At 39.3% G+C, this 137,807-nt stretch overlaps 1 protein-coding gene across 1 annotated transcript; it reads left to right on the plus strand.

Moving 5' to 3' along the window:
• Nucleotides 1–2,553: 2,553 nt before the first annotated feature.
• Nucleotides 2,554–85,645, plus strand: OTOG (otogelin). Its single transcript, XM_054172041.1, has 56 exons — nt 2,554–2,666; nt 2,755–2,815; nt 2,943–2,997; nt 4,133–4,223; nt 10,305–10,397; nt 10,610–10,764; nt 11,230–11,348; nt 11,739–11,944; nt 13,514–13,644; nt 14,460–14,566; nt 15,456–15,565; nt 16,360–16,485; nt 17,324–17,432; nt 18,225–18,271; nt 19,102–19,247; nt 22,413–22,545; nt 23,535–23,712; nt 25,452–25,576; nt 27,000–27,212; nt 29,004–29,169; nt 29,693–29,767; nt 30,883–30,926; nt 32,263–32,416; nt 35,273–35,380; nt 38,798–38,936; nt 39,820–39,951; nt 40,965–41,111; nt 41,727–41,846; nt 42,692–42,808; nt 43,565–43,721; nt 44,723–44,749; nt 47,396–47,563; nt 49,643–49,921; nt 56,568–56,685; nt 57,354–57,433; nt 57,837–61,249; nt 61,806–61,974; nt 62,510–62,646; nt 63,808–63,897; nt 64,278–64,461; nt 66,951–67,171; nt 68,039–68,177; nt 69,657–69,851; nt 70,701–70,913; nt 71,710–71,814; nt 72,184–72,294; nt 73,025–73,126; nt 73,578–73,676; nt 74,541–74,581; nt 75,580–75,655; nt 76,578–76,756; nt 77,527–77,631; nt 78,049–78,168; nt 79,964–80,009; nt 83,720–83,799; nt 85,017–85,645. The coding sequence occupies exons 1-56, from the start codon at nt 2,615–2,617 to the stop codon at nt 85,215–85,217; spliced, it is 10,314 nt and encodes a 3,437-aa protein (XP_054028016.1). The 5' UTR covers nt 2,554–2,614; the 3' UTR covers nt 85,218–85,645.
• The last annotated feature ends 52,162 nt before the right edge of the window (nt 85,646–137,807 follow it).

The following is a 137,807-nucleotide window of genomic DNA, read 5'->3' on the forward strand; positions in this document are numbered from 1 at the left end:
GTATGGTGCATTCTCAGTAGCTGGATTTTGCTGCAGGATGAGGCTTGCATAGAATTCCAAACATCTTCTTTGGTTTATTAGAAAAAGGCTGTGTTGAAGTTAAAGAATAACTTTTCTGTCTCACTTTCATTTTTTTTTTTCTCATGCACATTCTGCCTCCAACATTTACTGGAGAGAACAGAATTCTTAGTGAAAACATCACTAGTTTTCCATGATTTCATTAAACACTTGTTGCAGCAAGAAACACAATCCACAGGGACGAATTACAAAGGCAGAAAAGAGATCTTTTTAATGACTTACTGTTAACAGACTTCTCAAAGCAGTCAGAAAAGGCCCCTTTTCATCTGAGAGAGTTTCTCACCTGGTATGGGCAGTTTCTAAAGCTTCTGTTATAAGATATGCAAACCTGAAGAATGATGAGGAGAGAGGCAGCAGCAGATGGGAAAGGGAAAAGAACAGGAAAAAAATGCAACACCAATAGGAATCGTGAAAAGGGGAAAAAATAATGGAAGGAAGGCAGTCAGACAGCAAATTTAATCACAAAGGAAAAAAAAATGAAAGAAAACAATAAGCCTAAAGAAGGCTGCACAGAGAGCCCCAAATATGGAACTGCATTTATAATTTTTAAAAAAAACTATCAGAAGCTATGGCAATAATCCATATACATTAGCATGCTGCATGCATGCTGCATTCAGTTCATTTCTGACTCACACCTCTCATTACTTAGGTTCTGGCATCTGTTTTAGTGGGTCAGAGCAAATATTCTGTGTTAGGCATCACCACCATTTGCTGCGTCTCAGCACAAGCAGGCAGCTATCCACAAGCTGACAGTTTTCAGACGTGCAATATTCCCAAAGTCCTGGCTTTATTTGAGTTACAGTGAGACTTACACTGCACCTCACCAAGGGGTTTCAGTTCCTGCAGAGAAGTGACACTGTTTCCTTAACCCCAAAAGAGCAGGAAAGTGGAAACAAACATGAGTAGCCAACAAAGTCAGCACAGTCAAAGAGAAGTCTCATCAAGGCTGAGCACTCCAGAGTGAGAGGTGGTGTCTGGGGTGGGTATCACAGTCACTAGTGGTGTCTCCCAGGGTTCAGGACTGGGGCCTGTCTTCTTTAACATCTTTATCAATGATCTGGATGAGGACGTTGAGTGCACCCTCAGTAAATTTGCAGATAACACCAAGCTGGGTGGCTGTGTTGATCTGCTAGAGGGTATGGAAGCTTTACAATGGGATCTGGACAAGTGGGCAGAAACTAATTGTATGAAGTTCAACAGGGCCAAGTGTGAGCTCCTTCACATGGGTCACAACAACCTCATGGTAAGCTACAGACTTAGGGTTGTGTGGTTGGAAAGCTGCAACTCAGAGAGGGACCTGGGAGTACTGGTTGACAGTCGATTAAATGTGAGTCAACAGTGTGCTCAGGTGGCCAAGAAGACCAATGGCATCCTCTATCAGAAACATGGTGGCCAGCAGGAACATGGAGGTGTTAATCCCCCTGTACTCAGCACTGGCAAGGCCACACAGAATCATAGAATTGTTACAGTTGGAAGGGACTCAAGGATCATCCAGTTCCAACCCCCCTGCCATGGGCAGGGACACCTCACACTAGATCAGGTTGCTCACAGACACATTCAGCCTGGCCTTAAAAACCTCCAGGGATGAGGCTTCCACCACCTCCCTGGGCAACCTGTGCCAGTGTCTCACCACCCTCATGGGGAAAAACTTCTTCCTAACATTCAATCTGAATCTACCCATTTCTAATTTGTTTTCCATTCCCCCTAGGCCTATCATTACCTGACACCCTAAAAAGTCCTTCACCGCCTTTCTTGTAGGCCCCCTTCAGATACTGGAAGGCCACAATAAGGTCTCCTCAGAGTCTTCTCTTCTCTGGACTGAGCAGCACCAACTCCCTCAGTCTGTCCTCATAGGAGAGGTGTTCCAACCCTCTAATCATCTTATCTCAAGTTCAGTTCTGGGCCCCTCACTACAAGAGGTGCTAGAACATATTCACAGAGAAGAGCAACATGGCTTGTGAAGGGCTTGAAGCACAAGGCCTACATGAGAGCCTGAAGGAGCTGGAGTTGCTCAGTCTGGAGAAGCGGAGCCTGAGGGGAGCCCTCATTGCTCTCTACAGCTACCTGAAGGGAGGTTGAAGCAAAGAGGGGGCCAGCCTCCTCTCCTTGGTGACAAGTGACAAAACTAGAGTAAATGGTTTCAAGCTGTGCTAGGGGAGGTTTGTGCTGGATATTAGGAAATATATCTTCACAGAGAGGGTTCTCAAACATTGGAATGGTCTGACCAGGGCAGTTGAGGAGTCACCATCCCTGGAGGTATTTAAAGCAGTGTGTGGACCTGGCAGTTAAGAGAGTTGACTCTTCAGCGTTAGGTCTAGGGTTGGACTGGATGATCTTTGAGGTCTCTTGAGGTCTGTTCCAACCAGATGTTTTCTGTGATTCTCTTAGGGGAAGGGCCGGGGGCGGAGAGCGGGCTGGTGGCTGATAAACTCGTCGGCCGCCCCGCCCGGGAGGGTGGGATGAGCCTTGGGCGCGGGTAGCGGTCGGTGCTGAAAATCGGAGCTCTGTGGAAAAGTGCTGCCGCCCGATAGCCCATATGGAGGCCCGGCTCCTATTTGGGGCGCTGCTGTGCGCCTGGCTCTCGCCGGGTGAGCCTCCCACCGGCCACGGTGCGGGGACGAGTCGGGAAGACAGGGCTGTCTTGGGCATCACTAACCTGTCGCCTTTGCCTTCCAGCCCTGTCTCCGTGGGGCGCCCGGGCGCAGCTCCCTGCTGGCGGAGACCTACCGCTCCCCAGGTAAGAGTTAGTCGGGGCACAGGGCGCCTTCTCCCTCGCTGCTGCCGCGCGCGATAGCCCTGAGGGAAGACCGGGCTGGGTGGGCTGTCCGGACCAAGCAAACCCTTCCGTGTTTTCCTGCCCTCAGCCAAGGCAGTGCCGCGGGACCTCGGAGCGCGGGAGGCTATGCCGTGGAGATGCAGGTACGGGTCGAGGTGCTATCCTTCAGACAGCATTTCATGTGTATTTTATCCTGGCCATGAGATGTGTCAGTCATGAACGAAAGGAAACCTGGGATTTAAAGTCTTTAAGCAGTGAGGGAAGATGGGAACTAGAGCTTCAGCTTGTTCAGGAATAGTTCTATCATATGATGTGTCATTCTCCCAGGAATGTCGAGGTCTGGACTGGCTCATCCCACTTTGTGGGAGTCTTTTCCCTTTCAGTAAAAGTAAACGAGATGGCAGTATCAGATCTCTACAACTGCTGATGGGTTTGGTTTGTTTTCTTTTTTCCATGTGGTTTGTCTTGGCAACACAGCTATATAATTCACGGTGGGTCGTTGAAATGTAATTAGGTTATGTGGTTCCCTCTCCCTTGTTTGAGGGTGGGAAAAGGGAAATTTGTTTTGTAGTCCTTATTCATAGTTCTGCAGAGGAGTTGCCTTTCATTCTGATTTCTTCTCACTGTGGGAAAAGCTCAGCAGAGAGAAAAACATACCGCATATCTGCAAACAGGTAACAACATCAGCTGCTAATAGAAGCAAATGCTTGTGGTTTGAGATTCCCTCTCAAGAATTCAGGATACAGTAATAGGCTCTTTGTTTCCTTCTGTGCTAGGCTAGTGAGCAGAAAAGTTTATTAAGAAATAAGCCTAAGGGAAAAGGGGGGGGTGGGGTGAGGGGTGGAGAGAGGGAACCCAACAAACTCATTATTAGTTAAAAAAAAAGAACCTGAAGATTAGTAGTTCTAGTCACTTGAACTGCCTAAAATTGACAGTGCAATTTTACATGTTCTTGCTTTTAATAAGCTTCTACAAGAAAGAGATGAAGCGGTACTAAATGATGGAGGTTAAGCCCTCTGCAGTCTTTTATGTCTGTGAAGCTAACGACATGGCTTCCAAGATCAGTTTTCAGTCAAATGTCTAAGTAAATATTTAGAACACAGGAAAGTATTTCTTTAAAAATACTTCACAGAGTCATACACAGGACTGGAAAATATGAATTATAAGCTTCTAGGACATAAAGATTAAATGTGGTAAAACTAAACCCAAAGTCATTAGGCAATTTTTTTTAAAGATATCTTGATTATAGCTACTGATTTTTTTTGTTCATTCTGAAAGGCATCTGAGATGGCAGTTCCTAATGCTTCATCTACTACGATATCCTTATCTCAAACCAGGAGATTTCACAGTATGAAATGTGGACCATCTAGTAAGTTATTTATGTCTCTACATGAAAACTTCCATTATCTGTTATTTTCTGCATAATTTTTCTGAAAAAAAATCTTTAAATAGCTAATACACATCTTCAGGGTAAGAGAGCTCTGCCTTTGTTCTCAAAGAACTACAGCAGCTTGACAATCTGTTATAGTTTATCTAAGCTTTAAGTTTACACCTGATTCTGGTCTGACTGTTTCTAAATTAATTTTTTATTAACAAAAAGCTTTCAGAAGGCAAATTTGCTTTGAAGATGTGGATTGCTGCCTAGATGTCATGAAATTACCTGTCCTGTATCTATTCTTTGCTTGGAGGCTTTTTGTTTGTTACCTTTTTACTGAGGTAGTCTATGGCTGCTTTTTGTGTGTGTGATCCATGGGTTAGCAAGATGAGACAGCCACAAGCTTGCAGTGAGGGCCCCTCCTTGCTTATGGAAATTTCATCTTGGCTATTTTGGTTCATTTTATTTTCAGAGTGAACTGGGTTATGTCTCTTTGGTCAAGGGTAAAAATCTTCTGTTTTAGCTGTTCTGTAGAGTCTGTTTGCTCGTCTTGTACAAAAAGAGAAACATGAGAAAGTAATTCATAGTAATTCTAGTTAGTGATGTGAAACCTGTAGTTTCTCTTCAGTTAGCCTGGCTGGTTGTATTGGATGTGGGACCCACCTAACAGTAAATAGCTAAAGAGTTTGCATCCCCAACTTTATAGCACACAATTCGGGAGTGGTGTGGACTGGGCTCCTGTTATTTGTGGTCTAGATTGTGTCATCTCCAAAAGCTTCTAATTCTTTTTAATACGTACGGCTTTTGACTACTTTTGAGAAATGTGTAGCTGAATGTGGAGGAATAATGGAAGAGTTTAGAGAAGCATAACATTACCCTGATAAAAAAAACATTACTTTTGAACCTCTCCAGTATATGAAATCTATATATCTGTAATATATAATAATCTAGAAGGAGAGAGAGAATGAAATGTGTTGCATGTATCTCATGGCAACAGATTATGTGTCTAAGCTTTTAAAGAAGAATGTTGTTATGGCAAGTGCTGAGGTTCATTGCCCTCTGCATATGTAACAGCATAAATGTCCTGGTTTCTTTATAACTCATATTTCTATGGGACAAAAATATTTCAAAATTATTTTCCATTTCTGATGTACTTTGACAAGACAATGTTGTTTGAGACCTGTTTAAAAATTATTGATGATTGCTCATACTTGAAGGCAAATAAAATCAATATTATTGAACTTTTTACACAGTGGAATGCCTAGATATGAGAGTTTCCTTTTTAAATCCTAGTAAACTCTGTGGGAAATGGAATGCATTGTTGTCTGTTTGCAAAAGACATAATAAAGCAAAACAAAAGAACAACCTGATATGCTTTGTACAAGAGTTTCAATAACATGCTCTAAATGCTTAGAACAATAATTTTGTTTTGGCCTTTCCGGTTTGAAGAGAGGTCTAGACTGACATTGCTCTGCCCATGAGCTCTGCTCATTGCACCAATCAGACAATATATGAAATTGTCAAGCTTTCATTACAGTCAGTTCTTGTTCTTTACCTTTGTTATGTTAGTCAACTGACAGCAGTTTAGAAAGTGATGTAATGTCTTTCATGTCAGCAGACCTAAACAGTTGGTGTAGTAGAAATAATGCCACGAGATAAATTCTGATGTTCTGTTTTTGTACCCAGTCAACACAGGATTTGAGTTTTGAAATACTCATCTCAATGACTGGCAGCAGTTAACATGGACTTTACAGAGCTGTTAAACTTGAACTTTCTTCCACAAAAACCTGTTTTTAATGTGAAGTTAGAACGCACAAAGAAACCCAAGCAAACTTGAGAGTTAATGCTTGGTAGGTAACGTGGGACAGGCAAAACAAATGATTTCTGGAAGTAAGTTTCAAACTACTGTTGAAAACTCCTAACAGTTTAAACACTTCCTATTTCATTGTGTTGAAATGCTGCAGCAGGCACGAGCTTTTAATGTTTGAAATTACTATTACTATAGATGATACTTGTCTCTTACAACATGAGTGCTGATTTCAAGAGATGCACCAGAGCAGAAAATTTACAGGTTACACAGAAGGCTCTTGGTATTGAAGGATTAAAATTACATCCTATTTATTCACCTCAGAAAGGAATATTTCACATCCTGGTGTAATGGGATCTTCGTCCCCATGTCAGGGCTGTACTGCATTGTGCCGAAGCTTGTATGCCACAGAAAACTTGTCATTACAGGCAAATGCTTCCAAAGACTATGAAAGTGAAGGATAAAATCAAACAGATTTCTTGCATTATTTCTCCATAGTTAAAGGACACCTGAAAGCATGCAATAGAATTTATGCAGAGTTACACAATATAAAATTTCAAGAATATTAACAGTAAAATTCAACTTTAAGCATTCCTTCTACTCTCTTATGCAGCTCTAGGGCTAGTTGAAGTTTCTTGTAAGTTTAAAATGTGTCATCTTTTAAAGAATCCTGAAAATTGGGAGATCTTTGTCTATTTCTGCAAATGACTCTCTGGAGCTCCGAAACAGGACCAAAGTCACTAATTAGAATCATAAGAACTGGGGGGACAGCCTGAACTTTGTACCTACATTGCTTAAGTAAAATTTGACCACTTTCAGATGTCTAAATTAATCTTTCATATTTCAACTTCTATTAAGGTACATCCTGAAAGGAAACCTCTTCAGTGATTTGCATTAAATAAATTTTAATGCCATGCCTTAATGACAAAATGCAGAATTCCAACACTAGAACATCCTTAAAATTTTAGAGAAAAATGTCAGTAGGAAGGTCCATATCAGTCACAAGTCTTCAAGAATGATGATAATGGTGTGTCACAGACAGGTCAAAACACAGGTTAAGCATCTGCATTCTTGTGATGGTTAAAAAAAAAGCTTCAGAGTTGATGGTTATTTGAGTAGTTGGACATGTTCTTTAAAGTGTTGACTTGGTTTTACTTCTATGAAAAAAACTTATGTAGTCTAAAACATTTTGATTTAGTGTCTTAGCTTTTATATGGGGTACAGGTACTTGCTTTCTTTGTAGTTAATCTCTTTGTGTTCTTTAGTCACTACAACTGGTAGTTGCTCTGTGAAGCCTGGACACCTATATCAAAGAACATTTCCATGAAATGCAAACAGGTTACATTGCAGTCTCACTTTTTCAAAGGCCATGGTAAATAAAAGACATGATGTTTTGCTGCTGTTTCCAGGGTGCTAGGTCTGGCTTGAAGGCTTTCACTGCCTGATACTGGAAAATTAAGGAGTATGAGCAAAACAGAGGTCTAGGAGCACAAGGGTCTAGAATAACCCCATCCACACGTTGAGTGGGATTATAGACTGTTCAGTAATTACCAGATGGTTAGAGTATTTGAGCAATGAGGGGAGCAGAGAAGAATTCAGACCTGTGTTATAAGATGATCCCAACTCTTCACTCTGTTCAATAAAGAAGGAATTTGAGACAAGTTGCTTCATGCAACAATGGTCATATTATCAGAGTGACTGCAGGTTGTAATGGCATCACTGGTTAGAAATCACATTATTACTTATGCGAGTCGACTCATGTTACTTAGGCCCACCACTTTCTGCTAGAAAAGTCTCACCAGTTTTCAATTTCAGATTCCAACCCAATGCACTCAACTGGCATAATGTCAAAGAGAAAATCAGAGCTAAGGACTCTTAATAGAGGTCACTTTCAGGTAAAGGAAGGACACAATGCTCTTCCATAACCTTTGCTTAGTCTTGATGTTTGCTTCCTTTCTCGAGGTGTAACAGTATTTCTTATATCCCCTAGAAGAGATCCCCTAGAAGAGACCTATGGGTTACCTTATTCAGAGATCTTAGCCGATCAGAGTGAGCCCTTTGTTACAGGATATTTATTCTGGGTACATGTGGAATTATTCCTATGTAAATTGAATGGAATTGGATGATCTGAGGAGGCCACATTGTTTGCAGTAGCAAGATCATTAAACGTTATCTCAAGCAATGCAATACTCCTTGTTACCTGCTTATGTGGCAAGGTTTTGGTAGAGGGGTTGCTACAGGGATGGGTTCTGTAGAAGTTTCTAGAAGCTTCACCTGTGTTTCACAGAGGCAGTGCCAACCAGCAGACCCACTGCTGACCAAGGCTGAGCCCATCAGCAGTGGTGGTAATGCCTCTGGATAACATATTTAAGAAGGGGGGAAAAGCTGCTGTGCAACTGGGAAGCTGCAGCCTGACAGAGGTGTGAGAATGGTGAGAGACCACTTCCTGTCCATACCCTGTCCTAATCTCAAATCATAAGCCTTTCATTTATATTATCTCTTCCCTCTCCAGTTGAGCAGGGGAGTGATAGAGCAGCATTGATGGGCAACTGGTGTCTTGCTGGCATGAACTCGCCACATGTGTTTTCTTAAAAGATACACAAATAGGAAAGAACTTCATGACAAGGAAAATGCTCTTCAAATCATTTGACTTTCAATTCACATTTGATTAGCTCCCTCTCTCTAAAAAGGACCAAGGGAGATCCTTTCCAGTGACAGCAAAGGTCCCCAGATCAGCTGACTGTTTGCACAGGCTGAATACACATCTTGAAGCAGGTTACCTGAGCCATGCTTAAAGGGGAATCATTCAACCCAGAACATCAAAAGGGGGCTAACTTCCTCTACAGCTAAGAGGAGCATGACTTGCAGCCTAATTGCAGATTATTGTACTTGGACAAGCAACAGGGCATAATCTTAGAGAAGCAAAGAACAGAGACCTGAGCTCTGATTACACAGGTCTCGCACCACTCACAATGAAAGAGATCAATGTCTGCCTCTATTGACGAGGAATAAGGCTTTTGCAGTAGTGACAAGATTGGTCACTGTGAGTATGTAAATGAGATGGCTCGCTCAGAATAGGTAGGGACCTTTCTACATGGTGCTTGTATTAGTTTTTAAACTGAACTCATGCTAGCCAAGAAAGGAAAGGAGCTAGATATTTGGACTAGCTAGGCAAAGGAGCATTCTCTTGTGCTTTGTCTACCCGCCCTGTTCTTTTCAGCATGGTCTCTATTTTATTTTTTTTTTTGAGGGTGTGTTGAAACCAAAGGAATCAAAATTAATTGTTCAGGTATTTAAAAAGTCTTCATGTAAGTACTTAGTATTTAAAATGCTTTTGCAAATGGAAAGGACCATATAAACATGAATAAACCATACTGATGAATTTTGGTAGAATTCAGTAAGCAATGATTCTGTAAACTTGTAACTGAGGGCAGTATTTTGTAATATCCTAAAGTAGATGAGTGTCTTAAGTTGTTTTACTCTTGTGGCATACTGTAAGTTTCTTGAAGCTCTTACTCATTCTAGCATTATAGGCACTTGAGAGCACAGAGCTTCTTTTTTTCTAAGTTTCTAGGACCTCACAAAACAGGAAGAACTTTTTCTTTGTTAAACTTCTGCATTGACCTCCCTTTGGTGAAAAAGCTGGTATTGATGTTTGAGGTAGCCTGACAAGGGACAAAGTCTTTACAGAATTCAAGCCCTGAATTCTGACAAAATTTTGCATGTGAGTTAAATGTTGGATATATGGTCACTTAGTGTGTACATCTGGAAGCAATCTGTGTGTGGCAGATACTTTTGCAAAACAGGTGAAGTTTTTTAAGAGGCAATGGGAAGTCTTGTTCAAGCGAACACAGAGGCTCACAAGGAAGCTGGACACTGTAGCATCTTGTTGAAAATGATGTTTCTTATTGCTGGCAGAGGTTGAGTTGCTTTTGGCTGTGATACTCACAGGATATTCTCCACATGTGGCTTGCTTTTGGATTATTTTAGCATGTTTAAAGCTCTTAGTAAGCAGGTATGGCTCAGTAGCTGCTGTAATTGTACTTCCATTGATATTTTCTGTTGGCAAAACAAACATGTCTAGTTGTATTTCTGGAAGTGAAACTTTTGCAGTGTTTTTTGCTTGTGGAGGTCTGTGGGATTCTCCTGGTTATAAATGCTGAGCCAGTGTCTGCCATTCATGGAGTTAGATATGGTGGCAGAATTTGTTCTTAAGAATGAAAATTTTAATGATTTGTCTTTACCGTGCCTTGGTTTTTCCCTCTCAGATTTGTTGCCTTGTTTTAATGGTGGAGAGTGTGACTACAGAGAGCTGTGCAGCTGCAGTCGATTTAATGCAACTGGACCAAGATGCCAGACAGGTGTGTGAAGAGAGAAACTTAACCGGGTTTCTGGGACTGTACTTGGGTTCCCACAGCTACAGGAATGACTACCCTAAAGGTTTCTTCTTGCACTATTGTCTTTCCTTCTCTTTTCTGTGATTATATTTCTTACCATACCACACACATAGATCTCAACTACTGACTGAATCAAAAAAAAAGTGGAACTTCTCAAGTGACTGTCCTTTTGTTAGTGTATAATACAGGTGCTGAAAGAGATCATATATGCAGAACATGGGGTCAATACAATTTTGAAACTTTTGATGGACTCTATTATTATTTTTCTGGGAAATCCACATATGCACTTGTGAGACACACTGAGCTGGATGAGCAGAGTTTTTCCATACAGGTAGGGGACTCCCCTTCTATAATCCTTTTAGCTGTTGTTTAGCTTGCTAATAATGCATTAATATTTAGAGATTAAAAATAACTTGTGATGATAATACAGAGCTCTGGAATGTAACCTACACATAATTCCCATGTAATGTGGGCTGCCAGTTATTATGGCACAAAATGTAAATAGCTGGAAGGAAACTGGTGTGTCTACTTCAAAAACCTGCCACTCCTGTGAAAAGACTACTCTAAAAGTAGTGCAAATTGTACCCTGGGTGTTGGGTAGGAGTGGGATCAAACTACTTGTTCAGAATAGAATAGAATAAACCAGGTTGGAAGAGACCTTCAAGATCATTGCGCCCAACCCACCATCCAACACCATCTAATCAACTAAACATGGTGAGTGTAGGATTTGGAGTATTAGTTGTGTAATGTGGATTGTGAAGAGTTTGGGTTTGACACTAGTAATTTTATTTGGCAGGTGAATAATGATCCCGAGTGCCATTCTTCTCCTTACTCCTGCAAAAGATCGATTAGTTTATTTTTTTCTGGAGATGAACAGATAAAGATGAGCAGTGAAGTCACCTATAAAGGCTTTAGGTAATAGCACTTCTGATGCATTTACACTGTAACAAACCTTATGATGCTGATTGACAGTAGACATGTAAACTAGGTAATTTGCTTGTTGGTAGCTTAAAAAAACTTAGCCAGACTACAGCTGTAATAATTGTTCCCTGTCTACAGAGTAGTGTCTCAGGAAAGTGGTATCTTCATGAATGGTATGTAGTATGAAGAAGCTTAAGTATTGAAGCATCAGTATTGACACTGATCCTTAGATTTTTGCTCTGATTTGCAATTTCATATTTTTGTAGTGGAGTTACTCAATATTAGGGTTTTTCAGATGTATGCCACTAAACCAGCAAGTAATTTTATTTTTAATAGTGATAGTTTCTCATGTAAAATTATTTTTGATTCTGTCTCATCTCCCAGAGTACAGTTACCTTCTATTATTGGAAACTTACACATCCAGAAGCTAGCTGGATACTTCCTAGTCAGGCATCAGTATGCCTTTACTCTGGCTTGGGATGGTGTGTCTGCAGTGTATATCAAAATGGCACCCGAGTACCTGGGCAAAACACATGGGCTGTGTGGAAACAATAATGCTGTCCTGCAGGATGATCTTGAAACTAGTTATGGTGAGTAGTTAAAATATTTCTTTTAATTGGTTATTGGTTTTGTTGTTGTTATTTTTGTTTCCTTCTTTTTATTTACTTTTTTCAAGTGAACTAAACATTATTTTGATTAGGTTTTAACTACAATGCTAAATGAATATAGAATTGGCAGTTTTTGAAATTGAAAGTAGGGTATGGAAGTACTTCTGATGGGTGATACTGTTAGGGAAGAGGGACAGTTTCAATATAGATGGAACTCTGATGAGGAAAATCTTTAAAAAGCATGACAAAAAGCTGGTTTACTCCATTACTTACAATCATACTTGCATTTCAGTTTTCTAGGACTTCAAGGGTAAAATCTACTCTTAAATGTTTGCTACTCTCATAGTAATCTCATATAGCAGCCAGTGGAAGGCCTGGAAATAAAGTGATAATATTAATTAGTATATCAAATGTATGAAGATTGCCAAATCTGATTTGACCTGTCACTTCATTTATGCTAATGCTCTCAGAAATGACCAGTGATCCTTGATATCCAGCTTCAGATACTTCCATGAGTCTTGGCTTTCAATAAACACTGAGTGAAAATCTCTATAAAATAAGATGCAAAGAGGGAAATCAGCCCCACTACCCCATCAAGTTGGGTGATAAAAACTTCTGGAAATCATTGCTTTGGGCTATTTGAGTCTTTTCTACTCCTCTTTAGTATTGTACAGAAACAGCCTAATTTACTTTTATGTTCACAGAACAATGTGTAGTAGGTTTTCTGTGTTAAGTATGCCACTCAGTTTTAGAAAGTGTGAGCTCACCATAGTATCAGCTCTTACTCCCATTGAATAGTTTTCTCACTAAATCAAAATACTTAAAATAATACCAAGATCAATGGCTCATTGTCCTCATTGCCTTCAGAGACTTTTCTCTACCCTCTCACCTTTCTCAGGATATCTCAGTCACATAAAGCTGCAATTGTAGCACAAGTTGACAAGTTGCATACTAGCTTTATCCAGTTAGCTTGGGGAACAGTAGTAATAAAGATATGGCAAGATATGTATTAATGGGTAATCCAAGTAGTAGTTAGTGCCACCACTTGTTTATGATGGAGGATAACTTTCTTAGCTAGTGTAAAGCTAGTGTAGACATTTCAACTTACGTGAAAAAGTCATACCTTTCCTTGGTTAATGTATACATTTATTTTGTACTCTTGCAGTGACCCAGGAGTGTCTCATTGTTCTTGGGTTTTAGACTCTCTTGGTAGTTTCCTATAAAGTAGCAGCATAGCCCTATGTGCTTACAACTTTCCCTTTTTCTATCCAAGCACTCTGCAAAGTCCCATCCCCTAACGCCTTTCCTTGCCAAATCACAAGCAATCTTCTTTCTGCCATTTTAAAGCTTTCCTACCCTTTTGAAAGTACTTTTGTTTCTTTAAAAGACCAGATTGTCTTCACACTAACAGCTGATTCACTTAGCTGTAGGAAGTTTTTTGCGTGCTGCGCTTAATGTGAGATTTTGATATCTGAGAGGTTTCCCTGGGAAATCCTATAGAAATATTGATGTTCTTCCAAGTCATGATGTGACTCTGTGTGTCTTGTTTAGGAAAACTGACAGATGATGTAACAGAGTTCGTAGAGAGTTGGCAGGAAAATCTTCCACAAGGAACACACAACTGGGATAAATCTGTTCTCAGTGAACCACCCTGCCTGACACAAAGCCATGAATCTCTACAGGTTTGCATCCAGACTGAATGATTCTTACAGTTGTTGATGATTCTAATTAGAGTGAGAGTTTGACATAACACTTTGAAGAAGACTGGAAATATTCTCCTGGTTGCTGCACAGGGCTTCCCTTGTGCCCATCCTTTCCCACCCCTTTTCCCCTACAATCTCTTTTCTTCTATGTGCTTGTATTTAATGAATTAATTTTTCCCCCCAAATGTTATGTTGTCTGCATAGCAGACCTTAGCAGTGTTTCTGAATCTGGGGCTAAATGAGTGGAAAGTTGAAAGTAGGAGCATGTTCTAGAGCTGGTTCCCATTCCTTCCCTTAAGAAGGGTAGAAAGAAGCAGGTAGACAAAACCAGAATGAGAGCACAGTTAATTTGCCAGTGTTTGAAAAATGAGTTGTTGTTACTTTTGTCCATTACATTGAAGTAGGTTTTCCTTTTAAGTATTATTTTCCAGATGCAACCCTGAAATGAAATGCTTTGAAACAAAAGCTGATGCCAGGCATGTTTTATTTCTGTTCCCTTTTACACTGTAATTTAACTCAAATAATGGCTATTTCAGATTGGGCTTAGCTGCAACATCCCTTTCATGGGGAAAGGATATGTTTTGCCACCATTCATATAACCTTGGATAAAAGATTAAATGTTCGGATTATCCTGGTATGGAGAGAAATTATGTTGCTAGCCACTGCTCCTAGTTGATGAGAAAAAAGTGATTCTTAGTCAGACTGAGATGTCTATTCTGATTTTTCATAGTACTCTATTCTGCTTAGGTTTATTATTTAAAACCTTCTCTTCACAACTATCTCATTCGTTTCAGAGGACATATGCTCTGTGTAATATCCTGTTACATCCTCCTTTTGAACAATGTCATGAGTATGTGAGTCCTCTTCCTTTTATGGCAAGCTGCACCAATGATCTTTGCATGTAAGTGCAAGTTTTTTAGGTAATTCCAAAGTTATTATAAAAACCATTGTCCTTCTATTACAAGAATGAATTGTAAATGTTAACTAATGTGTGTCTCTTCCTGTGTAGCAGTTTTTAACCAACATAATTTATTATTCTTGGTTTTCATTTGTTCTGGTTCTAGTGCTAGAAATTTTTGTGTTGTTCCTGGGTTTTTGTTGTTGTTGGTTGGTTGTTTTTTTTCCTTGCTATAAGGATGACAAAAATCAGACTTAGATATGTTCATAATTTGTTGGTGTACCTTCCCTTGAACGTGGCATCTGTTTTTATTCAGTGTGCAGCATCATCAGTATTTCTAACCTTAATGAGAAGTAATAATGAACATATCAGTTTGGCATCCACAAGCCATATCATAATGTAATGAAAAGAGGAATTTGATTACTATTTGAATTTATGCTATCATATTGCAACTTGCTATGCTTCTTTGTCCATGAAGGTTTTTTGACCAGTTAATTTAACAGGCAGGAGAAGGTATTTTCAATTTCTGGTACCGTGGTGACTCACTGGTAGAAATCTTAATTCTTGTGAATTTTCTGAAGGAGGTTATTCCTTTTGTAAAAATCAAGACTTATCATTTAAGTGTATTTGTACTGCTGTATCTCTAGCTGTCATGAATTCATTAAGCAAATGAGTGTGAGGTCTCAGATACATTGACTTGTCTTCAAGTGTGGCAGAATGTCTTACTCCTTTAAAACTTAGAAAACAACACACTAATTTTGAGCACTGCTAAAGTAAATGCAGAGAAAATGGCTGTATGCAGTGCAGGAGCACTCATGAGGCTATGACTCTATGTTGAAATGTAGGTAGAAAATAATATGTCAACCTTTTTTTTTGTGTGTGTGTGTGTAAGGTCAGCAGTTGATAATGCAACTTGGTGTCGAGCATTAACTGAATATGCCAGAGCATGTGCCCAAGCAGGAAAACCACTTCATGGATGGCGAATGCACTTCCAGCAGTGTGGTAAGCAGATGCTTTCATACTTGGAAATACTGCTTAGTATCTGTCTTTTGAAAACAGTGCTCTTCATACTGTGACTTCTTTGTCCTTCCTTTTCTTGGAAACTCAAATGACAGAGTAACTATGGGCTCACTTCAAGGCTACATAAATGTGGTGAAATTTCTTTTTTACCTCTCATTTGTACTGAATAGATTTAAAGCACTGAGCTTACTGGAATGCTTGTAAGAACCTTCTTACTGAAACATCAGAGATTCTTTTAAATAATTATTTGTTTTTTCACAGAGCTACTCTTTTGAACATTGTTAAGCCTTAGTGACTTTCTGATCTATTAAATGCCATGAGAGTTGAAAATAAATGCTAATTAGACTTGCCTAAGCCTTCATCTTAGAAGTCACGGAAAGGAGTTTTGAAAAAGATCATTGATTTGTCCACCCATTTGGAACACAGGACTAAAACTACTTTATCACTTATGGCAGAAGACTTCTATGTTTCCAGAAATGTTTGTTAATGGATGTTCTACTGCTTCCTATGCTGGTCTGAATATCTAAATAACTCTGCTGTGAGAGAGTCTCAATGGGTTCTCCTTGGTGTAATTTAAGATTATTCCTTCTCAATGCGCCTTTAATGGACAGAGTATTGAGTGTATGTACATTCTATTGTGTATTATGGAAGCCATTGTTTCATTGTTCTAGATAACAGATACTTATCAAAATGTCAGTACCTGACATGTTTACTATTTAAGCACCAAAGGAGTAGCACAATGCCTCTTCATTTCTCTACCTGTTTCTGCTTTTTAGTGATTACATGTCCTGAACCACTGACCTACAATGAATGCATCAACTGTTGCCCTGTTTCATGTCGTCAGCAATCACAGTGCATTGACAGTGAGCTTCCCTGCATTGATGGATGCTACTGTCCAGATGGTAAGTTTTATTTCTCAAACTGATGTTATTTGGTTTCACATAACTTTCAGATAGTTCTCCCTGAACTTTACACACTTGTGTGGCTGAGCTAGATATAAAGAGCAAGGAACTCCCCATTCACATGGCTGGAAACAGATTTTAATACTGAGATATTTACATAGTCGTGTGATTCTGGCAAGTGATGTATATACCAGGGTGGCCTATAACCTAGATTTACTCTTATCAAAATATACTTTGATGTCAGGTTTTCCCCTTGTTACCAGCTTCTTTAGGATATATAATTCTCTTTAAAAGAGACAGAGAACATTATGCTATACATACCCTGATGATTTGTAAGTGTAGTCATCTTTGTCATATGTTTTATCTTTTATGGGCTGGTAAAATGTTTTAGCTTCTGTCTCTTTAATAAATAATTAAACCAACCAACCTGTAAAAAAACCCCAATATTGTAGTAAAATAAGGAGTAAATTGTGCCTTTAAAATATGAAGGCAAATATTTGTAAAGGTGTCAAGGTTTGGTGTTCATCTCTTTTGTTTTGATTTGTTTTTTGTGTTATTTTTGTTTGATTGGTTTAGTCAATTATTTTTTTTAATTCTTGTATTGTGGGGGAGAATCTTCCCACTCTCCCTCAGTATTAAATCCTTCATATTCACACTGTTGTTAGTGTAGTTTAGGGACTTGGTCCAAGTAAAATTTATTTAGTATGATTCAAATGCACACTTGTTCTGCAAAAACGACTACCAAGCTCTTTAGAGTTTTGTTATCATACAAGATTGTTAGTGATCCATCAGCCATTTGTGCAGATGTTTTACTTTTATCTTGTGTTATTTCTTCTAGGGTTAATTTATGAAAATGAATTGTGTGTCAAACCTATGGACTGTCCTTGTGACTACCATGGAAGTTCCTTTGAAATGGGTTCAGTAGTGTATGAGGAGTGTAATAACTGGTTAGTAATTTTTCATTTTATACTGTTAGAGTTAATCCTTTCATGGTCATGAGAAATTCTTTAAGGCCTATATTGAATAAAGGTAATAAGTCATCATTGGTTCTACATACAAAACCTGTTGTTTTATGTGTTTTGCAATGAAGGGAAAGATAAACCATAGAGCTATTAATGTGGAAGAACAAATGTCAGATATTGCAGAGAATACTGTACTGTTTAGCACACTCTGCCTTGAACTCTAGGAGTCTGGAATTCAGCATCTTAACAGGAGAATTACTTGGACTTTAACTTGTCTCCACTTTGTATTGCTTCACTTTGACACAAAGAGCCTTAATTTAATTATGACACTAAGCTGCTATTTGGGGAATTTCTAAGATAAATCCCCCAGTTTGTAGGAAGAGATAATAGCTTTTATTGGATCAACTTAATTGAAGGAAATGGATGCGCTTGCAGATGTGCAACTTCTTTGTCACAACAGTTCTGGGTTTTCAAAATAATTTTAGTTGGTTTTAATCATCCTCAACTTTTATAATGATTACCAAGGAGATAAAAAGAAAGAAAAGTCTTACTGGATGCATGGATGAAATATCACCTGACCATATCCTCATGACAAGCTCTTGCCACAGCTTCCAAGCATTCTAGTGACTGTGATAACTCTGCAACCTTTTGTGAGATTTATATCCTTGGTGCTTGTTTCATAGAGATAGATTCCAGGAGGAGCAACAGAGGGACAGCCATGTGTATATACTTCACCAAAAAACCAAAACCAAAAACCTTTTTTTTTTTTTATTTCAGCACTTGTATGGGAGGAAAGTGGATTTGTACAAATCTTACATGTCCAGGTATGTGAAAATCTTGAATATTTAACAGTTTTAATAAAGACATTTTACTTGGGTAAAATATTACTGTTAGATCTTACAGCAATATTTCACTGTATAATTTGTATTTTTAATTCTGTTTACATATAAATGCATCTCTACCCACAGAGGATTAAATATTTGAATGGTTTGAAGTGGAGATCATCTGCCTTTCAGTTTAGTGTAGTAATGTTTCTCCATATACATCACCATAATTTCTCTGGTAGATGGCACTACCTGGTCATTCAATAAAATTTCCCTTGCAATCTTCACTTGACACATATGGCATGATTATTTTCCCCCCACAGTATTGCTGACTAGAGATAGTATACAAATATCAGTTAATTATTTTCACAACATGCCTGTGGAATGAGGACTGTTGGTCTCACCTCACAGAGGCAGCTAAACGACAAAGATCAAGGTCAAAATGGTTTTCCATTTAAAGTTTCCTGTGGCCTCATGGTTCCTATAGCTGACAATGGATTTTAGCACTGGTCTCAAGGTAACCAGTTAACTATGGGAGTGCTTAATGATTCTGCAAATCAGGTTTGAGAGTCACAAATCAAATACTTAGAATGTAAGGGTTACACATTACTGCCTCCTTTAGGGGCAAGAATATTTTAGGTAGGAACTCCGTAACAAAAGCAAGGACAAGGTTCAGCTCCTAACCCTCTTTCTAGTAACTGGTTAGACTGTGAGTGCAATTTAATACATTATAATATGTATCAGAGTGCATGAACTCTACAGCAGTACAGCTGATGAGAGTACACTGTCTTTTCTGCAAACTTAAATACATTGTTTGTTATCTTTGTCAGCTGAATGCTCAGTTTCAGGAGACATTCATTTCATGACCTTTGATGGGCGCAAATACACTTTCCAAGCTACTTGCCAATATATTCTTGCAAAAAGCCGTATTTCTGGAGCATTTACTGTATCCTTGCAAAATGCTCCTTGTGGGCAGGTAAGGCTTCAAACTTTCTGGTAATGTTTATATCCTAAAGCTTTCTTTTAATCAGAAAGAATTAAAAATATATAAATGAAGGCAGGCTACCTGCCATTGAATGTATTAATAGCAACAGTTTTCCTTGAGGAGGAGATAGCTGAACAACAACAGTGCAAAGGAACTCTGTACAGAAATTATCGTGTTTGTTTGTGATATATAGGAAAGGTAACGGTAGCATTATGATTCTGGTTTTGCTTAGGTCATTCAACAGCATATGGTGTATGCTGAGTACATCTTTGTGAATTTGCAGCCAGGACAGAATAAGCACATTGCTTAGTACTGCTTGAAGGAAGAATGACCCGTTTCTGTGTCATGAATGTAGATTTCTCTTTCAGCTTTGTCCTTGCAGCTTGAAATTCACTTCTGCTTGCATTGATATGGAAAACATTGGATAGTCTTTGGGACATCTCTCTCAGATTTCAGTATATGTATGAATGAATTATGTTGGCATCCTGTGCAGTTTATTTCAGCCAAATATGCATGTGCATACTAAGAATACTCCTACTTTATATTTGAAAGTTTCTGCTACTGTACATGGAAGTCACAAAATATGTCATCTGCTTTATTTCCAAGACCCATTCTCTGCCCTTTGGTATTTATGTGAATTTTTGACCATATGTGTGAGGCTTGGAATGTTGGTAAGATTTTCACTACAGTTTTTCGTTCTCATTATAGTCTTGGTAGGTGGTGTAATTTTGAGGAAGTTAAGACAAATTAGCCTAGATCTTAAACATACATAGGTGATGTGAGAAAGTAATGCCCCAGGGAACCTTTTATTCCAATGAAAGTTGAGGCATGATTGACTTTGTGCAGAAGCCCACAGTGAGATATTTTTCAGCCTGATCTGTTGAAAAGCCCATCAATGGACAAGAAAGGTCTGGAGCAAGTACTGCTATGGTATGTGCAGGTTATGTATCATGGGCCTCATTTTCTTTTGTGCTACAGAATGCTTAGCTCTGTGCAAACCAGGCAAAAGTTAGCTGGCTTTCTGAAGCATGAGACTGCAAAGAGCCTTGCAGTAGATCTTGCTTGATGTGTCTCTGTGTCCGAGTGGTTTGTGAGTGGAAAAACCCAGGTTTTTACTCTATTTGGCTTCTTATTTCATGTAGCATTCAACAAAACTAGCTTGATCAGTCCATAATAGATACAGACTTTTTACAGACATTTGAGTGAAGAATTCCAGACATCAGCAGCCAGGTGGGTGATCAGAGGCTTATGTGGTGTGTTCCAGGGCTACGTGCAGTTTGATTTAATTATCCATGTAGATATGGTGAGACAATAGTGAGAACAGTTTGTGTTACTACAGTGTAAGAATGTGAAGCTTCAGTGCAGCTATTCAAGTGTCTTACTATCAGCTAGCTGGTACCACTTGGCAAAATTGCTGCTTTACAGTTCCCTAGGCACTAGCCATTATCTCTTTCCCATTTATAAAAATTAATGAATTGAAATGGGAAGCTAAAAGATTTGTACTGCAGAATCTCATATTTCTTGATGGTTTGAGATTTTTGTGCTTTTTTTTTTTTTTTAGGAAAAAACCAAAACAAAACAACTTATCAGTCCTATCTCATTCAAGCAGATTTAAAAAAATGTAGAAATAAAATACCTGGGGAGATTTTAGCTTTCTGACTCACAAAGAATCCAGTCATCTAGAGCCTTAGAGCTGGTGACATAAACAGTCAGCAAGCAACAAGTTATTTCAAAATTATGAGAAATTTTGTTTAAGCACTTTTTGGAGGGAGAATCAGCCAAGTGATTAGCACAGTTTAACCTTATCTGAGTTTCAGGTGACAACCTCACTGGCTTTGTAGTTTGTCTTCTGAGCACAGAAGTTTTTTGAAATGTCTAGTGAGAGAAACGGCCATTCCTGCGAAAACAACTGATGAAAGTTGACAGGGGTAGTGCTATGGAAGAAACAGAGAATAATTGTCTGGCAGAATTTCTCCTTTAGTTTCAGCATGAAGGAATAATAAAGCTTTTGTCAATTTTGTGTAGTAATGAACATAGAGTAGAGTGTTCTCTTGGTTCTGGTTTGCTATGCATACAGGCTGCTTTTCTTTTATTTTCAACTACTTAAAAGGTCAACAAAATTGTCAATTTATATCTGCAGTTGCCGAATGATATGCACAAAAGTTCAATTTCTTAATAAAGTGGCAAGACAATAGGACAAGATAGAAGAGCATGGCTTCACAATACAGATGTCTGTCTTCACTATCATTTCAGGAAAGCTGGCTGAGCTGATGATATATCTTGTTATTTTTATAGTTCCCTATTTTAAAGTTTCACTTTAACATTTCAGCTTTTGGGGAAAGATTGCTGTGGCTCTCTTCTTTAGAGACTGAGAAATTGTGAATGTAGTGTTTACTCTTTACACACCACTATGTATACTTGTATGTCCATGGTACTTGAAGGACTTCAGATGATCTGCTCTGTGCTAGTTCAGCATCTGTCAAAGGCCAAGTGGTAGTGTTCAGAGATCCTTGTACCTCTAGTAACTGTTTTCAATGCGTAGGGCAATGTTTGTCCTGTACAGGCAAGTGTCATTGAAGTGTCATATCATGTCATGATTCCCATGTCTTGAATGGGAGTCATCCACCTTCAAAAATAATTCAAAGTAAACCAAATGGCTGATGGTTTTTAATCAGTTCTGTTTATAAGTCAACATAGACCCTAATGAGTTCCTTAGAAGCTTGAAAATTATGTACCAGCATAAGGAGTGGAAAAAAAATCCAGCCTAAGTAATGTAGAATGAGGGTCCTATATCTGACTTCAGTTTTGATGAAAGCAGACAACTTGAATTAAATTCTTGATATTTATGCTGTTGTGAAATTTTCTTGTGAAGGCTATGTAGCTTCTCTGTGTTGTAAAGCTCCACACAAGTCTGACTGCTTTGGGGTTTAGCACTTCAGTCAATTAGCAGCTTTAATTTAAACATAAATGTAAAGTCATTCAAAATACTAAGCTTTTTAAATTCACTGTAAAGTGTAGTACACTCTGCTAAGAAACAAGATACAACTGAGATTTTAATTCCCCAATAATCGCTGTTTTACTCTCACTGCTATTTATCATTCAACTTATCAGTGTATTTATTTATTTATTTTAAATTTGTCTTGCTCTTACTTGCAGAACCAGGATGGATCATGTATCCAATCAATCAGCCTTATTCTTAAGCAGGACCCCAAGAGGCAAGTGACTCTGACTCATTCGGGAGATGTTCTGGTATATGACCAATATAAAATTAACCTGCCTTATGCAGATGGTAAGGAATAACACATAAGCGTATAACTCCTATAAAGCACTACTTTAATGGCCTGAGTGTCTGCTGTGATACTGTCAATATTGCTGACATACTGAAGTTAACTAGCATCCTGTTAACATCAGCATAAACATTTCATAACAAATGACCACATTAACTGCTGATGTACCTTTTACACTGATGGTAGGAGCTGTGCAGTGGCTGTGTTGGGCTAGTGTCTGTTTATGTTAAGCCTGAGTACATTCTGTCTCTAACTGAAGCCCAAATGCCATCCCTCACATTTGCAGTGTTGGTCAGTTCTTTTCTGAGGAGGAAATTATTGTCTTTGATTTTTGACTGAGTCATTTCTTTCCTTTTTATGCAAGCTGCTTGAGTAAATAGATATGGAAGGTGTCCTCTTGCCTCTTACAGACAAACTACACATTTTCAAACAAACAAAGATTTTTTTTTTTTTATTCCCCCTCCTCCACTTCTAAAATCTCTCCCTCTGGAAGATGTTACAAAGTATTCTGCAGATGAGTATGTAACTGTTCTGTGAGATTCCATGTAAGATTCAGTGAGCATTTTATATGCAACTCATTAGTAGATTGGTGTTTGTTGGGTCTTGGCTCTGGGAATTGCCTCAAAAAAATTCCTTAATACAGGAAGCATAATGCAGACCCTTCATTCTATACAACCTAATCCTAACACCAGTAATGTTTCTAACTTCACACTGATTTGCTTTTAGTTAACCTTTATGATTTTTTTGGGGGGTGAACTCTGGATGCATTTCTAAAAAGTGTGATGACTGTCACAGGTTTCTTCTTCAAACTGATTCATTGTAATCTTTCATGAGAAATCAATGATTAGGGGAAACTGGTGCTTTAATTGGAAAAAAATGTAACTTACATGAAAAACATAAATAAGATAAAAGCAGTCAGATGACAAGAAAAAAAAATGCCAATTACAAGTAGATTTACTATGCCTTTCAACAATCTGTTTTTACTCTCCAGAGTTATTTGAAATACGGAAACTCTCCTCTGTATTTCTTCAAGTAAAGACACACATTGGGTTACAGATACTCTATGACAGAAAAGGACTGAGGCTTTATCTTCAAGCTGATGGACGGTGGAAAGATGATACTGTGGGCCTTTGTGGAACCTTCAATGGAAATATGGAAGATGATTTTTTGTATGAATAGCTGCAAGATTTCTATTTCCCAGTATATGAATATCTACAGTTAGAGTGGTAGATCAAGTGTGTACTGAAGCTGAATGGATAGATTCCCAGAATTATTTATTTGAAAGTTTTGTGTCAGTAAGATAGCTTTGAGTGTGCTAACAAAAAATAGGTATCTTCAACTACAGGATATCAAGCCATGCTTTGCTTAAAATAGAGTACTATGAAAATATAGTGAAATATGACTAATAAGTGGTATTTTATCTGAAAAATTTTGTCCATAATCTGGAATGGCAAATTTAAGAGACCCTCTGCTTCCCTTCAAGCCTCTTTATCTCTCTCCTGGTCCTGTTTTCTGCTGCAAATTCTGATCTTCTTTCTCTGATAGAACCTACATTGAATAGTGTCTGCAAAAGGATTTGGCTATTGCCTGAGGTTTGCTTTGTTGTGATGCAGTGAAAGGTTGTCAGAACTGTTTGTACACCACAGTCCACATTATTCTTGTCCAGCTTCTTTATTATCCAAAGGAAATAGTCTGTGAAGAAAATGGGCTTTTGGAGGGTCGAACAGCCTAATGGAAGTGGAGGATGTGAATTTAGACCAAGGGAACTAAAAAATCAGGAGAATGTATTTTTCTCAAAACAGTTGGAAATTTTGAAGTCAGAACTAATAGAAAAATGGGAAAGCTTTTCATAACAGTTGTAATTAAAAAAACAAATATTCTGGTGGATTTTTGAACAATTTTTATCTTAAAGATCAAAAAGTATTATCAGAATATTGCTTATAATGAGACTAGGAAACATACAGAGAGGATCTCAATGAAGAGATTATTTATGTAAAACTATTTAATTGCTGTTTGAAGCAAGTAAGTTTTGTGTGTTTTTGATGACAGTTTTTGGACCTGTTCTCAAATAAGTGAAAAATAGTTGGTATTTGTGGAAAAAAGCCTTTAGACTACAGGAACTTAATCTGTGCTGAGACATGGCAAACTATAACATGCAAGCATCTTGACATGTACACAAAACGCCTGATCTACACCAGATTTGGGGGACTTGCCAAGGATAGTGGTGTCTTTTGCAGCACCTCTACTTCCAGCTACTTTACCACAAGTAATGCCACTGGTTGCATGCCAGGTGCAATCTTTTCTCTAGCCTGCATCCCATATTTAAATGCACAGGTTTGATCATTCTGCCTCTAGAATATTCATGCACCTTGGTTATTTTGATCAAAGTCTTTCTAGCTTTCTAATTTTGCTGCCTGTGTACACCTGGGCCTCATGAATATCTGTCCTTTGCAATTATACCTCTGGACTCTTGAATTTCTGTTGCTTCTTCTTTCATGCAGCCACTAGAGAGCCTGGGAAGTCAGATACCTAGGGACAGGCAGGAAACTATAGGCAGAGGAGAGATAAAAATGGATCAGATATCACCGAGGAGGCAAAATTCTGAGTAAGAGAGTACTGACTTTCAAGACAGTGATGTTCTGTTCTCTTTTGTGAAAATGGAACTTGACCTATTTTAATTTGTCTTTTCTTACTGAATATCTAATGGGTCTAGAGCAGATCTTCTCTTTCTTTTCCGGTTGTTTGGCTGGAAAGAAATACTTGAGTCCTGAGACTTAAGTTGACAGTTCTTCATGGGAGAGTGCCTGAGAATATGGAGCAGTGGAAGCTCTGCTGAAGGGGGTGGTAGAACTGAGACCACTTTGTATATTTGGTATATCTTTTGTGACTGACTTCTGTTTTGTAAAAGATCTCCAGTTGGAGTAACTGAAAGCACTCCAGAGCTGTTTGGAAACACATGGAAAACCTCATCGGCATGCGTTCTTGTGCATGATAGTTCACAAATGGATCCATGTGATGTTCATCTGCAGGCAGGTGGGCAGTGAAGGTCAATTGTTACTGAGTAATGCATTTCTACTTATTAGGTTTCATTCCAGTTTTCCTAGTTAGATCAGGTAAAGTAATAAACTACCCACTGAGAAAACATAAATAGTTATAGGTAGCATTTATTGAGTTCAATCCCCTAACAAATCATTGTAGAGCATTGTTTAAGTATTTTCCAAAACTTGTAGAGGCACTTGAAACATCCTCCTTTTATTTCTGGTATGCAGTTACAATGTGTAAAGCAGGATGTCCATCACAGGTTGGTGGTATTACAGTTGCTGCAAGGTAGGATGGAGACTCAATAGTTATTGCAGTGTTCATTTTTGAAAACACTCAACAAATGAGACATTTGCTTTAGTTGTCTGCTGTGGAGGAGAATAAGTAGGAGAAAGATATTAATGCACTGCCATCCTTTAGATTCAGCTGAAAGGGTACAGTGGTGAATGATGCTAGTGACTGATGTCATGAGGAGCACAGATGGTCCCTAGTTCATCATTATTAGAGGATGTCATTTGTAGATCTTAATTGTTACCCATTTCGCAGTTCCTACCACTTCTTGTCTTGGACTCGACACACTTTTAGGCACAATATAGAGGTAAACTAGTGATTGAATTTTAGCAGTGCTAGGAAATCATTATGTCTGCTGCTAAACATAATCCTGTCTGCTGAGTATCTACATGATGTGCAGCACTAAGAAGCTGCATTCTTGGTAATGGGTTTGGACAAGAATGTAGAAAAAAGTGGCCTGTGCAGGAAGTCAAATTATGTAAAAGGAATTTTGAAGTCCTAGTTGAATGCATCTCTTGTACATTGTAGGAAATAGAAATTTATCTCCAAGTATGCTAATATAGCATATTATTTCTTTTGACCATTATTGCACAATTATTTAATGCATTCAGAATGAAGAGTGCTGTCTTTTAACACTATTTGATAGTGCTCTTGTTCTCCTGTGCTATAGTGCTACCCAAGCTAGCAGCTCTGAGTGTGGTTGCAGTTTTGTACAACTGAAACTTTGGGTAACAACAGATTATTCTTTAAAATGCTGACCTCTTGAAGGTAGTTACTAGGAATGACTTAAACTAAAGAGAGGTGTAATCCTGTGTGTTTACAAAAGACATTGGGTAGTGTGTAGCATCTGTTGCCCAATCCACATTCATGAATCAGTTTCAAGATTGGAGACTATATATAGGCGACCTGCATATTGTAAAGGTCTCCAAATACCTTACAACTATTCCCAGAACAAGTTGAAAACAATGAGAACCTAACTTGTTTTCTGCCCTTCCATACATTTGTATAGAAATAAATATATGGCAATAGTATGTAACCATGATTGTTGCATTATATTGAAAATTCTTTTATTTCAAATCTCTTCAAAACTCCCTCACTGAAAGTATTTATTCTATTATTTGTATAGCCTCTTATGCAGCAGAAGCCTGTAGCATCCTTACAAAAGAACTTTTTGCTCCATGCTACCCCTATTTGAGTCCTGTTGCCTATTTTGAGCAGTGCAGAAGAGACACTTGCAAATGTGGACAGACTTGCTTTTGCTCTGCTCTGGCCCATTATGCTCATCATTGCCGAAGATTTGGAGTTGTAATAGATTTCAGAGAAAGTGTTCCAGACTGTGGTGAGTTGCCTCTCAGTTCTAATAATTAATTACTTTTCCAGAACTTTAGAATGAAAATTAGAAAATAAAATAAAATAAAATGAGAAGAGGATTAATTGTAGCATGATCTTTAGTATAGAGGGCAAGGTTCTTTTTCCAGACAGAATGAGGAGTAAAGTTTTTATAGGATTATTCCTTGTTGTTGGCTTTCTTTAGTTCTTTTGACTTAAGAATCAATGCAAAAATTAGTGTATTTTTTAAGTAGCTGAAGGTTTTGAAATGTATACAGAATTAAAAATATGTCTTTATCTCTTATGGGGCTTTGAATATCTCATATCCATGCTGATAGTATTCATGAGATGTGTTCCTTTGATGCTAGGTTTACCTGATTCCTTAAATGAATGAGAGGAAAGATGGTGACATATTTAGGAGTTTTACCTGGATTGTTGTCACCTTCTGATGTCTGAAAATATTTTAGCTTATCCTCTTGCTGTCAATGACACTGAAATATGTAGACTGCTAAAATGAGTGTTGAGAATTGGTATTGTTGACAGTTCATTTAAAATGAATGGAAGAATATAGATAGAGATAGCCAAAGGTGAACATCTGTGTAATCTTCTCTATAATGCCTCACAAGTAGAGGAGTAGAATAGTAGTATTAAATTCTTCAGTTTATAGGAATTTTTCATGGTTTAAAAGATGTTGATAGAACATGTAGTGCTGGTGTGTACATTTAGGAAAAAAAAAGACATTAGAATTTGAAACCCTGAAACCACTCTGAACTGGCACCCCTCATGCGTCAGTAGGTCTGGCCCCATAAACAAGGCTGAAAATACATTTTCAACATTCAGTAATTTAGCATCTGTGCCAAGGGAGGTCTAGGCTGGATGTTAGAAAATATTGCTTACTGAAAGAGTGGCCAGATGTTGGAATTGGCTGCCCAGGGAGGTGGTGGAGTCACTGTCCCTGGAGGTGGTCAAAGTACATGTAGACATGATACTTCAGGTGTCATGGTTTAGTGGCCGTGGTGGTGGTGGTAGGTCAATGGTTTCACTTGATGATCTTAAGAGGTCTTTTCTAACTGAAATGATTCCATATAATTTCATATCATATCACATATTTATCCACATTGTAATGCATGATAAAGAGGATTTTGAAAAGTTGGTCTAGGTTCAGTATCTCAATCTGGAGTACCAGTATGTATGTCTGAAAAAAACTGTCGTGCTTGCAGTCATTACTGCATGAATGTCTGTGTCCACTATGACTTTCTTTTGGTGTTTTTTTTTGTTTTTTTTAAGCAAGAATAGTTTTATTACAATATATTGAATAAGTCATGCTTGTTGATTCAAAATATATACATATTTTTAGTATTCTTAAGAACAGATTTTTTTTGAAGTAGAGGTTTTTAGTATAGATGTATATAAGAGAAAATAAGGTGGTTTTGTGCAGCATGTGCACAGTACACTCATTTTATTTATTGATTTTAATATGTGTTTTTTTTTAAGATGCTGTCCATTTCTGAAAGCCCATGCACAAGGGCCAAGAGTTTCCAGTTAGAGGGGAAAAAAAAAAAGCTTCAACTGTTCACTTTCCTCAGTGTAAATCTGGATTAACTGCACAGACTTCATTGTACGCCTTATTACTGCGGATTTACATCTGTGTAGTTTACACAGCATAGTGCCAAGAGAGCAATTTTAGTGGAATTTAATGTGATTGGGAATGAAAGAATAGAGATGTTTATCAGAAAACTGTTGGGAGATACTACTTGAGTCTCTTGCACTGTAATTTGAGAAATGTGTTTCATTTGGACAGCTCTTTCATGTGAAGATACAAAGGAGTACAGTACTTGTGTATCTACCTGCGGCAGAACCTGCCAAGCACTGTCTGTGCCAGAGACATGCAGTGGTGATTGTGTTGAAGGCTGTGCTTGTCCCTCTGGAACATATTTGAATTCCAAGACTGAACGATGTGTACAGAGGTGGGTAAAGCTGCAGCTGCAGCCACACTCACTATTTTATACCACTGCACTTGCAAGTCAGAGAGCTATGAACATGTAGATATTACTCATCTGTACACTTGGTTGGATCTTGGAACTGTACAGAATCTATGTGTTGATCAAAGATAGCTCTTTATAACACCAATACTCATGCAGTGTTGCCAAATATAGGTATTTCATCTTGCCTGGTGTTTGGTATATAAGAGCTACAGGTGTCCATTTTTGTATAGAATTCCTGCTTAGTTACTGATTTGTTTTGGAATGTGCTCAAGTTATGTGGCAGTATGTATTGGCAGATACTGGGATCAATTTCTTGTATTTAAAACCCAACCAACCAAGCCCACAAAAACCCAGCCCTCCCCCACATATTCCCCCCCCAACAAAAATAAACCTCACCAAAATGAACAAAGCAGCCAGTTGAACTGTGAACAATGATTAAATCAATATTTGGTGTTTTTTTTCTTCTTTCAGTTTGAGCTAATCATTCTTTCTTTCTCTACTCCAGAACTGAATGCCCCTGTTATTTTCAAGGAATTGACTATCCCCCTGGAGAAAATGTTATGACATCTTTGGGCAAATGGTAAGACACAAATCTGTTTTTTCTCCATAGTAAATGACATCTCTTTTAGAGCTCTGTCAAATCATTCTGGTTACCCTCTTGGGGTTTTGTTGCTGCTTTGGTGGGGTTTTAATGAAATACAGAGAGTAAACCTGCATGAGCTTTTTTGTGCATGTTTGCACAGAGTTTCTTTGGAACCTAGGTTTTCAGGCTGCTGTTTATCATCCAATATACTGAAGTACAGAGTAGAGAGAAAAGCCACTATCACTTTGTAGGTCCATACTAATGTGGAGATCTCCAGAAAACCCCAGACATTTCCTCATTGTCCATTCCAGACAGTACTGGCAGTCATGGGAAGGGGCTTCTACAGGTAGTCTCTTTCATTTGTTTCCTTTCGTCCTGCTTCTCAAGGGTCTAGTTTAGCTAATTACACAAAGCATTGAGGTGCATGACTGGCTGTAATCCATGTGATCATTCACAAATTGTTTGGGGTACACAAGCATCTCCAGACATAACAGCAGAGTGAGTGTAACACACACAGATTTTGATTCTGAACCTGTTGGTTAGCAGTAAGTGTGATGGAGTTCACGGGTTTAGGTTCTCTTGTGAGGGACAGAACCTGAAGTGAAGCCAGTGCTACTACATAGCTTTTCTTCCATCAGGGCTTTGAGCTGATGGTGAGAAAAAGGGAGCATTTGTAACAGTGCTAAAAATGTTTGTGTGAGAGTCCATACCCAGAGCTTGCTGTAATTCGTACATGTCTGGTTAGAGTTTTGCTTTGCTGATGCTATTGCTTCTTGCATTTTTGTTTCAGATAATGATGATTCTTTTATGTACAGGGTTTGGTTTATTTTTACTGCAGTGACTTCTTTGGAAGCAGTATAGTGGTGTATTTATGTATTTTTATGTCAGCCCAGGCATTTAAACTCGTAGTTACATACAGAAAACAAAACTCTTACGTGTAGTTAATGTTCTTTAGGTGGGAAGGCAATGCATGCCTTATCCACAGTTTTAATGTTCAATGAAGGCATTTATACAATTTATATCAATTCATGCTGTATACTTCATCATTAAACAGAAAATGTGTTTCAGACCTTCCAAACTCTCATTACATCTGCTATGTATTTTTGTTGCAGCCATTGCAGGGATGGAGTAATGAATTGTGATAACAACATCATAGGTGAGTGAAGAATGGGGAGGGACATTCCTTGAGTTCTAATGAATAAATATACTCTAACCTTCATGGAACCCCTTGTCTGTAGTAAACATTGTGTAATACATACAAACAACTTGCAGGAGGAGCTCTATAGTTCAGGAATTATATATTTGAAAGCAAGGCAGGTGCAGAGGAGCAACATACACTGTTAAATCTGAGCAAGTTTTTTCCCCCAATGCTTTACTTTTTTGTTTGTTTGTTTGTTTTTTAGATTGCTAATGTAAACAATCTTAGCTGCATGACAAACAGCACAACTTCAGTAGGACAAGGAAAGGTTATCTTTGCTCCATAAAACACTGATTGTAGGAACTGAATGCTGGCAGTACTTTTTCCCAGAATTTTTTTTTTGGTTATTATCTCTCTTTCTTTCTTTCTTTCCCTCCACAAACCCAGAGTAACTGAAATATGAAGAAATAGTTGGGGTGGTGGTACTTAAGTATGACCAAAGCTATTTTATACTTAAGTAAAATATAGCATGCTTTTTTTATTAAGGTGTATTTTCATTTTATGTCATTAAGTACTATGATCCAAAAACTGCTTCTTTTGCTTCAATGAGAGACTTCTGTTTAAAATTTTGGTTCTAGAATTGCCAGTGCTTTGATCTTTAGCAAAAATCTGTTACCCATGTACTGATTTGACAGTTATTCAGAAACCCTCACCCTAATAAATAAATTAACAAGCCCAAACAAACAAACAAAAAATCCAAACAAAACAAACAAACCAAACAGAAACCAACCAAACCCACTTAAAACACTGCCACCACTTTGGACTTTTCTGTGGCAGGTACACAGTATGCTCAGCACAACCCAAAAGCAATTTTAATTGAGTTGTTTTGGTAGTCAGTGGCTCCAGCATGGAAAGTCCCAGCTCTCAGACCCTTTTTTGTTTGTCTATTTGTAGTGGGGGGGGGGGGGGCGGGGGCGGGGGGGGGGGGGGGGGTTGTTTGGTGTGTGTTTGTTTTTTCTTTCCTTTCCCCCCCCCCCCCCCCCCCTTTATTTCTTTTCCCCCCTGTTTGTGTAGATTTCAGTTTCTGTGTTGGTAGCATTTTGCATTTCTGTGTTGGAGGGCTGATTCCTGACTGTTTAGAAAGTCCTGTCACTGACTGAAGGAATACATTCATTTCAGTATTCTGTACGAGATTGATAGGGGTTCTCTGAAGCTCAGGAGAGACAGGCAATTGAATGTTATTGGAAGCTACACTTCTATGTTGCATGTTGTCAGAGTAGATCTATTGCACACCTTTATGGAATACACAATTTCAGGTGTCAAGACCAATGTGCTTATGACTTTTTTCCCCCAGCACACAGCTGCCCTGCTGGACAGATTTATATTAACTGCAGTAATTCCCAAATCGATCCGGTACTCAGCAGAGAGCGAACTTGTGAGAATCAGCTACTAAACCTTACTTTCCCAGGACACCTTCCTTGTGTTTCAGGCTGTGTCTGCCCACCTGGGTGAGTACAGACATATTTGCATCTTTTGGAGTACAAACATACATGACTACCTTCAGTAGCAATTGAGTAATTCTGCTGAGGTCATACCACATTTCTACTTTGCAAATGTTGAGGTGCCAGGGTGTGAGCATCCACTTTGTGAAGGCTTGCCACACAATGATATGGGCCACTGATGGTGTAAGAAATGGTAAACTAAGAGCCAAGTGGAGACAAAGGTCTAATATCCCACAATTATCAAAACAAGATAACAGAAATACAGAAAGGGTGCTGAAATTATTTGATCCAATCCCTGTACTACAGCAGAATTGTTTACCTAGATAATTTTTTCTTCCTGATATCTAACCTCCCATCTGAACATTTCACTGAGAGGCTTGTTTCTTAATACTTAAGGATGATTTTCATTATTGCCTCCAAATCACAGGCTTTTGTGATGAAAATGCATGTGTATCTTTTTTCATTACTTACTGCTTTCATAAGAACTATGAAAAGATAGAAAACTGAAAGCTGTAGTATACTATAATTGTAATGAAGTTTTGTAACTGAGAAAGGAATATCATGCCAGGTTTTCCTTCAAAAATTTCTAAGTAATCACTGTATTTCTGAAGTGGTGCATTATATCAAATAACAGATAAGGAGCTTAAACACATTCCTGGAAGATTTTCTTAAAGTCATCACTTTCTAATTTACACAAAGAAAACAACGAGTTTTGTTGTCTTAAATGTGCCTATGGACAAACAAATCTAATAATAGGTTAAGAATGCAATTAATTTTCAAGTATTTTTAGAAAACTAACTTTTATTAGAAGTAATTACATCAGCTGCATCATGTTTAAAAGTATATCTCAGATGACCAAATGCTGTCCTTTTGGCATGTGTTTAGCATCATTCTTCAAAAGACCTACAGCTCTTCAGTTTAAGAAGCAAAGCTCAGAATTCACTATTATTAGCACAAAAATAGAAGTGTAGTGTTCTGTTCATATTTCTCTCTGTATGGCTCTGCTACATATTTTTCATGTTTTCCATTTTCTTTTCCATTTTCTTGTTTAGACAGAGTTTTGCAGAGGTCTTCAAAAGATTTACTGTTTTCCAGACAAATAAGGATTTGCACCCCAATGGTGATACTGTCACGGCTATGCTCTCTGCTGTGCAATTCTATTACAGAGACTGTGCCAATCTTCTTGTATTTGGGGGCTTCAAGAACTCAGATTTATCTACATTTGGGGTTTATGTTGATTTTTGTTATGCCTTACATGATTTTTAGCACTGAATCCTACCCACAGTATTCATGAAGAAAATGGTACAATTTGAGGGCATGTAGAAGGAGGTTTGAATTCAGTGTGCTTAGTTTAAAATATTTGAACTTTGAAAAAAATTGAGTCATAGCCCTGAAGTCCCATTGGTTGATAAGAGGTACAGCTGAGGGGGCATAGAAAGTTATCAACCATCACACCAATATAGCTATCGATAGCTCAAGGACTTCTTATTTATGACAGGCTGGGAGAAAGTACAGGTATGGCTCAGCCTTCTGTCCCCTGTAGCTCTGATGGGACCTTGAGCAGCACAGGAGGACCCTCTGCTTCAAGCCCTTTCTTGAAACAAAACATCTTGGCAGGGGAGGAGGAAGGAAGTGCTAATATAAGTGTTCTAACCCTTGCTCTTTCAGTCATTTTCATTCCCATTGTTGTTGTCCAGGGAAGAGGAAAGAGCTGTGTGCTACACAACCTGTTGAAAACTGATTAGTGTTCTGGTCCAGGTTTGTGGGCAAAAGCACAGAAGCATTTAACTCACAGGAGACACATTGCTTCCAGTGGTGCTTTTATCAAGATTATTTACATATTTATGTGTATGTGAATGAATAAAACTATAGACAGTGACAAGATAGTGATGAAGCTGACTTTAGTAGGCTGAAGTGTGATAGCTGTTATTGTATCTTTGCAGTTCATTGTAGGTTAGACAGTAAATGTAGGCATCAAGAAAAATGATAGTTCAAAGGGGAGCTGTGCAAGGCCTCTCTGTAGGGTATTTGTGGTGAATTCTTAGATCATTGAAATCTATCCATTTGCTTGGCTTCACAAGAGAGAAAGCTGTTATCACTTGGGTTAGCCAGGGTAATAGTGAGGAAAAACCTGCATTTTCTGTTACCTTGTCAGTGTGATGCTCTTTGTGTCTGAATGTGCCCTGTTGAATTCTAAGCACTGGGAATTTCAGTCTCACAGTTTATTGCCTTCAAGTGACACAATACTTGAAGTAAGTATGGATTACAAAGAACACTTCACATACCCTGGGGGAAAATTACAGTTTTGCTGCTTGATGGAGGAGGGAAGTTTATGATGTCTAGACATTGCTATTAAGAAGAGCTGCAGTGTTGTAGATTTCCATCTGATAAATAACACACTGAAGAAGAGTCTAAGTCATAATATGTGCCACAAATATTTACTTTAAAATTTAGTCTAGTTGCTTTATTTACTCTTGCCAGACAAGAACTCCTCTATTGTTTCTCTGTTAATGGAATCTTTTTCAGAATTATATTAAAAAAAAAAAAATCTCTATCTAGGAGTTGTGATTATAAAGCATGGCTCCTGCATCTCCTGGAAGATTTCTTGGCTGGAGTGAAATAAAAGTTAATTGGCTGAGTTACAGCAAATGTGGTGAAATATAGTTTCCCTGTCCTCAATATTTGTGTGCTAATGATTAAGCCTTCAGAGGGTTAGTGGCTGAAGGGCTAGTGCCCAAAATGTAAGCTGTTGTTTTTCAATAATCATAATCCCAATAATTTAAAAATTCAGGAAGATATTTTTGTACCTAGATAGCAAATGTACTTCTGCTGAATGTGTGTTTTTTGTTCTTTTTTTGATAGCCTTGTTAAACATGGGGATGTGTGCTTAGATGCGGATGAGTGTCCATGTTCATGGAAAGGAAAGGAATACTTTCCAGGTGACAAAGTAATTTCTTCCTGTCATACATGGTAAGCAAAGATCTATTTAGGTGATTATTTCATTTTAGTTGTGTATTTATGGATTGATTATTCTTTTCTGTTTCTTAATCATAACTTGCACAATAGACTGATCAATAATTTACCCTAACTTTGTGTTTACACTAATTTGAAGAGCTATTAAAATGACTTTTTAAAAGGTTTTATTGATTCAGGGAGCTTTTATATAATAAAATTAGAGCTATTGGGAATTTTTCTTTAAAAAGCTTGATTTTAAAAAATGGGAGTTTTTATTATCAAGGTTATTTATATTCATATTCCTTGGTTACTGTTCCTAAAGTGCAGGTGATATCCCTCAAATACGGCATCTGAGTGACATCAGTTAAGGCTTTCTACTTACTCATTTTTTCATTTAGCATTTCATCTGAGCAGTCTAGGGACCCAAAACATAGCCCTGTGGCCATAAGTATACACCCACTACAATGACAAATTAAGGAGAGAACCAAACAGCATCATGTACTGAGCATAGCACAAGATAAATCAGCTGCTAATTTTGTGTGTGTGGATAAGATAATCAATTGACTTTTAAAGGAAGTATAGCATACTATTCCTGGGTAAATGTAGCACATATCCTATAGCTATCTATATGTCTATGCCATTTCAGTAAGCTTCGTAAGAGCTAAGATATGAAAACACACGATGTCTGCACAGTCCTGAAACAAACTTCTTTCATGATGATCCCTGCCTGTTTCTGTCTCTGACTCTTGAATGTTGCAAGCTGGCACTAAGCAGCACTGTTTGTCTTAACAGAGCCTCAGAAAAATCAGTTGTACTATCACAGAATCATACAATGGCTTGAGTTGGAAGGGAACTTAGAGATCATCTACTGCAACCTCTCTGCCGTGGGAGGTTGCTGAAGGCCTCATTCAGCCTGGCCTTAAACACCCCCAGGAAGGAGACATCTACAAGCTCTCCTGGCAACCTATTCCAGAGTCCTGCCACTGAAGAACTTCCTAAGATCCAGTTTAGATCTACTTTCCCTCAGCTTAAAACCATTCCCTCTTGTCCTATTGCTAGACACCCTCATGAAAAGTGCCCCTCCATCTTTAAAGCATCAGCATAGTGATAAAGCCTCCTTCTCAGCAGAGCAATTCCTTACTTTTGTGCCCTTCTTTTAGCTCACCAGGAACATTTAACTCATGTCACCTGGTAAACTACTTCTCCTGGCCTGCACAGCTCTGTATAGCTTAGTACAGTGAAGGCTTATCCAGTCAGCACTAATCACTGCCTTGTCTGGATGTCATTGCCCCCTCCAGCCTTGGGCTGACTGCCTACCTCTGCCTCTCGTCAGGTCCTCAGTATCTGCTCTAGAAGATATTTGTAGCCCTTTGGTCGACTGGTGAAACGACTTACAAGCCATCTCCACTGGGCAGGCAGGTAAAGCGACCCGGGTTATTCACCCCCTTGTTTCCAAAGGCCTTTCCAATTGGACCTGGCGTGGGATTGCTTGCATCAGAAATAGCTATTATATCCCTTTAATTTGCATGAGACTTCACCAAAGGCAGCAGCAGTGCAGGCAAAAAGACACTGGATATTTAGCCTTCACATTTTTGGTTTTTTACTGTTGTTGTTGTTTTTTTTTCCCTGAGGCCAGGCCCATAAATTATTTACAAATCCTTAATGCTGTCATGACTATTCTAGTATTCCATGTCCAGAAGCAAAGACAGATTAAGTGATAATGGATTTTTGACAGTTTCACTGAAAGACAGAAGTCTGCCATGAGCTGTGCTTGATACCAAGTATAGCAAGTCTTTGAGACGGTTGTGTGTGTGCAGGGGTGTAGTGATATATGAGGGGAAATGCACGTGTTTGCTTGTGCAAAACATGAGAATACTCCTGAGCAAACAAACCCACTTAAGCACTCAGAACAGTTATAATGGTTTCAGTGTTTAGAGCATGGAAATAGCTTGTGTTGATATTTAGTATCATCTTATTCGCATCTGATGTAGTATTAGCAACTTAACTATTAATCTGATTTGTCTATTGAACAGTAAAATGGCAAATAATGTAATTTCTTAAATTGACAAAACTAGCATTGGAGTGCCAGGAATGTTCAGCCTAAGTTCTGGGGTCTGGGTGAACTGCAGCTCTAGGTTTCCCAGTTTGTGTTTTGAGTGCAATGGCCTGAAATTGTTATGTGCTGCTAGCTAAAGGTAGCAGAGCAGCAGTTTGGTGCTGTGTTGTGCAAGGTAAGGTAATTGCTGCTTTTTTGCAGTGTTCTGACTCTGTCTTGTATGATAGCAGTATAAAACATTAAACTGACAGAAAAATTATTTCTTGGTCCTTCAATTATGTGTTGCCAACCATTAGTGATTTATGAAGTCAGGTTAGTATTTAGTAGTAAAGTGTGAAGCATTCTTTTAATCAGGAAAGCCAAAATTTAGTATTTTTGAAACTAAGCATAGATCTGTGCAAAAATTGTATCACATGCTGTCTTTATTTGAACCTATATTTATAAAATATACCTGTGGTAAAGCTATATCAGGGTGTCAGCTCTGCTGTCCTTGTTGAAGCAAGTTTTTTAACTGTCCAGGTGATTTAGAAGCATAAAAAGTAATATTTGAAAAACTAAAATAACATTGGGGTATAGGAAATTAAATTCTACCCTCTATAAGAAACCTTGCATCACTTCTGAAAATGCTGTTTCCATTGCAACAGGGTGATGCAGGATGAGCGCTGTAAAGCCTTGCTGTCCAGCAGTTACGAAGTGAAAGTAATTCAGAAAAGTCTGAATAGTCACTTGGTATATGTGTGATTAAAACATTTTGATGCTCAAGGAGACCATACTCAGAACTTGAACTATTCTGGAAGCCCAGCAAAAATCAAAAATTGAGCAAACCCAAAAATGCCCAAGAACCCAAACCATGGGGTTTTTTTTTAAGCAACCTAAGCACCAAAATAGTGATACTGAAATTTCTCCTTTGCACATCAGTGAAATGCTCATTTAAGTAGAGACTGTAGTAAAAGGACACATTACTTGTTGATTCTAGGATTCAGCTTGTGTTGAAATAAATGTTCTGTGACAAGTTGAAAAAGAAAGCTTTAGCTTTTGTGGTACATAACTGACCAGAGAATAAATTGTGTTGCTTCCAGTGGCATTGTTTGTTTTCTTGTTTCAACAAAAGAAATGCCCCTTGATGTCTAGATATTACAGCAACTATAAATTTTAACAGGAATAAACACAAGCTGTATGAGTTCCATATATACTTTTTCCCCCTTATCCAATCAAATCAATTTATATGTGCTGCTTTTAGTTAGAATTTGAAAATGTTTCTGTCTGCAGTCAGCATATTGGCATGGCTTCCCCCTACCCCATCCCCCAGTAAAATAGCTGTAATCTTTGTCTGTGGCTGCAGTTGATATTACCATTATTGGTCATACATTTTTCAGCATTTGCCAGCATGGAACATTTCAATGCTCCTTCCATCCTTGCCCATCAATGTGTACTGCATATGGGGATCGGCATTACAGAACGTTTGATGGACTCACATTTGACTTTGTTGGAACTTGTAAGGTTTACCTGGTTAAGGTGAGACTTTTTTTTTTTTTAAGCCTTTGTCTAATGGCATTTAAAACCTACCCTTCTACTTAATTCCAATCTGTATATTTTATTGAGGCCTACATGCTGTTTTTTAAGCTTTGATATTGCTTAGAGTTTGAATCATAGAACCATAGAATCAACAAGGTTGGAAAAGACCTCAAAGATCATCAGGTTTAACCTGACACCCAACACCTCATGACTACAAAACCATGGCACCAAGTGTCATGTCCAGTCCCCTCTTGAACCCCTCCAGGGACGTCCACTCCACCACCTCCCTGGGCAGCCCATTCCAATGGTCAACAACTCTCTCTGTGAAGAACTTTCTCCCCACCTTGAGCCTAAACTTCCCCTGGCACAGCTTGAGACTCTGTCCTCTCATTGTGCTGCTGGTTACCTGGGAGAAGAGACCAACCCGCTCCTGGCTACAACCACCCTTCAGGTAGTTGTAGACCTACAATAAGGTCTCCCCTGAGCCTCCTCTTCTCCAGGCTAAACAATTCCAGCTCCCTCAGCCTCTCCTGGTAGGGCTTGTGCTTGAGGCCTCTCACTAGCCTTGTTGTCCTTCTCTAGATATGTCCAAGAGTCTCAATGTCCTTCTTAAATTGAGGGCCCCAGAACTGGACACAATACTCAAGGTGTGGCCTAACCAGTGCTGAGTACAGGGGCACAATGACTTTCCTGCTGCTGCTGTCCACACTATTCTTGATGCAAGCCAGGATGCCATTGGCCTTCTTGGCCACCTGGACACACTGCTGGCTCATGTTCATACGTAACATAATAATTATACACTGAGTTTTCTACTAATTTAACTATATAATGATATACATACTTGTATTAGTATATTTTTAAATGTCCTTTTTTTTTTCTTCAGGGTACTTCAATCAGTTTTTCTGTTGTTATAGAGAATATTAACTGCTTTAATACTGGAATCATATGCAGAAAAAACCTTTTCATTAATGTTGGAAAATCTTCTTTAATATTTGATGATGAAACTGGAAATCTAGTAAGTTTCAGCACTGATCAAAAGCTAGTATATGTAGTTCTCTGTTTTTTTTTTTTCTTTCATTAGAAAAACTTGCTGTGCCACACAAGTAGTAGATCACAGTTGGATTGTTCAGTGGAAAGCTTAAAAAAAATCTTGTTGGTATTTCACAAAATATGAGAAGAGATGAATGTTTTTCTTTTGTTTAGACTTCGTTCCTGTATAATGTCTTTAGAGAAATCCAGATAATTTTAAAACAGCAGGAGTTTTGCTAATAATTTTGCTAGAACTAAGAGGTTCATCTGGTTTAGAATGTATAGGAAGAATATTACTTTACAGTCAAAAAAATACATTGCAGTCCCTGGTATATACTCCATGGCCTGAATTTAAGTTTTGTTTTGGCCAAACTGCAAAATTGCTGTGAATATTTAGTAATTTCAGTGTAAACAGTACTATTTACAGTTTATAGTCTCATTATGCAAGGGAAATTGTGTCTCTTCACTTTCACAAGTTATTGTACAATGATACAAATAATTTCAAACCTGATTGTTATTAGATGGAGAGACGAATGCTGTATGTAAATAAGACAATTAAACAATTCCTTATTTGATGCTTCATGCATCTCTATACTCACCTGTCTTAAAAAAGAGCATGGGGCTAAAGACCTGCTGAATGCAATGAGGTTTAACTAAGTGAAAATCATACCCAGGAATCTAAACTTAATTATTTTTTCAACCTCCAAAATGAAGCATTAACTTTTTATTCTTCACTCCAGTTGCTGTTTCCAATTCTGTAAATCTGATATGAACCCAACTTTTTAAAGAGGAAGATCATAAAAATTGTCCACAGTTCACAATCAAAACCCAGACCACTTTTGTTTAAGCACTTATCCCTCTGTATCCTTCTGTGTCAGTTTTTGGACTTCTGTCTGAGAATGATGTTGTTGATGTTATTTAGGTGTGTTACTTCCTGTCAAGTGAACATTTTGTGAAGACATTACTTACATTATAGCGCTCTTGTTTTACTTCCAACAGAGCTTGTCTAGTTACATAGATGAACTACAAAAGATACTGTTCTGGAAAGCTGGATTTTTCACTGTTATTCATTTTCCCAGTGAGCACATCACCATTCTTTGGGATCAGAGAACAACAGTTCATGTACAGATTGGTCATCAGTGGCAGGTAAGTGGAAGCCAACAGTCTTATGTGCATTTCTTTGAGGTATGTCAAAGGTATGAGACATGTTATCTTTCAGATAATGGACAATGTGTTATAAACTGTGTGTGAACTCAGTGGCAGAGTTGAGGAAAGAATCATTTGACTACCTTGTTAATTAAAATCTTTCTCATTTACTTATTTTTCTTTCCCAGTCAGTATTTACTGTCTAATTTCTCTAACAACAGAAATAAATATCTGAGACAACGTTCTTCTTCTGTACCCATTCCCTGTAAGAGTGGAGTAAGTGTTATTTTGCTGAAGCACAAAAAAGCACCTACCTAGCAAACAGGAACTTCTTTTCTTCAAGGATCAACTCCGTTCTTAAAGGCTTAGAGATAGTTAATTGAAAGGAAATAACATTGGTGTTGTCAAAATACTATATTTTCCATAACATTATTGTAAAGAGCTGAACTGTTTTGGCTGATATTTAGACGCAAAGGATCAAGTCCTGACAAATTTATTAAGCCTCTGAAGACAGGAATTTAAGAAGCAAGTTTTGCAAGCAGTCATGGCAAGTAGTGTTTTGTGTCACGTGGAAGTAGATTCTATTGTTAGTGTGTGTGTTTGTTTTTTGCCCAGGGTAAATTGACTGGATTATGTGGAAATTTTGATTTGAAGACAGTAAATGAATTCCGGACACCAGATAATTTTGAATTAACAAACTCACAAGAGTTTGGAAGCAGTTGGACAGCCGTAGAGGTATAAACTAAAAAGAATGCATTTGCTTGTAGATTTTTTGCTATTATATCATGTAATTTATCTAGAATGAAATCAGAAATGCCTTCCTGGAAGTGTCAGACAGGCAGCAATGCAAATGGTCATGTCAATGGTTTTTACAAATATCATGATCCATGAAGAAGTAGGACATTATTTTTTTTTCTGCACAGCACTACAGTGAAGAGAAAAATACTTCACAATATTCAGAATCTACAAGTGGTTTTGTGGCTGTTGATTGAACAGTTGTAATTTTTTACATAAAGGAAGAATTGTGGGTTCACTTTAGACTGTGTTGTCTCTTTGGCTGATCTTTGGTAGATGAGAAATACATAATTGTGAAACCATAGCAAAAGAAGGAGAAAATAATCTTTTCATGTGTTGTACTGTTGAAAATGAATGTATTGTGTCTAGTGGTGTTATAGACATGTTCCTTCTTATCAGTTTGGGTATGAAGATGGAATTTCTGACGCTTCTAATGTATGTTATCCAAATGAAAGTTGTTATTTATGTAAGCTACGCTATTCAGGTGTAAGGACTGCAGGTTGGAACTGCATGGCAGCTCTATTTAGACCTACATGTATATATGTGTCTTTGTGATGCACTCAAATGAAATATTTCTTCAGATTGTCTGCTTCTCCTTTTCTGCAGATTGCCATCCCCTTTGATTTGCATGTCTTAGGCTGGCTTTACTTTCAGAAATGATTTCTTTGTTTTTCATTTTACATGTCTTTTTAAAGAAGACAAAGCAAGTTTTTTGAACTTTGCAAGTTTAAATACAAAGTTGTTATCAAACAAGTTTCTCATCTTGATTTTGCCTTCTGGTTAAGTGTGTTGACAGCTCTGACATTCGAAATCCATGCAGTATGAATCCTCTTAGAGAGCCATTTGCCAAGAAGGAATGTGGAATATTGTTAAGTGAAGCATTTGAAGCTTGCCATCCAGTGGTGAGTTGGGGTCAATATAGAAAGATGTGAAAATAAGCATATCACTAGAGAGAAACTTTACTCTTCAATAGGCATCACTTTAAACTTTCATATTTTCTTGCATAACATAATAACTTTGAGTACTAGAGCAAAATAGAATGTGAAGAAAGTATAACCCATACCTCTTCTGATTCTCAAATGTGACTGGCCTATCTATGCTTAGCTGACTTAGACAGTCAGCCACCAATTTACTATTCTGTGATACAAGCAGTCCTATTAGTCCCCTTTGTAATTAATGCAGGCAGTTATACCAAATTCATATTATCTTTTTGCATCCCAAGCACTATTTGAATTGGTATAACCTGTTGCCTTATTTGGCTTTATTATTGCTTACATTTTATGTATATCTAACTTTTATAAAGCTTCTGAGATTTATTGGTTTTGCTTTATTTTTAATCCATTCAGAGAGAGTTTCTCTTGTTTCAGAAGCTTCTTTGTAGATTAGTATGGTTTAAATATTACACATGGTCACATGAACATCCTAGTGTGCATGTTTCTAATGGAGCACTGATTTAATTGTGTTACTAAGTACTGTACATGATTTTATGATATGTTCTAACAAACTGTTTTTCTTGTCTTTCAGGAAACATTTCATTTAAAATCCTTAATACTTTGAAATCTTATATATAAATTGTTAATGAGTCATAGCTTTGTATTGAGGTAATTGTAGCCAGTGTCTGTATGAGTATTTTTCATAAGTGATATTTATGTTTCTAGATTGACGTCACCTGGTTTTACTCAAATTGCTTGACAGATACATGTGGTTGTAACCAAGGAGGTGACTGTGAGTGTTTCTGTACAAGTGTATCAGCATATGCCCATCAGTGCTGCCAGCATGGAGTTGCTGTAGACTGGAGGTCCCCTAGAGTGTGTCGTAAGTTTGCTTAACTAGCATTGCCACTGGCTGCGTTCATCAGATTCAGACATGAAAAATTGATTGCATTATCATGTGTGGCTGTGAATTGAATTACTAAGCCACGCTGTAAGTGCCTCTTGTGGCCCTCCATGTCCATTGTAGTCTAGCTTGGTTGTGCACCTCTTTCCATATTTGTGGGTGGTGGTCTTCTATTTTTAATTCTTTGACCTGTGATGCGAAAGGAAACATTGTGGGAAGTCTGCATTAAGATGCAGAATGCATCCCTCAAACCAAAGTTGCAGCAGCTTAATTCCCAACTTCAGGACAGCTTCATTTCCTAACAGAAACATAGCTGCCTTTGTATTGCCCCCCAAAGCAAGTGTGAAATGTAAAGGTCTTTTGAAGAAAAATAAAGTAGTTTTTTTTAAAACAGGACTTCATTATTACTTTATTATTCCTGTTCAGCAGGTCTCAGAAGCTGTAGAAAATCTGAGGTAGTGGTTTTTTGGTTTTTTTTTGGTGGCATCTAGTTCAAATGCCTACCAGCAGTCATTTCCCCAAAGGTGTGATTAAAAAGGGCAAGATATAAAGAAGGGAAGGAAGCAAGCATTTTTCTAACTTTGCACATGCACAGAGCATGCAGCTTGCTCAGTCACACAGCAAATATACCCTACAGTGAGAGGATTACTCAGAATGTTTTGTAGAAATTGTACATGTGTTTTAATGTGAGTGTGGAAAGACAGCAAAACTTAACCACTAGAGGTCACAAAAAGACAGCTGTAGATATGTAAGCTTACTGTTTCTTGCTAGAAACCAATGTTTTATTGAAACCAGTATAGTTTAAATTGGTATTTTATTTAAAGCACTGGAGTAAATACTTGGGAATAATTTTTGAGTATGTTTGTGTATGATCTAACTTGCCCAAGCATTTGGCTTACCCCTTAATTGTAGACAGTAATAGGAAGTCTGTTTATCTGCAGAATGCCTGCAAATGTGTTTCTTATATTTTTATTTTTCAGCTTATGATTGTGAATATTTCAACAAAGGTATGTCCTAAAGCAGCTGATAAAAAGTCAGTAGAATTTTTGTTTGGGTTTTATTATTAATTTTTTCAAAATAAGTCTTAGTGTTTTATATAAAAATAATTGTGTTCATGAAAACAGTTGTGAATGATAAATAGTTAAACAGACAAGATTCTATTTTGCTGGTTTATTTTGCTTTTTGAAATGCTTTTAATGTCATAGTTGGGTTTTTTGTGTGTTTGGTTTGGGGGGTTTTTTTGGCCTTTCCCAAGAATATTTTAAAATTATATTTCCAGTTATGGATTATGATTAAACAACTACATCAGTAACCAATAAACTATTCAACTCACTAGTACTAGTGACACTACTTGCTTAAGACATATTTGATGCCCAGTGGGTCTGTTAAACCAGTGGTGCTCTGGTGGGCATCCTGCAGAGGGAGCTGGCTATTAAGATATTTCAACTTTTCCTGCCAAAGTGGGGATTAACTCTCCATTTAGGTGTATTTTACCTAGCTTTAAGTTCCTGAGCAGCAAGCATTGCTGTGACATTAGTATGTCTCTCAGAGAGATGCAAACTTGTACTTTTGCTAAGTAACCTTTGAGCCTGCACTGGGTGCTCTATGGCTGTATTAACTCTGGAATCCATATTCAGACTATTTTAAAGTTCTGTTGTGTCTGCATAGTCAGACATGGCACACATACAAGCCCTGCAAGACAGCCTGATGTGTGGAGTGGTCAGGACTCCTGCTATTTCTTCTATAGCTCTTTTTATCAAGCTCATTTAGAAGACTGTCTATCCAGATAGTTTGTGATATTTTGGTCTTCTGTTAGACTCCATATTGCAGCAACTTGCCCACAGAAAGATTTCAGAAAAGGATGGAATTTAAATTGGGAGAGACTTGTGCAACATGCCAGGTCCAAACAACACATCCAGGAAATTTGCATTTTTCATATACTGACTGCCAATGCAGTAAAATGTTGTCTGAATCACTATTTACACCATTAATGTAAATAAAGACCAGCTGAACATAAAAGGTGATTCCAGGAACATAAAAGGTGATTCCAGGTTCCTTTTTGGTTTGTTTTATAAATGAAGCACAGTTTGATGTAGGTGATCTTATTGCAGTTGTAGCAGATTGACATCTGTGGTAGCAGCCAAGTGAAGTTAGATGATAACATGTACTTCTGAAGTGTGTAATTAGTTTTACTTGTTACTGAATTCTCACTGACAGAAATTAGTTGAAATAGTGGAGAGCTGAGCATGTGACCAGTTTGTAACAAATCTAGTTATCATATACTTTTCAATTTGTATCTTGCTTCTTTTTGCTAACTCAGCTCATCTATGTTCAACATAGTATGTTTTAGAACTGCTAGTGGGGGGAAAAGAGTTTCTTTTCTACTTTAAATATAGTAGCACTCCCCAGATTTACTTAGTTTTGGAGACAGAAGGTTTAAAAAATGTCTTAGATCAGAGAGATATTTCCTCTATAACTTTGTCATGAATCCAGAGTGAAATAGTTCCAGTTCTACTAGAAGCAGAAGCCTTTTGTCTTTGGTAAGGGGAAATTCTCGACTGGTAGCTGTAGTTTCTCAGGCTTTGGATGGGACTGAAATATGAGCCGTAAACATATAATAACATTTCCAGAACACTGGATGTTTTAAGTAATTCTGAAGATGTTTTTCAACTGCCTGCACTGAAGGTAACCAGATATCACTATACACGTTTAACTAGGTGTGGACTTGTGTTCTAACTGGCTACTTATTTATGCCATTAGAGTCTGAAACTTTGCAGTGCAGATTCAGAATTTCAAAATCCTTAATAAAATTGAGTTAAACAGACTAGAGAGGACCAGAATATGAAGGCAGGCTGCAGATTGCAGTCCAAACTTTTAACCTGTTGGAACGGATTTTAAGGTTCGATGGTATTAGATGCAACTATAAGCTGAGCAGTTCTGCTTCTACTTTAGACATATACTTGCTGTGTCCTATCTTGTGGATAAAATGGTAGTGAGGTGAATTGCCCAGGTGTGCTCTGAAATGCCTGGTTTTAACAGAGGGTTTTGTAGAAATAATTTCAAATACATTTAAAAAATGAACTTTAAAATACTTTTCTGCACTGAAATTGAAACTAAATGAGCAGGTGGGACACTGCCTCACTTCCCAGTGTTGTGTTTGTATCTATGCTCAAAATGTTCTTTGATACTTCACGACAACAAACTTATATTGCCTGCAAAATGCTTCACACTTTGGACAATAATAAAATGGATTTTAAAGAATAGTAAGAAGCATATCATCAGTTCAACCATACAAACTAACATGGATTTCAGGATGCTCTGTAGAACACCATTTATTTCCAAATCAAATAACTGAGGGGTCAACTAACTTTAATAAAATTACTATGAAACTGAAGTGGGTGAGAGGGAAGAAAAGAAAATCTTGAAATCTTGAAATTTGAAACTAGGTAGCTTGGGCAGTTTTTAGAACAGGTATTTTTTCAAAGAGTTTGGCTTTGTTTTGGTTGTTGGCTTAGGTTAATGTGTGGCACCTAAAGCTATTTTCAGAGTAGAAAGATGTGTTTTACATTATGTGATGTGTCATAATCTTTAGAGCTGAAGCATTTGTGAAACTTGCTATGAAAGATAATTCAGATTTTTTGTTTTCTCAACAGCTCTGGGAAAAGGTCCATATAAAGTGGTCAGCTACCTGGATGAAGAACTTGTAATGGCAGTGAAACTGGTGGATGGTGTTGTTTTTCCAGTGAGAAAAGAAGATATTGTTCCTGGACATGCAGTGAGCTTTATGCTCACTTCAGGACTTTATAAACCCAAAGCACATGGTAAAGACACTGCAGCCTAGGCAAATTCTGCCACTGAGTATAAGTCTACATTTAAGAATAGACTTGGGTGGAAAAAAATAAATATTTATCTGTCACCTGTTCAGGCATCTTAATGTTTTCTGCCAAAATTTTCATTTGGTTTAATTAGATGATTATAACTTTATAAGTAGATACTTCTGGTTAAAAAGCAAAACTCCCCCAACCTTCAGAAGCACCAAACTGGTGGTGTAACTCAGTGCTCTAGATAGGCATTGCTCCCTCCCCCTGTAATCTATCAGAAATGGAACATGGGAAAGTATAGGAGAGAAATTATACAAGTTACTCCCTAATTCACTCAACTTGCCACCATGGCTCAATGTCAAGCCACTTGTAGAGAGATGGCATTGACACTTACTTGAACCGTGTAAGGATATGTACTGCACATTTATTTTCTTCATGTCCTGAATTAAGTTTCCACAGAAGGAATGTGTTGCTTATTCAGCAGATGAAAGCAGCCTTGTACACCTTCAGAGAGGTGGGGAAAGCTTACAAGAGTATATTCAACACTTTGTGTCATTGAAATGCTAGAATGGTCTGCAGACACAACTTTAATACCACCAGAGCACTTGAGTCTCTACACAGTTTTACTGCCCAGAGTCCCCTGATCAGCTCTTTGGACAGGCTGAAGATGGCTGTCTTTGTGTAATTAAAGAAGGGATATGGGTCACTTGAAAAAATGACAAGCATGTGATTAGTAATACTGCTGTCTCTAGAACTGACACAAGAACTGATGTAACAGAATATCCAGGGCCAGACTTCTTTTATTAGTCATAGTTTTGAGACACTTGTACATTGCATTCAATTCGGATTTGGAAAGGGATGGGCAGTTCTACTGTTCTGTTGCCTTAATCTCTTGCTAAGGATTTAACTTTGTAAATGGAATGTGTGCTTCGTGGTCAAATTTGAGTAAATTACAGGCTGTGGAGGAGTTTGTACAATCAATACAGTATTTCTCATATCCATATCTTCATTTATAAGACATTCTTGGTCTTTGGTACCTCAGAAAAATTAATGTATTTTACTAGGTTCAGACAAACTGTAGACAAGGGAAAGTTTAGATCATTGATACATTGAATTTGCTGTAAGGCAGGTATTATAAATCACACTGTCCATTGTCACTTACCAAATAGCTATTTCTACAGACAATTAATAAAATATGTATTTCCAAGTCCCACTATGTTTTTAAGCTTAATTGGAGTGTTTATGCTCAGAAGACAAGTTGGTATTCTGAAAGTGTTATAGCAGAATGTGATTTGTTTTCTATGCATTCTTTTTTTCAAGAAATGCTATCTAGGCCTGGAGGGTTAGTTGGTTTTACAGTACTTTAATGGTTGTTTCCAAGAGAATAGCAGGGTTTACAGCAAAACAGAATGAGGTAATACTGTGAGTAACAGATGCCTGCAACAGACTTAAGATCTACCACTCTGCAGTTGGTTGTATAGAGCCTCACTTGAAATTAGTAGTACTGTTTCCAGGGTAAGGTATCATGTGGGCACATTTGCCAGAAAACAGATTTTGCTATGACCTTCTTAGGGGAAAGGCTAGAGAGCTGACTGCTTAGAAAAGCTGAATGCGAAATACATCTCTGTAATTTGTTTTTAATGAAAGGCTGAGCTCTTAAGCTATTAATTCCTGATGGCAAATGTTACTTGTAAGGATAGTTAGATGGAGTTTAAATTTTTATTAAGTAAATAACTTACTGCAAGCGATCAACTAAAATTCTCTTTGACTTGGAGGGCTGTACTCCTTTATCCTGTTAGGGGCAAATGTCTTAATCTGCTTGTATTCCTGTTGCAATCTGTAGTGCATTTAGAAAACTAAATATCCATCAGAATCTAGCACTCTGAAATCCATATATTCCTTAAAAGATTCAAAATATTTTCACTGGTAAGGGCAAAGGCAGCTTTCTTTGCTCACGCCTCTCAGTAGAGGTACATCAGAATGTGTTTGGTTTATTATGCATATACCAGCAAGTAAATAAGATCTGTGGTTTTTCTTTGTGTTTTGTTTGTATTGTTCATTTGTGTTGTTTGTTTTCAGATTCCAGCTTGATTTCATTTGAAACAGCTGAGAGACCAAATTATTTTCTTCAATTGGTCCCCAATAATACTCTTGTTCTTTCCAAATGGAAAAAAAATGAAGAGTTTCACAACAGCTCTACATTTGTCATTCACAAGAATACATGGCTTTCAGGATACAGTTCCTTTGAGTCATTTGCAAAACCAGGATACTTCATCCACATTTCAGCCTCTTCAGTTGAGCTTTTGAAGTACCATCATTCAGAGGAGTTCAGACAGTCAACTCTTTTTAAACTTGTGGGTAGGTGATTAAATTTGTATTTTATGAACAGCAGTTTGCTCTCTGTGAAAATACAAGCTAAACAGTATTGACATTTCCAGAAGTGATGAGATTATTTGTTCCTATATCACTGGGAGCTGTGGATAATCTGTGAAATGCAGGCTCAAAATCTTCCCTGAGCTTTGTAGTGAGGATGAGATCTTGTTTTGTTGTCAAAAGACATTATATCGCCTAACATACAACTTTGCCAGCTGGTATTTGCCAGATGGTTTTGGAAATACATAGCCTAGTGTAGTGCATACATCTGGGCAATACTTGCCTCACAGGAGGTGAGGAAATTCTTAAGGAGTAGAAAAATTGTGGTGTAGAGTAATGGATTCACAAATGGAATAGAAAAGTACTGAAAGCATCTCAAAAAGCTAGGTTCTGTGGAGGATGTTTTCTCTTCCTTTCCCTCCAACTGCTGCCAAGAGAGATTTTTCTGTATAGTACATTTTCATTGCAAGCTTTGTGGCCTCCTCAGAGGTTATGCTATCTGGTGCTAAGAACATTGCCTGTAGATTTTACCTCTCAAATCTCCTGTTTCCCAGGAAAAACGTTTTGACTTTTATCCACATATCCACTTGGAGGCTCTGTCTTTTGGCATGTTATACTCTAGTGTTTCTGGCTCAATCAAAATAGAGACAGATCCCTCTTTTTGGCCATCTAGATGTCTGTTTCTCTAATGTTTCTTGGACAGCTACAGCTCTTGAATATGCAATGTAGACTACTGTGAGAATGTTTCAACCTGAGAGATTCCCTTTCTTGTAATAGTCCTATTTCGCTGGAACCATAAGGATCAGAAAAGTAGGAGATATTCTTAGGGTCCTTTGCAGGAGCTGGATGCAGTTGCTCCCACAAGAACTGATGACAAAAATCACATCTTAAAAAAAAAATCACTAATCAATCAAACTCTTTCTTTTTTAGATTAGTAAAGAAAATAAATAATAGGAACAACTGTTTTCACAAATTCTTAAACATCTGGGAACCATGCACTAAAATAAAGATGGCCTTACAGGTCAAGAGTGAGAGGAAAGAAGCTATAATGGCCTATGAAATAAAATAAAGCAAAGCAGATTATTCATGAAACCACCATTTGCTTTAGTGGCTGCTTGGTACATCTGATATATCTAAAGCTTTCATGACTTTATTTATGAGCTTCAGCAGCAACTAGTGCTTGCTGAAACCCAGACTGGCCTTTGTGTGGTGCATAAAATTCCAGCATCACTGCAAGCCTTTAATGTGCTGTAATTTTAAATGCATTTGTTTATTCATGTAGCAGAGTATTAATAGGTATTCTTGGCAGTTCCATTTAAAAAACCCAGTTCTTCTTTCTTTGAGACTGAATCTTGTATTATAAGCAAAGTAAGAAAATGAAATATTGTAACAAATGAAGCATGGCCTGGCCATGTTTTACAATGACTGCGTTGAATCTTAGCACAGACAAATCCCGGGCAGGCACTGCCTTCTGTGACAGAAGAGGCCAACTGTATGACTAGTGGAGCTTCTCGTTATCAAAACATTGAATTAAAGTGTTAATGGTGGCATTGTGAATCTGCCGATGTTTTGCAGTGCGTTGTGCTGACAGCCTAATGCAGCTGTTGACTGGCACACTCCAACTTCAGAAAACATGACAGATTTTGTCATTGCCAAATGCCTGTTGCCTCTTGACAAATGCTTGTAATCACAGAGCTGTTGAGGTTTTTGAACAGCAGAATTACAGAGCTAATGGTATTACCAGGATGTTCGTACAGCATTTCAAGCAAGGTACTTTTTTTTTGGACATAACAAAAATATCTCCATAGTCTTTTATCTTTGAGAGAGGAATGAAGAAGGTTAAAACATGTTCCAATTCTCAGTGGTCATCCATTAACACAGAGTGGTATGTCTTTTCAAGTGTGAAGTCTTTACCCTCCAGTCATTATACCAAAAAATCCTATCTATGCCAATGGAAAACTAAAACAATTTACCTCAGCAAGTGGGATCAGATCAAATGATCAAGAGGCATTTCTTTAATCACCACATCCGAGGGCTTGGGTTTCAGAGTTTTATAAGCAGAGAACCATAGGGCTCGAATCTTTCTCCAGTGCGCTTTCACAAGGGCCAGCCTGCTGATGTAGGGTAATTACATGGTCTAAAAATACAGCAGCATTTGTTTAAGTTAATGGAAAAGTTACACCAGCCCCAGAGTGCACAGGCAAAAGCATATTGAGTTTCCTGCTGACTATTGTAAATGCTTTGCATATTAGATCAGAAACTCTTGAACCAAGAACAGCTATTCCTGCGAAATCAGAGGATAAATATCGGGAGCAGAATAATAGGCCCAGTAAATCCCCTTGGCCAGAAAGTTCCTCATGAGACTTCTTCGTGCTCTGTGACGCATGTTCAAAAGGAGGAATTTTAAATGACCTGATCACCACGGCAATCGATATGTGCCCGTTTCAAGTCAGCTGACGAGTCACTTTTTCCAGTTTCATCGCGATAAATAGTGTCACATTGAAATACTTCGCCTATAAATTGCACAGAAGTGATGGGATAACGCTGCAGAGTATTTTCCATGAGAAGGCAGTTCCGCTTTTAAATTGGGTTATTTTCACGACACTTAGATTTGTGTGCTATCCTGCACCCACAGACATTTGAGGGCTGAGTTGGTAACTGCATTTGAATATTTAGAGTATGCTTACTGACAAGAAAATACATTTTGCATTTTATCTACCTAACACACGAGTACAGAGGTCTCATGTAAGAGTCATCAGTTCACATTTGAAATTGCAGGGAAATTCATGGATGTAGGGAATAGATCTTTTTATGGATATAGCTGCAGTTTTCTTACCCTTTCTGAAAATAATGTACCTAAGCTAGCTGTCTTTTAGCTTTTGTCAAATTGTCATACTATGCTTTACCCTTCTAAGATCACTGTGAGTTAATTTTACAGCTATTTGAGGTGACTTGTCCTGTATATGTTCTGCAACAAAATTCTTAATAATGTTAGCTATGTACTTTAACAGCTAACTTGCTATAAGTATAGGGCCTCCCTTAAAATTTTCAGCTAGAATTAAATTCTGAAGATACACACACTGCACAGAGGTATTTACCAATGTTAAGTTTGAGACAGTGTTTTCATCTTAACTCAAACACATTCAGAAACAGTGTAAAACTGAAAATTGAATTAATTTTAATGATGAAATTATTTTACAAAAGCATCTTAGACATTAAGTCAGTTTTATATGTGAGATTGTTGGCTATTTTAACTTCAATTGACTCTTAACCATTTCTATAAGTAGAATTAATTTTCTGGGATGTCCTGTTTTACTCATGAGTTGCTCCTAAGTTTAATTTGAGGTTGTATGCTTTGTCATTCCAAAAGATCATAATATGGGATCTAAAACTGGCTAATGCTGAGCAACTGCTGTTGTACCTGCAAATCCCAGGTATATCACTGAGCACATCTCTTGGAATCAGACTGAGGTTACTGTAGAATCATAATAGCTCACCTATTTTTATTGCAAACAAAAACATCCGATCTCTCCTTTCTGACTGAATAAGTAGGAGATTAAATAGTACACTAACAAGATCATAGTCTTCTAACATCATAATAGTAAACCAAAACAAAACTATTTGAGAGGTAGGTAGATAATTATACCTTTGTTACCTTAATCACTTTTTTGAGTGATCTGATTTACGTTTCTCTTTGCAGGAGCTTAGAAGTCTTGGGCAGAGTTTGTTAGTAGTTTATGTGTGTTAAGTAAGTAGATAGGGTTTCATGTTTCTAAACTTGTAACTGAGGTGATAGGCAATCTACGTTACTAAGCAGAGTTTTGCTGCTGTTATAAATAGAATCAAAGCAAAACATTCTAAAGCAAAATTTATTCCTATTAGATTTTTTAAAATATTTGTGAAAAGAGCAAAACAGAAAACACTGTCACATGAGAATGAAATTCTAAATACTTACCCCCCCTATTATTTTTAAAACCTTTAAGTATAACATTTTGTTAATATTAGAACATTTCAAATTTTAGAGGTTTTTTTTTGAGATATATAGGCATTTTTTGAGCATAACATGAAATGATTCATAATGTGTGGATTCTCACAGTGGTGAGAATTATATTTGAAAGCCATAAAGAATGAAAATAAGAAGTTACAGGGAAGAAAATGCACCTCTGGTGTCAATATGTCCCTAAGAACTGTGGGCTCAGTTCAGATGTCAGCTGGGGCAACTGTCACCCAGGGCATAATTTACCATTTTGTGAAGGATTTGCTGTGTCATTGAAGAGAAGACAAATGTTGGTAGTCTTCACCAGCAATGGTTATTTTCAAATGCCATGACAAATCCTTTTGAGGAACACATGCTTGATACAAGAAGCTTGACTCATTGTCTGTAAACTGTGTATCATTCTTTTGTTGTGAGTGCACTGTACTGTTGCACAGAATACAGTAAGCTTGTGTTACTGGTTGCTGGATGGGGAATTTAAGCATTAAAAAAATGGGAGGTATGTGGGTGGGGGTGGCTGATTAGTTTCCTGGCTAGAATGAAGTATTAGTGCCATGACACTGGCAAAATCCAGAGTTTCTGAGCTGTGGTAGTTTTTGTCATGGGTACAGCAGTATTGTAGTAATAATAAAGATGAGTGGTCTGGTGTGGCAATTCTTGTCTAAAATCATTACAGAGAGTAGAAGGAATATTCCCTTGGTTTATATAGAGCCTTAAAGCACTTTGTTACTGCTTTTCCTTGTACCCTAATTATTGTAGGTATTGGAGTCATAGTTAATACATAGATGCACTAAAAAGAGGAAAAGTTTAGCGGGTATAGAGATACCTTATTGTTCTCTTGGCTTGATATTGATTACTGTAAGTTCTGAACATGGCTCTGTGCCTCTGTTCATCCTCCCCTTCAGTTTCTCTCTTATCTCTATCTAGTATAAAGATTTTAAGCAGGAACCACATCTTGCTGTTCAATTTTTTCACAGTGGCTTGCACAATTGACTAGGTCCTTGGGATGTTTAAGCATTCCAGGAGTGCTGTTGCCAACAGTGAAAACTTTAAATATGAGGAGTGGCTGAACTGACATTCTCCTAATGCTGGAAAGGCATTTTCCCCATCATTCAGACTAAAGCACAGATTTCACTATATTTGAAGTGTTTAGTGAGACATGCTGGAAACAGATTCAAGCAATAGATTCAAATCTTACCGTGTTTATTTGGTCTGTTCTTTTATGTGGTTTACTCACTAAAAGAAGCCTAGGACCACTTGGCCCAGTCTAAGATCCTTTGACTGCAAAATTAAATGTTCATTGGTTCTACACCTCTTCATGGAGAACAGTTTTTTATAACCAGGTTAATCTGTTGGCCATACTTCTTGCAGAAGTGGAGACAACATTCACAGACAAGTACAACTTCATTCTTGACTGAAAGAGATATTCATGGACCACTCAACAAACACTATTCCTTTATATAGAAATTCACCCTATTTCCTACCCAGGCAGCAACACCAATAAAATCTGTGATCTTTATCTATAGGAAAGCTTGAGGAAAACATGGCAATCATTGCATAGAAGTCCTATTTGGAAAATGAGAGATGGTATGTTAATGCTAGTGTTTGGAAGTGTTAATTGACAACTACTGTTCTGCTAAATTGAGAAATTTAGCTTTATTCATGAGGCTACACTATGTCTTCTGCAAAGCTCATACTTTTATTATGTCTGAAACTTCTGCTGTGATTAATAGTGAGGTTTGTGGCAAGAGTTGAAAGTTATGGATCCATCTTCATACTTAATCTAGGGTAGTCTAAATGAGATTTCCTAGGTTCCACTTGGATATACTGTTATTGCTGGTTATTACTAATGCTGGTGGTTGTCTGTGCCAGGTCTCTGATATGTTCTGTCTTTTTGTCATGATCTCTGGCCTGTCAGTATATACAAAACTCCATACATCAGTTGTCAAAATATATGGAAATAAGTCCCTTTCTTCATTAGAGTTAATTAACTGAAGTTCATTTCACTAGAATAGGTCACAGAATAATTAAGTGATGTGTACTTGGCTTTCTGTGGGATTGTAACTTTATAAATGCATTTGTTACTGTGGTAAGTATCATGTTTTCAAAAGCAGTGACAAGTTGTCCTTAGATAGAGTGACTTGTTAAAAGGACAACACTAGGTGGCAACATACACACTCATTTGTCTTGAGTTTGATTTATGCCTTTGATGTAAGAAAATTATTTGTATTTTAAAAGGAAACATTAATGGTTAAAAACGGCAGAGAAATAATTGCCTATAAGAGCAATTTAATTGTTAATATAGCTTTTAAAACTTAAACCCAACAGGTCTAACTAGCCTAGTTTTATTTTCAAGTGATTGTAACTTTGGCTAATTCAATGTCAAATTTTATACTGCAAAGAGAAAACCAGGCTGCAATGCCCACACAGTCTAATATTCTCTCCATAAATATAGGCTGGTTTTCTGTGTTCTGAAGACCTTAGCAGGTAAAAAAAAAAAAAAAAAAAAAAAATATTTCTAGAGACTGGAGGTAGAGTAAGAGATTTAGAGCTGCAGTGAACTTAAAGCTTGCCTCTCGGTGGTCTGTATCTGTGTCTTTCTAGAAATCTATGAGAATAACAAATCTTGTTTTTCAGATGTCAAATTTAAATTTCTGTCCCGTTCTACATGTGAATGGCATTATGATGCCTGTACCAGCCCCTGCTTCAAGACATGTAGGGACCCTTTGGGAAAAAACTGTCAGGGAGTACCTAAGTAAGTATTTTTATTTTTATGGAAAAATGTGTAATTCACGTTACGCATCATGATAAGAATATGAGGAACCTGATGCAGGCTCAGTAGAGCAGGACCATGTTCTTATATAAGGAGCTAGGTGAAGGAGAAAAGAATTGCAATAAAACCTGCTGTGGTAGCCACATGAAAATGACATTTCAGTTGCTAGGTAAATAGGGTCAGATTCTGGAATGACTAGTATACTTGTCACTTTAAAGCTTTGAAGATATTTTGGAGTGACCAGAAGTCTGTTTCTAATTGTTGTGCCCCTGCTTTTTCATTATAGCATTTTAACAGCCATATCTGACATTGCTTTTTCCTCCCAGGTGGAATTTGTGGTAAGTCTGGTAAAACTAGCTTTTGGATTTTGATGTGTTTGGCATTTCTTAAGCAATACCATTCACTATTTAACCCATGACCGCTTCTTTCAAAGACTGAGTATTGCAGAATTCATGCTATAGCTTAGATCAGAGCTAGAATGGAAGACATGGCAATGGCATTCTGAAGGAGTACACTGAGGGGATGAGATTCATACAAAACAAGACAGGCTACTTCAAAATACTTCATAAATAAGTTTTGTATTCCTATTACTAAATGCTCAATCCAGAAGAAATTATTCAGCTAGTTAATGCTAACTGTTTTTCTTTTAGAGTGGAAGGATGCATCCCTGCCTGTCCTCTCAATATGTTACTGGATGAAATCACTCAAAGATGCGTGTATTTTGAAGACTGTACGTTTGAAAACTTGTATTTACTACGTATGATACTTAGCCTATTCATTTCTTAGGTCTTCAATCAAATTTTCAAATACTGTTGCTTGAATTTGTTTAGCTGTGACCTGACCTTAGTTACATGAATCTTGAGCTCACTAAACTTACATTTTAGCTACAATAATTTTCTCAAAATCTGAGACACATTTTAAGATGAGAAATCTGCTCTTTCTTTATAAAACATTTCAGTAACATCAGATGTGGAGCAAATGATGCAATGATTTTTTAAAATTTGTCTCTGAATTTTAGAAGTCTAAAGGTAATTGAAAAGATCAGAGTTAAGAGTTAATCTCTAATTCTGCTAGCTTCATGACTATAATTATTCATAAATTTCAGACTACTGTTTACTTCTGTCTGATTTCAGGTATTGAACCTGCAGATGATGGTCCAGCTTTGTCACCTAGCATTCAAACACCAGCAGTTTCCCACACAGCAGCAAGTACAAGTTTGGCAGTGATTGGCCAAGCGGTAACTTCATCTCCTGTACCTGAAGCAGTGGACATGGAAACAACACTTGTTTCAGAATTGCAGCTCACTGCAACTGTAGGGAAAACTGAATTTCCACATGTTACGTCTAACACAACACTTCCAGCTGTAACTTTATCATCAAATATTTCTTCACAGTCAACAGAAAGGACATCTGAGAGAAGCACTATGCCAGCATCCAGGACAACAAAATCTAATGTAAGCTTGTCTTCTCCTGTTGGCATTTCATTGTTTCCATATACTGTCAGTTCAGAAACTTCCACAAAGATGAAACTGATGAGTGGTGCTTCCACTAAAATATTGAGAGCTACAGAACCTCTGACAGTTACTGCTACACATGCAGTGACTACAAGCACAGAATCAGAAACCAAATCAATTGCTAGTTTTATTTTTACTGGGACACCACTTATAGTTAGGACAACAGAAATACCAATCAAAACTAAAATAATGGAAATAGCAGAAATAGACACAAGAACGTTTCCCACAAAAGAAGCTCAAGTAAAACCAGAAGGACTTACAATGTTTACAACCAGTTCATCTGAATTAATAACAGAAAAAACTACTGCTTATCTGCCCCAATTTTCCACATCAACACCTCTGAGCATGCCTTCATACACATCATCATTAAGCCTAACAGGAACTTCAGAAGGGATAAAAACAACTGCACCACCTATTCCACTTGCAAAGGCAATTACAGAACCTCCTGTTGAAATGGCTCAACCCCTGACTGGTACTCCAGAAGAACCTTTCACTACAACTCTAGGTCCAAAACCAACAACTATGCCAGCTCAAGAGAGATTATCAGAGACAACTTTGTTATCATTTGTAACTCATAGAGAGAAAGCTCCCAAAACAACATCTCATGTGGAGCATGCACCAAGTTCCTATTTCTCTCCATATTCACTGCATCCTAGTTCTACAGCTGAAAAACCTATCACTCTTCCTACAAAAAGACCTTCAGTGTCTGGTCCTACTCCTGCTTCTCCAGCTTCAGGTGAATTTAAAAAAACATTTAAAACTGTTTCAACTACAGCATATCCCTCACACACAGTTCTAAACGCAACAGAGGTTCTGACTACATCATACACTAAATATCCTGTTGTGGCTGAGACTATCAGTGTGACACCTTTGTCTGTTGAGGTAACACACAAAATAACATCCCCTTTTGAATTAGCAGCAAAGCCAACTTTGTTTTCTGGAAACACATCTACCAAACACAAGTCAGCTCTGGTTTTGAGTACAGTGAAGACAAGTATGTCAGCATACTCAGGTAGTGTTACTACACCAGCAATGAAAACCACTAGCTCATCAAAAGAAACCACTACAGTTCCTTTTGGAACCACAGAAAAAGAATCACTACAAAAAAAACCTGTCACTGGATCTCCAGTCACTCTTAGTACAACTGAAAACACATTATTGACGACACAGCCTGATAAATCACAAGTGGAAAAAACTACTAGCATCTCTACTAGAAAGCCACCTGCTTTCCCTTTTTCACCATCAAGTTCTCTAATCTCTTTAAACACTTCTCTTCCTTCACTGCCTTCATATGGGAAAGAAGCATCACTGACAGCGCTCAGTCCTGTGCACACATCCCATGATGCCAAAGAAAAATCAACTCTGTCCCCTTCAGTTGTACTTCCAGTAACAAAGTCTTACACTTTCTCCACCTCCCACCATATAGCAGATAAATCCATTTCTTCACCACCTGTAACAGAAATCACACCAAAATACCCAGTAGAAACTAAGATAGTTTCTACAACATTGAAATCTACAGTCCAAAGTATAACAGATACAGTCAAATTTACAGCAGATACAGGTCAGCCATCCTTTCCTCCATCTTCTGTAGTCCCCTTCTCGTGGCAGACCTCTTCAGGAGATAAACTTTCAGTAGAGACCACAAAGACTGTGGCTGTACCACATTTTTCTACTCAGAAGGCAATGGAACTTGGTCATCAGACTTCTGAGCCTTTGTTGATAAGCCAAAGCATTACCCCAATTTACCCATATCCTGCAGAAGCTTTAACAAAATCCACTGGACAGCCAAAACATGTCTTTAGCACAACTGAAGCTACAGTGGAATTGACTTCTTTTCACCCCCTAGTCACGTCACTACCTGAAGGCATTCATTCAAGTATATTACCTGTCTCAATAGGCCCTACACAAGTCATTTTTCCGAGTGAAAAAGAGTTGCATTTAACTGATTCAGTCACACAGCCACATATATCAAGGACTTCTGTTTTGCAGTCTACACTGCCAGCTAGAACATCAGCTGACTTGATATCTGGTGGCACAATTCTCCCTTCCTCTTCTTTAGCAACAATTAAAAAAGAAGTAGTTCCCTCATTTTCCACACAAAAGGCAGGTACTGGTCTGAAATTCACACAGCAGGTCTCATTTACTAAATCACTTGATTCAAGTCAGACATTTGAAAGGGCTACAGCTTCACCAGGATCTCTCTCAACCTTTTCGTCAGTTTTGTTACTAGAAACAACAGAAAATCCTACTGTGATGGGGAGTGGGCATTCCATGTCAACAAGCAAAAGTGGTACTGATAAACCTGTGGTGTTGCCTAAGCAAATCACACTTTCAACCACTGCCTACAGTTCCATGTTTGTAACAAGTAAGATGTCATCAGCTACAGCCCATTCATCAGCTGCAGTTCCAACCTCTTCAATGATAAGGAGCACTGGGCAAAATGTTACCTTGGTATCAGCAACGTCAGACAAAGAAGCAGCAGTAACAAAATCTATCACAAGCTCTGTGAAGCCCACCTATTTTTCTGTTACTTCAGAAGCAAAAGGAGCTGTGTCCCTTGATACAGTAAAATCTGAGGGGCCAGAATTAACCACAGAAGTCCAAGTTGTCCATACTCAGGGTGCTACTGGTACCCCAGAAACACTCCAGACATTTTACTCTCCATATTTCACAAACACAACTGCAGTTCTTTCTAATAGAAGTGTATCAGTAGTGTCCACAATGCATTCATCCTCTGAACAAAAACCTTTTTCTTCTATAGCTACATCATCAGTCAGTACTATTCAAACTTCAAAACCTGAAATATCATCTAAGGTGCAAATGCCTTCTTTGAGTTCACTGCTAGTGGTATCTGACCATCCAAACGACACAACTACTCCATCAGTTTCATCATTTTCCTCTTTATCTACCAAACCACTCTATGGCTTGACGACAACATTTTCTGATGGACTGGCAACAGGTGAAGCTGTGTCAGGAGTCACAGCATCAGCTTTTATGCTACCTAGAGAAACAGCAGCTCTTCAAACTTGTACAGTGAGTAACTATCATTATTCGTGCTTGGTATTGAATGTCTTGGTTACTATTTCACTCTGAAAAAAAATTTGTGAGACATAGGTTGATCTTTGGGATTTAAAGTATTTGTATCAAACAGGGAGCCCTATTATTTTCTCAGTTATGGCTGAAACTTTGGATGATTTCATTGCACACAATGGTTTTTGTAATTGCTGTAATACGCTGTGTCACAGGTCTCAGTTTACTACTGAGTGTGACTGTTACAAGAATGGGGTTTTGGCAAAATACAGTGCTTCATGTTGTAACTCCTAGTTTATCTCAACTGTTTTTAATGTAAAATTAAAAATTCAATAATGTTTTTCTTAGCTCTACAATGGGCAGCAGTTTTATATTGTCCTAGATGTCTTCACTCGTAGCTTTTACCAGTGTCACAGAGTATTCTATATATCTATATCTATATATCAGTATTCTATATCTGAGGAGTGTAAGCCCCATTTTTTTGAGCAAATACTCTGGAGTATTGTGATGCTAGCTTGGTAAGAATGGTAACCTATGTCTTTTATTAAATATGCCTTAGCCAATCACAGAGACTGAGTGCATAAAGCACATTTGTTTGGATGGACAACTGATACAAGTTAATAAGTCACAGAACTGCCCATACAACACAACTCAACCCAGCTGTGGAGTTCTAGGATTTGCTGCTCAAACAAATCATGACCAATGCTGTCCAAAGTGGGAATGTGCATGTAAGTTTTAGTTATGCAGAACTTTTAAAGTGACTTTAGGTAGTAATTTAATGCATGTGTAAGAAGGTTAAGAAGCGACACTTTTATTCCATTACAGACAAACAGAAGGTGCATATTGTACTAGTTATTCTCTAATGAAATGTAGAATTCTAGTTCTACATCCAGGGAAATGGAATCAAATTGCTGCTTGGATATTACCAGCTTTAGGTGTCTGTAGTGGATGTGTCTGGGTCCCCATCTTGTCATCCACCTTGTCAAAGGACACCTACTCAATAAAGTCAATGGATTTTTTGGTTCATCTTATATGTATTTCAGGGTAAGAAGATCACCTAGACACTGTTAACTACCTGTTAACTCTGCTGTCAATTTACAGGCAACATTATCAGTTATCAGTTAGTGAAAACATGTACTGCACATATGAAAGTCTAGTATGCTAGTTGATGTTATAAAATGTATTGGTTTCTCTTTGTGTTTTGTAATGTTTATAGAATATTTATAGAAATAAGTTAGAATGTTTTTATTTTTGTTGTTTTAGGTCGTTGCACAATTTTTTCTGATCTGAGCATTGTAACCTATGATGGAAATCATTTGGCTTTATTCAAAGAAGCATCCTACATTGTTAGTCAAACTCAAGATGAAACTATAACCATCCATGTCCTTGACTGTAGAATGGTAACTAACATTTGTCAGATAACAAATGGTGCTCAGTACTGCTAATAAGATGTGTCTTAAAAGAGCATAGTAATGCTACATAGTACACTTCTCTGCAATATCTATGAATTGCACTTTACAACACTTATTCATTGTATGACACTGACTCTGTATGTATAGTTCCTTCTGAAACAGCTGGAAGTTGAAAGGTAGGTCCATGTTATTACATCTGTAAAACAGACAAAGTGAGAGATTATGTGCATACGCATTCATTGGTCACTTCTGTGTATGCCATCATGTAGTGAATACCACTATAGTGTACCACTAGTATATGTCAATTCGTTGTGTTTGTCTATACTCATATTGAGAAATTTGCACTGAAAACACCAGTCTTCAGAACCATGAAAGACTGTAGGATCAGATTAAATCAGATCACCCTGTGCCTTCCAAGTCCTTGACAGGGGCAAATACTTGTTTGAGAGAGGGTAGAAGTTCTGATGGGGCTATCCTGCTGAATGGAGAGTAAAGGTTGGCTTTATGTCACAAAGAGTTAATTTCTTCTGAGTCTTTAAAAAACTCATTAATATCCATTTTTTTTCTACGAAAGCTTGTAGGTAATTTTGGTGTCCAGGAAAATGTCCATTCCAAAGTTTAATCCTTAGTACTTATAGAAGTTAATTCCAAAACCTAAATATGATATGAAAAAGGAGATCTGTTTATGACAATCAGATTTGTTTTCCTGTTGTATTCAATGCTGTTTTGTTCAGCAGCTTGTAGCTCAGGAAGTATTCATCTATTTCTGATCCATTACTTCTGTGCTGTACATATGTAAATTCATCATTCCCACTCTTGTTCTTGCTTACCTTCAGATGTTCATATTTTTTGGTGTCTAAACAGCTAGTCACCCATATTTTTTTTTCCCTGAAAGCCTTTACTTCTGCTGTAATTTCAAGAACAGGTGATAAGACACAGTTGCTGAACACAATGAGATCGTAATATGTTGTTTGTTTAATATGAATGCTGTCCAGGCAGATTTTGTAGTCCAGACTTGAAACTGCAATCAGTTTTCCTCTTTTAAAAATATACCCCCAAAAGTCCTTAATCTCCTAGTACCTGAAAATAATCTGTATAAAGATTTTGTATATCGTGACTATGATTGATGTAGTTTTGCTTTTTCCACAGAGTAATTCAAACTCAACATCTTTGTGTCTGGCAATGTTGAATCTAACCTATGCATCTAACCAAGTTATTATCAATCGTTTAAGTAGAAAAGTAAGTATTTTGAAAGTATTTTTTTCCTTGCCTTCTAGATAGCATCTTACTTCTTAATTGTTTCCTCATGTGGATACTGGAGTTTAGAGCAGGACACAGTAGGTTATATAATTCCTTGTTCCAATTTTGTAATATAGTAGACTTCTAGTAAATGCAGAGAGTCAAACTGTGATACAAGGCCAATTAATGAGGTAAGGTGCAGAGCAAGGCACATAAAGCATAAGTCTCTTTAGTACCTATATTATCTTTGTGGTGACAAGGGTGATGACTTCTGAAATAAGTTATGAGTTAGATTACTAAAGTATCAAGAATCTGGCTTTATTTCTACCTAGAGCTCTGAGTACCTGCAATTTAACCTCTTTACTGTTTGTATATTTTAGATAATGGTAAATTCAAGATCTGCTTGGCCTACTGTTAGAAAATATGGATACAAAGTTGAGGATTCAGGCTTCAAGTATGCAGTTGAGACACCAACAAAAATCAGAATTCAGTGGTTTCACAGCACAGGAGTGATGATTATTGAGTTGAACAGTACCAGAGAACCAAGGGCTTTGGGACTATGTGGTAAGAACAGAGCAGTGCAAGAAATTAAAGTGCACAGATGCTTTGCTAGGAAGGCACATTTTCCTAATTATATAAATTTGTTATGTCTTTTGCAGGACATTGCCCAAAATATTTATTGCAGATCATTGCAAAGTTTAAGATGCTATTAAAATGAAATTGTTATTAGTTTTATTAATTGTTGAAATAATGTTTGATGCCCATCCATGCAATTACTTTTTACTCATAGGATTGCTTCTGACTGCAACCCATTTGAAATGCAGGCATGATTGCTGTAGGCAACCCTAAATAAGTAAGACAGGCTTAAGTCTGTCATGGCAAATAATGCACACAGATACGTTGTGTTTGATACTCATCTGATAGGAAGCAATATGTGCTGTTTTCAGTTTCTAAAGGTCAGAATTCACAGGAAGTATTTATATTAAAGTACTAATCTTAGTTTCTCTGTTGAAGGAAATGGTTCAGAGGGAACTTCTTGATAGTAATAGGTTAAATAACCATCTTGTTTCTCTTTGTTAGGTCTGCTCAGTAGTTTCACCTAGTTTCTTTCTTTATAAAAACCAGCTTTGAATAAGCTGTTGGTGCTATAGCTTTTGCAGGCTTGTATTTGTTGATGTAAATCTGTCCTGTGACACCTGAATCTGTAAATTTATCTGCCATAAATTGGAGCTGGAAACCCGGGTTACACACTTCATATAATTACAGTGGATATCTTTCCAGTTTCAGAAAGGGCAAATGCCTGTGGCTCAGTATCAAATACCACTGATTCCTCAGTCAAGTTCCAAGTCCTGTGGACAGTAATGTGCTTCTCACTGCCATTTTGAAATTGGATTATTTTCTATAATTTGCCTTAACTTTTGTTTTCAGTGTCATTCTTCCTTTGTGTTTCTAATGTTTATTATAATTAGATCAAGCAGAAACAAGAAAGTAAAGACTTTGTTTTCTATTTCAAGTTATCCTGTAAGTCCCTTGCCTTTGCCTATTTGCTGTCATAAGGAGAATGGGGAAGGTTACTTTCCTGGTCTGCAAGGCACTTCAATCAGATGACAGCACATTCCTGTGGATGGTGTTCCAAGTACAGCCTTTTCAGAGAATGTGCTGTATTTTTCTGATTTTCATCTCTGGTTGGGACTTCCTACATAAGTCTGCCTTCATGGTGCTGTCTGATGCAACTTACTGGACTCTATTTTAAATGAGCTCATTGCACTGCATCTTTTCAGGGTAAATTAGTCTGCCCTGGTTTCCTGTGCTTTCTGTGTTAGTCTGCTTTCTCAGTTATCTTTTTGGCTAAACCTCAGTATTGGGAGGTCCTGATTTCTCAGTTTTATGGAAACTGATTTATCAGTTTCATGGAAATTATGAAACCAAAGACAGCATTACAGTTTTGGATCAGAAGCATCCTTTGGAAGGATCTGTGCAGGAGACAACAGTGTTTTTACAGTGCAAGGGTTGGGCAATTGTGACAGTTGGTGAAGAGCTAGTGTAGGATATGAGGCCTGTGAGGAAGGAACATGGATATCTCTATAGCAAACCTGGTGAAAGCAAGCTGCAACCAGATCTCACCAAGCTACATGTGAAGACTTAGTTTTGCTCTGCTAAATCTTGACAAAGTGTAAGAGAAGAAGTGAAAAAAGATATCCCAGACATGACGGCAATCCTTTGAAGTCTCTCATAACTGTCAAGTACTTCCTATTTATGTTGTATACACTCAATATAGATCAACTACTGGCTACAGTTTTGAAAGGTGTTTTACTCTCAGAATGCCTGTTGCTTATCATTGATTGTCTGTGGCTTGCTCTTCTTGTCAAGGAGTGTGAAAACCAGCTAAAACAGTCCAGTTCTCTAGAAAAGGCTTAAATCCACAAATAGTTTTTGAACAGATAAAGATTTAGAATTGCCATGAAAGTTTCTGGAGACATCAGAAGAAACAATTCAAAAAATCTGATACAAAAGTCTCAGAAATTATAGTTTGTTAGTTTAAGACTGCTCAGAAGCATGAGTAGAATGGTACAATATTTCTGAAGTACAGAATTGGATAAGCATCTTGGCATCTTACGTAGGTTCCCTTTTTGGATAACGCTGTTTTCATTTATTGCTAGACATGGATGAAGTTTGTAACCTTTTTTTTAAATAGATTTTTGTTTTGTGCTTGTACAATTGAGGGGTGAAGTTTGAGTGCAATAGATTTGATATGCAATAGTTTTCCATTTGTAGGTGCCTCTCCATTTTTTTTTTACATGATTTGACTGCACTTTGTTTATTTTGATCCCACCCGAGATTTTCTACATTTGTTGTAGGTTGATACTGTCATGTTGTGATATTGTCATTGTTTATTTTTTCCACAAGCTATTTATTTGTCTGAACACACCACTTCAAACATGTTTTGACATGAACCATACAGCATTAATGTGCCTTTCCCCCCCGCCCAACTCCCCCCCCACCCCCACCCCCCACTTTTTTTCTTTTCTTGTTTCTTTCCTGGCAATACACAGGTTTTTGTGATCAAAGCTTGGAAAACGACCTGATGCTACCCAACAGGACAGTTTTAAGCAAAGGCAATGCTCTATCAACTTTTATAGATAGCTGGCAAGTGCCTGACTCATTGAAGTATGCTGGAGAAGACAGGAATCGGGAAACTAATTGCTCGGTCATGGACTGCTCAGAGTGCTTAAAAATGGTGTTGAACCAGACCTTCAGCAGCTGTCATCCTTATGTATGTTAACTATTTTGGAAGCTTACATTTTGAGAGAAATGCAGTTCTGATATAATGTTACATACTTGGTAATTTCACTAATCTGAAACTACATGTAATGAAAGTTATGGTATGCCATATACAATTATTTTCTTTCTGTATTTGCATTTTCAAGGTAAAAATAAGAGTGTGGCAGCTTGGTAGGAGAGTTGCAATAAACAGCTATCACTTCCAGAATTTGTAATGCATCTCTGCTCTTTTGGATAAATAAAAGTTATTAATCAGTCCCAGCTAATTTAAGTGTATCAATATAATGTACAGCAAAGTGACATAAAAAAGTTTTAGGATTTAATTAATCCTTCAGTGTTCAGTAATTTAACAGGTTCCAAACTGCAATAGGTAATCTGAGAACCTGCATTCTCAAAGGCTCTAGAGACAGGGAAGTCCAGCGTAGAGAGATGAAAGGCTACACCAGACCATTCAGAGCAAACATAAAGCAAATAACAAACTCGCAGTGTGCAAATAAATTTTATTTGTAATTATAGAACTACATTTACTGTTTCATCTTTTGTATATTGTTGAGGTTGATGAGGAGGAGGCTAAAAATAGACAAAAATATAGAGGTAAAAAAGAATAAAGAACAATGAGAATTATGTCTTCCATTGGAAAAACTGTATTGGCTCTTGCCTTGGTATTTTTAGGGATGACACTAAAGAATATAAGAGAGAAGTCTTACTTTAAAATATTAGTGTCTTCTCTTTGTACACCCACAGAGGCTGGTGGTCTCTTGCTTTCTGTGGACCTTGAACTTTTGGCTTTACTCTTTTTAGCTGATACTTTGAAAGACCAGGGTCTCTATAAAGGTGTAATTTTTTTTTTCTTTGTTAGGTTCCACCTGAGCTATTCTGTGATATGTGGATTCAAGACACTGAGTACATTCGAAATCCATGCATTTCTCTGGCTGCCTATGTGGCAATGTGCAACAAATTTAATATTTGTATAGAATGGAGGAGCCCTGATTACTGCCGTAAGTATTCTGCATGCAACTGTACTTCTAGTGTTCCAAGATTTGCCTAATGTAAGAGTTGCATAATAGGAGGTTTGGATTACAGCATTGCTTCATGCTGTCACCTGGAAATATTCTTATGCAGTGATCATATAGGGAGGGCTGTGGGCTTAATGCTTGAAAAGGGAAAGGCTTGTTAAGTGTGATCCTCAAATATGTGAGAACTGTGCATAGAAATTTTAAGTGATGTCATCTTTTAATAAGTGATTTAAGGTGGTTTCATGTGTACAGGCTTCGCACAGGCAAATAATAGTCATGGAATCTAAAGCTTAAAAACAGTCAAATGTTAAAAAATCTTCGATTTTTATGGATTTTACTAGTAAATAATAGACGATCTTATAAAATCTATCTGTAAATCAGTTGTGTGTTGCACCCGCCATGAAGGGACACTTACTTCTCTCTCCTATCGCTAGACCAGAGTGACCTCTGGTGGTGTGTGCCTGGCCAGGGAGAGTAATGCACTCTCAGCGGGTTTTGTGATCACTAAGTGATGATATGCTGTAGACTGATTTTTAAAAGCCCGAGTTTCTTTATTTACAGGGCTTTAACAGATTTTTTTTTTTTCCCTGTGGAGAATTATGACCACTTTTAGTAGTGAGGAGATGAATGAAATCAACCTACTCTTCCAATTAAAGTCTGAAATGGAACATTGTTTTTGAGCAGACTGTCCCTTTGTGAACTGGACTTTTTCTCATTGCTGTGATTCCAGATGGTTTTGCTCTATGATTTAGGTATCATTACATCATAAGGATTATAGATTTTGGTAGCTCACAGATCCACCCTGTTGGCATTTGTGGTCATTCTATGTTTGCCATATTTATGCAGCTGTTTTTTGCTGTTCTGGTCCAATGAAAGGCTATGTTAATTTTTCAAGAGCAAAAGTTAAAATAATATGAGGTACCTTTTTAGTCTGTTCCTGCATGCACTCATAACATGACAATGAATTTCCTTTAGTAGTATAAAGAATGTTCAGTGTTCTTTGACTTAAAAATAATGCACACACACAAGAGAAATGAACGTGGATAACTACTAAATATAGCAATGAATTGGTCCCATTTGTTACAGTTCCATGAAGAATTAGCCTTTACATAAATATTTTTGTAATTTCAAAGCTTCACCCTTTAGTAATCACTGTTTTGTTTGTTGGTTTTATGTTTGTTTTGTGATATATTTTTTTTGTCCACTGCAAAGTGCTCAACACTGTTGTATGGTTTGATATCAGTACTGCTGAAATGCATACCTAAGCCTGATGAGAGTGGTACTACAACTTCCTTTTTCTTGAAAATATCCTGTAGAAAATTTTGTATAAATGTTTTAGTTTGACAGACCCTACTGAACTGGCAAGCACAGCAAGCTGACAAAAAGACAACACTGCTCTTAGGTAGTGCATTGCAATAACTTGTAACTTTAGAATGAGTAATTTGTTGATTTCCTTCCTAGCCTTCTCCTGCTCTGAAAATTTCTCCTACCAGGCTTGTATAGCTGCCTGTGAAGTTCCAGACACTTGTCAGAATAAGGAGATTGCTGCTCTCGATTCAGACTCCTGCTCGGTATTGACAGAAGGCTGCATCTGTTCTGGAGGGACCATCCTTCATCGAGCTCATACTGCTGTCTGTATTCCTGAAGAAAAATGTGGTATATTTGGATGTGATTTTCATAATTATTATTATCTGCAAGCTGGCGGTCAGATAACTCATTACTAAAAAGTCAAGTTCTGATGTGGTATGAGTTCTGTATATGTCATTCAGATGAGGATTAGCTGTACAAGTGAGCAAGCAGGGAATGTCCTTGTGACATACAATGTTGCTTACCTTCCATCAGCTGGAGGATGCTCTTCAAGATGGAAGGTTTTGCTTATGTTTATGCATTCTAGTATTCTAATGATGTTAGACTTGTCCTCCTTTTTCCCCTAGCATTTTGCCAGGGGTCCACTCTATTGATGCTAAATGGCATTCAACAAACACGTAGCAACAGTTAATTACACATTTTGAATAATTCATCTTCATGTCCTGTGTTCTTTGTGCCATAATTGATATTTATATTACAATTCTTCCTGAGCACAGCAAATTGTGGACCAGTACTTAACACTATCAAACCTTAAATACATTTATTTTAAATCATATTACATAGAGCACTGTATATTCATAATAGCTTTATGTGTGCAAAGTATGAAAGTAATGTCACATCACTACTTCAAAAACAAAGGATGGTTTGGGATTTTAAGTTACTAGCCTTGCAGTGGGGACACAAAACAAAGTGGAGGCCCTGGTCCTCTGGAGGGTATTGAGTGTCTTGCTTTCCCATACAAACTCAGTCTCAGATTGTCTCCTCTTTCACTTTTTTGTAGGGTGAAGTGGTTAAGTGATGCCTTTAAAACTCTGGGATTTTTATACTTCATAGATCCACACCTAATGCAGAAGAAAGTGGTGGTCAAAATTTAAAGTTAAAAGGAATGTATTTTTTGTTGTTGTTTTCCTGATTTAGCTTGTACAGACAGCTCAGGAGCACCTCATGCAGTAGGTGAGATCTGGAAAACTTCTTTGAGTGGATGCTGTATGCAAAAATGTGTTGACAGTGAGACCGTTATTCCAGTGGAGTACAACTGTTCAGATACCCACAGTTTAGACTGTCAGCGATTTGCAGAAGTGGCTCTGCTTGTTCCTGATGATCAGACTTGTTGTCCTCAGAAGATCTGTAGTAAGTATTCCTTCATGATTGTGAATACTGCCCTCTGGAATATGCAGATGTCCATTCTCTGTGGTTTCTTTCCCTGTTACAGATCCTACTTCTGAGGGAAATGGAAATTACTTCACTTTGCCTTTACAGATTATGTAGAAAACTGTAAACATTTTGTACTATTGTACTAGTATCAGTAGGTTGTAGGGGAGGGGTGGAGTGAAAGACCAAGGATTATAAGGACTGAAAGAGCATTGTGTTTGTTTGGATATGGATTGTGTATCTCCCTGCTGTACAGGCATTCAAATACAGATAAATTCTATAACTAATTCAGACTCTATGCCTATTTTACAAAGCAAGCAGTGGAGGATATAAAAGCTCTTTTTAAAAACATCCATATTTAGGTTAGAAAGTCTGTGCTCAGAAAGAAACTGCGAGCAGTTTTCATCTTTTGACCACCTGGGATGATGTTGCAGTGAGGTTTCCACAGGAATTTGCATTTCTTTCTTTCTCTTCTTTCCTTTCTTTCCTTTCTTTCCTTCCTTTCCTTCCTTTCTTTCCTTCTTTCTTTTAAAATTCTCACAAGGGCTCTGCTCCAGTTTAATTTTGCCTCTATGAAGACTGTTGCAAATGCTGGACACTTCTGCTTATTGCTTCAGGTTTTTCTGGTAGTTTGCTGTGGTTTTCACACATATGTTGTTATTTCAAGATTTGTGTATCAAAATGCAAATAGTACTTGCTGCTTCACTATTTGATTTATAAATGTATAAGATAGTTTAGAAGGTTTTGGTTTTTTTTCTTTCTCTTTATGTAACAGTTTGTAACCAGAGCCTCTGTGAGTCCCTAATCCCTCAGTGTAATGGCTTGGAAAAGCTGGTCACTTACTACAGCGAAGAATCCTGTTGTCCTAACTACGTTTGTGGTAGGTTTCTTTTGATAAGGTAAAGAAGTTCACCCTGTGAAAATTATTCAGTAAACTAAGTAGACCCAGCTTAGAAGCAAAAACTTCCTTAGTGTAGACATCATTGTTAGTATGGCTGTTAACAAAATTCTCTTTCATCTAAAAGCTCAGGTTTGGTCTGTGTGTCAATATCAGCAGATGTAATGATGAAGGAGTCTTGTGTTTAACAGTCAGGTGAAAATGTGTCTTTGCTGTCTTGCAATACAAAGAAGAAGTGTTTCTGAAGTATCTTGCAGTGATTCTCATCTCTGCACTGTTTCTCTGAGATGCATCACAACAAAGGAGGAATGCTATACTGCCTGTAAATAAACAGATCCACTGTACTTTCAGAATGCGATCCAGCAAAGTGCGAACCAATGCAGCAGATGCTGGGCTGTCAAGATGATCAGATGCTAATTGCTGCTCGGGTGGAGAGTACCTGCTGCATTTCCCATATATGTGGTACAGTATTCTGGCTGGTTGAGAGGTTGAGACTGTGTGGTTTTGTATACGCAATGATGTCTACTATTATTTTGCCAGATATAGCTCCTTGTATTTCCTTTAGCTCTCCCAACACTGAAAGGCCTAAAAATATTTAAAACAATGGACATTAAGCTGACAAAACATAAGAAGTGGAATCAACCATAGTGTCACAAAACAACTTTGTGCAGCACAATCATGTGGTCCTACTGAATTTGGCTCTTTCTGCACACAGATACCTCTGAATCAAAGACCGAGTTGCCTTAATTAGAGAGACCAAAAGATGCTGAGTCTTTGTGCCGTTCATATCAGAAAAAACCTTGTGGTTTTCATACATGTTCAGGTGGGAGGATGACACTGGGATCACAGGAGACACCCTTTATAGGGGGTCAAGGATTCTATAGATTGAACATTTCTGAAGACAGCAAGGTGACTTGGTAGGAGAGAAAATCTAGCAAAATTTTTTCATAACAGGGAGAGAAAATCCTGTTGTTTGTGATCTGACTCACAAACAATGCATACATTATTTATAGCAGGGGACAAAGAAAGGGCAAGCTGCACTGAGAATTAGCCTCCTGTACAGGGACTATAGGAGTAAATGCAGAGTGTCTCTGTTCTTTCATATGACTGTGTGACAAACTTATGGGCATGTTTCCTAGGCAGTAGTAAAATTTCTGCCTATGTTTTTGATTTAAATAATTGTTTTCTCCAGCATGCAGGCCTTGCTCACATCAGATACCCAAATGTCAAGAAGGGGAAGTTCTTATTGTGGATGGCAACACTACAGAGAGGTGTTGTCCTACATACCAGTGTAGTAAGTTTGACTTGATTTTGATATTTTAAATAATAGAAAACATGTTAAATATTGTAGCATGGATGCTTAGTGCAAAAAAAAAATTGGTTAGAGAATATAGCTCCACTTATGTATATAAACAAACTATCATCTATAGTCCTGAACAGATAATCTTTACTTTCAAACCCTTGTGTGCCTAAGCATTATCTCTATCATGATGACAAATGTGTAATTTTAGGCCCCAGATTCTGGAGATCAAAAACTGTTTCAAATATTTGTCTGGAGTAGTTGTACTCCACACTAGTATTACCCAATGGCTAATGATTAAATTTTGATTTCTAGTCCTTTCAAGTAAGACATTTTCTGAAGATATTTATTATGAATAAGTAATGTACTGTCTCTCGATGCATATGTCTGTTCATCAAAATATGACAACCTTGTCTTTATTAGCCTTTCTTTTCTGCAATTTTAGTTTGTGAAATACATCGTTGTCCAGAATTCAAATGTATGCTGGGTATGTCTTTGGTGGAAGTATGGAGCCCAGAGAACTGCTGCCCCTTTCGGACATGTGGTAAAATGATTGCTTTCCATTTTAGCTACCTTTGACAATAAGACATTGACAAAGAGCTTTGGCTTTTCGGGTTTGAGTCTAGTTTCAGCCATGTATACCATTGTTATCTATCAGATACGCTCTAGAACTTCTTAATCTGCTTGTTTGGGAGTTATTTGCTTTGTGAGGGTGATAGGATACCTGTCCAAATTTAGCATCTTGAACATTTTAAAGTGTATTGTGTTTGTGTGGCAAGGTTTTGGTAGCAGGGAGAACTACCAAAGCTAGACTTACTACCTTACTGTGATATGATTGCTGATTCCCAAGCCAAGCCTGGGTTTTTTTACCTGTGATGGTAATTGGTGAGGGATCTCTTTCTGCCCTTACCTCAACCTACAAGCCTTTTGTTATACTCTCTATCCCCTGTCCAGCAGAGTGAGAGAGCAGCTCTGGTGGACACCTGGCATCCAGCCAGAGCCAATCCACCACAGTTAGTAAGTGATTTATGGCTAAAGAGAAAAAAAGGTTAGGTTCACAGGTCAGGAATTTGACAGTTTACAAAGACAGTAGTATATCATACTCTTTGTGATGCCTTAAGACAGTTCTCCATTGGTTCATATTGATGGTAATGATTGTCATCACTGCAAGGAAGCTAGCAACTAGAATAATTTTTTTAATGTGTTCAGGTAGACTGCAGTAAATTGTAATTCCTGAAGGTGGTCATAGAAGCTGTCAGGGTGGAATGGAAATCAAACACAATTTCAAAACCCAGCAGAATGCCTTCAGTTATGACTTGTAAATCTGGAATTCCTGTTCTCTCTGCTGGTCTTTTCTAAGCACATGGCACATGACTTTCTGAAGTATTGCTTCTGTATTTTCTTTTAGAATGTGCGTGTGACACAATCCCCAAACCTCAGTGCAAGCTGGTATGAAATTCATCATCTTTGTCACTATTCTTTTATTAATTTCTTAATGAATCTCTTCCTCTTACTAATAGTTCTATCAGTGAAAGATGAAATGCCATGCCATTCTTTCTTTCTTTCTTTTTTTTGTTTTAAATGCTTAAGAAGATGTACTCATTTTTATGAAACTGATTAAGGATAAATGTTTTGCAGAATGAAATAGCTTTATAGTATTGATATTTCTTGGAGCTTTTATGACTATATCCTGTCCCGAAGTATTTGCAGAGTGGAGCTGCTTTTATGTGCCTAAGGATAAAATGTTGGGTTTCAAGTTTCAGAACTTCAAAGCATTACTGTTTTGTTAATATTATTTTTCATAGTCAAGATGTATTATGCTGACAACTGACTGAGCAGAACTTTTAAACTCTATTGCAAGTGGTTCTGCTTTACAAAAATTAGTATTTCTGAATTAGGTTCTCAGTCAATACAGGATATGCTTTGATTTTGCTTGCAGTTATCCAGAAAATAATACTGCAATGCAAATAATTGATAAAAAAATATAATCTGGATTCCTAGGAAGGAACTCAAAATAGTAATATCTTTTTTTTTTTTCTAATTGGGGAAATTCAAAATACTTCGTAAATGGGGTGGTTGGTGGTGTTTTAACTTCATAAATCATGAAACTGGGGCATAAGGAATCAGGAATTCAAGAAATCTAGCAGAAAAATCTTAATATGCGTACATATAAACAATTAAAGGCAAAATTTAAATGCACATCTGTGCTATTCTAAGACTATTTATATCCATTAAATTATTCACACACTCTGCACTGTGGAGATTGTACAAAAGCAAGCTATACCATTTCATTATGGGCCTGCTTTAGCCTTTTCTGTCAAAAGAGCTCTCTAAGGAAAAGAAATACTGCTACTGAGATCCTGAAGGAAAGATGTTTAAAAGATCATACAAAGAAGAAAATACTGTCATTTCATTTCTCTCTCTCTCTCTCTCTCTCTTTTACTTAGGGGCAGAAACTTCAGATAGATGAACAATTTCAGAACAGTACAGAAAATACCTGTAACTGTGTTAAGTACAAATGCGGTAAGTCAGAAAAGAATTTAATTCACAGAAATATCCTTTCAAATCCTAAAATAAATCAGAAATTTAATGTTCACTTTGAACATGGTACTGAGAAGAAAATAATTGACCAGTGTAATTCACAAACAGTGTAAGGCAAGAAAATAGGACCACTCACTAAATATTTGGTTGATTCTGTCCTTCCTTGTGTTCTGTTAGCTCCTGCAGCAGAAGGTCTGTGCAGAGAAACAGCAGAGTTTTGGGAAAGTTGACTAAGAAGCCTGCATTTTGCTGAGCTGAAGTAAGGACTCCAGCCAGAAAGTGGAACACACACTTGGTGTTCACATAAAATCCTGCTATCCCATTATGGGATGATTCAGGATCTGATAGACATGTTTATGAGCTTCCCAAGGTCAAGGACAGAATTCAGCATGATGGAAATTCATCTTAGAGCATACCCAAATAGCGTGTGGGAAAACTCAGGAAAAAGTAATTCCTGTGGGACACTCAGTTGGCCAAGAGAGTTAGGATTGTCCTTGACGAGATTTCCGCCACAGATATGTGTGCTTCTGAACTAATTATCCTCTATGACCTAAATAGTCAGTGGGGAGAAATAGTCTTTTCTCCGGTACATATTGTATTCTGAAGTAAACTTACAAAACAAATCTGCTGAAGAAACATGCCCAGTCATTTTGGTGGTGTAACTAATAAAATATATAATATCTGTTTAGATACATGCACAGGTATTTTTGAAATAACATGACAATTGTGGTGAAGTGTTAGACTACTGTTAAGTACTATTTGAAAGTCTGACTTATGATTCTTCAAGGGCTAGAGTAGTCTTTTCCATTTCTGTTTTACTATCTTACTGTTTGAAACAATTTCTAAGAGAATCCTGATAGCAAGCTGATTGTCCTGAGCATGCCATTTATTATTGTTTTTGTAGTGAGAGACAAAGTTTGCCTGAGTAATGAGCGAGGTGTGCTGCTTCCTGGCCAGACAATCATGGAACACAGCTCAGATGGCATCTGTCGTGTTTCTTACTGTACAGATGTGATTGATCCCTCCACTAAGTACTACCAACTGAACACATCTTCAATAGACTGTGCTGTCAAGTGCAAAGCTGTAAGAAATTCAGAACTTCAGACATGTTTTGTGACTAGTGGTCTTAATTACATTTTGATTTGTTTTGTTGAGTAGATGACAGTCAGAATGATCTGGAAAGAGTTAACTATCCAATTTCCCTCTAATGATGTGCTACTGCATTTCTGATAGATGTTTACAGAAATCTCACTCCCTTCATTGTTTTTGCCTCTATACATCTTATATAAACTAATCTATGTAGCATACTTCTCCCTTGCATCCCTGTTTAACTTCAGTTGTATTATGCACAAACTTGTGCAAATTCCTGGTAGATATTAGCTCAATAGGAATTGGGAAGAGAATAATTATAAATAGAAGAATCCAAGTTGCATTGAAAATAGCTTTAGAAAATAGCAAATGATCCTTGTCCTTTTAAATAGTGTGATATGTTACCATGGGAATATAATATTTTTTACAATTATGGACTTACTTGATGTCTAATGAGGAAAAAGTCAAAATTTCAGTGGTTCTTGAAATAAGCTGTCAGGCCTATAATTGAAAATGGTAGGAAGACTAGTTTAAACTCTCATTTACTTCAATTAAGATCAAAGGCATTTTATAAAAACATTATGAATGTACACAGGTAATCTGTATGGGTTTCAAAGTTATTTAATAAAATCCATCCCGAAAGTACCTGAAAATACCTGAAAAATACCTCAAATACCTGAAAAAAACCTCACCCCCCTACAGGGGTAAAAATGTCAAGCTTCAAGATGGTCTCATACATGGAATAATCTCTTTGATTTTGACAGAACCAAGTCTATCAGCCTCCAAAAGATTTGACAACTTGCTGTGGTAGCTGTAAGAATTTGTCTTGTCTCCACACTTTCAGCAATGGCACAGTTTCCAGTTTTAAGGTAAGTTTATATCTCTTATTCCTTCAAAATATTTATAAGTAAACAAAGAAAAACCCAAACCAACAGATAATGTATGGACACTGCCGTATAAAATGTGCGAAGAGGAACTTATTTATCCAAATAGTTTTGCTTATATGCAACATTAATGTATTGGAGAGTCAATCATATAGCTGTTTACAATGATTAAGAGATTTTGATATATCAGAGAATTATTATTAATGTGACCTGGTTAACATTATCTATTTAGTGGACTTTAAAGTTCTATACTTATAGAACATTAGCATGCATCAAACTGTATTTTCCTAGAAGTATTACATTTCAGAGAAAGTCACATTCAATGGTATTGTGATATACACACTTATAATAATGTTTTTGCTGAGTTGCCAAGTAAAGTTTCTGGTCTACAATTTTTAACAGCCTGGTACTGTTTGGATTTCGAACTGCATCAGATATGAATGCACTAACACAACAATAGGACCGGTTCTGGTTTCCTCTTCAGTTGGCTGCCCTCCTTTTAATGAAACTGAGTGTGTGAAGGTCAGTGTTCAATACATTGTTTGCATTCTGGCTGTGATTTATGTTTGCATGACAAGGTTAACAATGACAAAAGATTATTTTACCTCAAGAAAGGGAGAAATGATAAATTCTTGTAATGCCTGCTTTTTTTGGCCAGACATTTGAAGGTGAAAAGCTCTAACTACACACATGCAGTGTGCCACCAGGCTGCCAAGTTACACAGCTGGAGACTTCTAATTATTCTCAGAAATTTATTTCTTGTTTGTAGAGACTTGTAATATCAAACTAGTCCTCTCACTGCTCTCTGAATTTGGGCACCTTTCTGGGTTAGACTTCTCCTTTCTAACAGGCTTTCTGTGTACAGTAACTTGATTGATCACAATGGTTAAAAACACCAAAGAGAAGGAAAGATTGCATATCAGGAAAATCTTTTTACAGTGAGACATAATGTTTTGTGGACTAGTTTTGCAGCAGAAGCAAAAGCTCTATTTGAATTTGTGAAATGAGATTAGACTTAGTGCCTGGAAAAGTATGTGGAGAGCAATCTTATATTGCTCTCTGTAATTCTGCCATTTACATGTGGGTTGGAGAATACTTTCCTTAGTTAATGATGGCACACAAGTAGGAGACAATCCTAAAGGAACTAGGTGGCTGTAGGTCCTCCTAACAGATCACAGTGTGTTTGCCCTGCAGAGAGACTTGCAGTAACATAATTGGTGAAAAGCCTTTTGCTGTTTTAAGCAAACTAAAAGAGCTAAGGAGACAGCATGGTGGCTTGAAATACTGAGGTGGACATCCAAAACGGAATTCTCCAGTGTTATCCTGAGAAAGCTTCTTTAAAAGCTGCAGTTATTCTTCCCGTGCTACTATGGGGAGTGCTTCATACTACAGCACTGAATATAGCTGTGAATCTCCACTATGGGGAGTGAGTGGCTTCTCATTTGGATGAGACTTCTTCCTCCTTTAAATTCAAAATAATTTTTTTGTGGTTGTCAATACGGCCTCTACAAGAAGTCATGGATTTACTCTAGATAACACATGCTGGAGTCAGATTTAACACAGTCATTTATGCTCCAGCTGTGGCATTTTGATAGCTGGTGATGTACAGTGGAATTCAGTGACAACCACTTAATACCCATTTGTGCTAAACTAGTCAAGTTAGACCATTTACAGCCAAACCTTCATCCATTCACCAGAGTACTCAACTTGCCTGAATAATGTTGCAAAACTTTGTCTGAAAGATTGTTGTAGTTTGAGCTGGGTGCCCCCCTGGTGCATTCACTTCCTGTGTCCAGAAGTCCAGCCCAGAGGGATGGACACAGGAAATTGTGTATTTCCTACCATAATTCTTTGCACCACTATAAGATCCAGTGCGGAGTCTGGCACTTCCTCTTTCCTTCCCTCTCCGAGACTTGGTAACTGGGGGAGAGATCTCCCGGCCATGGGCCTGATTGGGCCCAAGGCCACAGGGGGATGGGCAGTCTCAGGCCTGGCCAGCTGAGACTAGCCCAGCAGAGGGAGGGGGAAGAAGGAGCCCTGGGGGTTTTGCATGCACCCTCAGGTGGGGATGGGATCTTTCTTTGTCACTGCGCTTTGGGTTTTCTGTAACATTCACTGCTTTCTATTTAAACTTTCATCACTTTTGCAATCCGTTTGCCTGAGTCGTTATTTCTGCCTGTGGTGGGGAGGGGACCTGCCCCAACCCATTACAAAGATATTTCTAATAGCACAGGCATATGAAGGAATAAATGTTTGGAGGGGAGGGGGAGGAGGGAACACCACAATTTTTCTTCCTCTCTATTTTTCTCTTGACCAGGTTGGAGGCTATGTTGTGCCATTCCTAGAAGGATGCTGCAAAACATGTAAGTAATGACATTCACAAGTCTGTCATTTGTTGTTACCTTGGAAACAAGGCTGATACTTTCATGCATGAGAGCTTGACTCACAGATACCGAAGGCCATACTTTTCCCAGTTCTGCACATGAATACCAGTCGAACTAGCGGAGTTTAATTAGTAGAAAGTAGTTTAACATCGAATGTGTTACTCCACTGATAGTGATTGTGGCTAGCCAAGTCACTAAAATTGCTACCTTGATTATTTTGTGATGCTTGTGTGAAATTGTTCAAACTATTAGTTACTGCATTTAGTATACTAGAAGGTACTGTGTTTTGGAAGGCACCTGAAAACATGCTTCATCAACATTCGTATTTTTCATATTGGGTAAAAATGAAGATTGGGCTATGCAGTTTGTCAGTTAATGCTGTAAATAATTAACTGATTGTCATGTAGTGTTAGGTTCCAATAATAGACATAGTTCAGAAGCTTTCAGGCAGTATCTTTTAAAAGAACTTACAATTAAAAACCTCCCTTACTTGATGATCAAGATATATTTTGACATCTGAGAGCTAATAAAGATTTTTTTTAAAAACCAACTGCTATAGTTAGAGAAAGGTAATGACCACACTCTTAAATAATTAAGGCAAAAGTTAGTTATCAATCTGGAGCACACATTACAAAGTAAAATTAACTCCCTGAAAAATTCAGTGACTTCTAAGGTGCATTTAAGAGTAAATTCATAAAATTTTCATTTTGCACCTGTTTATAGACAACAATCCCTGTGAATCATGTGGTTTATTCTGACTCCAGCTACATCTGGCATGAGAGCTGCTAGCTGATTGTCTGTGACATTTTATGAGAAGGGTTATCAGGTTTTTGTTTTCTTTTGCAGTACTTTACCATTGGAAACCATTGTGATTTTCCCTTTCAGTTCTGGGAGTTCCATCAAAGCCTAGAGAATATTTACAAACATTGCTCAGAGGAAATGAACTCTGTCTTTCTTGTAGCCTTAAAGGACAACTTAAATTTAGGGTACCAGACTGTCTTAGCCATACTGGTATAGATCAGATTCTTTCTGTTTTGACATTCAGGGTAGCAATGGAAGTAATGCCTGGACATGGTTTTGAGCTGCTGGGCACAGCAGCCTGAGCTGGGAGTTTGGACCAGATGACCTCCAGAGGTCCCTTCCCACATCAGCCATTCTGTGGTCCTGTAATATACAGATATTTTAAGGCTGAATTATTTTCTCAAATATGTCAAAGTCTAGTAACTCCAGAATGTTTCATACTGATAGGGAATACTTTGTAACATGTACTGTGTTCAATATGTAATATTCTTACCAGGTTCTTCAGTGTCAATGCTCCTCCCATTCCCTGTTAGCCCAGTCACTCCTACAGCCTATGGTAGCTGTTACACAGGTACATTTTCCTGGAAATAAGTGGGACCAACCCAAACAGCATCATTGTTGATTTCCAACAATGTACTCCCTGATAGGAGCATCAGGCCTCCCATAACCCAATTATGCCAAAAGCTGCAGTGTAGTATAACTACTTGTGGTTCAGAGTGGTTCACATTTTGGTTTTGGTTTGCTTTTATTTTGCACTGTGTGGGCGGTGCATTGTTGTTAGCCAACAATGTACTGTTGGTAGTAAGCACTTGCGTGGTCTTAAGCTTGCTGCATGTGTAAAATTGCTGTGTTTAAATATGTAAGCTACTGCCATTGTGTTTGCAGTGCTGTAGAACATAGAGGCTAATGGCTTTTCTTGTTCAAGCTCTTTATGTAAGCAACATTTTGCAGATCATGTATCATGTTGTTTTGCTTCCAGTGGCATATACTGTAGAAGCAGGTAATTTCCTTTCCATCCATAGTTAGGACAATTATCTGAAATAGCAAGCCTGTGTTTTCTCCATGAAAATTGGAGGTTATCTTTTTTCTTTTTGACAAACAGGTTATTTTGGGGAATTGCAACGTATTATGAATCCAAGTGTTCTGCCATTTATTTTGTGAAAACATAGTACTGATGTTGACTGTAATTCTGTGCATCATGGAGTGATACATCCTTCATTAAACTACAGTCATGACTTCAGGAGGACTACTCTGAAATCTGTACTGTTCTTTCACATTGATATAACTTTAAATGACAACATCATTAAAAGTCAACCCAAAAACTAAGCAAGGATTTTCGACCATACAGGCTGAGGCTGTAAGAAAGAACCTCATTATAACAAGATGTGTGTAAGATGCACACATTTTTGTAAGGTTATTCATGGAAAAGTATGTCATGTTGTAAAGCTCATTAAAATCCACTGGGCATTTAAGTGCATGCATGGAAATACATTAGATACTTACTTCTTTATGAGAAATGTACTTTCACTATAGCCTGGATGAAGTCATAGCCACAGCTGCACTGAGTTCCTCATCCTACACACCATGTATAATGTAAAAGAAGAAAGAACATGGACTGGACTATGAGAAATGTGAAAAAATGGTGAGTTTTTCAATTTTCAAACCCAATTTATTTGTTCTTCATTTCTCAATTTACTTCTTCCCTAAGCAATTATAACTCAACGCACTAGCAGTAGCCAGCCACTTCTGATTGTCAATGTTTTACTTGTTTCCAAGAAGATTCATTATTGGCCTTTCTTTCATATTCCAGAAGCCTCTGCTATGTTTAGAAACAGTAGCAGGCCTTTGTGTTTTAATAAAAAAAAAAATCACCTGGTTTGACAATGATTGCAGCAGGGAACTGGATATTACACATCAAGGTGTAATAAGCCTTTGTCACAGTTCAATATTGGATATTGGGTGACTCAGGAAGTCTTTCATTGCTCTTGCTTTTCTGGAGCTAGGAGTACTTACCTTTTGTCAACATCTCTGGATTTCTTGGCTGAAAGAAAATGCAGTTCTGTAAGTGAAGAATGATGTGGGACTGCACCATGGTGTGTAAAATCTACTGTGAAACTGTGGAAGCTGTTATACTGGAATGAACTATTCATTTCTCTTACAGATCTGCAGTGCAATGTGCTTGCTTCAGCACAGAGAGAATCACCGTGAGAAGATGCCGTGCCTTCTGATCGCTAGCAACTGAACTTCATACTGAACTTCTTTGCTGTTCTTCAAATGTTCAAGATTCCCACCTGAACTCCTCATTTCACAATTTCTTCTTTATTTCATCTGTATTCTTTGTACATACTTCTGTGAAAAAAAAAGTAGAAATAATGCTAATGAAAATGTAAATAAAGCATTTAATTTGTTCACTGGTGTTTTCTTATTTAATAAAAACATAAAGAATAAGGCTTCAGGGGCCTTGATGTTTCTGTATCAGGTTCTGCTGTTTAGTGTTGATTTTAAACTGTGCTTATCCCCTTGAAATGTAGTTGCTGCTATTAAAGTTGTTACAATTATTTCATAGGAACTGCATCTTTATGCATCATTAACAAGCCTTCTCACAGGAATGATTGATCAATTTACATAATTTTTTAAAGATGGTGGACTTAATGAACTTTTCATGATTGTCATTGAAGCTATAAGGAGACAATACGTGAAAGAGAATAGTTTTAAGAGCAATACAAAATATAGCTAATGTCACCTTGCTGAAGTTTTGCATGCACAGTGATGTATTGGATATTTTCTTTGTTTCATCTCTTGCTCCTATAAAACATTCAGGAATGTTCTTGTCTGTGAAACATGTAGAATTTTGAGTGGATATTTTTCAATCAATACCCATTTTGCAGGTAAGGAAGATGGAAAATTCTGTAAAAAGGTGACTGTCAGGATGACCATCCGCAAGAATGACTGCAGGAGTAACACACCAGTAAGTAAAGAGCTATTACAGTTTGGTTTAGTAGAAGGGAAATAATATGAGACACAAAAAGGAAACACAAATTCCACAAGTCTGCCTCTCAGGGACAGTGTTTTTGTTTTTTCATGGAGCTGCTTTAATGTTTCTCTACATTCTTAGTAAGAAAAAGGGACATGGGGACCTTCTGCTTTTGTATGCATATAGGTGCATGTTGATTTAGTGTAAATCCAAAGTCTCACTTCACCCTATAATCCAATTATTATATGCAAAGTAAGTCTGATATCACTGAATATTGCCAGTTAAAATGGCTGCAGATGTGTTTGATTTTCCATCTTTCTAGGGAAAGTTTACATGCCAACTTCACGAAGAAAGGAATCTTGGGCCCTGAAGGTTTTTTTTAGACAGCAGCATGCATACACTGTGAAATGTGTAGGAAGAATGAGGCATTATCAGTGTGTCTACCAAAGGATTTTCTGTAGGAGGACACCAACAGTGTCCTGCTGTGCAGTAAGGCAGTATGAGAGGCAGCAAGGGTGCAGACAGACATCTCATGTGAGATGTGTAAGGGTGCCTGTAAAAGCTGTAATAAAAGAGTGTAGGGAAACAGCTGTAACCTCTAAAATGACTCTGAGAGTATGTTTTGTAGAATAAACTGTGCAACAGCCAGGAAATTTAGTTTCAGTGTCTCATTGAACAGAAACACAAATCCTGACCATTAAACCTGAAAAAATTCTCAGTTTATATAACTGTTTCTGTTACAGTCTGTATTACAGTTCTGGTGTAATTAGTAATAATTCCCCTTGGCTTCCCAACAGATTTATTTAAGTATTTTATTTTATTCCTCCTTGTCAATACAGAAACACTGCATTGGTGTATCACTGAAAACAATACTGCAGGGAGCTGTGAATAGAACATTTGGTGCTATGTTTAGGCCAAGGCTGTTACTTCAAAATTAATTTTTTTTTTTTTCTTTGTGCCTCTAAATGGCCAAAATCTGCTATTACTGAAATTGCTAGGAAAGTCATCATTAGTCTCAGAGATTAAAAATTGGGACACGTCTGGGAAATGCTATTAGTGGGATTTCATAAGGGGCTGGAAGAAATACCTCCAGGTTTTTCAGAGCTTTGCCATTTCTTTTGGGTGTCTACTGTGTTGGACTTCCTTGAGAGCTCCTGACTTTATTTCATGGTTGCTTCAATTTGCTCATGGTTCCTCATGTTTGTTACCAGGTGAACATTGTTTCATGTGATGGAAAGTGTCCTTCGGCAAGCATTTACAACTACAACATCAACACGTATGCAAGATTCTGCAAATGCTGCAGGGAGCTCGGGCTACAGAGACGAACTGTGCCATTGTATTGCACCAGTAATTCAACCTGGGTCAGCTACTCAGTTCAAGAGCCCACAGATTGTTCTTGCCAGTGGTCTTAGACTGTTTATAGCATAAGATAAACTATTCAAATTATCTATTAAAACTACACAACCCAATCCACTGAATTTTGCCAGTTTAATGCAAGCTGATAAAATAGTAAAAAATGTTTTTGGACTCTTCTAAATTTCTGAAGAATGGCTTAGCTTTGTTTGTGTTGTGATTTGTCTTCATGTTCATTCACAGGGACTGTTTAAAGATTTCTTGTGATTTGTGCCAACTTCAGGTGATTTACATCACAGACACCTCAAGAGAAAGAACACCTATTTTGTTCTGGAAGGCTTGCCCACTCTTTGTCAGGCACCTATTCCTTTTTTAAATCATTGACCAGCTTGCCCAGCTGCAGCTCCTTGTTTTAAATGCATTGCAATTGCACAAATACATTCCATGTCTATTAAGAAAAATGGTTTGGATAACATGAGAATTTTCAGTTTAAATCATATTCACATTGGAAAGTAGAGCATGCATGAGAAATTTAGCTAAAGACCTTTTTTTTTGCTTCCTTTTTTTTTTTGTTGTTTGTTTGGTTTTGTTTGTGGGTTTGTTTGGGGGTTTTTTTTGCCAATACTGATAATGCATATTACAGTCCCTGGTTTTTCTCATGCATTTTGTAATGTAGTGAAAAGCATTATGGCAAACATGATGTATGGAAGAAAATGACTATTTTTAGGCTATCTAGATTAGTCACTAGTGGTTACTTTATCTTGCTGCTGAACAATATGACATAAACTGAAAATACACAGATTTAACAAATGAAAACCATTTTATACTCCTTATATAGATACATCATAAGTGAAAATATTCATATTGAAATGTACCATACTTAAGCTCTTGCTTTTAGGAGAAGGAACTTTGTTTAACACTAAACTTAAAGATGTGAAAATTCATTAGGAAAAATAAAACCAGGATTATGTACCTGTCTAAAAGAAAAACAAAGCTGAACATTTTTTGTCACCAGTATAGTAGAATGCAACTTCTTATGGCAAGTGTTTGATACTGAAAATACAGGGTTGTAAGGTTTGAAATTCCTAAAGTGATTTTGCTTATGAACTTGAACAATTAGCATTTTGTTGTAATGTGATAATATTTTTATCCTCTCAGATAATGTTGCTGTTCTGTAATTTTTTCAGCAAATGCCATCAAGATTCAGCAAAGATCAAGTAGCTTTTGTTATTAAAACTGTAGATAGAACACAGTGATACACTTGAGATCCTAGAATTGAAAATTAATCTCAGCATAACTTCTTAAAGCTGCTTTTCTGCAGTTAATCCAAAGAAAAAATGTCATTAAAATCAATCATGAACATTTTTAATATTAATTTTGTGTACTGTAAATTTCATTCTTACGATATCTAATAAACAACAGGAAGTCTTATTTTGTTACAATTAATTTTGCTGTCATTGTTAAAGCAGTTTACTGCCATGTGATTCAACCAATGTTTACTAATTTATCTCTTTTTTTTTTTTTCCAGCAGTGTACGTGTTTCATTTCAGCAATTGTTGTTATCACTAGTACTAATGATCTAATACTACACTAGTGAAGACATGCATATGGATGTTTGAAAATCCATATATTTTTCAGATTCCATAACAGTTCATTTTTATCCTCAGAAATGCAAAATTCAACTGTCAGTTAATTCAAGAGAAAAATCTGGTAAACCATTGCTCATTGAGGCATAATAACACATTTCTGATCCTTAAGTGTCAGATTGGCTGTTTGTTCTGGAAAAAAATGGGGCAGGGGGGTAAAGGGTAAGTTTCCACTGCCCATTTTCTTTCCACAGATTTTTCCTTAACTGTCTTCCAGGACTGATTTGCAATTAGTACACTGGGTTGAGTAAATAGAGGTATTATGTTATAACAGAGTTGTTGTGTAGCGATGATTACTATTCAGCACTTGGGGCCAGGTAAGTAGTTAAAGTCTAGCAAGACGTGCTTCTTATTCAAAGACATCTAAAGAGTGGGGAAGGAACAGAGTTTGGGAGGAGTGCATCCTTTGGAAAACTATGGATTAAGGGGGGGGGGGGGGGGGGGGGGGAATGTTCTCTTTACAAGACATTGAACAGAGTTAAGTCCTTGAACTCATGTGCCTGAAATTGAATCTTTGGCATTTGCAAAAGTGAAGTTCAGCTTCCCTCAGTACTAGATAGCAAATACAATCCTAGACAGTTAATATGAAGATACATTTGTTTTGCTTTCAAGCCAGGTGGTATTTGCTGTGAAGCGCCAACCACCAATATGAGGGGCAGAATTTGAGCAAGAATTCAGCCAGCTGCCATGATGCCCTTGACTATGGCATGATCCCTCCTCTTGACACTCAGGCTAATGGCAAAGCGCTCATTGCTTCCAGCAAATTAAGGCTGGTTACTCAGAAGGAAAGACATTTGAGATACAATCTTTGAACTCTTGCTTGAAAAGCAATACTAGAAGTGAGAGTAGAAAGTGAACTCCAGTGTGACTCTAGTGTACCAAGTAACTGTAATCAATGATTGCTGCTGCTTAGAACCAGAAGTAAAATAAACATTGTATTAAGTCCTTATGATTTTGTAAATGTTAGACTAATTCTGAGAGAAACAAGGGAAAGATTCAAACTGCCTGTGGTTGGACAGGGGGATGATACTTTTCTCCTTGCCTCAGTGTTAAATTCCTTCACAGATGCTTAGCCTCCCTGTCTGTGGTTAGTTCAAAGCAACCCAGGCCCTTGCCATGTGTTTACCTTATGCTATGTTCACACTAAGCAGCTCAGCTGGAAAAGGATTTTGCCTTATTTGTATTTCCTTGTCTTTGGGAACCAAAGGGACCTCAAGGAGCTGTGGATTTCATCTAGCCCTCCCATGCAGGAGGTACTTAGATTATGGACAGTATCTGAGTTCTGAAATCACTTTCTTTTTACTTGCCTTTTGCCTATGTAGGTGTAATATGAAGAGTCTACATCACTAAAGCTATATTCTTTAGAATACATGCATTTCACTAGTACAATCTTATTACTGGAGCCTTTATGTAAGTTCTTATAGCAGCAAAAATTAAGCCCTGTATTCAGCACATAAAAGTTGCTTTCTAAAAGCCTTGCTGCTACAGGGTGCTCCAAGGTTATGGTTGCCCCTACAACAGCAGCAGCACACTGCACACAATTCACAAAATTGAGACTGGATCCTTCACTGAGTTCATCTAAAATTTGTGATCTAAAAGAAAAAAACAAATACACACACACACCAGCTTTGGAAGTGAAAGAAAAACAGCAAAGCTGCCCATCCAGCAGATATTGGGTAGCCTTTTGTAGAGCCATCTCAGCCGGGTGACTGCTGGGGCAGCTGTAGGCTGAGGGCCTGGGCCTCACAGGCAGGGGACACAAAGCGCCTGTGCTGTGCCCTGTGCTCGGAGCCTCAGCAAAGGGGCTCAGGAAGGGCCTCCTTCCCCAATTTGCACCACATGAAGCATGTTTCTGTTGGGCAATGAAGGTGGAAATGGTGGCTGAGGGATAAAAGAGGTATGTGAAAGGTAGTGTGTCTGGTGAGTGCTCTACTACAGAACTGGGCCCTTGTTTTAGAAGAGGGGCCTGGCCAGTTGATAGATGGTCTGTGGGCTGTAAGATGGGGGACAGGAGGTGTGTGGCCTTAGAGGCCTTTCCCTTGTGCTGTACCTGTGAGAAAAATTTGAAAAGGTAATAGTTTATTTTGTGAAAGCTGACTTCTTGGTGGTGAAAGCAGCAAAGAAATAAAAATGGTGGTGCTGCTGGAAACCTTTGTGCTTGTACAGCTATATTGAATTAGCCCCTCAGGCTCTGCTGGGAGAAGCAGCTCTCAGATGGAGAGCACCTGCTTCACTTCTGTAGGTGAAACTGGTGCATGCTGGAGGGAAACACAGCTGCTAACATCCTCCAGTGCTGTTGTCAGCTGCACGACTAATTAATTTAGATCAAACCCTAAAATAGCACACAGGTGATTCTCCAGGTGAATGCTAATGAGTGCTCCTGTGGCAGACATCTTGTGATTCCTGCTCTGCAGGGTAGAGTGCATTGTAAAGTTGTTTATCTGGAATGAAATGGAGCCAAATATGAAAAGTTCTCTTCAAAAGGTAGGTGAGAGACTGAGTAATTAGTTGGGATAATTATTTTTTGTTTAATGTGAGTGAAAATGCTGTGGGTGTGAAACCTGACCTTCCTGAAATTGAGGCCTGTTATGTTTGTGTACAAGTCGCAAAACTGAAGTCCCCCCCTGAGGGCCATGTTTTCTTTATATGTGCTCACATATGTGCTGTTTCTCCACCAAAGTGATTCCTAGTGTAGATATAAATGTAACAGATACAATGCAGATAGAATAATACTTACAGCATAGAAACATTATAAGCTTGTATGTTGTTAAAACTAGGATTTAAAAATCTTTCCAATGCTGAATTGATTTCCATCTTTGAATAAAATATTTAGTGATTTGAGTGTGGAAACACTGTTTGTTATGGTGCTGTTTGCTCATTGTCATCTCCTTTAACAAATACTTTATTTGCATTACCTTGAGCAAGCTTACCCAGCCAAGATTCAGAGGGAAAATATATTTGGGAGCTGGACTATGATGGACATTTGTCATTAAGAAAGGCCTTTAAAAGAAAAAAATATGTGTGTGTATATATATATATAATTAATCATCCTAGCCAAACTCCCACTGTTGGGGTTATGAGTGCATCATCTGGTCTCGGGATAACAGCCTCTTGAGTAATGCTTCCTCTAATTAGAGGTAGTGCTGCCTGGTGGTTTGGTAAATTAATCTGAAATATTTGCATCTGTTGCTCTGTAGTTTAATGTGAGCTGTTAGTCACAAGTTACATAATTTGCATTTCCTCAGATCGCCTCTCAAGTATGCAGTCCATGAAGCCAGACCAAAATCATTCAAAAAAATTTCATCCTCCCTCTTATCTCTGCCCACGCCATCATTTCTCTCTCCAGTGCAAGTGGCTAGGTATGAAGTACTAAAATGAAGTACCAGCTGCTATGCACATGGTGATGATTTTTTTTTTTTTTTTTTGATAAATGCCCTCTCAGTGTGATGAAAATCTTTAACTTCTCTAGAAATAGTACCTGACATACTGCCATCCCCTCAGGTCTGCTTTCTGTATGGGCTTTTGACCAAGGCTTTGACCATGTCAGCTCACTATGTTAAAACATAGATGTCTGAATTAACTCAGGTGTTCAGGCTCCATCCATCACCAAACAAAGAGAGGTGCATCCAGAAAGTGACTCAACCCATCCTGAAACAAACATCTAAGACTGATGTGATAAATCATTTTCCAGAGGTATCATCTTTCCTTCTCACTGTAGAGAGAACCTGGATGGTAAAGATGTGGTTAGGCACCTCGGGTTTAGGTTGTTAAAATTAATTGGAATAGAATTCAGCTTCAATGGTTAAAGAGATCTCAACTTGCTTGAAAGTCAGCTCCTCTGATGGTGTAATGCTAATACTTGATTTGTATGCATGGTAATGTCTTGTGCAGTTTTTCCTGTATGTCTTGAAGTATACTCAATTCATATGACCACTGTATTTAAACTATCCATGGCCCTCATCCCTTTCTCTTCTCCTCTACAGCATAGAGAAAAAGGAGATGAGTGGTGAGATTTTGGCGGAAAACATTTAGAAGTTTATGCCCTCCAATTGGAACGGCAAGCCCAACCCTCATGAAGTTCTCGTACAGAGCAGAGTAGAAGTCAGTACCTAAGGAGTGAGTTTTAACATTGCGGGGGGAGGGGGAGAGAAAAAACCTTTCCTGGATGCATTCTGTGGTTATGCTGACAGAGATGGGCTTGAGTGCAGACCTTGGTGCAGTATTAATATAGTTTTACCATGTGTATCTGCTCTCCATTGCCCATGTGTTTTGCTGGTGGTGCCAGAGTTACAGCAAGCTAAAAAGGCAGGGGCTGAAGACTACTGCTGTTTTCCCTAGCAAATACCTGTGGGATTTTTACTGAAAGGTTTTGGCTCTGTGAATTATTTCGTATCTGAATGTGTCCATGCTTTCCCAGGGCTGTGTTTTGGGACTTGTCTGGAGAAAATGATGGAGACACAGTGGCTTGCACAGGGCCACTAAGTTAATTCTGTGTTTTGATGGGCAGCCCAAAGCTTCATAGCTAAGCTGTGAGAGAATTAACTTTGTGGTCCCATGCAAGCCATGGCATCTCCATCACAACAGAGTTGTAGATCTGTGCAAGGATGCACAAGGATGTAGTTTCTATGATGTTACAGTATTAGAAACCAGTACTTAATTACCAGAGCTTTCCTCAGCTTTTTTCAAACAAGAAAAAATATTCTGCAAACCTGTACGTACAGGAAAATATTGCAAATGTTGCTCTTAAATATGGATTTAGCACTTCACTGTATATTTTTTTTTAGCAGCAGTTACTCTTCTATCTTATCCATGTGTCCTGGGGAGAAATATGGCACCTTTAGATAGCTCTAGTGATTGGAGTCTCATGATTACCTACAATGGAAGCACATATAACCTTGTGCCCTGTAAATATTGTTCTTAAGCTGATCTCTGGAATGAAATTCACAGCACTATTGCACATTTGTTTCTTGGCTTCATGACCAGTGGAGAGGGGGAAGGGGAAGGTGGTGTTTTTTAGGCTTTAGATTTGGCCATATTGTAGCACTTCTAAATCTTCTGTCAAGTGGCGTGACGTCGCATTCGTTAAAAACGCACGACCTTTTTAAATGTCCATCTGTTATATAAATAAAAATAATGCACTCCTACATTTTTATGGTATGCTAATCTTGCATGGCCATGGTCTAATTATCAAATGATTTCATGCTACCCTGGTGGCAGGCAACATCCAGACCACTGAACACTTGCTATGGATCTCTTATTAAATCCCTCTTGCACAGTTTCATTCATAAATTTACCATGCCTTTTAAAATAAAATAGTTTGATGCTTATACAGCAATATCAGGTAAGAGCAGTACATTTCCAGAATGTAGCAACAATTTTTCAGATGCTTCACTTCATGCATGACTGAGTAATTGGTGGCAGGCTCCATTATTGCTGCCATTTACCTTGAGTGGAAGCCATGCCGCTGCTTGTGCATGCTAGTTGTGCTCAACTGCAAAATCTGAGTGTAATCTGTCTATACGTTTGTGGAGCTTCAATGTCCTACTCTCTACACCAAGCTTCATTTTGACAACAGGTGTCCTTAGCAGGGTATCAACCCTCCTGGTCCATACTGATTTCCCTGTTACGTTCATGCTGGCACAGAGGTGCTGGGATACTCATGACTTGCCTCCTCTGATGTTCCTCCAGGACTACTCTGTGTCAGCTCACAAGAAAGGACATGGTATCTTAAGGCTTTGTAAACGTGTCATGTTAAACATGGAAAGCCAAAATCCAAAGAAAATTGGGGGGTTGTTGTTAATTTAGAAAGTTTCTTGGTGCAAGTGGCTAGTGGAAGTGCTTGCTTATTTATGTAAGGCAATTTTTTAATCTTTCAGTTTGGTGCAAAGGGCTTATTCCCAAGTGACCATGCAGTTAACTCCATAAACAATGGAATAATTAAAACCAGAAGTGAGATATTTGTCCAGATTTAGACTGCAATTTACCCTAAACAACTTCATACCATCTGTGCCAACTTAGTGCCATCTGGTCTTTTATGAGATAAGATTTACAACTTAGCAAGAATTCTTCCTGTTGTCTTGTAACATTGAGTGCTCTGGTAATGTCATCTTCTCTGGGTTTGCACCATCCCCCAGCATGTATTCCATAGATCTGTTTCATTTGACCTGTAGCTTCAGTGAGGTACTGCTGGAGTGGAATTGAATAGCAATTTTTCTACCCTCTTGTGCAGGCTTTGAGAACCCCTTAGCTGGACACAAGTTGTGGTGGTGACAAAGAGCCTGTGACACATTGATCAAGCACTGATGATAGCAATTGACCCCCGTGTGCAGGTAGCTGGGGGCTACTGGGGAAATGAGGAAGAGTGGAGAGAGACATGACATGTGATTGAGTTTGGATTAATTTCCCATCCTTGCTGCATCTTTGTCTTTTGCTTGATGAAAGTTTTGTATTCTGGTTCAAGCCACATTGCATAGCCTAAAATATTTTTATCACCCTTTTGTTTGCTTCAAATGAAAACAAGGTGGCACCACAGAGGTGATTTACGTCCACATATTACCAGCAACCCAAGCCTCCTGCTGAACTTCAATAAATTAGTTTCCCTCTTCTCTGACATAGATAATTTTAAGTATTTGTAATATGTTGGAAATCCCAACAAGTTGTGTGCTTACTCAAACAACTAATGTGACTTGTTCAGTGCTTACCAGGTCATTTGAAGCTCAATGTGGTTGAAGATGTTTGCACCATACTCTTTAAAATAAGGCACTGCTGTTCTCTGTGTCACACTCCTTGTTCAGAGAATTTTAAGTATGTGTTGGATATGGAATCTGGGCAAATTTTCTTCTAAAAGAATGAAAAGTGCCTGAGGACTCACAGGGAAATAATGCCAGCCTGTGCCAGCACTTAAGCCCCTTCCCAGTTCTCTTGCTGCAAGCAGTGGCTCTGCTTAAGCCATGAGCATTGTCTCTAGGTGACTGGACTGCCACTGTTGGCAGAGGTGCCAGACAAGGCAGAGTGGCATGCTGGGGCATCACATACATTTTCTATTTTAATTTTTTATTCCATCTCCTTTGTGGGTTGTCTGAAAGCTGTGGCATTACAGATGGTAATGAAAAAAGCCCCCAGTCATCAAAGCAGCCTGTCTCATCACCACTGGCTTTCTCTGCTTCTGCATGCCCCAAACTTGCATCCTTCCCTCTTCTTCTTCTCAGGTTTCTGCAGATCCAACTGGTATTAATGAGATAAAAGATGGTAGAGTGTGGCTGAGCTGGGATTGCCTGAGCTGGCATGTAGGGAAACAACTATACCTGGGCAAACTAGGTGAATTTTTACTGGCTACAGTGACCACCTTTGTGCCCAGGCTGGTCCTTGCCATATTTCTGTTTCACAGTCTATAAGTACTGCAACCTCTCAGGCAAATGACTCCGCAGACGTATGTGTGTATATGCATATATAATCTTCTAGTTATACAGGCAAGCTAATAAATCTTTCAGCTGAGATTTTCAGTAGCATACATAACAATCTTGAAGAGGAATATGCCTGTTACAGTAAACTTCTGTCCATATTATTTGTTTATCAAAATGGTAAACTTCCAAATTTAAGATTTTTACAAAGGAGAGTTCTGGGTAAATTATTTGGGGTTTGGTGCCACCTGCTCTAGCAAACAATAATAATTCAGGGGGGTTAGTGGCTGTGCAGCTGAAATGTGTTACTTTCTAGCAAGTTCAGCTGTGGTGGGAGGGAGGAGCAGGAGCAAGGGGCAGCACCTGTGTTTAAGTGAGCAGGTAACTGAAAAGAGTTTCACTTATTTGATGTTCTACTTGAAGTGTAAATACATATTGTGTGTATATTATGTAGAGATGCAATGCAAATGAGGAAATGTGGTACTCATGGCCAACAAACAGACCACAGGGGTCGCAGATGTTTTCTCTTTAAACTTCTTGAATAGTCATTAAAACACCTTTCATTTTGTATATGCTTCTCTGTGCCAGTAGGTAAAATCAGGTATTACTGTATAGTATGTGGTGGGTTCTGTTGTGTTTTGGGGTTTTTTTTTGGGGGGGAGGGGAGATGGGGGGTTGTAGTGTTGGTTTTTTTTTTTTTGTTTGTTTGTTTATTCAAATCACTGGCTACTAATCAGATTTTCAGTTCAGTGACCTTGTCACATCTCTGCTGCATTTTAAGATGTTAAGAATATTTTCCAAATGGAAAAACATCATATTTAAAATTCTAATGTATTTTACATAACATAAGAAGGTTTTAGTACCAGAAAAATTACATTTTCCTCAGTCCAGTTTCAGGTTCCTAACCTGATTTTCTGGGCTTAATCCTCTTCCTGTTGAAATCAATAAGTACATTGTAATATAATGATTCACGTTCAAGGTTCAACCATAGAAAATTAAGGCTACATGCTGATTTTACTGCCATTGTTGAAAGATGATCTCTTAAAATGTGTAAAGGCACAATAAACTCTTTAACTCTTTCAGACCTATTATTTTTTCCTTTTTTTCCCCCCTCTACAGAGTCTAAACACTTTTAAATGAGACTATGGTTTTTTTAGACATAACAATCGCAAGACTTACAAGCTGAGAGATGCTATTTAGATAGGAATACCTTTCTGGTTTCAATGCTTTGTAGTGGGTTAGTCATTGGACATTGAGGAGCTTGACACAAGATGCCAGGAAAACCATAGTCTACTCTTGTGTACCTGTTCTGGTGATTTACTGTTATTTTATATTTGCCACATGAAAAATAAAGGCTCTTTAGAAAACTCTAACATTTTGATATCTGTAAGTGAAAAGATGTACAAGTTGGGATGTTTTCATTCCTTATTTGTGTAAGAACAGTAATACCCTCTTCTGTCCTTAACTAATTCATGTTAAGACTGAAAGGATATCAAGGCAAGTGGAGCATATTTCCTTGTTTTAATGTAAGACAATGTAATTATCAATGTGGAAGTGTGGGATCTAATTCAATCTAACTCTTTGAGAATAGTGGGAAAGCCCCAGTTGATCTGTCTTGTCAAAATGTAGTGGATGTGTTGTGAAAGTCTGGGATGCCTGATTATCACTTAACAACCTGGTGAGATCTCCTGAGCTCTCACAAAGGGTCCTGACTGATACTCTAGCACTTTGGTGACTGTATCTCTCAAAAGATGAATGTTTCAAAATGGTTGTTAGGATATGACTCAGGCTGTCTTCAGATGGCTCTTCTGTAAGCGAAGTGCCACATTTTCTGTTTGCTGCCTCATGCAGATGCTCTAACCATGGGTGAATTCTGCCTTTGGCTGCCCTGGATTGAGTGTGGGGAAAACTGGGGGTGCACTGATCCTTGTGGGTGCACATGTTAAGAGTCTCTGTCACTGTTCTCCACCAGTACTGAACGTGCAGGTCATAAACATCCTTGCATTGCTTGTCTCCTTTCTGGCAATGAAAGTCAATGTGCATTCTATAGGCAGTTCCATATTTTGGGAGTGGAAGCTATTAAAATACATGCAGCTGAAGTGTTACTTTCAGGCTCCTTGACATCCCAGTTGAACTAATCTTGAAGAAATTCTTACTTCCAAAGCCTCTAGGAAAGAAAAGGCCCCCTCCCCCCCCTAAAAAGTAAAAAAAAAAATAAATTAAAAATCTCCTCCCTCTTCCTCACTCCACAAGACTTACTGAGGAAGCCAAACCTTTCCCATTAGGTTTCCAGTCTCATTCAGGTACAGTGATTTCCCCACAACTACTGAACTCTCATGTCCTTTTCTGTCTCTGGTGGAGGAAGTGCTGTGTTCCCTGCTGAGATACAGTCTTTTCCCATCCTCCAGAAGCAGGAGGGCATTGTGTCCCTTTCCTTGCTTTTGGGAAAAAAACAGATATCTGCAAAGGGCTATCTCTGCCAGCTGTTCCTTTTCTTGTCCAGAAGAACAGGGAAAACCGAGTTTGCTTTCATGTATTCCAGCTGACAGAACTACTGGCTCTTGTTTCCTGAGATGTGTGTTTTTTTCCAGCACACAGGCTTGTAGGAAACTGTGGACTGATCAGTAAATATTTCTAGCACTAATGGAACTATGTCTTTTGTAAGTGTAGTATTCAGAAAAAGTCTGAAAACGTATGGTACAAAGTACACTCTTTTTTTGAGTATTCTTGTTGATTCCACTTCAAACGTATCCATCATAGTATAAGCTACTACTCTTTTTTCCTTAATTGTCTGACTGACCAGGAAAGGATTGTCAGGTTGCAGATAGTCTCCTCCCCATCCCCAGACGCTGGTTTGTATTACATCAGTAAGGATTAGACTTTTTTGTGGACAAACAATGGTTGATCCATGTTAGACCAAAGATATCACACTAAGGAGAAAAAGGCCTAAGATGGTAAAAGGCACAATAGGATTCAGCTTGATCTCCATGCAGATGTGGCCTCCTTTGCTGGCGGAAGAAAAGGGTTAGCGGTTTTTGCAGAAGTGGTGGGTACATGTGCATCAGGTCAACAAATATCAGTGCTTCACACTTTCCAGTAATGAGAAAAGTTCAAGAATTTTCTGTAGCACATAAGAAAATAATACAGCTGTGTTCATTGCTTGGTCTCTGCATTTTGATTGCATTAGTTTCTGGTAATCTCTTAAGACTGAGATTTCTATGCAGACACTACAGAGAGCTGAGAGGGAGGACTGTGATAAAATGGAAATAGACTGAGAATCTCAGAGGCACCTTTGCCATTTTATTTTCAAATAGGCCTTGAAGCTCATTACATACTACTGCAACAAAGAGCAGTGGTTTGTGCTTCTTTCCAGGAATTCTTTTCTTGACAATGATTCTGGCTTGTTTGGTAACAGTGGAAGGAAGATTGTTTCAAGGAGCTGGTGTTGGTACTTTGCTTTCTGGACCAGAGCAAATTGACTTATTTTCAGACTGGTCTTGATGTGGTTGTGGGCTGCCAGTACAGTTCAGGAATTTGTGTTGCATAGTTTTCCCAGCAATATCTAACCCCTGACTTTTAGAAGTGTGATACAATATACATCCCAGATAAAAGCATCACAGTGATAATGCTGCTTGAACTGGAGTGAAAGTTTTGGAACAAATGGAAACACTTCTTACAAAGATGCTGTAGTTTGTACTTGAAAAAGCTTTGATGAATTAATATGTAGTGATATCCTTGCTTTTATTAGATAAGATCTTTAACTTTTAAAATTAGATGTATGTAAAGAGCTCAGAGTTGTTGGTACCAAGTGATGTGAACAGAAGGGTTGCCTAAAAATTAAACACAGGATTATCTTGATCTAGGAAGTATTTGGCTATAGGCATTACCAAAGTACTGCCAAATAGCATCATGCCACTGAATGTGAAGGGTCAGAATACTTTCACCAGGGCAGCAGGGGGGCTTTTTCCATTGGTAAGAAGCTGAGTAATTTAAAAAAATAAAAAACTATTATTAGTATTTGCCTTGGCCACTGGTATCTAATTTCTGAATTTGCTGAGGATATTGCTGGTGAGTTTTCTGCATGTTAAAAATGCCTCCCTAAATACATCCCGTATTTGGCTCTCTGTTGGGTCTACACATGAGATCCTAGCTATCTTGAAACAAAAATTTGTCTTATGAAAATGTACACTAAGAGGGATGCCTGCTATTCAATTTTACAGTTTATAGAAATACTTGATGACTTGGGGGAAACCTCTAAAATATCTTGAGAATCTCCATCAAACCATCTCTGCCACATGGCCTGTGGGTTCATGGTGCCTTCTGCTATTTTGGCAGGTCATTGGCCTGGTGCAAATTGATTAATACCTGGAAACGCTTCCAGTGGAAGCCAACACTGCTCCCTGTCTAGTCCTAAGCTATGTGCTGAAGCCACAAGGTAGCCAGCTAACTGCTAGTAACTCAGTATGACTGAGTATGCTGCCTCAGGCCTGTCGACATGCCATCCACCATGTTTAAGTGGAATGCTGTGGCAGCTGGGCAGCTGTGCTTAAAGCAGCAATTCTTCAGAATGATTTTGAAGAAACAGCTATAGGTCACAGTGTTTTATAGTGTTTTTTTATTTGTGCATAATCTCTTATGGTCTGGCTTTTTGATTGACGTGTATTTACAAACCTCTTAACTGGCATCCAGTTACAAATGAAGAGTTGGAGAACGCATAAAACTTGAGTCCTATCTGAGGCTAGAATGAAGACACATTTTTAGTCAGCCTGATTGATTTTTGTAAGATAGAGCTCTCTGAGGAGACCATTAAGCTCCCTATTTTTTCTTTCTAGTTTAGCTTCAGATAGATAGAACAAATGCATTTGCCTGTGATAAATATGAAAACTTCTTGTCTACTGTGATGATTTAAGTAGAGAGGCAAGACCTCTGCTGCTGGAAATGGATAGGGCTATTATTTGCAGTAGCAGAGAATTTTCTGTAGTGTCAAATGCGGGTATTGGCTTAGCACAGGATTCAAGGGGAGGTACAGTGATCTCAGCCAGAGGGAGATGGAATGTTTTTGTGTGAAGCACATGTGGAAAGCCTCTTTATATGAAAATATTTGCACTAATGGAAAACATAAAAGGAGAAAAGTAAAAGACAAAGAAAAATATTTTTAAATAGCCAGAATGCTGTTATGTCTTAAAGGTCCATATAGTTATGTCTTCATTATTGCTTAGATTTGTGAAAAGTTGGTAGTCTCATGGGACCTGTATCAATGGCTTTGTTTTTGCCTGTCCTTTGACTAATTCTTCCCCTGATGCTGAACAGCAGTCAGTTGATGATGGTGCTTGCTGCCTGCATTTAGGTATATTTCTGTAGTTGTACTGTTGAAGTGGTGTGCTTAAATCTACTCTTGGAAATGTTTCTTTGGGTTGTTTTTGGCTTTAATTATGCTCCTTGTGCTCCTGTCATTCCTCTTGTAAATACCAAAATTAAGTATGATGAGAGCTAAGACTGATGCTTGGCATAATTACTATAGAGGTTGCTCAATTTAAGGGTGCTGGGCGTTACTGTAGCAGGATCAAAAAATGCAGATGTGGCAGAGGGAGGCTAGGTACCAGCCTGCAAATGTAGACTGATGGACCAACCAAAAAAACCAAAAGTTACTAGCAAGAAGTTACTGGTGAAGTAAACTGTCTGAATTTATAAACACTTTTAGTAAATAAAAGGTTAATAACTCTGTTTATAGTAAGAAAAGACCACTGCCCTAGGATACACACACTTCACTGTACCCAGATAATCCCTGGAGCAAGGAGGTTTAAGGTAATTTGCAGTGCAGCTGTCCTTTTCTGGAATATGAGCAAATTCTCCTGCACATGGTCAGCTGCAAGAACAAATGTCTATAGCAAATGAAAAAACAAGATGTTCAACCGCAGCCTTCTGCACTTGGAAGAGAGGCACGTGAGCTGGGCTGTTCCTCCTGCCTGAACCAAATTCTACAGCACGAAAGGGTTTAGCATGCGGCTTATGGCCAAGTGGCAGCAACGTGTCAGCGGTGAGGGAGGAATGCTGGTGATAGAAACCCAACTGATTGACATACAGTGGCTATAAAGTCATAGTAAATCTATTGTTTCACCAGAAGGAAGCAGGATTAGAAAATGTATAATCATTACAACGCTGTGCTGTACAGCATCAAGTGATGGTCCGTCTCCCATTGCTGGTGTGGCTCATACTTGGATTAATCGCACCAAAGCCTGTACTTGGGCAAAATCTTCATACGGTCGATGTGGTTCAAGCCATAGTCATTCGGGTGTTTTACTCAAATACGTTTATGGCACTGCAGAATTTAGCTCAGTAGTTTTAAGGAGGTACTTTTTCTGTTGTGGTGCTGCAGGGACCCACCACAATGCAAGTGGCAAGCTTAAAAATTTTAAAATTACTATCTGGGAACTGATTGTCAACAAAACTATGAAATCTAACTAAACCGTAAGAGAAAACCCCAGTTATCTGATACAGATATCTTTTATCCACAAAGAAGCAAAAATGAAAATGGAAAAGAATGTCAGTACTCTAGTTAGAGGCCAAGCTCTTGGTCTAAGCTGAAGGAAAAATCTGCATTTTACAGACGTCTGAGTAGCCTGAAGAGTCTTGAGGGGCAAATAGTATGTGCAGCCACACCTTCAGTGTCTTGCTAACTGGCAAAAACAATTGAGTTACCCACGTAGGCTGGATTTTCTGAACAGCTCTTAGTTGATGCAAATCTGCTTCAGTATTTGTATTACATGTTGCCCTTAATGTGTTGAATTTCTGCAGTCCCACTTGTCTTGCAGGATGAGCATTGAGTCTGTGTGACTCTGGGCACAGGACATCCAAATGTCATACGGAGATCTGCATAACCAAAAAGCATGTTTCTACCTCCAGAGCAGACACAAGGAATTTCTTATTAAGCAGGAGACACTGAAGTCTCTAAAATAGTTTCAGAACTTTTCCTATGAGGTTACTGGCCTCAAGGTGTTCCAGGGATGGTTTAGATTGAATCTTAGGAAATATTTCTTTACTGAAAGGGTGGTCAGGTCTTGGAATAGGTTGTCCAGGAAAGTGATGGAGTCACCATCCCTAGAGATGTCCAAAAAACATGTAGACGTGGCACTTTGGGGCATGATTTAATGACCATGGTGGTGTTAGTTTGATGTTTGGACTCAATGATCTTAGAGGTCTTTTCCAACCAAAACAGTTCTGTGAAAGTGTATAGTGTAGTATTACAGTGGTTACACGTACAACATTGTAGTTGATGTATTTATGGTAGTGTGTGCTCTCCATGTTGTCCTTCTGCATTTGACCCATGCAGCCTGATCCCACTGTGAGTCCTTGCTGCTGAATCTGCTGAAGCTGTCTTGTTGATGGGTTTATATTGTAACACAATGTCTTTTGTGATTCAGCTGCAGGCTGTTTTTTATAATGAATACTGGTATTAGTAAGAGAATAGGCTATGCCTCTGCATGCACTGCTGCTAAGATGGAAGAATGTACCTGCCTTATACATGCCATGGGGCAGCAAATGGAAAAGCAAATGGGAAGTCCATAGGGGCCAGTGTTTGGTTTTTACTTACATTGATGCCAAAGAACAGCAAGTGCTCCTTGTTTGTGGGGAAATACACATTATATAAGAGGATATGAAGGGACTTGTCTGCTAGTGTTTACAGCAGAGAAGTAGTAGACATTCTGATTCCTTCTGGTTTAAAGTATATTCAGAGCAATCTGTGTAAATGGCATTGGCTACCTAAGGAGTGCACCTACCCCACTGTACTAGCTGAAGTGAGACAGGGAAGGTGCTGCTGGAGTACAGCCGGCAAGTGCTCAGGGATGAACTACAAAATAGGCAGTGATGATTCAATCTCAGTTGCTAAAACAAGGTGGAGAAGTTTGGTAAACCTCTGGCTTTAGACTAAAACAGTGACACATCATGTCATATCATGAAATAACTTCATATATTTTCTTTCATTTTTTTGTTAAAATAGCCTACTAAATGCATGGGTCTCTGGAGTGTTTATGGTTACCCTGAACTCTACAGAGGATTCATAGTCTGAAATAAGGAATTTCTGTTTATATTTACTTCAAGGACTGAATCTGATTGAAACATGGAGCAACTCCTTTGTTTAAACCAGGTCATGCTGGGTGTATACTAGCATAAATCTGGTGCTGAGCTTTTAGAGAAGTCACCTAGCTTCTCTCCTCCTTTTTGGTCCCCATTTAAAATGGAGCAAGGATTACCTGCTCCAGTAAGAAATTCAGTAACGGAAGTCTGGAAGGTGGAAGAGAAGAATCAAATTTTAAACTTATTATCCCAATAGGCACAAAAGCCCTGAAGTGAGCAAAATGGCAAAAAGCAGAGATGGCAAACTAGAAATAACCATAATTCATCTCTGTGACTTTGCAGCAGCTGAGCCCTGCTGAGGTGATGCTGGGAAGGGTTAACTCAGCAGCAGCTGGCCACCAGCGCTTGGCCCTTATCTCACTCTTATCCTCTGCTATTAACTGGCCACAATTACGGACCGTATCAGTTACTGCCATCTGTTTTTTCATGAGGCGCTGGTCGGATTGTGGCCAGCAAAGGGGATTAGGGGGAGAAAGGCAGAAATGACAAAGCGCTTCTGGGGCGCTGCAGTGGGGTCCCGCGTGCGGCCAGTGCCGCCGCCATCCCCGACAGCTGCAGGGAATTAAGCGTAAAGATAAACTGTGAAGGCTCTGTCAAAGCTGCTGTGAAGGAAATGCATTTCTGCCTGCGGCTGTAATGCAGGAGTTGTGCAGAGAGAATTAAAGTGTAAAGTGAAGGTGGTTGGTGGTCAGGTGTGTTCTGGGTGATTTTTAGTTTCCAATGTGGATCGTTACAGATGGGGTCAAACTTCATCAGCCATAAGCAAACAGCAGCAAAGAGAGGATATTGGGTGTGTTCAATAGGAGGCAAAACCAAGATCAAGCTGTTGACTGAAGTGCCCCTTCACTGCTTATTTTTGCAGTAGTGATTGCCATCTGGGCTCTTGCTAAAAGAAAATGTGTGCAAATTTGGGACTGCTTCACAATTACCAAAGGGTGTGACCAGGGAAGGCAGTATATTTCAGTCCTGATTATCAATACTTTGGAGAGCAATGAGGCTTTTGACAAATATTAATTTACTGCACTGCTATTTTTCTTAACTTTACAAAATATCAGGCCATCTTGCAGTAATGTGAGAAAGGAGAAGTTTTCACCATGATACCAGGGATTCAAGAATCATTATGGCTCAACAGCTGTACTTTGATTCCAAGCTTTACTAAGACCAGATTAATTAAATTATTCCAAAGTATGATATACTGCCAAAATAAGACTCTCAGGATTTTATTACTTTGGGTAAATTAAATTAAGGATAATACAGATTTTAATGTTAGAAAACTAACCTAATGTTTAATATCCTTTCTTAATTTTGAATTGATATATGACAGTCAATATTCTAAGGATTAACATTAATAGAAGAACAAAACTAATTCTTTGTAACACACAAGGTAGAGGATAACTAGAGGTGCACTGTACTTGGTAAAGCTACTGGTAATCCTCTCTGCTCCTGATTGACTTGAGCAATAAACTGGGGGGAAACCCCATGTGGCAATGCTTTTTCATTTTTTCAGGTCAGTCAATGTTTTTGGACCAGGCAATGCTGTTCTGACGTTCTTCACGTGATCTTTCCTCTAGATTTAGGGTATGGGGTTTAAGATTTTGGGGTTATTTTCCTCTTACTCTGAATAAGATGCACGTGAATGAGAAGTAAAATGAAGCTGATGTTGCAGGTGAGTCAGGCTAATTTGAGATGTAACTAGCTGCTTATTCTTTATTTTAACTGGACTTGAGTCTGACAGCAGGACCACAGAAGTTATGTGTCAGCTCTTTTGTCATAGCTTGAAATTAGGCAACATCTAATAATGCTTTATGCAAATAGAGTGACCGCTGGTCATTCTGGATATTCCTTAAACTTCTCACACGTGTCATGGTACTTTTCCTGAGTAGTGCTGCTTAACAAGTCCACTCTTACTTCAGCCACCAGAGGAAATCTCAGGAGCTCAGATCCTCTTACCTGCTGTGGTGCCTGCAGAGCCATGGTGCTTTTCTGCCCTACAAATACCAGTTTAAAATCGGTGGCAGATGATGATCGTCCAAGGTATATGGCTGCCTGAAGGGCAACTGTAGGTGGTCTGTGGACAAGAAAGCTTTTATCAGAGTCCTGGCACCTTATGCCAGGGCCTAGTGCGAGGCCCCTTTGATGTCTCACCTCTGCCACGCAGTGGTGGCTTGAGATTGCAGGCAGGCAAGTCCAGCACCTATGTTTTTAACCAATGTAGTAATCTGCTAGGCCTTCGCATCAGCTCCTCTAGTGCTGAAATAAGTGGGTTTGTTATTGCTATTTCTACGCCCAAAGGGGATGTAAAGTAGCTCAATGTTCATTTAGAAGTCCTCAAATATGTTAAGAGTAGCATTTGATACCTTCATGTATAAGTGATAGCCAACTCAGACCCAAGAGCACCTACCCTTATATATGTCACCTAACATCTAGTGTTCAGGGGCTGTGTTATAAACATTGTGCCAAACAAACTTTTTCAGAAATGTAAGGACAAAAAAAATCAGTCTGTGCTTTGGAAAGATGCTTGCCTCTGGAAGGAGTTGGTTGCATTTGTCATGTATTCCCAGGGGCAGCATGACAGCTTCAGCTGTGGCATGACCAGCTTCACAGGGCATGGGAAGACTACTGCCTTCCTCAGCGGACAGTGTCCTGTCTTTGGGGGAGTACCTGCAGAAGCCACCTGCAGAGTGGGATAGTGGAGGTCAGGTCATGGCAAAGCTGTTTTGGCTGTTAAGACAGTGTGCTGAGCCCTCCCCTGGAGGGGAGGGTGGATATGAAGATACAGTGTAGCCTGGCAGACCCCTGATGAGCATCGAATATGAAGCAGCTGGTGGTCCTGGTCACAGGAGCCAGGATGTGCTGTTGGTGCTCACCGGCCATGGGGCAGAACTAATGAATGCCTGTGCTGTTTTGTGGGTGGCAGTGCCTTGCAGCCAGAGGCTCACGGGTAGCACAGCAGGGTGGAAATGATTTGTGAGTGACCAGAGAGTTCATGGCTATCACTGGTTTCTCTAACGAGATGTCTTGTAACTTTGTGTGGTGTAAATGGGGCCGTGACTGCCCAACGTGTGCAACGGTAACATGTGGAGGAAATTGGTAATGGGAAATGTGTCATGTGGTGTCATTCATGATGATTTATCTGTGCTGTTACATCCCCCTGGTCCTGTAGCAACAGAGAGGAGTAGATTTTCTTCCAGTGACATCAAATCACAGCAGGTGCGATGGACCTGACTGCAGTCTTAACGTCCATGCATCATGCAGATGGTGGGGAGAGGTGTCCTGAGGGTGAAAAGGGGGAGCTGAAATAATAATATTGGGTTGCTTTTTTTGTGAAGGTCCCATAGGGCAGGACCAGCCAGGGGGAAAACCTTTTCTTTAGCCCTTCTCATCATGCGCCTTGCAAGGGAGCTACAGCCTTAGAGCAGACATAGAGCTGGGTGACTGCTGTGGGTCAGGGAGGAAACATTTGTGTTTAACAAGGTGTTCAGTGCTAGCCAGCCTCCTTTAGCTGTAAGGAAAGACCTCTACTTTCTCAAGTCATAGACCATGAAATGTGATCTCTTGTTGCCCTAGCAATGGTATCTGGTTACTTTTCCAGAAGACGACATGGGCTGGTGTTGCACTTTGCTAGATAGATGGGGCTGAGACTGACTGGATTTTGTATGGGTTTTTTTCCCCCCCCTCTCCTTTCATTCTCCACAAAATTGTTTAATGCCTTTTGACTAGGGGAATCAGTTCTGAAATGCAGGAGATGTACAGTTGCACACTGAAACCAATGGATTTGTTTTCAATTTCTCCTCCAGCCATGGGGTACTTCAGACTATTGTGTTATCCGGTAGTAGGCACCTAGTAGGAACCTAATTTATTTTTTTATCCTGTTTTTCATGATCCTTTAGCTATTTCAAGCAATCTGTGATTTAAAAAATCCATTAGAGCTGTTTTAAAATATCGGCACATTGAAGGAAATCAGATGGCAACACACCAAAAATAGTTTTGGTAGTAGAAAAAAGAATGTACTCTTGTGAAACTTCTTGGGAATCTGTGTGATACCTGGTAACGTCACATTAAATCTGTCTGTCTTTGAAAGGACTTCTAAAATGTTCATAGATGATGCTTAATAAACAAAAGCAGCAGTCTGAGTTCAGTATGAAAACTGATATTTAGCTAGTTAGCTAATACAGCTAATTAAATACAAGTAGCCTGTGGTTCTGTTCTAACTGCTAGCAGGGGCTTGTGTTATTTCCTGTGGTAAGACTACCTGATATTTGGTGACCTTCCCCCATTTCCTCATGCTGATTTTTCTGCCTTGCATCCTATGGCAAAGCAGTGGAAACCTGTACATTTCTAGAACAGATTCTAGCTTACAGGCTGGTTCTGAGACTACCTGCCCCTAATAACACAGCATCTGGTATTCTGTGTGTAATGGTTTAGCGCAAGGGCTAACCTGCCTGCTCCCCTAACACAAAAGTGAGGGGAAGAGTAACACACACAACTCAGGGTTGAGATAAAGAGATAAGAGTTTAATGTAACATGAGATATCATAATCACAATGCATAATTACTTTACATAATAATTTAATTAACTTGATAATACAACGCATGATTACCTTATCTTAGCCTATTTGCAGAAGCAGAGTGAAATACAGGGGGGAAAAAACCCGAACCGAATTTCCAGCATAAAAGAGAAAGCCAAAACCAGCAGCTACCTGACTCCCACATGCCTCGCCACCATCCCTGCAGAAAAGAGCCAACCCCCAAGAACCCAGAAGTAGCAACTGGAACAGGAAGCCTCCCATGTTGTAGTCTGAACTTCAAGCTCCATAATGCTTTGCTCCAGTTAGCACTTTAATTTCTGAGGCTGGCATGACTGCTGCATGGTATGACTAACGGCAGCAGGTTCAACTCAATTTGTGACACTGTGGTGTATGTGAAATCATATTTGTTGCTGTTGGTGGTGCTGTTTGTGCAGAATTACACTTGAAGTAGCACATCCTGCACCCCTGCTTTGATCCAGAAAACAGCCCAGGGATACAAACCCAGAAACAGTTCATAGTAAATGCCATCTATTGTTAGATCCTTAAATCCCCTCCATGTTCCATGAAGTGCTGCTTCTAGCCAGTGGTACAGACCAAAGCATTTCTGAAGGTCTGAAGAAGAGGAAAGAGGCAGCGGTGCAGCAGGAGGAGCTGTTGATTGTGGGATGGTAAGTCTTTACACTGAAATCTGATACATAAGGATGGGGCTGAAAATACTTCATGGCAACTTTTGCTCTTGAAGGAAAAATATGAAACAAAGCAAGTTCTTGGCAACTGGGACAGCAGAGAATTGCTTACAACTTCAGGTGGAGAAATGTTTATTATGTATGTTAGCCCTTCTGAAGAGACCACAAAGGAAGGCAATTGTGCCAGATTTAGCACCTTGAGGAGCTGCTAACATACAAGGTGAAAATATTAGGGGGGTTGTGGAGTTCAGGGGTTTTTCTTCTGAAATCTGGGCAGTGTTTGCAATCAGAATTAGGGGAAGATTAACAGTGCTGACTGGTGGTGAAGCCTCTGGCCAGAGGTGTGTAAAACTTTTAAACTGGCAAATCCCTGTTAGAATTGGTACATCATCCCTATTATAAAGGTCTGTTCAGTGAATGCTGCAGGGAAAACTGGTGCTGAGCTACCTCTCCCTACGACAGGCACATGTAAGCCCTAACTGAAGCATTGGCTCTTTGTAGGTTATCTCATACAGCTGCATGGTGTGGAAACAGGTAAGGCACAATAAGGACTCAAAGAGCAGCAAAGATTCTGGGTTTATGGGGCTGTCACTGCATGCTTGGTTAGAAACACACTGTCAAGACCGGAGGAGAAACTTCATGAAATGTATTTGGCTGCAGAATGCTCTTCTGCAGCTTTACCCAAGGGTTGCTGTAGGGTGCCATTCAAAAGGGGTCACGTATAACTGCACGTGCTATTATTTCTAGAAGTCTTATGTACTTCAGAACAGTGGTGCAGTGGTATCCTAAGGGTTCTGAAAACCCTGTATCACAAGCTCTTGGCAAAAACACTAGCAAGTTAACTTGTCAAAGAGTAAAATGTTTCTCACTTTAGTTCAGGTAATTTCTTAGTTAAACATGCAGCCAAGATGAATTCTAGGCCATGCAGGACACCTTTAAAACCTTTTTCATTTTCACATTATTTGAGACCTGTTGAGCAACAGAAACACTTTCCAAAATGGGTGTTTGAATGTTTCCTAGTTTCGTAGTGCTTAACCTGTTTGTGCTGATAGAGGTTTTCTTATTACAAAGTTGGCATAATAAATTTCTACTTATGATCCAGTTGCAAATGTCCTATGAAACAAAGAACAAGTAGAAAGCTGGGGGGTAGCCTTCAGAAGGACAAGGAGATAGCTAAAGCCCCACTTCCTATGGGAGAAGGGTGCTTCCCTCTGCATTTTTTGGAAAGCAGGAGCTGCTAGTAAGTCACAAACAACTAAAAGCCAAACCTAAATACAACCAAAAAGTATGTGGAGGATTTAGTGGTGAGAAGTTGCTTGTGTAGAGTTGAAACATTTGCTTGCCCAGACAAGTAAAGTGGTGGGTATCTGCTAGGGTTTGAGGAGTTGAGTCCCTGCCATTATTTATAGTGTAGCACAAAGTGACTTACTCCAACAGACACGAAATAGGTGGGTAATATTTTTACACTCTGATGTTTCAGTGGAAAGTAACCAAAGAGGACTCACATTAGTCATGGCGTAAGCAGTTTAAAAAAGTAATCCTTCAACCCTTTTCTCTATTTCATCACTTATATAAGCAACACATTTGTGTGGATAGAGTCATAGATTTTTCCTTCTGAGGATGTCACATAACTTTCAAAGACTGCAGTGTTCAGCTTAACAGCTGCTCTTGCTTTTTTTAAACAGGGCTTCTTCATTCATAAGAAATGTAAGGAAAATGTGTCTGTATAGTGTCCCCTGATCTCTTGCTGGATGTGTAGGAGCCACCATTATTTAGGGATACTTTTATATTTTGAGGAAGGGCTTTTTTTTCCCCCCCCCCTTTTTTTTTTCCTCTCTGTGATCTTATGAAGTGCACTTATTCATTGTTTCTCCATGAAATGTGGAAGTTTTTTAAGTCCCAAAGTATTACACACAGCACATGGAAAACAAAATGGCCATTTACAGTTGTGATGAACACTTGCCTTCGGAGCTGTGCACTCAGCTTTTCTTCTGGCAGCATTTTGCACTTGCCTTCAACACCTGAATGTGGTGGAGAAGGTAAATGCTGGGCCTTAGAGGTGTGTTCTACTGATTGATAACTCAAACAGTAAGTGGGAGTAAAAGTCTACTTCATATTGATAGGTGGGACTGGCTTTCCCTCCTGTTCTGAACTGTACTTTAAACGTGCTGTCGAGCCATGGCAATATCACTGCTTCTCTATCATGTGCCAAAACTTGCCTGGTCCATTCCTTTTCTTGTATTACTATTTTTAAGACTGGGAATGCTACAAGACAAAGACACACTTTGGTGAAATTATTTCTACATCTTGTGGCTAGGGCTATGTTTAAGGGCAAATGCTCAGCTGGTGTTTTGCTATGGTTCTGTGTTTTTCAGTGGATTTCTGACAACTTACCCAAGCAGAGGGCCTGCCCTTTCCTCTGCAACTATCAGATTACATTGACCAAGCATTCTGCTTGCAACAGGAAAGTGAAGCAAATTATGATTAGTAACATCAGCTGAATACCAGCGCTGAAAAAAGCTTCAGTTGTATTTTTGCATGACTTATTAACAACGAATAAGAAATGCAGTTAATCTGGTATTTGGTATATCTGTTAAGAGCATTAGTAGGCTGAGACAGAGTCTGAAGATTACTTACACTATTCAGCAAATGCTGAGTGTACATATAACCCATGACACAGGGAGCTAAAAATGTGTATAAAATTAGGAAGAATGATGTTGGAGAAGAAGCTGGAGTAAAGGACCAGGTGTTTAAAAAAAAAATAAATGAAGAAAGCTCAACTTGCTACTGTGCCTGCCCTGTGTGTGAGGTTGCCTATTCCTAAAGCTAATAGCCCAGCACTTGTGACAAAGGCAAAGCATGAAGGAGCTTAGGGCAGAGGAGTTGGGAGGGAGTACAATGGCAAGAGCTGCCCCTCTGACTCCATACCAAGGAGAAGAGGTCCTTCAGGGTGCTGGGGCCCTGCTCACCTGGGTTTTTACTATCTCTGTCTTCAGGCAGATAGGAAACAACTCACTTTCATGTCTCTTTGGAAATGCTCTTGATGAAAGGGTTAAATACTGTTGTTTTTGGACACTTGGTTGTTGGATTTGCTGGTCATCTTTTCAACTAACTTTTTAGTTTGGTTTTCTGTTTCTGCAATGGTTAATAAAAATAAATAAGAGTAATATATCAGAGTGTGGCTAACCTGGACCACCCATGATTGCACTGTCTGTGGCTTCCTTGGGAGAAGAAAATTATTAGTGCAAACTAGGCAGGTATCGGTTTTAAGCATTTCTTAACAGAGTTTTTCCCTGCTTGCATGGGATGATGAAGATAATATCAATAATAATTAAGGATCTTATTCTTCCTTTCTCTCTAGTTTTACTTGAGTTGAATTTCTCTAGACAGAATCCTGTATGTTTTAGGGTTTGACACAGATATTGCTGTGGATAAATGTATTTTGGTTTGGGGTTTTTTGTTGTTGCTGTGGTTTTTTTGTTAATAGCAAGTTGCAAGATACAGATCTTAATTCTACTGGCTTACAACTTCAGAGCCATTTCCAGAGTTCTGGTTTTTAAGCCTGTGGGAGGATTTTTCAGTACTCTTTTTTTTTTTTTTTTTTTTTTGAGAGAGGTATTTCAGCTATGACAGGACTGAATTTCATGCTCCTCTAGTATCAGAAACTATTACTTAAAATAGTTCTACCCTGCTGTGGGCTGAGCTGGTTTGCTTTATGCTGCAGCAGGCCACTGGTTACTGCGAGAAGGGCAGTGCAGGGGCATGCCTGAGTTCCTTGGGAAAAATCCACTCAACCATCTGCAGATTGAAGTTAAGGATTACTCTTCAGTTGTTTAACCTTTAATAACACCTCTGTTAGTGTCTTTGTCAGAGACAGCCCCATGTTTTCCACTAATCTTTCCTGGCTACATTATCTCTTGCCCAAGCAGCTCTTGATAAGCATTTAAGTTGTTCCTTTTACCTTTTTGCTTAGATAGCCCAGAGTGGTTCAAGATACGTGCTGATGTAACGTGGTACAGCAGGGTGTCCTCTGGAGCCAGGCTGTCAGGTGAATTGTCACTAGTTCATGCATCTCAGCAGAACTCAAGTGATTTCTGTAGTCAGAGGCTCTGCTTTAGTCTGCTGGATGTTGCTTTATGAAAGTACACTGTACCTAGTGTCTGCTAAGTGTGTGGGGCTGTGCCTGCTGTTCTTTCAAGCAGGATTATTCCTTTTTCCCTAGAAAGGTGGTCCTTTAATAAGCATGCTGGAAAGGTTGAGTTAAATGAGATGTGAATGTGGGCACAGCCTGTCAATTATATTGACTTTGCAGACAAGACTCTGGCAAGAGAATGCTGCTCTGGCTTTCAGTGCATCTTAAAATTTTGCTGCTATTATTTCCCTACCGAAATATTCTGTGTATTGTCAGACAGATGTGATTAAGCAGGAGGCAGACCATGTGGAAGAGGAAGGTGAGGAGTAGAAAAGAGAAAGTAAAAGAGAATGTGGAGACCTGAGCAATACCCACAATACTGTATTTATAGCCTGTGCATGTAACTGGTGAGGAAAAAAGGTGATGGCTTTGTCCAACTTAGAGGACTAAAATATCCTAACACTTCTTAGGCATATTTTGTTAGAAAGTATTAACTCATACTGTGGAACTGCCACAAAATGAATTGATACTATTAAAGCATTTGCACTATGTAAATGACTACCAAGAGAACAGCAACAAAGCTTTTAAGAGCTTTTTACATGTAAAGAAGCAGTTACTATTGTCTGTGGTATTGACAAACATATTTAGGCTCCAACAAACTATTAAGAAGTTGAGCAGTGATAAAGACAGCTTGTGAAAGTGCCAGGGAGCAACATGATTCGTACATAAGATCATGGCATTGGCAACATTCAGAATTTAGTCATTTTAATTCTCAGAAGTGGTCTGTGATCTAGAGATCAGGAGAGTAAACTTAGTGGAAATGTTGCAATAAACTGCAGACACTTGTAGGAATGACAAGTAGTTGCTTGATGGAGCTAGGGTCCAGAAGGTGAAAACATTTGGTGTGTGACACCAGGATGCTTGCAGAACAGAAACTGTTACAATCCAGTAGCTTTTTCCTTACTGGAATTACTTAGAAATGCAGACCTAAGGCTTTACAGACAGATAGAAAACCTTCTCTCTCCTTATATCTAGAATTACCAATCAGGGAAGGCTTAAGGAGCATGTCTGTATTTATAAACTGAGGAATACTCTGTCACTCTGCCTCTTGCAATAAACACTGCTACAGACACATGTTAAATGTCCACAAGGTGGTCATGTATTGTGAGAGAAGGTAAACAGTTTGATATGGAAAAGATAATAGAGTCCCAGTACAAGATCACTTTTGGTCATGGGAAACAGGTGGGTTTACTGTGTGGTATCAGACATTTCCATGTCACACTAACAAGAGGACACAGTCTCAAGCTGTGCCAGGGGAGGTTTAGGCTGGAGGTTAGGAAGAAGTTCTACACAGAGAGAGTGATTGCCCATTGGAACAGGCTGCCCAGGGAGGTGGTGGAGACACCATCATTGGAGGTGTTCAAGAGGAGTCTTGATAGGGTGCTTGGTTTAGTTGATTAGGTGGGTTGGATAATAGGTTGGACACGATGATCTTGAAGGTCTCTTCCAACCTGGTTTATTCTATTCTATTTTTGTTACATGAGTTTGCTGCTTGTCATTGAGAGTCTTGCACAAATTTTTAGGTTGGTACAAGAACTGTGAGTACTGGGGTAATAGGTGTTAAAGAAATTGGGATTGGAGCATTCAGACTCAAGTAGAATTAAAATAGCCTCCTTCTAGTGAGAGAGTTAGTCTCTTAAGCACAGCATGCCCTGCACTGACACCAGCTGTGGCAGTGCTTCTATCTAATTCTTCACACAGTCTTTCTGACTACGACTTTTTCTGTATTGAAACTTTGTCTGAGGATGGAAAAACAAAGCTTTGTTGTGAAGGTGACTGCACGACCACATAGAGCAGTGGTTTGAGCATGCTGCTGGCTGGCTCAATGAAGAAAGAAAATCTTCAAGTAATGTTTGCTGCTGTGGTTGGTGACATTATCAAATTTCCCAGTTCAAATACCTTTGAGAGGAGCAAGCCTTCAGTTTTTCTTTTCAGGATCACTTAATGAGTCATTATTTACTTTTATCACATAGCAATATGGGACTTGATTTCTGGGAAAAAAAGTTTAACTCTGCCAAGGCTCTTGCTGAACAGAAGCAGTGTATTTCCCATAACAAAGTTTCATGTGAGTTTCCACATATAACTTATCTTTCATGATTTTACATTTTCCACTTCCTTCCTGAGGGACAGCAGCTCATTTCAGATAAAACCTGCTTAGTAATGAGCTTGAAAGCTGTTTCTGCTTGGAAAAGGGAAATCAACAACATGAGAGAAGTACCATTTTAAAAGTTAGGAAGTAAAGCTGGGAACAATTCAGTTTGGGTTATGGCAGCAGGAATTTTAGGATGGTTGGCTATATTGTCTGTGGGAAGCCTGTGTGTTGCTGCCCTCCTGCTGCAAAGTGAGACAAGGTTATCTCCCAGACTGCTGTCTTGGGGTTTATCTGTACCCTAAGCCAAGGCCAACCCTTTAAGTCAAATAGTTTCACAGGTCCAAATTTGCTGTTTTTTCTGATGGGGCTTGGAGAATGGCATGGGAAGAAATTTGCTTTTGTTTGCTTTAATCTTCATTAGTCCCTTCTTCCCACATAGGGTGGATTTTCTTTTGGGTGTTTGGGGGGTTTTACTTTAAGTTGAATAACAAAGCAAACAACCTAAGCAAGTTTATTGGGTGCTTTCCAGCTTAATAAAAAGGGGTAGATCATATTGTGCCCTGCTGCATGAGTGATGGGAGACAAATGTTCCTGTTGTCTTAGTCATACCATACATCAGTCCGAAAGGAGACCATTTATCTTCCTGGCTAAGAGTAATTTCTAACCTTCATTGTTTAGAAGGTGCTCTTGCAAGCCTGCAACGCCAGGGTTGTAGGAGAAATATGCAAAGGAAGAAGTGAGGAGTTTTCTCCAGATTAGCCCAGTTTACTCCAGTGGCTCAGGAACAAGTAGGTAGAGACTTTTGACACCATGATGGTGTGTGAGGTTTGCCTCTGTACCCTTCTCAGATGTGAACTTGGTAGGAACAGTACACGTACAAACTAGCTCTTTATTTCTACATGACTGCAGTGCCAGGTCCCTATCTGCTATAAATAGAGGCAACTTCTGCAAAGCTGCTGTGATTTATGCCAGTGAGGGGCTTGGCCAAGGTGTCAAGCTGAAATGTTGATAGGAGAAAGTCTCTCTGACTTTTATTTTCAAAGACTCTGAAGTTCCGTAGCTCTGTATTCATGTTGGGACAGACTGATTCTTTTTCTTTTTCTCCCCTCTCCTGGTGCTCTTGTACATTTTTCTTGTCTTTTGGAATTGCATCAAATGAAATCAAAGCAGATGTGGTAGAGTGTTTGTTGTTGTGGGGCTTTTTTGTTGGTGGCTGAGTTTGTTTTCATTTTGAATGTCAACTCCAGTGGAAATACAAGAAGTTCTGGCTCAAGTCCCAGGATGTGAACTGACAAGATCCTGTTCATAGGATGTCTCTCTCTTAACCAAAATACATAATTGATACCTTGCAGTGCAAGACTACAAGAAACTTACAGCAGCTTTCTTTAAAACAGACCCAACCAAGCAGTCAGAAGTCTTTAATGCTAGTCTCCTAGTTCTTGGACTGCTTGGTTGCAAGCTGTGAGTCACCTGTGACATCAGCTCTGTTAGCAGTTACCACTGCTGCTGTACAAAGCCTCACATTAAAAACATGGAATAAGAAGTGCTTTTCACCAAGTGAGGCTGATAAAATTTGCAAAGAGGAAAGAGATGAAGGAACTTCAGTTCTTGAGATGCCTCTCAGCAGAAAACTACTGTTCACAAGTGTCACCAAGAAATCTTGACTCTGTGCCCAAATCCCATTATCATTCAGGAAGTTCGTGATGAGTAGATTTAAGCTCTAATCATGCAAAGCATAGGAAAGTATGTGAGAATACCCACCTTTTATGGCATGGCATTTGCTGGCAGTATTGGTCTGGTTGTAACAGACAAGATGAAAGGATTAGGAAGTAAGCCAGATACCAAACTGCTGCTGCTAAAGTTGCAATTTGCCAGTATATTGATTACAGTTGATTGGGGTTTTTTAAGCCTTCAGAACAACATTGTGTATCCTTATTTCTATGTTAGCTTGTATATCTGTATAAAAATGGAGACCTTATTAAATAAGAAATGTGAAGTGTCTTTTTCCTGAGATTCAATCAGTTTGCTCCATTTCTGTAGCTATCTACATGAATTTGTTTATCTTCTTTCCTTACAAAGTTTGCTTTATAGAGAGAGATCCACGTTTTTGACAGTGTCAAGACAACTAAGGAAACCTATGCCAAAGTCTGTTCTTACATTGGTGCAAGAGAAAACTTCATAGAACTGTATCATGGAATGGTTTGGGTTGGAAGGGACCTTATCTATTTCCAAACCCCTGCTATGGGCAGGAACATCTACCGCTAGACCAGGCTGCTCAAAGCCTGTCTAACACCTCAGAGAAGGGGAATCCACAGCCTCCCTAGGCAATCTGTTCCAGTGTCTCACTGTCAAGAATTTCTTCTTAATATCCAGCCTACCTTCTTCCAGCTTAAATCCACTCCTTCTCATACTATTACTACAAACCCTTGTAAAAAGTGCCTCCCCAGCTTTCTTGCAGGCCCCCTTCTGATACTTCAGTTTCCTTTGGAGGATACTGGCCATACCTGACGCTAACAGCCCATCATCCAGTTTCTTTTCTGGAAGTTGTTCCAGAACAGAACCCTAAGGCTTATTTTTCACATCCCTTGCCCCAGGTCAGAATCTATTTTAATGCCTCTATTTAAACAACAGAAGAATTCAGCAGTTTTAAAAATTAGCAAGGAATGGCATTCTAAACTCCCGAGTTTCCTTTTAGTGTAAGGTTACACTCAGTAGCATGGTTTTCCACCACGTTCTCAATCTGGGCTCGTTTTGTTAGTAGTACCATGGGAGTAAACTGGTAGGAAACACTCCTAATAAATCGAGGTGGCATGAAGGTAGACTGGAGTGGAATTCAGGCAGAGCATAAATCCAGGGAAACTGCTCCATCAAGTGTTGAAAGGTTAAAACTGGCGCTGCAGCACGCTAAAGGACGGTCTTCCTTGTGGCAAGGTTGCTCTGTAAGTGTCTCTTTATGTCTGGTTTCTAAGCATTACTGAAATAATGTGTGGTCTTAGATATGGCAAGCTTTCTTGCTTTTACCATGGAAATTGGAACCCTCCTAACCTGCTCCTGTATTTTACTCACTTATTTAGTGTATCTGGGTTGCTTACTGCTTACAAAAACTTCAGCATCCGTGTGCAGAGCTGGATTTTTTTGGTTAGTAGTTTTTCCTCCCCAGATGAGCCCCCTCTCACATAGCTACATGAATCAAATGAAATCGACTTTTCTTTAAGTACTTTGCTTTTAGGGCTTTCTGTTGAATAACTATGCTGAAGAGTTTTAGAATACTCTTAGTCGTAGAGGGTGGTAGTCATAGAGGGTGATGAGGTCTCCCCTCAGCCTCCTCTTCTGAAGGCCTCAGTTCATAGAATCAATAAGGTTGGAAAAGACCCCAAAGATCATCAAGTTCCAACCTAGTCACCTAAGACCTCTATGACTGCTACGACCATGGCACCAAGTGCACATCCAATCCCCTCTTGAACACCTCCCCATAGCTGTTCCTCATAAGACCTTTATGGGGCTAACCAAGTTATTTCCAGGCTCATAACAGTTTCATGCTGTGCCAGGGGAAGTTCAGGCTGGAGGTTAGGACTCAATGATCTTGAAGGTCTTTTCCAAGCTGGTTAGTTCTGTAATACTAGAGGAGCCATCAATCATTGCCCTACCTAACCGGGGGCCACCAGGCCCCCCGGCCCTTTGTTGTCACCACCACCATCACCCAGTGTGCACCATGGGCACTCACCAGTGATGAGAGGAGGATCCCTCAGCCCAGATGGGCTCAGCTTGGGGTTTCTGCCTTTCCTGGGGGGGATTAAAAAGGGGAGTGGGTGGGGAGGGCCAAGTGGCCACACCTGGGGTGGAGGAGACTCAACAGAGCCCAGGTGCTCTGGGATTTGAGGGGGAAAAGGGGGGAAATGGGAAGACTGTGAAAGCAGTGTTATTGAGAAAGAATGGATATTAAATAATATTCAAATATTAACTATTGACTTTTAGTGATTGCTAGATGCTCAATATGGCTACTTTCAGGATGTTCCACTACTCTTGGGTATTAGAATATTTATTATTGACAAAAGCTCTTATTGCTCCTGTCCATTCTGTATAACAGAATTCATGCTTTTGTTCCCCAAGGCTGTTAATCCATCTGCTCTCATGGAAGAGTAAACAATAACCTGCCAGCTTTTATTTTATTTTTTTAAAAGAAGAAAACAGGAGGGGGAAATCATCTTAGAAATAAGCTTTCCATTGAGATGCACACAAAGACCATTGCTTGGTCTTACTGGCTGGCTACTGGCAAACACAACAGCAGTGCCTTGTTTTGCATCATTCGGTTCTCCTTGCAGCCAAGAGAAAAAGAAATGTTTTATTACTGCTATTTTTAAAGATTTCTAAGTGTCTGGAACAGTCTTTTGAACATTCCTCTGCCCTCTTCCTACTGCCTACAGATGTTCTCTGCCTGGGGGTTTATTGACATACCTTCCCAGGCTCTTCATCTGAGGAAATCTCACTCTAAGTTTTAAGCACTTCTTCCAAGGCTTTCTACTCCTTGAATAAAAGTCTTGGTGGAAAAGCCAGGTAGGAGTGCACAGGAATAACTTAATATGACCTGATTTTCAGGCAAAGGCAGTACTATGAGTGGTTACATTTTCTGAAAAAGAAATGAAGAGACCTTAAATTTCAGGTCTACTAAATGTTACAGAAGTTCAGATGCAAAAGCCACTGCTGACAGGGATCAGCTGTTAGCTAGGTGGCAGACAATATGTAAACAGTTCCTATTTTTATTTAAAGCCACTGAGCTTTTGCCTGCTTCTGCCCCCTCCCTACCCCCTTCCTAGGGGTTGCCCCATGTCCTAACTGGTAACTTCAGAAACCCCACAACTTTGCAGAATGTTAGACTCATTTAAATTGGAAAAGACCTTTAAGATCATCAAGTTCAACCATAACTGTACCAATGTACTGCCTCCATCCTCATATGCTGAAGGAGATTGGGGGAATGTACTAAAGCTGCAAATTTTCTTGTAAGCCCCAGAAACAGGTGCCTAAAGTTCATGTTGCTGATCCTGCCAGGCAGAGGGCTGGAGCTGAGCAGCCCTCTGGCCATATTCAATAGTTGCTCCATGTCATTGGTTTATCTCATGGAGCAGTCACAGAGCTTGGGGGAATGTGCAGCTGGGAAAAAAAAGTCTATAATCTAACTTATTTAATTTTAAAATAGTGAATTGTTAATCTTTTTAATTGACTTAGGGGATATAGCGTGGCATTCATCTTGCCTATTGCTAGATACCTACAAACTGCATCTATATTACCTTGTAGTCAGTGGAGAGAAAAAAGCACTTTCAGGGTGAAACTCAGACGGCATATGTTAGTCACTTGCCTTAGATATTGCTGGGGGCCTGATCTGTGCTGAGTAAAAAGCACAGTGCAAGATGCGACCCTCAGGTGCCAGTGTTTTATAATGTAAAGGTACAAACCCATTCAAGTCACTAAGGCAAGAAGGTACAGCTCAGGGTATACTTCTCTTCTTACTCCACCACCCTGTTTGTAAATAATAACAAACAATATTTAAATAATAGAAATTTCCTGCAAATATTTCCAAATCTCACCTTTTTCATAAACTTCAGTTAAAGCCACTTGCATGAGAGCAGCCCAGGTCTCAGCAGCACTGTGTGTTTCTGTCCATTCTTATCAGGACTTAATGACTTCCTGAATTTTGAGTTTGTGAGCAGGATGATTAATATATAGAGGAATACATAACAACAAACTGTACCCTATTTCACAAACAGGTGTGGAGGGTGAGTGACCAGCTTAAGATGTGTCATCTTTATCAGTGTGCAAAAGCTGAATGTTAAATTGCTTCAGGTGCCTCCCCAAACTGCATGGTGAACTTGGGATTTGTAGTGGGGGGTTGTAGTGAATTCATCAGCATGGCTGAACATTGGCCTGAGAGGGAGAGCAGTCAGTGCTGGGGGACCTGTCGGAGGACAGTAAGGAAAGGAGGGTGAGTCAGTGCAGAGTGCCACTAGTTTTGGTCTAAAATCTTGAAAAAAAACCCCACTACTGTGTGGAGCAACAGGTGTAACCACAGGCTTTCCCTCCCCCAGCCCCATCTAATTTAGGCTTCTAAGCCTATGGAATGAGTACAACATGGTGGAGCCAAAATTGGTGAAAATATATCCATGCTAATATAGGCTGTAAAATAAATGCAAACGAAAGCTGAAGTAAAACGGCTTTTATTCACATGAAAAAATAAACCTGTTAGCTCTGATAATCAATTAAAATATTATGGAATCAAGCTATCACAGATGTAGAAGCTTATCCTCCTTAAAGTCATTATAAATCACATCCTTTCCTAAATCTCTCTGTTCCCTCTTATTGCTTACATTATAATCCCTGCTCGGGTATCATTTTCATTGCTAAACACACTGTTTGCCAGTCAGTTTATTAAGGTTTGTCTTGACAGTGCCAAAGCAAATGCTCTTTTACAAAGATAAAAGGAAGGCTAATATTAAAATAATAATTTCACCTCTTTTCTAGCAGAGCCCAATTATTGAAGAAATTGGCACATGAAATCTCTGAGGTGATAGGGAATTAGTATGTCAACAGGAGCCTGCTTTGAAGTTGCCCCACGCTGTTCCTGGTGGTGCTGGACATACCCAGCCTTTTGCAGTGTTAAATGGGTGAAGAGAACTTTTGGGGGTGTGGGAACAGCTAACCATAAAATTGTTCTTCTTTAGTGTTTTTAATTAATGAAAAGCTTCCATAAAAGTAGATTGGAGACACAAGAGACACAACAAGTAGAAGCAGACAGAAGAATTATAGGCTTAAGACTGGTAAGAATAGTAAAGAGATTTCAAAGGGCCTGGAACAATTAAAGAGAATGTGAAGCTATTAATTTTGCATGGGAGTCGTCGCTTGGTGACAGGCTTACAGCGATGCTTCATGAAACACTCCCAAGTACTGAGAGAGCAATAGAGTTGAAGGTGGACACTGAATATAGTGAGGAGTGCTGCAGGTTACTGCTACAACAGCAGACACTTGTATTAAGCCAACCCAAAGCCTATAGGGAATTATGAACTGAACAGCTTAACAACCCTATGGGTTTGTACAGAAAAGCTACAATGAACAAGCAGCAGAACTACTAAAACATGACCTAAAGCCAAACCTGAGAACAGATGAAATGTAAACAAAATATGTTTCTCCTTGTGGCTTAGCTGGTGTCAGGCAAAGCCAGGTAACACATATATATATACAAAATCTTACTGCAACATGGCTCCAGTTCATGGCAAACAGCTAATGGCTCACTATGGCTGGACATGTATGGACGGTGAGAAAAATGGCAGTCTAGTCTCTAGCAGACCATAAGAACTTGAGATAACTGAATAGGTCAAGATGAGGTAGTATGGGTGAAATGTCTAACAGAAAATAGTATCTATTAGTTAAGGGCAGCCATGTGTCTTCCTATGGAGCTGCATTTCACTTTTCCCTAAATGTGAAACTGGATGTTCCTTCATGCTCACAACTTCCTTGACCAACAAATCCAGTGAGAAACAATTGATGGTTCATGGGTTTGGTCCTGGAATTTTAAAGGCGGCTTTAGTAGTGTCATGTCAGTTTCTACCAACTGGCAGTTTGAACATGGAGATGTGGGTGTTCCTATCTCCAGCAATATATACAGTAGCTCAGAGAAAGACAAAAGTTAAGAGTTCATTATGGTTGAGCTTAGTGTTGTGTTAATGTAACTGTACTAATTTTGGTGTAATTCTTTCATATCTGTCTCTTAAGAACAGACTGACTGTTGAGGGTTATCAGTGGGAAATTACCCATCTAGCTGAGAGAAGTCTTTAGTTTAGAAATATTTTATTTCTCTCTTGCTCTTTTGTTTGTGGTTGGTTGGTTTTGGGTGTTGTGGTTTTTTGGTTTTTGGTATTTTTTGTCTTGCTCTCTTTTCTTTTCCCTGTGACTGAAAATAAAATGTGAGCGTTATCATCAGATTTGGACAATTGGGTTTGCATTATGGAATTTGAAGAAGAGTGTATGATCCTAGAGATGCTTTCTTCTGCTTTGGCAACATCACCCAGAAGACACTCTGGAAACTTAGTGGCTAGGATTGGAGTTCGTTGTCTTTTTGAGCCCAAAGTACATTAGTTACATCACAATCTCATTTTTAAAGAAATGTGTCAAGAAGGAAGATTTGTTTTGTTTTCTCATTAATCTTTAGGCAATTGGTGCAGAGTGATGTTTTTCTGAGTGCTGCAGTGTTAAGCCTGGATCAGTGTTCCCCAGAGATATGGGTTGGTTGTTTCTGGCAGTCCTTTCAATAAACACACACTTTTATTGTGTTCCTGGTCTCTGAATGTAGCAAATTCCAATGTCAAAGTTGTTGGGACTCCAAACTTTCCTCACTACAACCCTGCCTCGAGGCACTAAGTGATCTGTAAATGTTCAGCTACTTCAGGACCATGATGATTCCATTGAAAAGTTTTATACAAGACGACATCTTAATGTAGATCACTTCAGTCACAATTCTTCCTGCCCATGTGAAAGCCTGAGAATCTTGGTGTGCCATTCCTGGAGCCAGTGGACATTCAGTGATACTGAAAGCTGTTTCCAAAGCACTTCAGTGTGAGTAATCCACAATGCAATAAATCTTGCTTGAATGTATGCAGACCACTATAAAGAGGTGAGTCAGCTCCCAGTTCTTTTCTTATACTGTACTTGCTTAGCTGAATTTCTAGAACAATTAGATACTCACTTTTTAACATTTTCTTGACCAGAGCAGATGATGAGCACTATAGATTGAGCTAAAGTTTAGGTTACTTTTTAAAATGCATTTTGATTCAGAGTATGTATTTCTTTCTTTTGTGTGTATACACACACACACATGCCATGTGAAGCTTTCTGCTTTCAAATTCAGTGCTCTTCTGTAAAGGGAAGGATATCCAAGTTGATAATTCAGTTTGAGGTGCTCATGGAAAAAATGAGTTGGCCTGGTGATGGGCACCACATGCTCACCACTGAAAATGCCACACTGACCCTTTCGTGTCAGGCACGCTCCAGACAGAAAGATATTTTGACATTTTTAATGTGATATGAAAGCATATGGATATCCTCTTGTGAAATACAGCCAACTTACGTGTCTTATGTCACTCTGTTTTGAGACAGCTGGGGCTCAAGACAGCCTGTAACTATAAACACCATTAGTCCTTTGTTTTTTTGGCCCGTGTGGCTCACAGCCATCCCTCCTCCTGTGCTTTTAGACGTGTAAGGATGGTAACCTATCTGCCTGACCTGGTACCTTTCAATGTCCCTATGGTGTGCAGATAAACTGAGACACTGGCAGCTAGACTGTTGTGTGTAAAAGGTTGTTAATTTCTTGGCTGTGCAAATACTAACACAAAAAAAGTTAATTACTGCTTATTAGATTTTATTGAAATGATCATAAAAGATCTTTCAGGCTACTATTTTTTAAAAGGCAAGAAAAAAGGTAATACTTTGTTGTTGTCCATAAAGCACTGCTTCATCAACTAGCTTCATGAAGCTCTGAGAAAAATCTGTGGACTTCACTAGGCAGGTGATCAGGTTGGTTCTGTCTTGTCCTAACTGGAATTTAACCTCTAGTAATCTCTGTTGACTCTTGAATTTCAGTCTCTAGTGCGAGTGGTGCAGTGGAGGGTTTTTGCATTTTAAAACATAGTGTAACATGAGCTGACATGCAATGATAACAAGAGCATCTCCAGGGCAGCAAGGAGGAGGTGTGCCTTCAAGAGCCTGCTTGCAAGCCTGGGATGTCCCTGAGTATCAGAGGACAACCAGGGGTATGGAGACCATGTCATGGGCAGCGCCATGCTAAGGGGGGTGACCAGTGGGATTAGGGGTCCAAAGAGGACATGTGCAGTGTGGTGCAGCAGGTTCCTAGGCTTCCATCAGCTTAGCAGTGAAAACTGTTGCCTTAATTTGCCCACTACCTCCAGTGCCAGCATTGGAGAACATGTGCACCAACACAGCTGGTGACAGTGGGAGGATGCTGCACCCTTCCCAGATGGTTTTTGAGAGCCATTCAGACAACCAATGGCTGAAGGAGGGCGTTCAGCAGGAGTGCACTGTATCTGGAAGAGCCCCCCAACACAGCAGCTACTTAAAGCACTCCCTAAACTACCCCAAAGGAAGGGAGGCCTCCCCCAAGGAGCAGCATCTAAAAGCCATTTGCAGTCATTAGTGGTGTCCCCTGTGCTGCAAGCTGCCTGCAATGAGCATGTCGACATCTCTGTGACACGCTCAGATTTCAAAGACTCTCCTCCCAACCAGCTGCATCTGAAGAAATCGAGCAATTTTAATATTTTTTTTTCTTGAAGATATCATGCCAAGTCTTTTGAAATGAAAGCTGGGTCAGGCCTAGGAGAGATTAATATAGGAAAAATGCTGCTGGCTTGATAAGCCACAGATGTCTGTGAGATTTGCTGGGGCTGTTGACAGCTCATGATGGTTTGCAGCTTGTGAGGTCCCCCTGCCCCAGGACCAATGGGCTGGATGTGTGGCTGGGGTAGGGTTTGCCCCAGCATGGTTGTTGGTGAAGGGTTTGAGGAGACTGGGAAGAAAAACTGAGAACCTTAGGCCCAGGCCGTCTTTGCAATGTTTTCTTATCTGCTGCATCCATTGATGCAAAAGAAGTGGCATTTTGTTTAAAATCATGTCATTTATTTAAATAATGTCATTCCTGGCAACTATTTGGTTTTGGTTTTTTAAACACTGTAATGGGAAGACATAAGCTGGTGAAATTCTCTGAAAGAGTAAGATGGTGGTGGAAACTCAGCTTATTGCACTGATCTTGGGGGACTGAAAAGGTGACTTGCGTTGGTGGAATCATTCCTACAGGTAAATAGGAGATGTGCTTGTTAGCTCTACACACATAATTAAATCTGTGCAACTTCTTTTAGTGAACACCTTCAGTAAGTCCTGTCAGGGAGGACAAGCAACACTAGCAGACAGCAACTTGTCTGCTCTTTTTACGAGCATCTTCTCATCACTGTCGGAGAAGCTGTGCAGATTGTGACAGGAGGTATCCCAGAGCCTGTGAGGAGGTAGGGTGGTCTGACTGCCTTGTTTGTAGAAAGTTACAGATGATTTCTCATCTAAAAATATGATCATATTCATAATTTCTTGGCATTGCCCACACATAAGACTATGGTGTTTGTAAGCTGTTGTCAGCTGGATTACCAAGGCCAAGCACTTCACTGGCTTGTGGAAGTAGTGTACATATGAAGTGACCTCATGCACATTGTGACTTTTCACAAAGAAAACCTCTGGGAGACTTAGCTTCTGCTTGGATTAAGGTTCTTCACAAGCTGCGTTCTTGTATGCCCTGGTATTTTACGTTCAGATTTATTTTAGACAGAAAAATAGTTTAATTGAATTTCTTTTAAATATTTTTCATGACCTTAAGACACTTGTGCACACGCTGGTGTTTATATGCAACTTCTTGGTACCAATGCGTTCCAGATCTGGGTAACAGATTGAGCTTGGTAGTGACCCCAGTGCTCAGCAAGTCTCAGGCAAATACAGCAAACGGCTTTGTCAAGAGGAATAAACTGTTAGTCTCTCACCTGCGGATCGGTGTGTGCCTCTGTGGGGAAATCCAACACTGTGACATAAACTCAAAGCTAGAAGTTTCCTAGAGGGCATGGGGGTGAAAATGCACCCTCATTTGGGATGGGAATATGCCTCCTTATCTCCACACAAGGCTTCTTTTAGGTAGCTCATCTGTTGTGCCAAGCCAGCCTGCAATGGCTGATTTCAGCACTGTTTATAGCTCTATTGTGCAAGTCTGTCAGGTAAGACACGAACATAGTTTATAATGAGGCTCTAAAAAAAAGAGGGGGTGGGGGGTGGGTGCTGAGTAACTCATGCATTCACAAAATGTCAGAAATGGCAGTGCTACATAAAACCCTGCAGGACTGTTGGCTTAAAAAAAAAAGGATAAGAGCAAAGTGCAATTCATGCCTTGATAATTAGTGATGTTTTACCACTGAAATGTACACCACTTGGAGAATGGTCAGCGGAGTCTTTCGCACCTGCACAGGGTATGAAATTCCAAACAATTCAAACAATATTTCCCCCTGAAGTGTATTTGGCCTTAGTAAAAAGCATATTGCAGGAGTGAAAACAAATGTGGTAAAGCAGAACGTGTGATGAATGGAAAATGTACTGTCAAAGGCTTCCTGACATATCCTTTCATTCCCAAAGTTAAATGTGGAAGAACTTTGTGAGCAAGAGTCACTTGTCACTTGCAAAGCTGAATTTGTAGTATTCCTTGTGAAAGGTTTGTGCTTTTCAAGAGTGGCAACAGGGAATCGTGTGGTTTCCCTTGTTTTTTAGAAACAACCCAAATGTATAGTGCCCTTTAGTCTTTTCACTGGAAACAAGTAGTATGGGGCTAAAATTAACCTTTAAAATGAACAGCCTTTTTGTATTCATTTATCCTCTGCAGAAGAGAGGGATACCATGCAGGTTTTCATATTAAATACCAGTTCACCCTTGCTGTGTGGGTGTTCACTCTCTTTCTTCAAGGTGTGGGGAACATGTCTGCAGTGTACCAGTCACTTCAACACTTGCATACTCGTAAATGCAGTTAGATTTTCTCTCTCTCACACACACACATATATATAAAATGTGTGTATCTTGAGAAAACGAACCCTTAAAAAGAAGGGTCTTTTAGCTGAAAGCTCCCAGTTTCGTTCCTCAGTGTTTGTGGAAGCACATGAAAATTATTTCTTTACAAGACAAAAGGAGATGAGGTTTTTGGGCAGAAACCGGGAAAAAAGCCCCAAACTTCACTTTCATTAATTTGTATTTCCAATGCCATTTTTTAAGAGAAAGGGTGAGAAAGCATTTAAAACAAAGGCTGAAATCCTTTGCATCCCTGGAGCAAAGCAGGAAGAGCTGCTTGTGCTCCGTGGGTGCTTGGTGCCATCCCACTCCTAGTCCCCTATTTTTGGAAGCCTCTGTAGAAGGTCAGTTGGAAACATAACCCTGGCTCCTAAAGCAAAGGCAGCCTGGATTATCGTTCATGTGAAACTGAAGACGGAGTGCTAGTAGGGAGCAAATAGTTACTCCTGTTAGTATTTCCTAGATGAACGCAAGCAGCTTAAATTTCAGTTGTTCCAAATTACTTGCTGAATAAAACAAAATGTTTAGCTGCCTTTTTTTGTTGTTGTTGGTCCCCCACCCTGGTCAATCATTCCTTATTTTGATCTAATGTTTGGAATCTAATCACTGCTGCAGAGAAACTATTTCAGAAACCCCCCCAAAACCTACAAGATAAAAATACATTCATCATCATAGATCTTGTCTAGTTTAATGTTCAGTTGCTGCACTTACATTAGGAAGCAACAGATGCCTTCACTGATGCTTTATGTGTTTTATTAGAAATAGCAATTGAAAGAAAACCATGAAAACTGGGTTTGGAAGTTCCTTGCTGTCCTGATGGTTGTCTAGTACTGAAGCTCCTTGGCCCCAGCCTCCAATGTGAGATGGGGATGCACTGGACATAGACAGGCTGCTCCTCATATCCATGAGCTGTACTGGTTTTTGTCTTTAAAACAAAAAACTGAGGGAGGGTCAGGGTGAGATACATAGAGGATTTGGTCCCTATACCCCTGTGCCCACCCTACTCTTCAGTTCCAGCCCCCCAAGAAGTGTGTCTTCAAGAGTGCAGAAGCACCAGAGAAGAGGTTTGCCTGCTGTGGGCAGGGCTGTGGTCCTCAGTGCATCCCAGATCAAGATCTGTGGCTCTGTCCCTCTCATGTTGATTGGTGGCTGTGACTCTCTTGAGGAAATCGCAGTACCTGCCTTCTCCAAGGAAAGCTGGATCTGTGTTCTCTCTTAAATATTTTGTTAATATTAACAAAAATAATCAAACCTTGAAGTATATTTAGAGGCTGCATGTAAAATTCTAGTCATTCAAGAAGGGAAGCACCAAGTTCACCATTCAGTGAATTCCATAGGCTGAGTTATGGCTTCTTTTGACACTTGGTGGTGAGGCAAAGGAGCAACTGGTATTGCAAGTAACTGGAGCAGCTAGTTAGAGTTAAAATGAAGAAGAGGAAATGCTATATAACAGAAGCAGAGGGATGTCATTAACTCATGTGTTCTGCTAGAGAAGATCCATGGCATGGGATACGAGGCTAGGGATATTTCCCCAAGGCTCCCATACCCATGTGCCAGACACCAGCTTTCAGGACTGGTGTTTCTCAGTGGGAGCTGCTCTGGACAAGGCTGTACCAACAGAGATGAAGAGTGGTAGGTGCTGGGAACAGCAGAGTCTGGCATTTGCAGTGAGTTTCTGCTAAAAGGGATTTCTTCAGTGTAATGAAGTATGCTGGATAGGAGATAGAAATGTTGTGAGTTGAGGCAGCCCAGGGAATTTTTCTGAGCCTTTTTCTGTTGCATTATCAAACTGGGCAGGGTCAAGGTGACCCTTCATCTGAAGTCAAGTGGCAAAATACAGTTTAGAGAGTTCCTTGCATATACAGCAGCCCCCAAACTCCTTTCTGATGGCCATGCTTTTCAGCTCAAGTCATTGAAAGGTTTTGTACTTTTGTCTCAAAATAAAGGTCCACCCCAGAGCTGTTCTTGATGGCTTCTGCTAGTAAATTTTCCCCAGCCTGGTACTTTCTCAAACCCACTCATTTCCATTTTGTCTTGGCTCAACTTCTCATGCAATTTATAGTTGCTCTGCTGATCTTTAATTTTCTTGTGTCACCATGTCAAATGGTTTATTAATGTCCAAACATGAAAGATCATCTTTCTCTGAATGAAAATTCTCTAGAAGAAATGTCTTTCAACCAGGTAAGCACAATACTTTGTAAGGGCGTCTGCATTAAATGCTCACTTTCCCCTCTGTCTTCTCAAGCTTCTTTCTCCTTTCCTTCAGGATTTCTGCAAAAGCATTGAATGCTTAAATCTGTTTCTGTGGGGTAATTTCTCTGAGCTCTACTTTTAAATGTCAGCACTCTATGCTTTTTGATTAACTGACCTGGAAAACCTACCATTAATACCTCATTGTAGCTTTCTCTGCTTTCTTGCACTTTGACAACCAACCTGGATATATTGATTTATCTTTTTAAGCTTTGCTTCCATCTTAGTTGCAATCATCTCATATTCTCATTGCTATTAATTATATCACCCTGGAGGTCAAATTGTATTTTAAAGCTCTACCTAGATCATCGTCAATCTATCTCATAATCTGTATTTCGTAACAACCCTTTATTTTTCTGCTGTTCTCCTCTTATTTGAGGACACATTGCTGTTTGCTCTGAAATACAACTCTTCACATGTGCACAATGGCATTTGTTCAATTTGTATTAAAAACCAGAACAATCTTGTTTATAGGCAGTGTGGTATTTTTCCTAGACTGCCAACTTTTCCTGAATTTGTTTTGCACGCCAAAAAAGCCCAGACGTGCATTTGTGTCGTCCTAGAAAGCTAGGTGCATTTTATTTATTACAGAAAAAAAGAGCTAAAAAGAAGAAACAACAGCTCTCAAACTGCAGATTGAAAAGTAGTTTGTCCCTAGCAAGTGAGATGGTTTTGGCAGCAATCACACTAAACAGGGATTTTCCAATCTTGGCTGCTAACACGAGATTCCTTGCTTAGGATTACATTGCTTGTAGATTACAGAATTGGCCACAGAATAGACACACTGCTCAAATGACAGATCTGTCCAACCTGTGCTGTGTTACAGGAAACGGGGCCGTGTTTTGTAAACCAGAGCTAATATTTTCCATCTGTAACCAAGTACAAGACTGATGAAGGACATAAAGAAAATTTTTCAGTGCAGAATGACTGGAAAAATACATTTCTAGTATTTAAAAAAAAAAAAAAAAAGCAGCTTAAAAAATGCATTTCATTTGTCTCTTTCAGTGAATGTTGGTCTTCATGCCTCCACCTTAATTTCCACCTGCCCAGACTAGTGCATGGCTAATCCAGGACAGTGGTGGTGGAGGCGTACAAATAAGTTAAAGTGCTCCTAGAAAGCAGGGTTTATGTATAAAGATTAGCAAAGCACATCTCTGTTGGGTGTTTCAAGAGAAATAAAGTGCCAAAACCTGAATTTGGCTGTAAAATTTCAGCTATCTGTAATATATTTCTGATATACATAGAGGCAACTTATTTAACTTCCCAGTACTTGTAACACAAAGATACTTTCGAGTACAGTATGCAACAAAATGGTTTTCTCATGCCGAGTTAATTTTTCCAGGAGGAATGAGCTTGTAGGGATGTTGCAGCCCTAGCCTTCAGTAGGCCATACATGGGAAAAATTGGTGGCCTCTCAAGCTGTGACAGTATTAGGGATTATTACTTCAAAGTTGTCATCTGCACTCAATGTCTATTAAAATAGTGGTGGAGATGATAGACTGTGGTTAGGAGGTAGTTCCTCTGGGGAATGGGTACCTGCTGAAGATGACTGCTGCTCCAAACTGGGAGTCTGTGCTAGTCTTATTGTAAACTGAGACTATGGGCAATGGTCTGGGATGCAACGTGCTATTTGTAACTATAATTGGAGTGAGTGAATACTAACAATTCAATTGAATCTTAGAGGATTTGAGGGGTCCAGCTATAACATGTAGTACCTTCTTCACCTTAGGATGCGGTAATCATTGACGCTTGGTATTGCTTTGGCTGAGGTTAAGCCTAGTGTTCAAGCTTTGCTTAGGTCTGACTTGAGAAAGAGAAAAGCCTCGTTATTAACAGTTCATGTTAATCATGGGACACTAGAGCCAAGTCAGTCATATGTCCCACATCTTCAGCCAGGGGGAACTGAAAGAGCAGCACTTTGGTGGTTGCTGTATGAGGATGAAGTTAAGTTTGGAATCAGAGGGCTTGTTTGACCTAGGTAACAGACACACAGTAAAGGCAATTCTCCCAAAATGAGAGCTGGTGCTGGGATGGCTGAATGCTGCCTTGCTTTTTCAAAGCAGGTCATGGGCAATTGGCTATCTCAGGGCACTGTTCAAACGGAAGCTGGTCATAACTCTGCTGCCTTAGGGCAGTGTTGCCCAGGCAGACATTACCTGTCCCATCCACAGGCTGCTCCTCGTCTGCTTGGTTGCAGCTACAAGATAAAGGTCAGATTTAGCAGCAGATGTTTCTGGTTTGTGTTTGCCAGAAATGCCATGGTGACTGTGACTGGGTCTGCTGACTGGGGCTTTGCTTATGAGCAGAACTGGAGCTATCTTTATGGCTGTCAGACACAGGCTTACTGGGGAAACAGTTCTGCATAGGTAGGATGAGAGCTGGCATTGGCAGAAACCTGCTTGTCTTTGGAGAAGGGTTGAGGGTTAGTTTTCCTAAACAGAACTAACCACTCATTTAGTCTTATGGCAGTGGTTAGCACCGAGATAGAGACTCCAGCACAAGGAAGCCAAGGGTGTTGGTTCAGGGCTTGGATTCTTGTAGTTTAGTCAAAGTTGGAAAAGGGAAAGGAAAATACTGCATCATGCCCAGTGTTTTGTCAGGGATGTGCCATCTTGATGAATAAAGCCAGCCTTGCCACTCCCACTAATGGGAGCCCAGGTGGTTCTGTAACTGGTTTGCTAGTCTTGACTCAAGAGTAAGGTGCTCAAGGGTAGATCGAGTGACAGCTATGGATGGAGGTTAGCAGTGGGACCCCAGACTCGCTTCTGCTCTTTGCCCTCTCAAGTTTAGGCTGGAGACTGGGTCTGGGGTATGTGGCTGTCTAGTGACTCATCCCAGGGCAGTGCTTGCAGGTGGGATTAACAGCAGATCAAGTAAAGAGATGGCACCAGCAGGGATTAAACACCCTATTTGTTCCATTCTTCCCACTGTTGCCTATTTTGGGAAATTCAGTTTTCAACCCATGCCCAGCTCACTCAGAAGCTCCTTTTGTGGGTGATACATGAATCTCGGCACAGGTCTGACCCCATACATTTCTTTTCAATGGTAAATTGTTACTTATAGCAAGAAGTTTGAGAGAGGCTCTGGAATTATTTGCTGTATGTTTTATAAAGTTAGCCAAAGAAGGAACAAAAATAATTTGGATTCAAATTCCTCTAAGTCCAAGCTTAGCATTAGCTCTGATGCCGTTCATGGCAGCCACAAAAATCTGCATGAATCCTTTCAGATTTTTCCAGTTCTTCTGCTGTCTTGCAGAATTTGGACCTTCAGTCTAATTAAATCCTGGGGAAAATAAAAAAATGGTGTAGCTGGAAATGAACTACCTTATCTGTAGCTAGCAGGTAAGGAAAAGGTGGTGCACAAACTATTAAATCATTGCCACAGGGACAGGAAGAATATATGGAGTGAAGGGGACAGTGGTGTTACCATTGGGGAAAAGCTGTGTTTTGCAGAGCACTCCTCTGGGATGGGGAATGACCTGGGACGCCCTGAAGACATACCTGGGCACCAAGTCAGAGTCATGTGCAAACACGTGGCAAAGCACTGACTTGCATTTGGCTGTGACTGTCATTTTCACAGCAAGTAGGTTGGTCACTGGACAGGCAAATGAAGAGGCTGCCATCCTCTCATGGCACGAGAACAAGCTCCTGGGGCTAGGAAAATCATTGAGAGGCTTGAAGCTTTTTTTTCCTTAAGAAAAGCTGTGGCCAGGGGTGTTTGTAAGATGCTGGGAAAACACTAGGGATGAATGGGGAGAACAGCTGTAGTGTTTGTAAATATCTGCATCACACTGTATGTATCTTAGGGGTGTGGAAAGCTTTGCAGTGCTTTGCAAACCACCAGGTCGGCAGTGAAATGGGAGCAGAGGGAAAACTGAAAGCAATGGTGCTATACACTTGAGAGATTTTACCCTTCCAAATGTTTGCAGGGCAGCTTGTGCTGTCCCTGTGTTAATCACTGCTTGCCGCTGAGTGTTTTCCCTCTTGGAGTTCAATAGAGCAGCAGTCCGACAAAGGACAGGATTTCTTTTCCTCCCCTGTTCTGCTAGTACCCTGTTAGGAAGGTGAGTGAAATGGCCTGGCAAACCAATCTAAAGTATGACCCTAAGATTCAACAGACCTAGTGAGGGTCCCTGTGGTGTATGTCCAGCACTCCCAGGGGTCCTGTCAGATAGACATGGGAGTTTTGGTGTTGGCGAGGAAAGACTCAGTATTCAGTTGACTTCCTCATAAAACCAAACCCCATCATCTCTCCCTGTTACAGAGGACTAATGCTCGGGTCCTTGGTGGGCCTGGGCTTGCCCTGTCCATTTCCTGGCCTCCAACCTAGGTGCTGTGCAGTTGGACAGCTCAGGACTGCCTGTATTGAAGCAGATCCTGGGAGCCATTCTCCACCCTCTCCTAGTAGTGTGTACTGTCCATACTTTGCTCACCACAAGGGCTGCTCCTGGAGGCTGATACTTCATGTTGCCACAACACTGCATGACAAGGAGAAAATGCTGGTTGCTCGCCTTGCTGGGCTGCAAACTTTCATGAACACCGCAACTAATAGCCCGGGTAAGTGGAAGATTAATTTCTGTTCCACCTGGCAGCAAGCTGTGGATTAGGCTGCGGTCCCTCCCAGGGGGTTCATGTTGGAGGAACGGGGCACTCGTGTACCCAGACAATCAGCCTCTTGTTTAAACAATGAGCTTCTCGGTCTCGTTAGCCAGCTCCCCTAAATTCTTGTTTTATTCTGGTATGCAGCCTTGTGTGATGTGGAGAATTGCTTCAGTGCAGAAAGACTGCAAACCTGTTCAATTAAAGGAAGTGCTCAGATCCAGCTGTTGGGGTCTCATGAATGCCAGCGCTCCTTGCTGAGTAAATAAGGCTGACAGACTCTGCCCTTGGAACAGATACGACAATTTGTGCCTTAATTCTCCTGCTAAAAAGGGCCTTTGTTGGGGAAGGATGGTTGGAGAGAAGGGGAGGAATATAAAGCTGGTGCAGAAAATGCCCAGGGAGACAGTCTTCTGCAGATAAGTGAGGGCTCTATAGCATGAGCCTCGTAACAAGGCACCACAAGAGGCATGTACAGTACAAGCTCCTGTTACAGCCACGTAATTGTCTTGTAAATCCAGGATGCTTTCCTGTCATGAGCAAGCCCATGCTGCAGAGGAACTGACCCCATGCTGTCCCTGCCCATGCTCCACACCTTCTGCCTCTGGCTTTTTATTGCCTTACTCTGGGGACATGGCTTGGTGCTCCCTGTGGGTGACAGGGTTGTTCGGACAGTCTGGGGTAGGCCCTTGGTTCCGCAGGGGTCTTTGTACAGGCTAAGGAAACAATGCACACGTATAAAAATCTTGTCTTTTATCTAGGTTTGGTATAGCTGCACCTACGGCTAGACATCATCATTTCGCTATGAAATGGCATCTACATGTGCATTTGAAAATAGCTCTGGCAGTTTCAGTAGCTGCTGAATGCACTTCAACTATGCATGCACAGCAGATGAACTAATGCTTGTCTCAAGCAGGAGCAGAGTACCTGAGATAGTGTCAGGGGAGGGAAGAAGTTGGGATGTGACAAACCATGTTTCAGAATGGCTTCCAGCGCAGGCTACCTGCTGCTGGCCCTCAGCGTGAACACTCATGTCATTAGTCACACAGGCTGATAAAGTTGTATTTTAAGTTGCCAACTGGAGTGCAAGGTGCATGGGACTGCAGCCCACTGCTGAACAGGGTCATGAAGTGCTCAGATGGTAATTGTCCACTCCAGGAGTCCTTTTCAGTCAAGCATATGTCCATCTGCATTGATCTGCCCCTAAATGGACATACAGGTAGATATGTAGAGGCTTGTGTGGCTGTGTATGCAGATAGAGAGCATTTCTGCACATGCACTTACTAAAAAGCCTAACAATCCAATGTCTTTCTTGCTAGGTTTAGAAGAAAGAGCTGCATGCAGGAGCTGCAGCAGCTGTTGGGTCAGAGCTTTGCTGCTTTTCTAATCTGTGGCACTTGTTTCAGGCAGCAGCTGAGCAACAGCCCCTGTGCAAGGAGCCTGGCTGAGGAAATCTCCCTGCATGTGCCCAGCTGCCCACATCAGCCTTCTCTGGTGGATGGTGATACACTAGAGGACCTTTGAAGAAGAAGTATCACCCTGTGGTTTGTCTCCCTGTTAGAGTGAGGTATGAAGAACACTCCTTGCCCTTTCTTCGTTAATTACTATTGGGTATATTAATTGATTGTGTAAATACACATTACTAGTAACAAATTGAAAGAGCACCTTGGTAAATAAACCCCAAATACTTGCAATGCTCAGCACAGTATGATGGAGAGAGCGCTTGCTCTCAGCTGCACTGAAATGACAAAACCAAAGAGTTGTGTTCCAGTTACTGCTGCGGTAAAATCAGAGCTGGGATACCAAGGTGAAGGGGCTGAAAACAGGCACTTACTGTCTCCTGGTGATGCTCCTGTTGCTGCAGTCAAAAGCATCCAGGCAGCTCTGGAGTCAAAGGCCCCTTTCAGGTTTTGGTTCCCGACACATGCAAATGCTTTCAAGACTTCTGCAATGGGTGAGCAGCCAAATGCTGCCCTTAATAGTTCCAGCCAGACCAGTGCAGGGAGGAGCCTCTCTAACCATTAACTTCACCTGGATTTAGGGTTTTGCAGATGTGCTGCCATGAGGACAAAACCCAGCAGTGTGGCCCAGGATGCTGCAGCTCTGTCCTACGACACTTGGACATCTTCCTGCACCCTCAGCATCTCTCCTACTTTGATGGACACTGCATGGGAGCAGTCTGCCTTGCTGTGCCTTTACTTCGGGACTGTGTCTGATTGGGTGAGAGGTGCTGTAGCAGAAAGCTGCTGGTGAGTTACTCCACCAGGACTTCATCTGGGTGTTGAGGGAGAGTGGGACACACAATACCCTTGCAGCCTTGAAAAATGCCCGTGGGGCAGCAAGCAGGCTCCTGCTGCACAGCAGCCAGACTGGCTGGCACCTTAACAGTGAGCTCCAACCCCAGACAGCTGCAACCAGCCCTGACAGCGGCTGTGCTGGGCAGGAGGGGGCGGGGGGAGGCGAGTGGTCAGAGTAGGCAGCTGGGGGGGAACTGCAGGGGCACCCAGGGCCACTGCACAAACCACACTGCAGGTTGTGAGACTGACCACTCAGGCATGCCACTTGAGACCAAAACATGCCCTGCACACATGTAAAACACACAACACCCACTGCACAGCAACCCATCACACACAGCACTGACCTGCACACGCCAAAACCAGCAGGGGGCTGTCTATACACCACACTTGGGACACAAACCAGGGTGGTGATACAGGGTGCAGCCAGGACCTGTGTGCCACTTGCACAAGGCCAGGTGAGTCGCACAGCAAGGTAGGGCACCCTATGCACTCCACAGCAACTCCACTGCACACCTGTGTGCTGCACAGCACTCACACCTGCACCACAGCCCACTTGAGAGTACATGATCTGCAATACTTCATAGAATCATAGACTAGAATCATAGAATCATAGACTAGAATCATAGAATCAATAAGGTTGGAAGAGACCTCAAGGATCATCAAGTCCAACCTGTCACCCAAGACCTCATGACTACTGAACCATGGCACCAAGTGCCACGTCCAATCCCCTACTGAACACATCCAGGGATGGTGGCTCCACCACCTCCCTGGGCAGCACATTCCAACAGCTAACAACTCTCCCTCTGAAGAACTTTCTCCTCACCTTGAGCCCAAACTTCCCCTGGCGCAGCTTGAGACTGTGTCCTCTTGTTCTGGTGCTGGTTGCTTGGGAAGAGAGACCAACCCCCTCCTAGCTACAATCACCCTTCAGGCAGTTGTAGACAGCAATAAGGTCTCCCCTGAGCCTCCTCTTCTCCAGGCTAAACAATCTGCACACTTGCACTGCAAGACACTCAGGCACTGCACACTTAACACACCATAACATTTGCTGCACACATGAACACCATGGATGTGCTGCACAGCACCCATGACGCTGCATGTGTGTGACACATCAGGAGTGGCTGCACATTAGGACACACCACACTCCTGTTGAACATATGCAGCGCTACATTTGCCACACACCTCTGACATACCACCTGTGAGACCAGATGACACTATGCCGATTACACCCCACATGTATGATGCTGCATGTTGGACTGGACATGCATGACCCCCTGTGTCCACACCCATGAAACCCCTCACCTGTTGGGCCATGCATGGTGTACCTACAACACCATGTGCTGCACATGACTCACACCCTACATGCACCACATACCAGATAGGCTTGCAGACATGACACACCACAAACCCCACGTGACACTGCACGTGTGATGCACTGCATGTGGCACTCCACATCCATGTGCCAACGTAACATTCATGATGCAGACCACAGTGCACAGGACCACTCCCCTGAACACATGCTGTATGGCCATATATGACACAACACATGCCCACTGCACCTTCACCCTGCACACCCACACACAGTACTTGTGTGCCCCACGTGTACTGTAACTCACACACACCTTCTATCAATCACGCATGTTCCATGGGTACTTACTGTGCAAGGAAGATGCTGCTCTGTAACTTGAGCTCAATAAGGACTTGCAAGGTAACCACAGCAGGGGTTTTAAGACATGTTTATTATTGTATTATTGGCCCCTTTAGTCACATCAGATACTTCACTTTACCACTGCAGGCTCTACAGACACTGTCAGGTCCCCAACAGCAGTTAATTTCAATGACTATGAAGCACCTGCTCTGCATCACCTGTTTGAAGAAAATAACCAAACCCAGCAAACCCCACAAGCTTTCCTACCTTGGCTTTTGGTACCACTCTTCTGCAGTCTGGGCTTCAGCCTGTCAGCCTTAAGTCCCAACTCTCTGCTGAAAGGTTCATTTTATTATTTTAATTGCTAATTAGGAGCACTCTTCCCCCAGTACAGCACTTCACCAAAACAGGCTGCTTACCAACACCGCCCCCTTCCCTCTCAGCAAAACCAGACACCTGCTCCAGCCAGCCCCCTCAGCTGACATCGCCTTCACAGAAGCAAGTCAGAAGCAGCCCCCAGGCAACTTGGTCTGC

This window comes from Dryobates pubescens, chromosome 22, assembly GCF_014839835.1.
Source record: "Dryobates pubescens isolate bDryPub1 chromosome 22, bDryPub1.pri, whole genome shotgun sequence".
Taxonomy (NCBI): domain Eukaryota; kingdom Metazoa; phylum Chordata; class Aves; order Piciformes; family Picidae; genus Dryobates; species Dryobates pubescens.

Coding starts and splice junctions, on each gene's coding strand:
- OTOG (XM_054172041.1), top strand. CDS start 2,615: ATGGAGGCCCGGCTCCTATTTGGGGCGCTGCTGTGCGCCTGGCTCTCG. Junction 57,434..57,836: donor ATGCGTGTATTTTGAAGACT/GTACGTTTGAAA, acceptor GTCTGATTTCAG/GTATTGAACCTGCAGATGAT. Junction 74,582..75,579: donor CCAAACCTCAGTGCAAGCTG/GTATGAAATTCA, acceptor TCTTTTACTTAG/GGGCAGAAACTTCAGATAGA.